The sequence below is a fragment of the Piliocolobus tephrosceles genome, chromosome 14 (genome assembly GCF_002776525.5).
Source record: "Piliocolobus tephrosceles isolate RC106 chromosome 14, ASM277652v3, whole genome shotgun sequence".
Lineage (NCBI taxonomy): Eukaryota > Metazoa > Chordata > Mammalia > Primates > Cercopithecidae > Piliocolobus > Piliocolobus tephrosceles.
This window is the reverse complement of record NC_045447.1, coordinates 86,932,973-87,077,151: the sequence shown is the minus strand read 5'-3', so window position 1 is coordinate 87,077,151 and position 144,179 is coordinate 86,932,973. Positions and strand designations below refer to the sequence as shown.

The window sequence follows — 144,179 nt, the reverse complement described above, 5'->3', positions numbered from 1 at the left end:
TACATCTGGCATCAGGAACTAATGAGTCCGTGAATAACTTTTTTGGCCTGCCATTCTGTTAGTGTCTGAAACGTCTGAATTGAGGAAATATGGAATTTATAGTTTGCTGGTGGATTACTGTGACTTCTATCAGGAACTTCTGAGAACAGTTATAATTGTGCTTCTTAAACTTGGTGCCTGTGTTAGACAACAATGTCAGTAGCAAAAAAGGATCACAAAGCCTTGAGAGAACGTTATTCTGTTCAGGAAAAATCAATAATTACTCAGTAATACCTCATAGAAAAATAAAAATGGACTTATTCCTTATATGTTAGAGATATTTGTATATACAGGTTGGCAAATCTATACAAGTAGCTAAACAACATGTTTCTACTTTTCTAATCAAGTAGCTTACAAGTTTATACTGTAACATCATGCTTCTACCCTTGGACCCAAATATCCAACATCTTGGAATTTATCTTGAAGAGATCATTAGCCAAGGGAATTAAAATGCATGCACAAAAATGCTAATCATAGCATTGACTATGACAGGGAAATTTTAAAACCATCTATGTTTCCTTCAATATAGCATTTTACATAAAGAATACCTTGCATCCATTAAAAATGATAGCACTATCTCGATATCTCGATATTTATAACCATGAAGATGTCCCTGCCACATTACTGAGTAAAAAAGTAGACACCACACCACATGCATAGGAAGGAATTGTCTATATAAAATTATACATGTGCCCAAACACATATACATTTATCTGTAAAGAGATGATATCTGGAGGCATATTCTCATGTGTTCATGAAGAGATTTGGGAAGATATTTACCTTCTCTTCATACTTTGCTGTGTTGATTATTTTCTTACAATGAGCATATATTATTCTGTTAATAAAATGTTAATCTACTTTGATTTTTAAATCATACTTCTATAAATCAAAGTTTTTATCAGTATTTCCATTTCTGTACTTAAAATGGTTCTTATGTTTCCTTATTGTAATGTTGCTTGTGTTGTTCTCATAGTTCAATGCTAAAACTCTTAACATTATTTGAAGACACAAAGTTAGTAGTATGCAAACCTTCCCAGGAAATGGTACTGACACACATAGATTCCCAGGAAATGCTACTGACACACAATGGATTCTGACATGACCAGCGTCTATATTAAGGAGGAAAATGTGGTCCCTATACACTAGCTTTCAAACCAATGAGAAAATACAAATGGGACCAACAAGCCTGTCTTGTCATGCTTGTGTGATAGACATGCTGGTGTCAAAAGGAAATAGGGGATGACTAATGCCAAAGTATATAGAAGAGGAAAGATAGCATGGTACTAGCGAATTGTCTTTGGGAAACTCACCTGTCTTTTCTGAACCTCTTCATTTCTCTCATTTGCAGTTTGCTGTGATGACTAGAAAAGTATATGTCAAATGCTGACTTATAGGAGGATCTCAATTAATGAAGTTATGGTTGCTATTATTGTTAATATTGTTGCTGCTGCTACATCAGGAAAGGTAATATTGAAAATCACATGATGAGTTTTATCAATGTACTCATTTGAAATAGATAATTCATGTAAGGAAAAAAGTATTCTTATTTTACAACACATCTTATTCTACAACACAGGAAATTCTCACTTTTCTTTTTTCTTTTTTTTTTTTTTTTTTTTTTTTTTTGAGATGGCATCTTGCTCTGTTGCCTAGGCTGGACTGCAGTGGCACAAACTCAGTTCATTGCAACCTCCGCCTCCTGGGGTCAAGCAATTCTCCTGCTTCAGCCTCCAAGTAGCTGGGACTACAGGTGCATTCCACCATGCCCAGTTAATTTTAGTAGAGATAGCATTTCGCCATGTTGGCCAGGATGGTCTCGAACTCCTGACCTCAAGTGATCTATCCACCTTCGACTCCCAACATGCTGAGATTACAGGTGTGAGCAACTACACCCAGCCACTTTTCTTAAAAATATAAAATATTACCAAGTTTTTACTTCGCAAGTTATAAAGATTCAGCTCGAGAATAAGAACTTGTTCTTTTATGTCACTTATCTCTGATGCGATATAAATTTTAATTTAACATCCCTTAGTTCATTCCTTGGAGACTCCAATTTTCCATTGCAGTAATCACGCAAATAATTTTGCTTTCAGATAAACAACACTTGATTTGTGGCATATGCTCTACTGTGCTAAACTTTTCATTCTGTCTCAATTTCTACAAACCACAAACATTTTCTTTCAAACTTTTTTTTATAATAAAATTTTTTATAAATATTTTTTATTTTTTATTTTGGTAAATTTCACATTAGTAGTGTGAAAAATTACCAATGAGCATTGCACACATTGAAAGTGAAGACACAAACAATAACAACAGGGAGTTCACTGGATGTTCATTTACATTTTAAATAATAAACAATGTGCATGACATGTCATTTTTAAAAAGTGAAGGCAGTACTAATAAATTCCTCTTTAATTTTTCATGTGTGTGTGTTCAGGCTTGTCAAGTAAATCATAATCGCATGTGTTGGTTTGTGATGCAGTTTATTAGCTTAATGTGCTCTGTATCTAATACATGGGTCCACAGCAAAGAGAATAAGAATTCTATTCTATTTTACAATAGCACTGGAAAGAATTAAATGCTTAGAAATAAACATAACTAAGCAGATGAAGAACTTACACACTGAAAGCTGTAAAACATTGCTAAAAGAAATTAAATAAGAAACAAATAAATGGCAAGACATCTCATGTTCATGGATCAAAATCCCAATGGTGTTTTTGCAGAAATAGAAAAATCCATCATGAAATTCATATGAAATCACAAAGGACCCTGAAGAGCTAAAACACTTGAAACAGAAGAATGAAGTTGGAAGTCTCACAATTCCTGTTTTCAAAAAGTACACAAACCTACGCTCATCAAAACAGTGTGGTACTGGCATAAAGACTGATGTAGACCAATGGAATAGAAGAGAGAGTCATGAAATAAACTCTCACATACATAGTCAAATGATTTTTGACAAGAATGCCAACATTATTCAATGGGGAAAAGAAAGGCTTTTTAGCAAATGGTGCTGAGAAAATTGGATATCCACATACAAAAGAGTAAATTTGGACCCTTACACCATGTACAGAAATTAAAACTTAAACAAAAACTATAAAACTTTTATAAGAAAACATAGTTAAAAATTTTCATGACAGTGGGTTTAGCAATGAATTCTTGGATTTGACACCAAAAGCACAGGGAACAAAATTTAAAAAAAGATCAATTCGTCTTTTGCCAATATTTACAAACTTTGTTGTATTAAAGGACACTCTCAACAGAGTAAACAGGCAGCTCACACAATGGGAGAAAAGATTTGCAAATCATATGTCCAATAAGAAATTCACATCCAGAATATAAAAAGAACTCCTAACAACTCAATAACAACAACAAAAACTTGGTTTAAAAACAGATGAAGACCTGAATAAGCATTTCTTCTAGAAAGGTATACAAATGGTTAACAGGCCCATGGAAAAAAATGCTCAACAGCACTAATCATCAGGGAAACGCAAATCAAAATTGCAACAATGAGATATTGCTTCACATCCATTAAGATTGCTATTAAAAATCAAAACAAAAGAAAAACAAGACAGGAAATAAATGATGCTGGCAAGGACATGGGGAAACTGAACTTTTGTTTATTCCTGTTGGGATATAAAATGATGCAGCTGCTGTGGAAAGCAGTATGGTGATTCCTCAAAAAATAAAACATTGAATTGAGTATAATCGACGCGACTCTGTCTCTCTGACCTAACTTTAGTTAGTCTCTCTGCAGCCCTGTTTTTAACTAGCTCTCATCTTTGGGGCCCTGTCTTAGGCCTGCGTAGTCCAACTACAACAGGAGTCCTGCTAAGTCCCTTTAAAGAAAATCCCCCACCCTTGATATCTGATCACCCTTGGGATCAGATCAAGTTCCTCATCCCCTACATTTCATGTCAAATCACCACAGTCTGGCTTCAGCAAGAATTCTGTTAAGTCAGGTTAGAAAGAACCAGCTTACCTTCATGTGTCCTCTTAGTAATTTTCTGTCCACTGACTCAGTCACTCTGCTGATTGTCTCTGGACCCCCAGCTGTCCTTGCTGTATTCTCTCTCCCCTAAGGCGATATTGTCTTGCCACCTATCACAACAGTCCAAAATTTTCTTTACCATTTTCATAAGTTTCAGGATGATTTTTTTCTTTAACATGATCCAACAATTTTACTTCTGGGCATGTATCTTAAAGAATTGAAAACAGGATTTGAACAGATAATTTGTACACCCATGTTCAACCAATCTGAATGCCTACTGAATGATAAATGGATAAACAAAATATGGTATCCATAAGCCATGAAACATTATTTGACCTTCAAAACGAACAAAATTCGGACACATACTACAACATGAATGACGTTTCAAAACCCTATGCTAAATGAAAAAGCCAATCACAGGACAAACATCGCATGATTCTGCTAATATAAGGTCTCTAGAGTAGTCAAATTCATGGAGACAAAAAGTAGAATGACGGTTGCCAGAACTGGGTGCAGGGGCAAATGGGAAATTATTATTTAATGGGTACAGAGCGTCAGTTTGAGAAAATGAAAACAGTTCTGGAGATGGATGGTGATGCCTATATCACAATATGAGTGTACTTCATACCACTTTAATGCCACTGCCCTGTACGCTTGAAAATATTAAAATGGCAAATTTTATGTTAAGTATACATTACCACTATTTGAAAATGACTGAAACTCTCAACTGAAAAAAATTCTGCACACATTGGGCTTCCTTTTCAGTTTATAACATCATAATACAGTTCCATGTTACATATTATATGTTTCTCATTCAGCTGTTGCTGTGGAATAACTAGAAAAACTGGACATGTGGTTAAACTTCTTTTCCAAGCATCTCCTCTTGCTGATTGCAAAAACATTTCTTTTTAGCTTAATCCTTTATTCATGTATTATTGCTAAACATTTTAGAGCTGAGTAAACCAAGACTCTTTTTTAATCCTTTACTTTAAAATGGCAGCATTAGAATATTTGAAATTTTCTTAAATGAATATAAAAGCTTCTCTTCTTTTATAAAGACAATTTTAAAGAACACTTGACCCTGGGAGTATTTACTGTACTATACTAAGAAGTCTGGATTTCACTTGAAAATACAGTGAATTGGTTTAGAAGGCTGGAAACAAACTCAAGAACGCATCTAATTCGTCTGTTCTAAGAAGGACTCACTCATTTCAGGAAAAGATGGTCCATTATTATTTTATTGTTTCTAAGACTCTAATTAAAGCATATTCTACTTCTTAATAACACTATTCCAGTTTCGAAATACCCATGTTTAACCATGTGCTCTTAATAAAATGTGTGCTTTTTATTCTTCCTACTTAGGAAATAATACAGTCTGTTAACATAAAACATATTTCCATAAATTTGCTTATATCTGCTAGGGAAACTGTACTTTTTTTAAAGAAGAAGTCAGGTTCACTGAATTTGTGATTTCCACTAACATATTAATGTTTTGAAGTAAGCAGGGGTAAACTTTTTCTCAGTTAAAGAGAATCATCATCAGTATATGAAGATGTAAAGGAGGGGGGGAAGCTTAAATCCTGAAAATCCTCAAAAAGCCTGCTGTGCACCTAGTTAGCTGTTTGGTGAAACCAAGAGTGCACATGAAGACTCTCCAAAAACAGTTACTCTTGTGGTTTAAAAATTTAAAAGTGTTGATTAAGAAGTCTTTTTTTTTTTATTTTGAAGAAACTGTTCCATTAAAAATGAAGGCCCTCTTTGAGTTACATTTGGGGGAGAAACCATGAGCCCACGATAAAAGGCTGCAAAGGGTGAAGCTGCCACTGGAGGTTTAACTGTTGAAATTTTTATTGGAATTTTAAATTTTGTATGTTAGTACTCTGCTTACAAAGAAGAATATGTTTGTAATGGCCTTCCTCTTGCCCTGTTTCCCCACCCTCACCACCAATAAGCCCTTCAGTGCACCTTTTCGAAAAACTTTACAGTTCTCAGCATTACACACATTATCTCATTTAATCCTTAGTAAGAGCTTTTTAAGTTCAGAATAATTATGCCTTTTTTTTTTTTTTTTTTTTTGAGTCAGAGTCTCACTCTGTTTCCCAGGTTGGAGTGCAGTGGCACTACAGCTCACAGCAACCTCTGCCTCCCGGGTTCAAGCAATTCTTCTGCCTCAGCCTCCCGAGTAGCCCAAAAGAACAGTTTGTTGTGGTTCAATGGTGTATTTGTAAGAACATATTCATCAAATGATTTCCCCAAATGGTAACATTTCTTTTCACCTTAGCTTTATCATTTTCTTTCTCTAAATCTTTACAGGTAAGTAGCAGACATGCCGCCCTGTTACCTTTATTTCAGAGTACATTTCCTAAAAATGAACATATTCTCTTATATAACCATAGTATAATTATTAAAATCAGGAAATTAACATTGATAAAATAATTTTGTTTCCTTTAATCTGCCTGATAATGTTCTTTATAGCAGAAGCACATTGCATTTAGCTGTCGTGTTTCTGTAAACTCCTTCAATCTAGAATAATTTTGCAAGTTAGCTGTTGTCTCTCATAACTTTCACACTTCAGAAGAGCACAGGCCAGTTATTTGTTAGGTTGCCATTAAATATGGCTTTGTCTGTTGTTTCTTCATGACTAGGTTTAGGTTGTACATTTTTGTCACGAAAATCCAATGGAAGTAGGTAGATCTACACAGTTACACAGCCAGTTAAAGTTGGGGCCAGGATTTGAATTTCAGCAGGAATCCCAAGACTACATTCTCAGCCTCCACTCATAACAACACAATTACTAATTTCTCCTAAGGTATCTTTAACAAAGTTAATGGTTTCTGTAAATATCACTGAAGGTTTGCTCTAGCCTCTGCCACCTGATAGAATGTAAGAGCAGGGAAATCAAATGGCATCATAGTATAAACCCGTTAGAGAATCCATGTGTTTATTATATATTATGTGGGAAATGCGATTCAAAAATTTGGACTTATGGAAAACTTTATCTAAATCTGTTTTTTATGTCTTATGTCACCAATTATATGACCCCTCACTTTACTTCTTTGGCTTCTGTCTTGGTTTCTGTCTTAGAGATTTGTTACATAATATGAAAATATCAGTTTTATTCTAGAGTATTTCAATTTACATTTTCTAAAAAACATAATATAAACCAAATCAAATTCCAGAAATTCAACCTCTGAAAACTTTGCACGTGGGTGGCGATTTCTATATAATATCCTGCTTTCCTAATTATTTCAAAATTCAACAGGTTAGCCAAGTCGATTTAAAAAATAGTAGCATGAGCCAACATTAATCATAAGAGCCCTAAAGAGAGACCTGTGTATTTGCAAATTCTGTGTGCTTTGGTCTACTTTTCCTAATGTCACTATTATCATGCAAATTAAAACTTAAAGTAATAATCAATTAATACCATAAATTATTGTTGATGTTTTGGTCATGAGTATCCTTTTTCTTTTTTTCTTTTTTCTTTTTTTTCTTTACTTGAGACAGGATTTCACTTTGTCACACAGGCTGGAGTGCAGTGGTGCGATCATAGCTCACTGCAACTTTCAACTCCTGGGCTCATGCAGTCTTCCCAACTCAGCCTTCTGAGTAGCTAGGACTACAGGTGTGCACCACTACATCCAGCCATTTTTTTTTTTTTAATTTTTATTTTTTGTAGAGATGGAGTCTCACTTTGTTGCCCAGGCTCGTCTCAAATTCCTGGCTTCAAGTGATACTCCTGCCTCAGCCTCCCCAATGTGCTGGGATTACGGGCATGAACCACCACACCCAGCCATGTGTATCCTTAAATGCAAACATGTTCTACAAATACAAATGTAAATTTATACTGGATATCCTCCATCATAAAATTTCAGTTTGTATACTCTTAAAATATTATGATTGACTTGACTGGTAAAAGTAAGAAGTTCCTGAAAATAAGCACAGCATCTTGATATAAAGTGGTATTGCATCAAAAAGAATAAATAAGGAAATTATCCAATTCTGACTATAATTTAATAGTATAAGACTCATACTGTATCTCAGATCCTATTGTACACTCTCTGGACCTCATCCTGGAAAATCCATAGTGCCCATTGAGAAAAAGTAAGGACTGATATACAATGACATGTGTCCATTTTATTTAGTCCACTGCTTTCAAAGAGGAGGGCTTGGCTCATTATAAGGTCATGATAAGTGCCTTTAAAAAGCAAAATAAAACAGAATTGAAAATATCTCAAGGTGTCATATGTAGTAAATGTAAATATTAATGTAAAATTTGTTTTTAGTATGTGTGTATACACATAAGTGTGTGTCTCATCTTGTGTACACTATGGAAAGGGAAAATAATTTTTGTACTATGACATAATCCAGAGAAATTGAAAGCCACTGGTTTAATAAGTTTTCATTTCAAACTTATTCTTTGCTGCTATTTCCCACAAGAAACAAATGTGACATATTTTATTATTCATTCATTGTCTCTTTTTCCTACCTATATTATCTATTTTTAGGGCCATTTTCACCATCCTCTCACCCCAGGCAATACACACAGATAGAAAAATGCTTCACTAGGAATGGTCTTCCTCATGCCCAACTTTCTCATTAATATTAAAGCAGTTTCAGCCAACATGGTAGTTACTTATTTTAGCTCTTAGAGTTCTTCCTTCCATTGGTAATGACCCTAAATCTTTTCCTATCTGATGAAATTTCCCTGAACAAAATGTTGATGTTTCTAATTTGATCGCCATTATATGCTGAGTTCCTACCAGGTAGTGTAGGCTGTATAGTTATTTGTTAAATAAATAAATGAATAAAGATGTACTAATAAGAGTGATCCTGCCTACCAGTATACCAGACTTCCCCAAAATGTCCCTTGCTACTAAATTGTTGAATGTTTAATCTGATTCCCATGGGACTAAAAGCATCCTCCCCTTAGATTGTCTAATTTAAGAGGTAAGGTAGAGAAAAGACTGTCTTCCTGATTGCAAGTGTGTTAAGATGGGCTGCACATTAAATCTGGCTAGCAAACATGTTTTGTTTGGCCCACACATTTGAATTAGCGTCCTATATTTTGGTATTAGAAATTGTCTCGTAAAATTCGGCTTGCTTTGAAAGACCCTAAGGTCCACAGTTGGCTAGAGACAGGGTGGCTGATTTATCTAGATAAATCATGTGTGTGAATCTTCCCTTTTTGTTTGTCTCCACTACTAAGTTGTGAGTTCCTCATAATCCTCATAGCATTTGTATTATTCAGAACTCACGATATATGTGTGAGATGAATGCATAAATTATGAATGGGCCAGAATTCGGTTTTCAAGACAGTTTTCAAGATGGCTTAAATAGGCATAGGGTTTATTTTTCTGTCTTCTTTCTCACTGCATCTAGAGTTTGCCTCACAGAAACCTTATCTAAACTCATGCCTTTAACTATCATCCCTACCATAAAGCAAAATCTCCAACTCCGCCCTGTCTCCTGGACTCTAATCAGATATCTCTAACTGTCCCTCAACTCAGACTCTCTGAGTCAAAAGTTTAATCTGCTATCTCACCAAAACATGCTTCCCAACTGACTGCCTATATATATATAATTATATATATATATATATATTTTTTTTTTATTTTGAGATAGAGTCCCACTCTGTGGCCTAGGCTAGAATGTAGTGGCGCGATCTCAGCTCACTGCAACCTCTGCCTCCCGGGTTCAAGCAATTCTCCTGTCTTACCTTCCGAGTAACTGGGATTACAGGGGCCCACCACCATACCTGGCTAATTTTCTTTTTTTTTCTTTTTTTTAGTAGAGACAAGGTTTCCCCATGTTGGCCAGGCCGGTTTTGAACTGTTGACCTCAAGTGATCCCCCTGCCTCGGCCTCCCAAAGTGCTAGGATTACAGGTGTGAGCCACCATGACGGCCTGCCCCAATGGTTTTCACCACTGTCACCATCTTTCCATGCACATAATCTTGAAGCCTCAGCAATTTGAGAGTCTTCTTTCTTCCTCATCAGCCATATTCAGTGAGTTATAAAGTCTAGTTGATTCATTCTTCAAAATATTGAATGCTTCTTTTTTATTCTCATTTCCTTCCTCTCTCCAAGAGCAAGTTTTATCATCTTGATAAACAGACGATTGTTCTTCCTGCCTCAAGCCCCTTGCTTTTAAATATAGATTTATTTCTAATATTAACAAATATTTATCAAATGTCCACCATTTATTAATCAAATATCCTATCTTAGAAGTTAGGGGATACACCAGTAAGCACAAGCAACAGAGCCCCTACCCTCATGAAACTTGCAGCCAGTTAGTGATACAAGCAAACAGAAAAATGCATGTACAATAATATAATGTCAGGTAGTAATAAATTATATGAAAAAAGCAGAGTAAGGGAATAGGGAATGATGGACTAGAGAGGTACAACTTTATTTTTTGATCATACCTCTTTTAAACATTTAAATGTACATGCACTTTAGAGAAATTTATTGCATACATTTTCCCAGATTAAACTTCCTGAAACATTTGACCATATGCCACTTCTCTATTCATCTATACAATCATTCATCTATAAAATAAATGGGATAAAATCTAAAGCACTTAGTGCAAGGTTACTTAATCTTACCCTAGGTACTCTTTCTTGCTCTTAGTCTATACAGACAAAACTCTAGCAATATTGACGATTTTCCTGCTTATTATGCTTTTCTACTTGATATATTAAAAGCCTCTCTCTGTAACCACAATAATCTCTCTATTCTAAGCCATTCAGTATGGTACAGAATCTACTCCGTTATAATTAACTGTCTCCTTGTGGCTGTTTTATATTTTATCTTTCCAGTTGAGTGGCACACTTTTGAAAAATGACTGTTTAATATTACCTTGTACTATTCTCAGTACTGACTCTTCCAAAACTTACAAAATTGTTGACATTAACTTAACACATATTTGTTAAGTAGGTGTTGACTAACCAATTACATGTGTTGACTACAGTCAGCCTTTGTGGTCTCTCTGGCCACAACCTAACATCCTCTGTCCTTTTCTTTTGGTGACATTAAGCCTATATCTGGCATGGAATCATTACTTGAGTTGCATACATATGCCATTTATTTCCCCCTTCAAAGCAGCGTGTCACTATAATTCAGACGTATCTTGTCTCATTTTACGTTAGAATGAAATACTTTTTATAACAGGATGCCAGCTTTTCACACTTGCCACAAGGAGGAGCAGCAGTTCTTTTCCAGGAAGCAGAATGACGCCATCGTTTCATTCCCCAGCAATTGCTACCCAAACATTTTATTCTCCCACATATTATTTCCATACGTTTTTTATTTGTGTTTTTTTCCGCCTGCATATATTTGCCACAACTAAAGGGACGTTTCCTCTTCACTTCAAATATAAATTTTTATTTTAGTTCACTTGATTTTATCCCTCAAACTACTTATACTTTAATTTCTACTCAGGTTCTTAATTTCTTTATTTTAAATTGAACTCAATATCTAAAATGGTGCCAGTACTTTTTAGGAAATATTTATTGTTGGAGGTAATCACTGAAGAAGATACCAGAAAAAAATAATTTCCCAATGAATATCTGACATGCACAACAGATAACATATATTGTTGTTACTCAGTTTGTCCATAGTGTTGAGTGAAGGTAGGTATTTAAGACTTTCCAAATAGGAAATATTCTTAATGAAAACTAGGAATTCCAATACTGTGCATATATACCTTTCTAGGGCTGGCAGGACTATTGAAAAAAAATCTGGACCAACATCTTCTAGTTTGCAAATAAGGACAGTAAATCCCAGAAGGTCAAATGACTAAGTTAGTGCAAGGGCTCATTCTGGTCCAATGGTCTTTCTATTAAGTTCCACTGTATCTCTTGTGATATTAATTATAAAAAGCGGTCTGTAGTTTCAACATACAGCTAAAATAGTTATTTCCAAAGGTCTGCCAATATTATGCTAAGTATTATTATAAAAATGTTGTTTTGGGTTCTGAATACTGCAAAACATCTTGTGTTCACACAGTGCTAAATATTACCTTGCAGTTGTTACAGTTAACCAAGCAGTTCTATATGTGCCAATTTAGAGGTTTAGGTGGAGTCAGAAAAGCAAGTTAAATAAAAATAGTACCAAGGGAAATAATGAAAATATTAGTAGTACGTAGTATGATTTTCCATATGTTAGAAAAGTTACATAAATGTGTAAATGCATGAATAAAGTTCTGTAAAGGTATACTGTGGGAATTGTGAATTATGATACTCTGGAGAGAAAGAGGGAGAAGGTAAAATGCCCTCTAGAAGGTGCAAAAACTGGCCGCATGGGAATCACTCCAGCCAGTGGGTCACACCAACACTCCCAGAAGCTAGCTCACTGTCTGAGCTACTATACAGCCACTGTCATGAAGATGTTTTAGAATAAGGTGTAGGTGGAGATGGAGAGAAGTGGCTGGTACTAAGTTCTGAATACCACACAGTATTCTGATGCTATGTCTACCTTCATAATGTTTGAGTTTTAACAACAAATATGCATACCTTTTGAGTTTATGAACAACTAGAAAGCAGAAATTAAAATTATAAAAGAAAATTCCCCATTAGCATTATTAACAAAAGATATTACTTACATGAAAGGCTGTTTAAATTTGTAACAAGATATCTATTATTTTCCCACTGAAAATATAGTCAATCAGTGATTAACCAGCATAGTAGTAAGAGCTCAAAATTTAGCTCTATAGTAGCTCTGTATGGAATAATAGCTAAGTAAGAGTGGAACTGTTTTGCAGCCGTACTTAAAAAAGTCTTGTAAGATATTTCCTAGTAGACCAATTACATTAAATCTGCTATTCACCACAGTGAATATCTTCAAGAGATAAAACATTTAGGCTTTGTTATTGTTGGTTAAGTTCAGGCCGTGGAGGTTTTCTCTTTCCATGAACACTTGGCTCATGACAATGACCAAGCCCTGGAAAGCTACTTCTAGGCAGCCATCTATAGTCTTCTTATAATATCTTTTTATGTACACTAATATATCATCATCCTTGCTTATTAAAAATGTAATTATGTTAATTATTTTCTTTTATATAAACTTAGCTCAATAGTTTCTCCTTTCTAAAATTAGAATATAACAAAATAATTTTGAACTCAAATTCCTGTTCTTTGTTCTTTACATGATTTTGGTTTATTTTATTAAAGGGAAACCTTTAGCCACTCAACTTCACCCTATCACAGTGCCTCACATTGTCATAAAAGAAATGGTTTTTCAGCCCCCATTCCCTAACACAGAACAGTATGAGAACAAACACTTGTGGTTCCTCCCTCTACCTTGCCATTTCTCCCTTGGATAGAGAAATAGCTTGCCTGTTTGGTAAATTTAGTGAGAATCTGGCATTCACTGGTGATAGTTTCCTCTATTGGAGGACATAATTGGTGTTGAAGATCTTGTTCATGAATAGCCCTGCATCTTGTCTATTTCTTTTTCTCTTGGAGTGGTCCATCATCAGTGGAATATGTTTTCCTCCTCCAGCTCTTCTATGCCCATTCCTGCCATTCTCTACTTTCTCCACCTTATGTTGGGGGAGATCGAATCCCAATGAGAAGAGGTCTTCATATCTAATATTTTCAGAATAATTCTGATCTTTAGGGTTGGTTCTAAATTTTTCAATAACCCATAGGAGAAGATGTATATGAAATTAGAATTCTTCTTTAAATGCCAGAATTGTATATCCAAGTGTCTAATATATATCTTCTTTTGGATATTTAAAAGTGACTTCAAAACTGGTAAATCTAAACTTAACCCATAATCTCCTCCTCAGAGTGAAAATCAATAAGCAATACACTTGTTCTCCTTTAGGCATTTTCTAACTCAGTGGATAATACTGCTTTCTCTCTGGTTGCATGAGTCAGAAATTACAAGTCTTCTCTGACCTCTTTTCTCCTTCATTTCATATATCCAATTCATCACTAAATCTTTTATTTTTCCTCTTAAACAAACCTCAAGCCAGCCACTTTTCTCCATCACTACCACAACACCTTATTCTAAAACACCTTCAGGACAGTGGCCATAGTAGCTCAAATGGTGGTCTGGCTCTTAGGAGTGTGGTTGTGACTCACTGGCTGGGGTGAATCCCATGGAGCCAAGAAGGGAAAGAGTCATTGGCCCAGCCATGATACACAACATGAAACTGGACAATTAAGGACTTATAAATTGAACAAAGACAACAATTGGAGGTTAAAAGAATTACCAAAGAATATGAATGGTTTGTATGCCAAAATATTAGATAATCTAGATTAAATAAATAAATTCCTAGAAACATACACGCTATTAAGCCCGAATCATGAAGAAAAAGAAAATTTGAACAGAAGTATGACTAGTAAGGAGATTGAATCAATAATCAGTATTCTCCTAACAAAGAAAAACCAAGCACTAGATGTCTTCACTGGTGCGTTACCATACATTTAAAGAAGAATTAACACCACTTCTTTTCAAACGCTTCCAGAAACTGAAGAGGAGGGAACACTTACAAACTCATTATATGAGGCTAACATTATCCTGATAACAAAACCAGACAAAGACACTGTAAGAAAACTACAGATCAATATCCCTGATGAACATTGGTGCAGAAATTCTCGACAAAATATTAGCAAACTGAATTCAATGGTGTAGGTAAAGGATTGTACACTGCAATAATTTGGTTTGTTTGTCCCCTCCAAATCTCAGGTTGAAATTTAATCCCCAATGTTGGAGGTGAATCCTAGTTAGGAGGTCTTTGGGTCGTGGGGGTGGATTATTCGTGAATGGCTTAATGCCATCTTTGTGGTAATGAGTGAATTCTTGCTCTGCTAGTTCCCACAAGAGCTGATTGCTAAAAAGAACCTGATACCTCTTTCTCCTCTCTCTCTTGCCTTTCTGGCCACGTGAGCTCTGTACATGCTGGCTTCCCTTCACCTTTTTCTATGAGTGAAAGCAGCCTTAACCCCTCATCAGAAACAGCTGCTGGCACTATGCTTCTTACACAGCCTGCCAAACCCTGAGCCAAATTTTCCTTGTAAATTAACCTAGCCTCAAATATTCCTTTATAGCAACACAAATGGACTAAGAGATATACCATGACCAATTAGAATTTATCCCTGGAATGGCACAATACTTCAATATACAAAAATCAAACAATGTAATCCACCACATGAATGTAATGATAGACAAAAATTTACTGATCATCTCAATTGTTATGGAAAATGTACTTGACAAGATTCAACATGATTTTATTAAAAATAAAAAACTATGCAGTAAACTAGGAATGAAAGCAAACTACCTCAACATAATAAAGTTCATATATAAAAAGCCTATAGCCAATGTTATACTTACTGGTAGAAGACTGAAGATTTTTCCTCCAAGATCAGAAAGAAGGCAAGAATGCCCACTTTTGCCACTTCTGTTTAACATAGTGCCGGAAGGTCTAACCAGAGCAATTGGGCAAGAAAAAGAAATCAAAGGCAACCAATTGGAAAGGAAAAAGTAAAATTATCTCTGTTCACTGATATGATTTTGCATGTAGAAAACCCTAAAGATTCCACCAAAAAGAAACTGTTAGAACTAATAAATGAAATCAACTCAGTGGCAGGATAAAAATCAACATGCAAAAATTAGTTGTGTTTCTATGCATAAACAAAGAACAACCTGAAAAGGAAATTTTAAAAATTCTGTTTACAATAGCATCAAAAAAAAAAAAAAAAAGAACAAAAAAAAAACACTTACGACAAAACCTAACAGTGAGGTGAAAGACTTGACTTGCATGCCAAAAGCCACAAAATGTTGCTGAAAGAAATTAAAGAGGACACAAATAAATGGAAAGACAGCTCATGTTCATGGATTGGAATATTTGAAATGGTTGAGAAGTCAATACTACCAAAAGTAATCCACAAGTTTAGTGTAATCTCTGTCAAAATCCCAATGGTATTATTTGCATAAATAGAAAAATCTATCCTGAAATTCATTTGAGATTGAAGGGACCTAAATAGACAAAGCAGTATTGAAAAGAAAAAAGTTGGAGATCTCACACTTCCTGCTTTCACAACTTATTACAAAGCTATGGTAATCAAAACAGTATGGTTCTATTTAGCATAAGACAGATATGTAAGCCAACAGAATCAAATAGAGAGTCCAGAAATAAACAGTTGAATATGTAGTCAAATGATTTTAGACCAGCATGCCAGGATGATTCAATGAGGAAAAGACAGTCTTTTCAGCAAATGGTTCTGAAAAAATTGAATATTCACATGCAAAAGAATGAACTTGGATCCTTACATTATATCATATATCAAAATTCAAAATGGATCAAAGGGCCTAAATGGAAGAGATAAAAACATAAAATTCTTCGAAGGAAGTATAGTGGAAAACTTTATGAGATTGGATTTGGCAATTATTTCTTGTGTATGACATGAAAATTTCAGGATACAAAAGAAAAAATTGATAAATTGTACTGTATTATTCTTTATAACTTCTGTGCATCAAAGGACACTGTTAACAGAGTGAAAATGTAACCTACAGAATGAGAGAAAATATTTGCAAATCATATATCTGACAAGGGGTAAATATCAAAAATACACAAAGTGCTCCTATTCCTCAACATAAAAAAAAAACAACTCAATTAAAAACTGAGCAGAGGAACTGAAGACATTTCTTCAAAGAAGATACACAAGTAGCCAATAAGCATATGAAAATGCTCAGCATTTCACTAATAATTAGTGAAATGCAGATCAAAACCACAGTGACATACCACCTAATACATCTTCATCTCTCACCTGAACTACTGCCTCATTGCTTTATAATCTATCTACTAATTGTTCAGTGAGTTCACCACATTATAACAAGAGGCATCTTTCCCACACAGATGATGGCATTCTATTACTTTTTCACAAAAACAAAACTCCTAGCACAGCCTATAACAGGGCTCAACAAACTTTCTCTAAAAATGATAAATATATTAGGTTGTGGTGAGCCTTATGCTCTCTGTTGCAACTGTTCAACACAGCTATCATAATAAAAAAGCATCCAGAGGCAATAAGCAAACAAATAGTTTTTATTAAGCAATGAAAATGGCTCTTAGCAGAGAGGGGAGCTGGAGAGGGGATAGGATGGGCAGGTCGTCTTCCCCTGAAGTCAGGTAATCTCTTCCATAGTTCAGCTGTCTCTTCCCTGAAGTTTGGCCATCTATTCCCCAAATTCCAGTTTTCTCCATGAAGTCCAGCAATCTCCCCTTTTGTTTATTGAGTCTGGAGTCTTTATAGGCACAGGATGGGGATGGGGTGGACCATAGGTAGTTTTAGAAAAGACAACATTCTATTGGTAAAAGGGCATTATTCAGAAAAAATCAGTTAGGAGAGGGTGAGCAAATAGGAATAGAAGTTCTCACTTTTGGCCACTTTTTTTTTTTTTTTTTTTTTTGGCTTAAGGCTTGGGTTTCTCTGGTCACACACCCCTGTCTGACTAGAATTTCTCTTCCTCCTACCTCTATTAACATATTGTAAACAAGAAGCTACAGCTAAAGGCTAGATGGATTATAAGTTAATCATTTGGGTGCCATAAAATGATATGAGCAATATTATGCTGACTTTTGGTATAAAGTAGATAATACAAATATGTGTGTATATATATATAACTGATGGTGTCTATATGGATATTTAAGTGTGTCAAATGCCTTTAGAGATGATTATATAAGTTATCATCTAATATTTATTAATATTATCCTAATAATGAAGCACTTTTGCATTCCAAGAATAAACCAAATCTGATTGGGATATATTAATGATGTAAGATTCTACTTGCTAATATTTTATTTAAGATGTTGACATCAATATTAATGTGTTATCCTATAATTTATTTTTTCAATTATTAATTTTAAAAATTATTAATCTTGTTTCTCAAAACAAATTTGGACATTTGTATTTCTTTCTTATGCTCTGAAACTATTTAAGTACCACTGGTATTTTCTGTTCATTAAGGTTGGTAAAATTTTTCTGTAAGCATTGTTTTTGCTGCATCTTATAAATTCTGGCATATAATATCTTAATTATTATTGTTTTTAGCAATGCTGAAATTTTGTTTGTACTTCCCTTTTAACTCAACGATCATTTAATAGAAATGCTTATTTCCAAGTGGAAATTAATTGATCCTTTCTAATTAGTTGAACTGTGTTCAGGGAATGTTATTTGCATTGTCTATTCTTTGGAATGTAATGAGATCTTTTATGTGATCTAATAGAAGACAAATTTGGATGAATGTTTTCGTAAATACTTAAAAATCAGATATATTTGTTATTATTGAGGTAACTATTTTATCTTTATTATAAATTGTAGACTTCTTAAGCATTCTAGTGTTTTCTTCTTAATATTGTTAAATTATTTTTAAGTGGAATTATACCTTGCAGTGTTATCAATCTAGTAGTGTTATCAACAAGGTGACATTTTGCTATGTTTTCCTGGAAATATATTGTTCATCCTTTCATTTTAAACTTTCTGAATTACGTTTTTAAAACCATACTTCACATTACAATGTGGAGTTTTGTTTCTGTTTTGTGAACCAATCTAAATATCTGCCTTTAATAAGTTAAAAACAAGTCCATTTATATATTGTTATAACTTACATATTTTAACTGGGTTCTACCATTTTATATTATATTTACTATAAACATATATATGATACGTTTCTTTTGCTCCCTTTTGGCAGTTCTGGTATTTTGGAAGATTTTCATTTTCTTTCTTTTCTTTATGTTTTGAAGTTTTTTATTTTTTTCTTTAGGTCACATTTCCAAAAAGGACTTGTCTAACCTAGCTGGGACATTCTATGCCATGACTCTCAATCATTTATTCCTTTTACATTTTGTCATATTATAATAAGTATCTGAAGTTTTCTCATTGGTTATTCATTTAATAATTTATTGGTTCTGGCTGGGAGAGATGGCTCATGCTTATAATCCCAGCACTTTGGGAGGTCGAGGTAGGTGGATCATGAAGTTAGGAGTTCAAGACCAGCCTGGCCAGCATAGTGAAACCCCATTTCTACTGAAAATACAAAATCTTAGCTGGGCATAGTGGTGGGCACGTAATTCCAGCCACTTGGGATACTGAGGCAGGAGAATTGCTTGAACCTGCGAGGCAGAGGTTGCAGTAAGCAGAGATCGTGCCACTGCACTCCAGCCTGAGCAATAGTACGAGATTCCATCTCCAAAACAAAAAAGAAAGAAAGAAAAATTTTTGGTTTCTTTCTACTATAAATTTCTTTTTATCAGAACTTCTCTCTCTCTCTCTTTCTCACTCACTCTTGCTCTGACTCTTTCTTCATGGTATAATTAGAACTTGCAACAGTACACATTGGGTAACAGAAGATAATCAATAAATATTATGTCTGTTAATTGAAACTACTTTTTAAATGTCTTTCAGCATACTTTTCCTAGTAGTGCCTCACTCATTTTAGGCACTCAGTAAGGATTTGTTACCACTAAATTGAAACTGTGAAGACTATAGCCTTATGTAAAATGTAAAATATGATTATGATAATGATAGCTAATACTCATGGAGAATTTACTGTATGCAAGGCACTGCTCTAAGCCCTGCACTTATTAACTCATTAATCCTCACAATAACTGAGTCACAGAGTGGTTAAGTAACTTTTCCAAAGTCTCCGAGCTGGTAGATTTGTTGGTATTAGAAGGGGTAAAGGCTATAACGATACTGAAGATGAGAAATGTCAGAAATAATGTCATCTTAAAAGTAGAAGATTAATACTACACTAATACATTTTTGTTACTATTGTATCTTATGTATAATTCTTATCTCCTGTAGTATATTTTAAGCTTTCTTGGAAGCAGGCATTTTTAAAGTCCTCATAGAGCATAGAAGGGTGCTAAGTTAATAGTAACCCCCAGAAAAGTAGCTTATATTTTCATGGCACTTACTATATGCCAGACTTAGTGCTTTAAATATATTAGCTCATTTAATTCTTACAAGAGTAGGTACTATTATTTTTCCCATTTTACACATGATAAGTTAAAGCACAAAGAGACTGAATAACTTTCCTGAGGTTACACAGCTTGTAAATGATAAAAGCAGAATTTGAAGCCAGCCAATCTGGTCCAATGTCAGTGTTTTAAATCATTATGCTGTGCCACTGACTGAGTGTTTGTGACTGATTAAAGACTCCAGTGATATATATTTCATGACAGGTTTATATGATTCTAGGCATGATTTCTCCACAGGTTTATCTATCTAAGTCCCAGGTTTATACTTTTAGATAAGCCACATAAAAACAAATTTGAGGTGTTAGTGAATCATACTAGGTGCATTAGGAGGTACATTTACAAACATTTACAAGTCTCAGAGACTATGATTTATCTTTAGATAACATTGATCATTTAAGTAAGGTCAAATTTTAGATTAATTTTGAGAATCATAGCAACGCTTTGCACTTATTCAATATTGTTCTTTAACCATTCTTCTCCAGATACAACGTAGGCAGGGTATTACTAAAAACGACCACAAATTTGGAAATGTTAATATTTTGAAAGCATACTTGCCAAAATAAACATCCCAAATTAGATATAGCTATTTTACTAAACAACATTATGATTCCTCTTCAGAAGTATTATTGTTTAAACCACTACAAATTTCTTTTGTTTCCTATAGAATATTAATTTCATATTTCAGAAAAAGAAAATAAGAGATGATTAAGTGCAAATCTCAAGGCAAAACTTGTGATTTTGCCCATATTCATGACCACAGCTATATTAAGAAACAACAACAACAAAAAATGTTTTCCAAAGAAACAGAAGCAAGTGTTTAAAACAATAACCACAATTACACACTACTGTTGAATCAAGCACATTTATAATGGGGCAAAAATACATTATAACCACCAAAACACATATTTCATTGTTTCTGACTTACTGGATCACCACAAATATATCTAGTAATATGGCATTGGATTCACATAAGAAACTAGTACTAATCTTTAAAATTAAATGAAAAGATTATTTTCTTATCTATAGATATATAGATTGCACATGTAGCATTATACACAGTATTTATATATACATACAATAAGTGTAGTATTTCAGATCAATAGCATTTTACATATTTTATATGTAGTTTTTGCATAGAAGTATATAAAAATCATAGAGTATAACATAGAAGAATATAAAAACTTGTTACTAGAGAAAAAGAAAAATACTTTGTAATGATAAAAAGGGTTAAAGATAGTTAAAAACCAGAAGGAAATTAACCTTTTACATCTTTGAATGCTACAAATGCAGAATAACTTTTTTCTCTTGTTTCTAATGTTTCCTTAATTTCTAGTATCAGCTGGTATAACGTTTAAATCATTACACAGTGTTACAAAATTCTGCTACAAAAAATCAGATAAATAATTATTTATTTGAGAAGATTAGCAATTTGAAATAACAAACATCTCCTAAATAACCTGAAAACTATAACCCATATAATTCCAAGTTTAGTATTTGATTTGGCATGAAATAAGTTTCAGCACCCCAGTAACATAAATAATAAATTCATAGTAGCTGTATTGAAACACTTTTATAAAATTCAAAAAATTACATCAAATAATGTTCTACAATGGCACACTAAAGGAATACAGGAGTATCATATTATTTCTATAAGTTGACATAATAACTAATAATAACAGGTTAACAATACTGCCCTATCATATATAAGCAATGTACACACAAATTTATAATAACTAGTCCAAACAACATAACTTAACCTTATAGAAAATAACTATATCTGTCTGAATGGGAGAAGAATAATAAAAAGTAAAGGGTCCTACCTTCTCAAAGACTAAAACCCAAAAGTATTTTCCATGTTTAATTAAAATCTTTTGGTAGATAACCGACCTTCCCTACTGGGTTAAATCCAATCACAACTTTCTAGGCCAACAATTAACAGATGCTGACATCTTCATTCAAGAACAGCCAGGAAAGGTGTATACATTCCAAGAAGAAATTGTAAAGATATAAATCAATTTGTAGAAGGTAATATCATTATCCATTCTACGCTTCTTATTCTCGTCAGAGAGGAGAAGGGCTTTCTTCTGGGTTGTCTCCGTCAATTCTCCTTCTTAACTTCATAGGAAATCAAGGCTTAAAGTTCTTTGGCTTTTAAATAAACATATGTCTTCATAGGCGGGGAGGAGGCCCAACTAGCAATTTCAAATCATTTCCTTACCATTCTCAGAAGTTCCACTTTGGCCAGACTCATTCAAGAGAATGACAAATTTCTATCTTTAACAAATTTCATTTTAGGACAGTTCTTTCGGGGCAGGGAAAACAAGATAAAAGAAAAAATAACTGCAAGTGGAACTGATATTTGGACAAGAAAGGAAAGAAGTATTGGGATTTAAATGGAACATTTCCAGGAACAAGAGCACAAGCACACTTTCTCATCCTCTTCTTGCTCTTCAGTCTGATGTGGTGATCCATATGGGACACCCACTTCCCAGTTAGTCGATTCTAGCCATGCGCTTCCATCCTCTGAATAAGGGCCTGGGTTTCTAGTCTCTGCATATGGAGGTGGTCCTCTCATTTCAATGTGTGGACCTTCATAGGATGGACTAGGATACATTTTATCTCCTTCACTATGTCTGATTTGGGGACCACTGAGTTGAGGTGTAAGAGTTTGCATTGCAAAAGAAAGACAAAATATCCTGAAGATAATTTCATCCTCATGAGAGACTTTTTGGGCTCCCTACAAATTCTTCCTGAAATAGCTGATGCTGACTCACTTGCTCTGGGAACACATTTATTGTGGCCAAATTTTTCACGGCACTTGATTGTGAGATCTTAGATTAGTAATGTTGCTTGGCAACACAACAGCATCCCTAGACTTTTTCAGTTTGACTTACCTAAATTCAAGTTTCAAACTTTCAGGAAGAGCACAGATGGTTTTAAGATTTAGCATTTTACATTTATAGGAAAGAATATATATATATTTAATTCAAATTTATGCTCCTAGCACAAGAAACTCCAAGTTTTTCTGCTAAGCAATTCCATTTATATCTATGTTGAATGTCCTTGCCATTTCCTGCAGTCTACATCCCAGCTGTTCTCGTCACTACCCACAGTCAAAAACTCTCTCCTCATATGCATTTTTAGTTATTATTTCTGCTCCAGAAAGGAATGTGCAATAATCCAAGTAATGTCTTCATATTCACACCGTAACATGATAAAAGAAGGAAAGAATAAAGGAAAGAAGGAAGGAAGGGAGGAGAAAGACAAGAAGGAAGGAAGGGAGGGAAAGAGACGGGAAGAGATAGAGAAGGAGGAAGTTTGCATCTAAACTTCTATTCAAGAAATTGCTTTTTTAAAATGTGGCCAATACTACTTTTAAAATAATTTATATAGAGAGTAAACATCTCGAAGATTTTGCTTTTCTTATATAGAAAGTAAATATCTCTAAGAAATTGCTTTTCTTCATGTGGCAAATACTACTTTTGGAAGAATTTATATAGAGAGTAAATATCTCTAAGATTCAAACACAGTGTCATAAGGGTAGAGTGGACATTTATTCATAATTTAACATATCAATAACTGCAAACAATTTTCAACAAAAGTATGTATTTATTAATGCGAGTTATTGAAAACATTTAAAACATTGGAAATGTGTCAGCATGTGTATAACAAGGGCAGTAAAGCAAAATTTAGAAATAGTGTGATCATAAATAATTTTTATTTTATTCTTTTTATAAATTTTCCACAATAAATACACACAACTTCTGTAACATGAAAAATAAGCCAGTGTAAGATGCTTTTATAAATGTTGTGCAGTAGAGTAAGTCGATGATCAGTTTCATTCTGTGCTGATTATTAAGCTATTCCGTGTCATCTGCTATCCTACCCTTTTGGCTTAGTTTTCTGACACTGAGGTCACTACTCTGCAAATAATCTTGCTCCCTTCTAGCTGCTTTCCTGTTAAAGTCTATCAGTGAAGGCGCTAAGGGAAATTTAAAGACAGAAATAAGAGAAGGAACATGGTCTTCCTATTTGCTTGTTGTTTCTGTAGGTTTTGTCCCAGCAGTGCCCCGGCTTCCTTCAGCACTCCCAGAGCAACGCTTCCCATACCCCATTGGCAGTACTAGCATGAAGCAAGTATCCTTTCTTCAGAGATCTGATTCCCAGCTACCGTTTCCATTTATTGAGTCACATCTAAAGCTGCCAAATTTGAGTGGAGACCAGAGCAAGTGAAGGCTCTCCAGCAAGTGCAGACTGCAGTGCAAGCTACACTTCCCCTTGAAGATCAGCAGCAGTTCCTAAGGTCTTAAGTATCTGTGGTATACAGGGGCACCACATGGAATCTTTTGCAAGCCCTCATAGAAGGATTACAATGCAGACCTCTAGGGTTTGGGAGCAAATCTATGTCTTCAACATATTCGCTTCTTTTTTTGAGAAACAGTTACTGGAATGCTTTTGATCTTTGTAGAGCCTGAAAGCCCGACCAAAGAACATCAAAATAACTGTGCAATCTGAGCTGCCCCTCATAAACTGGGTGTTATATGGTCCGCCAATCTGTAAGTTTGGTAAGCAATTAATCATCAAGTGGACATGCTTGCTCGAGATGCACATGAGAAGGTGGTTCAATGCCTCAATTTGTCCTTCACGTCCTTTGAGACCTACTCCATCTTCATTGTCTTCTCTCACTCAATCCAAGGGAATTCCTTATAACTGAGAAAGAAAACCTTGAGATTAGTGTACAGATGGTTAGATCCCAAGGAAGGAATGTACACATAGACACCAAAAACTCCATTAAACTGGAAGTTAAAACTGTAGCCTGGACCCCTTGGGCTCATGCCATTGAGCCAAGGAGGTTGTTGTATGGAGAAGAGCAATTGATGTTCATATTTACCAAAGGGAACCTGAGTAGCTTCCAAACAGCGAGGGAGGCAGAGGGCACACTGACTGGATTCTCTGAGCACCTATTAACACTTTATGTCCAGGCCAGGTATGGCGGCTCATGCCTGTAATCCCAGAACTTTGGGAGGCCAAGATGGGCGGATCACTTGAGCTCAGGAGTTCAAGACCAGCCTTAGCAACATGGTGAAACCCTGCTTCTACCAAAAACAAAACAACAACAAAAAAATGCAAAAATTAGCTGGGCTTAGTGGCATGCACCTGTAGTCCCAGCTACTCGGGAGGCTGAGGTGGGAGGATTGCTTGAGCCCTGGAGGTCGAGGCTGCAGTGAGCCAAGATCGTGCCACTGCACTTAGAAAACTAAGCAACTACACAAAAGCCCGTTACTGAGGATTCAGATCCTTCAGAAACAAAAGTTTAGATAAGCCCACTGGTAAAGAAATCTAGTCAGCTGAGGACAAGGTGGGCATGGTATAGACGTCAAAAGAAGAAAGTTAGGAATGTTAACCATGCTCCCGTGATTAGTTTCAGAAATGAGGACAAGAGCAGTTATATAAACTTTCTGCCTTTCTTGTTACTTACAGGTATATTTGTAGTAATACAAATTCGCTAATTTATATTTATTTTCTTTCTCTTTTTCTCTCCTTATTTTACATATAACTCATTGGATCATGGCACTTTTACACTTTAGACTTTATATTACCAATTTCCAGGTGGGACTGTGACAGAATTTGAGGAGTAATGAACATCACTGAGAAACTGATACCATGACTTTTTCTGGAAATTGTTACTGTGGTTGGGACTTTATGACTCTCTCTTTCAGAGAGAGGAGAGAGCAAAGGATGGATAGTTGCTTCATCTTTCTAGACAATAGCATAGCTTTTGCTTTATGGAAATTCAAAAATTAATAGAAAGGTGTATAGATGTAGAATGGTCAAAGGAGTGAACTATGTTTATTAAACTAGTTTTTCTCAGTTCCAAACTCTTCATTCTATGCTCAGCGGAGACTCTGCAATCTACTTTTCTCCCTTGCCAGATTGTGTCTTTCTAGGTTCTGTTAGTAGAAGGCACTGGCGGTAGAACGGAAGGCAGAAGGGAGGAAGGCAGACTCACATCCTATTTGCTTACTATTCCTTCAACATTTCCCTACTCAGATCCTTTTCCTAGCAGCAGCAAAAACAACATCTTAAAAGACAACAGAGTAAGACGAGCAGAATCTTTCCCTGAACTGTCTGGATCTTGCTCTGTGGGAACCCTTCCCAGCGTCTGGGCTCTGATAACCCACCCCAACACCTTCCTGTTTCCCTCAGCCCTACTGGCAAAGCTACTTCCTGCAGTTAATTTATCTGTTCCCTTCATGTTCCTTTTTTACTTCTTTAGCTATTCCCCATACTGAATTCTTTCTGTTATTATAATTAGTGTGGTTTCTGATTTCCTGACTGATATGAGTACTTATTACATGGGCCAGATACTGTATTTTACACATATTGTTTTACTTAATCTTCACAAACCCTGTGACGTCTAGTGTGTGTGTGTGTATTCCAGTGTATTGGATATATACTATTCCATCTCATATATATGTATGTATGTATAATTCAGTGTATTGAGGCTGATAAAATTGAATTTAAACCTTTTTCTTTTAACACACCCATCTTCAAAAAGGAAATCAATGTTAAAACTTGGATTTGAACCAAGATTAGATTGACCCGAAAGCCCACCAACTAACTGATAAATAAACAAATGTGGTATAGCCGTACAATGAAATATAATTGAGCAACAACAACAACAAAAAAAAAAATGAAGAATTTATACATGCTACAAAATGGACGAAACTTGAAATTATCATGAGAAAGAAACCAGACACAAAAAGTAACTTGTTGTATGATTTCCTTTATGTATGAAGTGTTCAGAATAGGCAAGTATACAGACACAGAAATTTGATTAGTGTTTGTCAGGGGCTTAAGGTGATTAACTCCTTAGTTTTTACTCCAGGAAAATGATTATTTTACTTTTGTTAACCAACTTCAAATCAATTCAGAGAATGGTCTGGAGTTTTGTGAGTAAAGCACTATTTTACGTATAGGGCTTGTATTTTCCCCAAAACGCTGCCTCACAGAGAGCACTTTAATTTTCCATGCTATTGCTACGTTGATCTCAGACCTTGAAAGAAAAGTAGTTTTGATCCTGGACTGAAAAGAAGAGGAGGTGGTGCATTTTACAGAAGAGGAATTATGGACAGCTAACAACATTAATAAGACGCTCAACTTCACTAACAGAATGTCAACAAATGAATGTAACAATAGAATATCACCACACACACACACACTCAGAGAGGCAAACATGAGCATGGTAACAAGAGAGGAAGGAAACTCTCATCTATCACTGGTGGAAGTCTAAACAGATATAGCCTTTTAGAAAAGCATTCTAGTGCTATGTGTTAAAATTCATAATCCACATAGCCTCTTATTCAGTAACCCTACTCTTAGTATTCTATACCATAAAAATAAAAGTTTCAATGCATAAGGATATAGTGGCAAAGAGATATTTGACAATTTTGGAAACAAAGTAAATGTCTACACAATGAGGCATAATTTAATATATTGTGGTAATTTCATACATTATCACCTAGCCATTTGAAAGAATGACCCAGATCTATATATATTTCCCTGGAAATATGTTCTTGATAAACACCAAAGGAAAAAAGCAAGCATGGGGAAACAGATACAATATTACATTTATGTAAAAAAAAAAGTGGCAAAATGTGTTTCATAGGTACCATGCATATTTGTATGTATGTGTATATGAATCTAAGATAATGGAGAAAGTTATAGAAAGACAAATACCAGGTAGTTAACTTTTGGTTGCATAATTGGTGAGTGGGGGACAAGGTAGGGAGGGTAGGATGGAGTACAGGGAGAATATGTGTCAGTTCACAAAAACAACAACAGTATTTATTAAATATATGTCCCAGTATCTAAGATATTTTTCCATTTATGCTGTTTTATACATGAGTGTGATATTACATAAAAATACATCAATGAATTTAACCAAAATACTACAAATCAGTATATATAAGAGTAGCAGGATTTCAAAGGACTTTTTTCATCCTTCCCTATAATTTGGTGTATTCTTTGAAGTTTTACAAAATTATGCATTGCTTATATAATCATACAATCAATGGAGTGTGGGCCTCCCCCTATGACTTAGTACCGCTGCATATTTTAGCTCTCAGACTTGTTCACATTGAGACTCCAACAATTTGTTAATTACAACTTAGATTTTCCTAGCCTCAATTGATTCCCACGGAGGTTTCTGGTACAGTAAGTTGTAATTCTCTGTATCTGCCTGTCTGTCTCGAAAATTTTGGAGTAGCAGTTTTTCCTATGGCCTCACCTCTCTGATGGATTTGGAAGAGTTAATTTTTAAGTTTGTCCAGCTTGTTACTTGTTGTTACAATAAAGTGATAACAACATGCTATTGCTATATTGATCTTAGACCTTGAAAAGAAAAGTAGCTTTGATCCTGGACTGAAAAGAAGAAGAGGTGCTGCATTTCACAGAAGAGGAATTATGGATGGCCAACAACATTAATAAGATGCTCAACTTCACTAACAGAATGTAAACAAATGAATGCAACAATAGAATATCACCACACACACACTCAGACAGGCAAATATGAGCATGGTAAGCTCCTTGCATGCTGAATCAGAAACCAGAAGTCTGAGCAGGTAGATTTTCCAATGGGTTTATCATTGGCAATGAATATTTAATTGACTACATTGCATTTTCAGCTCTGTGAAAATTAGAAAATAAGAGAAGACATGTATTATATGAATATACTCTAATAAGTTGAATGTTATAAGGCACTTTCTCTAAAGCCCATAATAAACGTTTGTCTTTTTTTATTACTATTTTATTTTGTTTTTGAGTTGAAATCTTACTTTGTCATCCAGGCTGGAGTGCAGCGGTGCCATCTCGGCTCACTGCAACCTCTGCCTCCCACGTTCAAGCAATTCTCCTGCCTCAGCCTCCTAAGTAGCTGGGACTACAGGCACCTGCCACCACTCCTGACTAATTTTCGTAATTTTAGTAGCGACGGGTTTCACCATATTGGTCAGGCTGGTCTCAAACTCCTGACCTCAGGTGATCCACCCACCTCGGCCTCCCAAAGTGCTGGGATTACAGGCGTGAACCACCGTGCCCAGCCAAATTTTTATCTTTATGTGGTATTTAGAACATATATTTAGAATACATAAAGCAGTAAGAAGAATATATATTTTTCCTTTTGAAACACACAATTTGCTAGATCCTTTAGACCTTTAACAAAAGTGATTTAATTTGACTTACAATAAGTTTCAGAATGGAATTTGTGTACATTCTTTTGCTTATAACAGAATATCTAAAATTGGGTGATTTATAAAGAAAAGGAATTACTTTCTTATAGGAAAAAAAAAAAAAACAGCTTTCCTATTCTGAAATTATTGAATAGTTAACAATTTGCTCAAGGGTTGCATCTGGTGAGAGCATTCTTTTTTAGTGGGGACACTGCAGCATCCTGAGGTAGTTCAGAACATCATGTGGTGAGGGGGCTAAGCATGCCAACATGCTAGCACAGGTCTCTCTTCCTGTTCTTACAAAGCCACCAGTTACCCTCCCAGGATAAGCCATTAATCCACTCATGGATAAATGCACTCATGATCCAGTCACCTTTTAAAGGTCCTGCCTTTCAATACTGCCACACTGGGGATTATGTTTCAACATGAGTTTTGGAGGGAACATTCAAAATATGGCAGAGACTTAATAGAAACAATGAACAACCTTCAAAAACAGACAGATAATGTAAGCAGAAAGATGCAAATTCTAAGAAAGCATCACAAAGATGCGCCTTAGATCAAAAACAATGAAACAGAAATGAATTCCTTTGATGGGCTTATTAGTAGATTGGACACAGCTGAAGAAAGAATCACTGAGCTTCTGGATATAACAATAGAAACTTCCAAATTGAAAAGCAAACAGAAGAAAGATTGAAAAATACAGAACAGAATATCGGAGAACTGTGGGACAGTTCAGAGGGTATAACATACAGATAATGGAAAAAAAACTGAAAGAAAAAAGGAGAAGAAATATTGGAAACAATAATGACTGAGAATTTCCCCAAATTAATCTCAGACACCAAACCAAACCAAAGATCTAGGAAACCGAGGGAATAACAAGCAGAATAAATTCCAAAAACCCTACACCTAGGTATACCGTATTCAAACAACAAAATCAAAGGCAAGGGAAACATCTTGAAAAAAGCCAGATGGAAAGAACACCTTACCTATAGAGGAACAAAGAGAATTACATTTGACTAAGTCGACTATTTAAGCACTGGAAAGGGGCTCAGAGCTATCTGGACAGGGAATTCAGGCTTCTGCTACCCAGATCATGGTCTAGGAGGGAAAAACATTTTCCTTGGTCCCAAGGACAACTTGCTTCTTGACTTACTAAAGCAAGGATTCCTTCTCTCTGGGTGTAGGGCAGGTCTTCTATTAGATTACCTGCCACACACAGACCTCAACAAATCATGACTGAATGAACCATGCAAACAAGAAGAAAGTGGAGTAAATTATTCAAAGTGTTGAGAGAAAATAAATCCACCAACTTAGAATTATATAACCTGTGAAATAATCCTTCAAAAGTGAAGGAGAAGCCAGGCATAGTGGTTCATGCCTATAATCCCAGCACTTTGGGAGGCCGAGGTGGGCAGATGACCTGAGATCAGGAGTTCAAGACCAGCCTGGCCAATATGGTGAAACCCAGTCTCTACTAAAACTGCAAAACAAATTAGCCGGGCATGGTGGCGGGCGTTTTTAATCCCAGTTACTCAGAAGCCTGAGGCAGGAGAATCGCTTGAAACCGGGAGGCAGAGGTTGCAGTGAGCCAAGATCATGCCATTGCACTCCAACCTGGGCTACAAGAATGAAACTCTGTCAAAAGAAAAAGAAAAAAGGAAGGAGAAATAAAAACTTATAAAAAAAAAAATGGAAGAAACTTGTTGCCTATAGACCTGTCCTATAAGAAATTTAAGAGATGTTCTTCAGAGAGAAGGAAAGCAATATAGGTCAAAAACTCAGGTATTCACAAAAAATGAAAAACATCAGAGAATAATTGAAAGTAAAAAACGTTTTCTAGTATTAGTTGATCAAATAGTTAACAGTTTACTGAAAATAATAATGATAGCAATTATTTGATTATATATGCATATAAATGTATGTGTGTGTGTATATATGTTCTTACGTATAAATGAAATGAATGACAATTATAGAAGGTACAGGAGTAAGGAATTAGGAACATTTCATTATTATAAAATATTTACACTGTCCATGAAGCAGTACAGTGTTATTTGAAAATAGATTCGTTGTAAATGTATATCGCAAACTCTATGGCAACCACTAAAAAGGGTTAAAAAAAAGAAATGTAGTTAATATGATAAGAAAGGAGAGAAAATCATATAAAAGGTTTAACTGAAACCACAAAATGTGGAAAAGGCATGGAAGACCAAAATAGAAACAGAGAACAAGGATAACAAAATACAGTAAAAAATATAGTAGATATTAATTCAACTTTATCACTTTAAACGTCAGTGATCTAAACATACCAGTTATAAAACAGAGATTGTGTGGATGAATCAAAAAAACAAGACCTAAATATATATTATCTACAAAAAACTACTTTAAAGACGAATACAAATTAAAAGTATATAATAATGGAGAAAAGTATATCATGCTAACACTAATCAAAAGAAAGTGGGTGTAGCTACATTATTTTCAGACAGATCACATTTTAGAGCAAGAAAAGTTATCAGGGGTAAAGAGAGGCATTATATAATGGTAAAGGAATCAATACTCCAAGAGCACATAGCAATTGTTCATGTGTATGTACCTAACAACCACGTGTCAAAATATATGAGGCAAAAACTAATAGAACTTTATTGAGAAATAGATGAATCAACTAGTATATTTGGAGACTTTAACACCCGTCTGTTAGAGCTATATGTCAGATAGATTTAGCAGGCAGAAAATCAGTAAGGATATAATTGAATTCAACAGCACTGTCAATCAACTGAGTAAAATTGACATCTAAAGACTACATCTAACAATAGCAGAATACATATTCTTCTTAAGCTAACATGGAACATTTACCAACATAGGCCACATTTTTGACCATAAAACATATCCGAACAAGTTTAATAAAAATCACACTCCTTGGTATTTACCTAAATGAACTACAAACATGTCCACACAATAGCTAGAAAGTTCCAAAATACTTAAAGATTAAGCCATACCTTTCAAAATAACACGCGTCCAAAAATAAATCCCAAGAGTAATTTAACAATATTTCAACTAGAACAAAATGAAAATTCAATGTATCAAAATGTGTGAAAAGCATTAAAGCAGCGCTTAGAGAAAGATATATAGATTGAATGCATATATTAGAAAAGAAGAAAGATCTAAAATTAATCATCTAAAGTTTCAACTTAGAAAACTAGAAAAAAAAAAAAAAAAACAAATTAAACCCAAGTAGCAGAAGAAGAAAAAAAAAACAAATTAGAGAAAAAAATTAATGAAATTGAAAACAGGAAATCAATGGAGAAAATCAACAAAGCCAAAAATTGATTCTTTGAAAAGATAAATAAACTTGATAAGCCTCTAGCCAGGCTAGCTTTAAAAAAAAATAAGGCAGACATTACTTACATGAAAAATTAAAGATGGGACTGGGTATAGTGGCTCATACCTGTAATCCCAGAGCTTTGGGAGGCTGAGGTGGGAGGATCACTTGAGTCCAAGAGTTCAAAACTAGCCTGGGCAGCATAGTAAGACCACATCTCTACAAATATATATTTTTAAATAGTCAGGGTTGGTGATCTATGCCTGTGGTCCCAGCTGCTGAGGAGGCTGAGGCAGGAGCATTGAGCCCAGGAGGTCGAGGCTGCAGTGAGACATGATTGTGCCACTGCACTCCAGCCTGGGTAACAGAGTGAGATGCTGTCTCAAAAAAAAAAGAAAAGAAAAGAAAAAGAAAAAAACCCAACAAATAAATAAGTAAATATATAAAATTAAAATTACAGATGGCACATCAATGTAGAACCTATGAACATTAAAGAAAATAAAGGAATATTATGAACAGCTCTATACCCCAAAATTCTACCAATTTCTTGGAAGACACAATGTGCCAAAATGTACACAAGAATAAATAGACAATATGAATAGGCCTATATGTAAAAAGAAATTGAATCAATAGTTAATAACCTTCCAAAACACACAACACCCTAGGCTGGTTCCCTAGTGAATTCTGTCAAACATTTAAGGAAGAAATTGAATCAATTTTCTACATCTCTTCCAGAAGATAGAAGCAGAGAGAATACTCCATGCCTCATTTTATGAGGCCAGCATTATCTCAGTATCAAAACCAGAAAAATACATTATAATAATCAAAAAAATTTTTAGAACGAATTAGTGATTATAGTAACGTTGCAGGATATGAGATTAACATACAAAAGTCAAGTGCATTCTTATATACCAGCGATGAACAAGTGGGATTTCAGACTAAAAACATGTTAGCATTTACATTAACACTCCAGAAAAATGGAATACTTTCCATTAAATGTAAACAAAATATATACAAGATCTATATGAGGAAAACTGCAGAACACTTATGAAAGATAACAAAAAGAACTGAACAAACGGAGAGATATTTCAGTTTTATAGCTACAAAGACTCAATATTATCAAGATATAAATTCTCCCAAATTGATTTATACAGTGAATAAGATTACAAACAAAAATTCCAGCAAGTTATTTTGTGGATTTTGATAAACTATTTCTAATGTTTATGTGGAGTGGCAAAAGACCCAGAACAGTCAACTTTATGTTGAAGAAGAGAAACAAAGTGGGAGAACCTGCACTACCAGAATTCAAGACTTACTGTAAAGCTTCAGTAATCAAGACAGTATGGCATTGGCAAAACGATAGACAAATACATTAATGGAACACAATGAAGAGCCCAGAAATAGATCCACATACATAGAGTCAACTAATCTTAGACAAGGGAACAAAGGCCTTTACAAGGGAGCAAAGATATAAGGGAGCAAAGATAGTCTTTTCAACAAATTGTGCTGGGACAACTGGAAGTCCACATGCCAAAAAATAAGTCTAGGTATATGCCTTATAGCCTTCACAAAAAAAAATAGCTCATTATGGATCATAGATCTAAATGTAAGAAGACAAAACTATAAAACTCCTAGAAGGTAACATAGGAGAAAACCTTGATGATCTTGGATATAACACTAACTTTTTAGATACACCCTTAAAGGCATGGCCCATGAAATAAATAAATAATGAGCTGAATTTTATTAAAATTAAAAACTTCTGGTCTGCCAAAGAAAATGTTTTTTAAAATGAGATGGCAAGCCACAGACTGAAGAAAATATTTGCAAAAGATACATCTGATGAAGGATGATTATCCGAAATATACCAAAATACTTTAAAAACTCAACAGTAAGACAATGGACAAATTTATTAAAATACGGACAGAAGACCTGAACAGACAAGTCACCAAATAAAATTTACAGATGGTAATAAACATAGGAAAAAAGGTTCAATATTCTATGTTAGTAGGAAATTGAGAATTAAAACAACAATGCGATACCACGACATACCTATTAGAATGTCCAAAATTCAAAACCCTGATAATACTAAATGCTGGCAAAGGTGTGGAAGAAGAAGGGCTCTTGTTTACTGCTAGTGGGAATGCAACATGGTACTGACACTTTGGAAGACAGTTTAGCAATTTCTTATAAAACATACTTTTACCATATGATCCAGAAATCACACTCCTTGGTATTTACCCAAATGAATTGAAAACTAGTCCACACAGAAATCTGCATATGGATGTTTACAGCAGATTTACTCACAATTGCCAACACCTGGAAGCAACCATGTTGTTCTTTGGTAAGTAAATAACTACACATGGTACATTCGGACAATGGACTATTACTCAGTGCTGAAAAGAAATGAGTTATCAAGCCATAAAAAGACATAGAGAAAGCTTAAGTGCATATTATTAAGTGAAAAAGTCAGTCTGAAAATACTACATTCTGTATAACTCCAACTATAGGGAAATCTGGAAAAGGCTAAATTTTGCAGTAAAATGATTAGTGGTTGCCAGGGTTTGCAGGAGGAGAGAAGAATAGTCACAGCACAGAGGATTTTTAGGGCAGTGAAACTGTTCTGTATGACAGTGCGCAATGGAGCCATGTCATTATATATTTGCCCAAACCCACAGAATGCGCAACACCAAGAGTGAACCCTAGTGTGAACTATGGACTTTGGGTGATAGTGATTTGATAGTGCAGGTTCATCAATTGTAACCAATGCACTCTTCTGGTGTGGGAGGTCAAATAGTTGGCAGTTGTGCCTCTGTGGAGAAAGAGGGTATATGGGAATTCTCTACACTTTCCACTTAGTTTTGCTATGATGCTAAAATTTATTGTATATCCTTAATTAAGAACCTATTATTCCCCCCAAATTTTGCTAGATGCTGAAAATTCGAGGATGAGCAAGATACCATTCATATTTCCCTAGATCTTGGAATCATTTGGAACAGAGTTCACATAAAGAACTGTAAAAAAAAGCGATGAAATTGCCACAATAGAGGTATATAAAAATGTTTGCCTCATTTTTACGTTCTCATTTTTCAATTCTTCCTTATACAATAAAATACAATAATATATTTAAATGTTTTACTGCATTTGTATGCCTTCAGTCATCAAGTAAAATATATTTTAATGTTATTACTGATATTGTTTTTCCAAGAAAGGTAGCTTATAAAAATGATGAGTTAAATGAATTGTCAGTATTAGTATTAGTATTTTAAAATGAAGAATAACTTGTAGAATTTTATATATATGTTATATTTAATAATATAAAGAATCTTCTATATATTATATTTAATAATATAATACGCTTAATAATAAATTACATTTAAGAATATAATTATACATACCTAATTACATTTTATATTTCTATGGGAAAAGTTTTTTAAAAAATGCTTTGTGGAATTTTCCTCTCTCTTCTTACTCTTATACCTTCCTTTCCTCAGTGTCAAAGCAAGTAAAGTCTTACATTTTTAAAAATAGAAATAATAACAATAACAAAAAAGGAAAGGAAAGAAAGTCAGAAACACAACATTAACAGAATGCATATTTAACCAAGTCTGGGAGATCAAGCCAGACAGCACTTGGTAAATACTCTTTGGAGACAGTAATGCTCAAAGGTTGTGTTTGCTGTTGTGCTTGACGTTTGTTTTGCGTGTGATCTAAGACACCAGATGACCAGTAATCTCACTTGCCCTTTCTTTCTCTACTCTCTGTGGGCTCCGCATACATCTCCTTCCCCTGCAACCTTGCCTGCCCCTGGCCATCGCCCAGCTCACTGTTCTTCCAAAGATGTCTGGGATGGTTAGGATTCAGCAGGTCACACCTTAGCCTGTCAGGACCTGGCGCCTCCTGTGCCCAGCATTAGTCCATCGCTTCATTTCACCTCCAAAGAGCCCAGCGACAAGTCTGCCTTGTTAGACATAGATCTCAGTGAGCCCAAGGCAGCCAGCAGTTTCCCGTTTGGTTTCCTGTCATATCTCCTTATGTTTTGGCAGTCTGAGATATCCACAGTCCCTATTAACCTTAGCAAGGGCCATGCCAAGGAGGATGAATTGCTGGGGTAGGTGACTTCACTCAAGGGCTGTTAGATTTAGTCTGCACAAGGTCAGCATTTACAAACTGAGTATGGTTGGGTTTTAGTTTAGTTTATTTCAAATCCCCAGCCTTTTACTTAAGTTATGCAAGTTAAGGGACTTAGGTTTACAAGGTTTCATTTAACTTATCACACATTATCAGTTTTGAGCTTCACGACAATCCTGCAAGATCGATGGGTAAATATTTCCTATGTTCCACTGGATTTCATTCATTTGTTATCCATTCATTCGTTTAACAAACTTCTTTGAGAATCTGCTCTGTATCTAGCACTGTACTTGGAGTGGAGCTACATACTAACGTGTTCTTATTCTCCATGGACTACTAGTCTTACAAGAGAAACAAAGAATCAAGTAAACACTGCACAAAATGCAATTATAGATATAAGCAAAAAACAGAGAAGAGTGTACCCAGTAAGGTGGGTAAGAGGGTACATTTAAGAGATAGATGCTCAGAGGAGGTTTTGCTGAGTTGGAATCTGAAGAAATAAGACCTTTCCAGGAAAACAAATATAAGACCCTAACATATTTTGCCCCTATTTATTACTCCCATGAACCCTAAAACATTCTAATTCACGTGACTGCCTCTTTTCAGATTCAATCTAGGTTTAATGCAGTTATAAGAATGAGGCAGTCAATTAGCAAATAACTGGCACAAATAAGACAAAAACTCATTCCATATGACTTGTATTTAGCGTGTTTTTGTGAATCAAGATTATTTTCCTCGGAGGAGCTAATTCTGTTTTAAAGAAAGCATTGAAGGTAGAGAAGAAATACATTATAAACTAAGACAATTTCAACCCAGTTATCTCCCAGATAACAAAAATGGACAAGATTTCCCACTTATATTTTAAGTGAGATTTATATGGTGAAGGTTTTGAGTTTTGTGAAGCATAGGCTTCAAATTTTGTTAAATAAAAATGGTGCTCAATTTATAGTTAAATTTCATCCTGAAGAAATTTTTTTTTCAGGAAGCATTAAAGAACTTCTACCCAGCCAAAAGTATGTTTTAAAGTCATTTTATTGGATAATGAAAGGAAGTGAAACATGTAAAAGAATATCAATGCATTCCTCTTGTAGACTTTCCTGGAAAAACAGTTGAAAAAACTTCACAAAAGATCACTAAGAAAGATTACTCATTGGAAAACCATGGTCTGTCTCAATAGACCATGCCAGGTCTGTCACGATTTGCTATGTGGCTCTGGTAAAAAAGATTTTTTACCAGAGTGAGTCCTTCTGTCTTCTTTTGTATGATAAAGGTACTGGTCGCTATTGTATTCCAATTAACAGTGTTTCAGTCACTAAATTAAATGTTGTATGGGAAATAATTTGAAACACAAAATACTATGCATAATAAAGTACTAAAAAGAAGAATGTTTGCATTTATTATTATACATTAAATACGTTGTGTAATTAATGAAGAATGATGCGTTCATTAGTAGACATTTGAGGGAAAGATTTGATGTAAACATCTCAGTAAAACTTAATGTTTTCTTATGGATAGATTAAAACAACTCCTGTTACGTTACCTGCAATTCACTTTAAATACTTCATCAGAGAGTGTATGATACAGGCATAGCCTGGAGATATTGTGGGTTTGGTTCCAGACCACCACAATAAAGTGAGTCACGCAAATTTTTTTATTTCCTAGTGCACGTAAAAGTTATGTTTATACTTTCCGGTAGTCTATTAAGTGTGGGATAACATTATGTCTACCAAATAATTATACATACCTTAATTAAAAACACTTTATTACAAAAAAAAGAGAGAAAAAACTCTTTTCATTAAAAAGAGTTAGGACTTTTCTCTGGATTGGGCTTTCGTTCTAGGGAACATTTTGGTCAGTTTGATCTTCTTTCCAAAACACTAAAACTTTCTCCTTATCAGCAATAAGGCTGTTTGCTTTCTTATCATTCGCGTGTTCACTGGAGCAGCACTTTCAATTTCCTTCAAAGACATTTTCTTTGTATTCACAGCTTGGCTAACCATTTGGCCCAAGAGGCCTAGCCATTGGCCTGTCTTGACTTCTGACATGCCTTCCTCACTAAGCTTAATCATTCTAACTTCTCGTTTAAAGTGAGAGATGTGCAACATTTGGTTTCACTTGAACACTTAAAGCCCATTGTAGGTTTATACGTTGGCCTAATTTCAATATTGTCATGTCTCAGAGAATAGGGAAGCTTGAGGAGAAGGAGAGAGGCGGGGGAATGGCTGTTCGGTGGAGCAGAACACACACAACATTTATCAATTAAGTTCACCCTGTTACATTTGCATGGCTCATAGCACTCCAAAACAATTACAGTAGAAACACCAAAGATCACTGATCACAGATCTTCATAACAGCTATGAAATAATAAAAAAGTTTGAAATATTGCAAGAATTACTAAAATGTGACATGGAGACATGAAGTGGGCACATGCTGTTGGAAAAGTGGTGCCCATAGACCTACTTGAATCAGAGTTGTCACAAACCTTCAGTTTGTACAAAATGCAGTATCTATGAGATACAATGAAGTGAAGTGCAGGAAAACAAAGTATGCCATAGATGAGTGAATAAGTTAACTGTACTCTACTTGCTAGAGTGAATTGTTAATATTTGAAGTATTATAATTTAGAGATCTACCCTCCAGGAATGGTTAAAGCATTTGAAAGATCATGGCAGGGTGCTATGGCTCACGGCTGTAATCCCAGCACTTTGGGAGGCTAAGACGGGTGGATCACGAGGTCAGGAGTTCGAGATCAGCCTGGTCAACATAGTGAAATCCTGTTTCTACCAAAAACAAAAACAAAAAACAAAAATTAGCCAGGTCTGGTGGCACACCCCTGTAGTCCCAGCTACTCAGGAGGCTGAGGCAGGAGAATCACTTGAACCTGGGAGGCAGAGGTTGCAATGAGCCGAGACGGCACCATTATACTCCAGCGTGGATGAAGAGCAAGACTGTCTCAAAAATAAAAACAAAAACAAAAAAAGAAAGATCACAATCATTATTTTATAATGGAGGTTATTCCAAGTGCAATGACTTCACATCACAATGACTTCACATCACAATGACTCTAATATCACTACCTCCATCTGCATTTGAACAGAAGAGCTCTTTGAAACACATTTTTCCATTTTGAGAACCTAAGGAGCCAGGGTCCTAACATCCTTAAAAGCTGTGTCCTAGTCTTAGAACTCCTGTTCTCGTCCGTGGGCCATTGGCGTAATAAAGGATTCACCTAATTACGGCTAGATGACTAGCACATTTTTCCTCAAGACTATTGTCACTGGGCTTCCAGAGAATATTTTGTGCACAGTACTGGTCAGTGCTTGAAGGGCAGAGAGATGGAATTTCACTTACTTTAAAGAACCGATTGTCTGAAAGTTTTTGGACCTACTTGACAATAAATCTGTCGTATGCTAAATTTTGTCAGAAACCGGCTTTCATGTAACATCCCACCTGGTATGTTAGAGAGAGAGGAAATAGAGCTTATAGCTACTTCTAATGTGGAGAAAGAGGGAGAAAAGAGAAGGTACTAGAAAATTAACTGAAAGAGCCTAAAAACGGTGAATGGAAAAACTGCCTAAATGCACTTTACCAAAATTCTCTTTTTAGTATTATTTGGAATATCAATCCAAATTTTTCTTACAAATGTGCCAAGCATCTACTATAAACTGCAGGTGTTGAAGGAATGATTACTTAGTGTCTCACATATGAGTTCCTGTTCTAAAGACTTCAAATATTTCTTGAAAGCACTGAGGAATTAATGATATTCCACTTTTATAAATCCTGAGTCATGTACTTACTTTACCTCCTTTTTTACTTTGGCTTCCAGAGAAGTCTGTGTTAAGTTTGATGTTCAATTATATATATGCCCTCTAATATCATCCAAACAGCTTTTATTTTTGTTTTCTTCCCTTATGTGGCCTTTGTTTTTAATTCTGATAATATTGCTCTATATTTTATATATGCTTAATTTGTATTTAAGTTTTGTTGCCTTATATCCTTTGTAGAACCACAGTGATTCAAAATACAAACATATACTTACAAGTAAACTTATATATAAAATGGATTTCAAACCAGACTGCTGTAGAATTCTCTAACACTAAATAAGATTATCTCTTCTCTATCAGTTTATTTTCATAGTAAATAATTGAAAATTCAGAGAAATGAGTGAACATTAGAAGCAACAGTATAAAAGCTGAGCGCTCATTGTAAAAGAAATACATTTTAATGAGTTGTAAATCATGGGAAAATAGAAAGTGTGAACATTTCAAATAAGAAACTTCCTTAATACAAATGTATAATTAAGGGTTTCCTCAAACAATAAAATTAAAAGTTCTCATTATACTTTTACATCATGTCTTTCAAAATATATTGTAATACTTTAGTTTTTTCTAAATTTTCTATACTTGGAAAAAACTTGCTGAGCACAGATTTTTAAATCAATAAGTTATTTTTCTATTCCTGCCACCTCCACTCCTCCCATCTCCAAGCTAATGATAAATAGAGAATTAAATGTAAGAAAAGGCTTTAATATCATTATGAAACTTGGTCTGCTCTTCTGTAGGTGCTGAAATTCTTCCTTCTAGAAAGTCAGAAACATTTATTCAAATGGGCTACAGCCATTGATTGGTTAGTCTTGCTTTCAACATTTATGAAGCAGTGGCCCAATCTGTCCTTTTAACATTTATTTCCTTTGTACCCAACATCTTGGAGGTTTCAAATTAGGATTAATTTCTTAATCTTCATGTTGTAGTACTTATCATCTCTCTCATTAGTCTAATTTGAGTTAATTAGAGTCTGTGGTTAGTTCTCCATCTGTGTTATAGTAGAACAATTGAAAAGAGAAGCACAGACACAATTATGCCATTGTATTGTCTGGAGGAGACAGAAAGCCAGTGGGGCTTCCCTTATTAGGTTAACATCTACCTGACTTCAAAATGATTCAATGATATAAATAGCAATGGGAGCCATTGGGAATTCCAAATCCCACCCCTTTTTCCTTTACCCGCCCTTACAATCCAATTAATTCAAAGGTGATGGAGGAAGAGAAATGTTCTACATGTCAAAATGACAATGTCCATTAAACGATTTACCAAATGAGTAGTGTGTGTGATAGCTGTGTGTAAATTCACATTTTTACATTTAAAATAAATTTCCATTTTGTCATGTTTTAATAAAATTCCTCTTTAAATCCATGTGGATGAAGTATATGCCTGAATAATCTTTTGATGACCACAAGGGTTTGATAAACGTGAGAATGAAATAAACATAAAATATTAGTGTTTCCATTATATTGAAAACCTGGCAGCTGTGCTATGGTTTGATACCCCAAAAGGAAACTTCGCTTAGGAGTATAGATTTGGGGAGCCAACTTTTGTTATAAACGTAAGATATTCTTCAAAATCTATGTGAGGTAGGCCAGTTCTGAATTTCAATGCACAAATATATCTATAAAAACACCAAAAGAGGCATAATATTTGATATAATTAAATAAACTTGCCATTTACTGCATTCAAGTAACTATAAGCTTCCAATTTAGTGGTTTAAAATTAGTAACTATTAAGAGTATAATCAGTGAGTCATCACTGTTTAGAAAATACAGATCTCTTTTTAAATATATAGGTACCAACAATACTATTGTATAGGGAGAAAGATCTTAAAATTCATTCCTTAAGAAAATTCTAATTGAAAATCACTAGGAGCCATTAGAACATGAATAAATGTAAAACAAATAAAAAACAGGTTTTAAGGTACCAAGATCAGGTGGTAGGAAATAAAATAAATGTCAGCTACTTAAGAAATCTACATTGAATAAGAAACTACTAATACTCTTCCAAAAGGGATATTAAGGAATTATCCTGAAGATATTCTCTTCAGAGCTCTCTAGATTCATAAAAGCACCAGCTAAGTTGTTTCCCTTATCTTTAAATAAAATATATAGCATGAAAACATTGTTTATTTTTAACAATGTTAAAAATAAATAGGTTTTAATTGACTATAATGCAAAGTTGTTTCTTAAAGGTAGCTGTTATTTGCAGGAACATTTTCAAGGGAGAACTTTTATTCATGGATTCAGGTAGATAAGTTATATAGAAGTAATAATTACAAAAATATGTTAAATTTGGGGAGATACTATATATACTCTTTGGGTCTTTTAATTAAAACACATAAATTAAATAATAAAATATGATTACATGTTTTTATTGGAAAACAAAATTCAGTGAGACATATGGTTGGGTCTGTTCTTCGCCTATAAAGGTTATATTCAATTTTAGTTGCAATGTTTATGTCTATGAGACTGCTTCACAAGCTATAGGAGCTATAATTTTATTGCAAAGGGCAAATGTGATTATTCTGAATTCTATACCAATCCAAAGAGACACTTCAATTCCAGTTTCTTGGCTGTAAAATGAGGACAATATCTGCTTAACATCTCCTTGTATTACTACAAGAACATTGATAAAATGTATGTGATAGTTGGGGGAATAATAAAACCTTTGGCAAATGTAAGGTGGTCCCAGAATTTTCACTGCCTATTACTTACAGTAATACACTCCATCTGGATGATTTGGGCAGAGAACAATCATCTGAGAATGTTTTTTATAATATTGCATGTTGCAATATTGCATGTTGATGAAAACACGCAGAGTTAGCTAGCCTGTATCCTGTCTTTGTGCCAATTAGGAAAGAAGCTCCTTACGCCAGACAGACGCAGGTTTTTGCCAGGGGCAAGATTTCATGAGCATAGTACAAACTGGGTCTTTTAGTCGGCAGTCCTGTGTTATAAATAACCTTTCCAACTGTACCCTGTGACCCTGCAAAGATGCTTGGATATTATAAACTCAGGTTTTTACTAAAAATAAAAACTAACCTAATATGGGGCTCTGAACACTTTATTAGCAATTGAAATGGTCCCACAAGTTAAGGAGAAATTTTTGCCCTGTGTGATTAGATTCGCTGTGGCTATTATGAAAACTTGATCTTTAGTCAGTTTTAATAGATATGCTCAAAAATACATATAATGATAATTGGCCACAGATATTATAAACTGCAAAGATTGGTGAGTTTTAATTTATATCTACAATGTAGATCAATGTTGTCCAGTTTAAACTATAATAAGCCATGTATGTAATTTAAATTTTTCTAGGAGTCATTTTTTTAAAAAATTAAAATAGGTGAATTTTTAAAACTTTCAATAATATATTTTATTTAATCCCACATATCCAAAATATTATTAATCCAACTCATAAACAATATTAAAAACCAATACCTGTTTCCCTTTCTTTCTTTGTTTTTCATAATTGTGTGTCTCATACTTAAAGCAAATCTCAATCCAAAAGCTAAATTTTCATCAGATGTGCTTTATCTGCATTTACGTTTTATAAAATTTGTAATCGAGAAAGTTATTCCAAGTTTATTTAACGTTTTTCTTTTCTTGGGAAAAGTCTCAATCTGTCACCCAGGTTGGAGTGCAGTGGCGCGATCGTGGCTCACCACAGCCTTGCTCTCCCAGGTCAAGTGATTCTCCCACCTCGGCCTCCTGAGTAGCTGGGACTACAGGCATGCACCACCACACCGGCTAATTTTTGTATTTTTTGTAGAGATGGGGTTTCTCCCCGTTGCTCAGGCTGGTCTCAAACTCCTGGGCTCAAGAGATTTGCCCACCTCAGCCTTCAAAAGTGTTAGGACTACAGGTATGAGCCACTGTGCCCAGACTTAACATTTTTTTAAAGTAAAATTTAAAAATCAGTTCTGGAGTCATACTTTCCATGTTTCATGTGCTCAGCACTTACATGTGGCCTGCGGCTACTATGTAGGATGGTGCAGTTAGTTTATATAACTACTATAAAATTTTTCAAATATTTATTTAGTAATCTTCAGATACGCCTTATAGATTTTCTAAAGACATGGTATCTGACTACATGGCAAACATTTTTAAAATGATATTCATATAAAGAAGTTATTAATCAAATTTCAGCTACTTGAGAGGCTGACGAAGGAGGATTGTTTGAGGCCAGGAGTTCTAGACCAGCCTGAGCAACATAGCAAGACTCTCTTTATGTTTTAAAAAAATAAGTTATTAATCAAATAAAAAAAGTAATAATTTCAATAAAATATATGAGGGTTATAGAAAAGATTTTGTAGAGTAATAGAAGTGAACCTTATTAAAATATTAGTTTCCCTGTATTTGCTTATTATTATTATTATATAAAAGTGACTTTTATATTTATAATAGTTACATTCACAATTTTCTGCTTAAAATATGAATAACTCAGATGCTGTCCCAGTAACAAAAAAGTATTTTCAAATCTTCTAACATGATCAAACTTTGCCTGCCTGTTTTTACTTTCAAGAAAAAAAGTGAAAAACTCAGCTTATTTCTTTGATAATAAAAGTGGTTTTTTGATGTAGAAGAAAGAGACAGGAAAAATTTGATGCTTTATATATGCTTTTAAAGCTGCAATTTGAAAAATAAAATTATGAACACAATTTAGAATATTCATTCTTCACCACTAACTCTGCTAGCCCCTGGCACAATAGAAGAATTGCAAAAATATACCAAACTTTTTTTTAAAACTCAATGTTTATTCCAAGTTATATTATACAATTTTTCTACTTTTATATTCCTTCTATATATTCTGAAGACTGTTCAACTTTTAGAGACAAGATGTATTACTTTTATGGAAGAAAGTCTTGAAAATTTATTATATTATTTATAATGTTATTGTCACCATTATGTGAGAAGCAAAATCAAATATAATAATCTTTCCTTTCCAAGTAAATGGATACATATTATTCAAATTCTTGATGTGCTTTTACTTAATTGAACTTAAATTTTTGAACATAAAGTTTGCATTAATTTAATATGTAAAAATATCTGTCAAATCTGTGTACCTACTTCAGAAATTAAATATTTTCATTAATCATAATTTTGTTTGTTCAAATTATTTATACCTTTAAAAAAATATATATCTTAAACTAACTTCCTTTTCTTTGACACATTGATAAGGTGAAAAAGACCAAATTTTTATAACAGAAAATCATATAAAATTGTTTTCCTTACAAATTATGTTGTTTTAAAAGTATGTACTGAAAAGATCATACTGTAAGTTTTTCTTGTCTAGTGCTTTATATAAATTTTCCTACCCTAGGCCAGTCAGTAAAAAAGTATCTAAAGTACTGAGGGCCAATTAATTATTTAAAAATTGCAAGTCTTTCTCTTACTGAATCTTTTGAGTTTGCAAAATCTGTACAGACAACTACAGACAACTTCAGGTCTGGACTTGAGTTGGTATGAACTTGAATGACTTTTATGGGTAAATGACACAAACTGGTTCTAGGTTATTAAAGTGTTCTCTTTCTCATTGAAAATTACACAGAGTGCTCATGCAATTTCCTTCAGAGGAAGCAGATGTCTTGTTATGTTTCTGTTCATGACGTCCGCAGAATAGGGCAGCATTGTAATACTTATTTCAGTAATGTAATTCATGGCACTATAAATATGCTAAATTGTCTGGTAATTCCATGAAGAGGCAGTGAATTGCAGTGACAAAGGAGAATTCTATGCAGAAAGTGATGTGCAAATAAGAAAAGCATGCAGCCTCATCTCTTGAAGAGACAATAGCTTTTGTAAGACAAATCCAAGCCAGGCGCTATGACTCATGCCTGTAATCCCAGCACTTTGAGAGGCCGAGGCAAGTGGATCACTTGAGGTCAGGAGTTCGAGACCAGGCTGGCCAACATGGCGAAAACCTCATCTCTCCTAAAATACAAAAATTAGCTGGGCTTGGTGGTGTACGCTTGGAATCCCAGCTACTCAGGAGGCTGAGGCAGGAGAGTTAATTGAATCCAGTAGGCAGAGTTTGCAGTGAGATGAGATGGCACCACTGCACTCCAGCCTGGGCGACAGAGCAAGACTCTGTTAAAAAAAAAAAAAAAAAATCCCTTTGCGAATAATTTTTATACTAACATTTTATTGTATTTAATGCTGCTTGTAATAAGTAATACACCAGTTAAAGCATAGAAAAAAACATTCTTTCACATACATTTACTTCATTATAATAGTAACGGAGGGATTTACACTCCAGAATTTAAAAAGGGAGCTCCATCTTCATATCACTTACAAGCTTATGAACTAACTAAATCTTTTCTTATTTTGGTGCTCCTACTAGAAAACAAGTTTTTCATAAATTTATGATGCCATATTTAGCCACATAAAGGTGAATATGTATTTATATGTATCATGAAGAACACATCTACTTTTGTTTAAATTTAAACATAGTCTAGTTAAAACACAGTAATTCTTCACATTCTGTTTAAAAAAATACATCCAACCTTGTTGTTCTTCTTTAAATACAAAGCTGATGAGAGTTATCACTTCGTATGTAAGGAAAGACCTTTGATTCCCCCCAGGAGGATAACTGTTGGTTGGCTTTGCCCCTTTTACACTCACGTATAATTTTGGATTTTTAAGCTCCAGGATATAAGTATGGGCAAGGACGGAGCTAGCGAATGTGCTTAGAATGTTCTGACACATTCTTCACTCTTCTCTAGTCTACTCTGGGTTTTTGAAAGTGGTTGCAATTCATTTCCCATCTTCTTTTTGCTAAAATAAACTGAGAATATTGGGAGTTAGATCCAAAGTTTCTTCCTCCCTCCTTTCGTGACTCCATTCCCATGACAGCACGCTACTCCCACGTTGTCATCTAAAGATCATTCTACAATGCTACATCTGTCACCCCTCTGCTGCCCTCCTGTAAAGAAGAGCAAGTTGTGAGATGTGTTTATTGCCCTGGTTTTCAAAATATGTCCCGTAGCAGAAGCCTTAGTAATGATCTGGGAATTTGTTAGGAAATCCAGATTCTTGGACACCACTCCAATCCACTAAATTAGAAACTCTGGGGATAGGAGACCTCAGTTCTTATTTTAACAACTTGCCCAGGTGATTATGAGTTTGAGAACCATTGACTAGCGAAAGGCAAAACAGAATTGCCCCAGGTCGGTAGAATCAGCCTAGAATGCAAGTGCCTAGACTCAGCTTAGATCTAATTGCCCAAGACCCTACATCTGTGTGATCATCAAGCTCCTCTTACACCTGTATTTAAAGATTATTTGGGTAATACTTGAAACAGAACTTAATTAACTTGAAGAAATTAGTGACAGCATAGTCATATTTTAATAATGCAAAAAATAAATGAGAATATGAGTAATGAATAATTTTTATTAAATATTTCTTGTCTTTAAAGATGATATAGAAATTATTGGCCCTCTACAAATGGACACATCTGAATGCCAAAGAGTGATCAACAAAATCTTTGTGAAATTAGCTTTAGCGCTTCTGTTTGAAAAGTAAAATATCTCTTGTAGGACATTGGTGAACTAAACCACACTGATGTACTCAAATACCATTCTTACTTCCCTTCATCTTGTTATCAAAAAATTTATCTGAAGTACATCTGTGAAATGGTACTCAGTTCTTTTGGCACTTTCAGATAGTTGAATGCGTTAGTGCTCTGTTTTCATTAGCCTGTAAATTTGTGCAAAAGTAAATGAACTGTGAGCACCATCATAATTGTTTTATAGTTTGCAGACAAGATTTACTGTATATCCCTTTACTCGGAGCATGACTTCTTTCTCAGTTTACTTCTGGTAATTTCTATGTATTTTCATTTGATACATTTTTTTTAAAAGTTAACATGGTGGTCTGTCTTATCTTTAAAAATATTTAGAGATCTAATAAGCACCATCATTTCAGAAAAAAAAAAAATTGACCATCTTTCCTCTCAAAGCCAGTATTTCACAAGTGATCACAGTGATAGTTTGGCGTGAATACAAAGTTTTCAAAGGGGACTGACACTGGAACCATTTTATTGAAACAGGTAAGTTTTAAATACCCTAGATGAGAATGCATGTCTAAAAGCACAAGTTGTTGAAAGGTGACAAGTTATCAAGGGTGATTATGCTTAGCAGGCTTGATTTCTCTATACCTCATGTATCCTCTCCCCCAGCTCCCACTGTCTCTAGGGAGACTTTGTGTTAAGTACAATGAAATTATCATCACTTGGGGGCTTGCACTGCCAGACATAATCCAGGTAAAACATTTGTGTGATGCAGCCAAGTATATGGCTTAGTGTACTCATGATGGGATTCCTTTTGCTCTGTAAAATGATAGGCACAGGCAGAAGGATTATGTAAATTATAAAGGGAATGAAATGAAATGCAGAGAGTGTAACTCTATGCTGGGCTGCCAAACAAGAGACGGCATGTACCTGGCACCATGCTGAAGGGAGATGTCTAAAAATGGAAGCACAGTTACTTTTTATAGGCATACTCCTCCCAGGGACTTACTCTACGTAGTTATATTAAACAATCTCCTCACAATTCCAATGTTACCGCCAGAGAGTCTCTAAATAATTCCATATTTTGCTGCCCACAGCTCTCTTGGAACAAACCTTAGGCTTTGGAATCATGGTGATTAACAATTTAATGTACTTTGTCTTCAGAACAATTTTTGTAAAAATCTGTTATGAACATGGTACACAAAGAAAATGTTTTCCTGCATCTCCCCCTAGGACCATGATATGTGTTACTCTTATATTTAATAATTATGTATTGAACAGACTTACTTTAAGTCATGTGCTATATTAGTTTCTGGGGATACAGTGCTAGCAAGACACAGTCCTGTAATAGCTGAGTGCATATGACAGATTCATAGACACCATAGTGTGGTAAGTTCCATGATCAGAAGTCATTAGATGCTTTGAATCAAGCATCTGTTAGACTACATGAAGGAAAGACACTGACCCCACTTCTAAGGAGCCAGGGAAGGTTTCCTAGAATAACATCATATCAAGGTTGAGACCTGAAATAGTAATTAACCAAATGAAGAGAGAGAGAGAGGAAAGATGGGCAAGAAGAAAAAAAGAGAGAGAGAGAGGAAAAGATAGAGATAGAGAAAAATATGATATTCTAATTCCCATAAGCCAAAGAGAGAGTTCTATTCAGGGTGATAAAGTAACATGATGAAGCTCAATTTATGGGCAAGGAAGTACAGAGGTGAGGCTGTTAGAGGTGGTAAGCTAGGCCCACAATATGAAGGAAGTTTAACACAGCACACTAAGGAGTTTGAATTTTATCAGCCAGAGTACGACAGGGAGACACTGAACAGGCTTGTGCATTAGCAGTGGCGTGATGACTAAATTTGTGTTTTACAAGGAATGGACTGCCTCTGTGGAGAAAAAATTAGAAGGGCCAAGATTGGCAGAATATTTAGTGATCTATTCAACATTTTCTTTCCCTTATATATAAAGCACAATGCCAGGAATGTTTCAGATGCTCAACAAATATCAGATGAAGTATTATTTAAAATAATTTCCTCTTGTACTATACAGTCTAGTATAAGTATAGAAAAACAACGAATCCTTCTAGTAAATTTCTGTTACACATCATTAGCTTTCTCCTAAGGCTACGGAGCTTTCTTTAGGGAACTCAAATCATTAATGATGACATCCTATCACCAAGCATTCAGGCAGGGGAGGGGGTGGTTTAAAGAGTAACTTTTCTCTTATCTATGAACTTTACCATCAAACTAATTTAACCCCAGTTGTAATAGAATGACTTAGCACTTTGCATATGGGCCTTTTGAAATGATATATAGGCAAAAGTTTTCACCATTAAGCAATTCTTTCTTGTTATTATGTAACTCCATTTGTGTAGTCAGTTCTCCTCTTTACCTCTCTCAAAATGCAGCGTCATCAGTGTGATGCCTCATTGCAAAAATATTTATCTATAGCTTTACTGCCCACATATCCAACATGTAAAAATCAAGAGGCTCTCTGAATCTTGACCTTGAAACAGATTGCTGCAGTGAAAGCTGAAAGCTATTTAACCACAATTGCTTTTAACAGTGCAAGCTGATGATTAACAACTTGATCTACAACCTGATGTGGGGATAAGGATTTTTTTTTTCTATTTATATTGTATTTAATAGAGAAAACTTAAGTCAGCTGTTCCTTAAATATTTGCATGCAAAATAGTTTAATTTTAAGGTGGGAAAACTTCATGTTAATGTTAAATTTGTTCTCTCTAGATACATAATTTGAATTTCCATGGCAAATAAGTACCTTAATGAGCAGCCTGAGAGAATAAAGTGGACATGGAATCTGTAGCCCAGAGCTTGAAAGACAGGCCAGTCTGCTCTAAAGCATTGTGTTCCAGTTAGGAACAGAGGTCTTGAGAGCCTGGCACCTCTCCTTGTCCAGGCCTACATTGTTGACTTTCAGATGGCTGGAACTGAGACACTGACTCTCGACTGGAATCAGGATTCTCTCCACTTAATCCAGTGTTTTATTTTTTTTATGAGAATTTTCCAAATTGGAGCTGTCAATAGACTGTGAAAAATTATTTAAAATGATGATTTTTGTGTTTCTGCACCTATTTTTATACTTATCTCAATGATTCATCTCTATGGGGGATATTTTAGTCAGCTTTTCTGCTTTTGGCTTCCCATTGCCAGTATTTAGCTTAAATTTCATAAATGCAGGCAAACTTTACATATAATGTTGTGTTCCTTAGTAGGCACATAAAATCAAATTAACTCTTTTGGAATAATTTTGAGGATAATTCTTAATAACTGACTAACATTCCCAGGCACATTATCTGATTTCTGGTAACTCCTGTGATGTATTCACCAAAAGTTGTCTGTTAAGTCATTTTGCAACCCCAGAAGACATCTAGATTAGATTTACTGTTTTCTTTCAAAGCATTTTTTTTTTTTTTAACAGACTGGCTTGATTTACAATAGGCTTAAGAAAAACAGTTTATGCTTCACAGTCTCCTAAAACATAGAGCAAACTGTCGATTTTTCAAACATCACAAAGTTGCCTAGGAAGACGATTTACAAAGGTAGGTCCTCTACACCATCATCATGAAGTGGGTGGGGGTAAAGAATTGAAAAGAGTTTGAGATTCTGAACTTGGGACTACTCCTAAGAAACTTTAATCCTGATAAGAATTCTCTGCATTGAGTGCTCTCACTGTAAGATTTGTGGACCCAACGGATCATTGCCCAACTTTGGCTATGATGGCCAGATTTGAAAAGAAACCTGGGCAGAATGTCCTGCTGATAACAGAAGCCTAGATTCCTCCTTAGAAGTGTGTTCCTTTGAATGAGTCATGCTGCTTAACTTTCAAAAATCTGCTTAGGTACCCTATCCCCATGACACAGTTATTTCTCAGAGATAGTACATTCAGGAACTTTCATCATTTCCAGCAAATATTGAGGTAATGTACAATGTGATATGATATTTATATGTCATATTTAATGCAGTTTATACTTGTAATATATTACATATGGTTACATAAGCATCATTTGTTTTTAAGTTCGTGAATAATACTGACTCTTTCTACATGCAGCACACACTAACATATTCCACTGTATTTGATTTCTGTAAATGCTGGTCTCAACTTACTGAATTGACATTACATTTTAGTTTGACAATTAATTTGACTGATTTTCTGATTTGTCAGTTGAAAAATACTGTTTAAGCCATATTAAAGATATATATATATATATATATATATATATATATATATACACATATGCCATTTAAAAAATAGTTGTAATCCTTGTCAAGAATTTTATGCTTTAGCCTACAAGTAAGAGTAAATTTTTGAGGATTTTTTTTCTTTCTTTTTATTTTTTTAAATTATACTTTAAGTTCTAGGGTACATGTGCACAATGAGCAGGTTTGTTACATATGTATAAATGTGCCACGTTGGTGTGCTGCACCCATTAACTCGCCATTGACATTAGGTATATCTCCTAATGCTATCCCCCCCTTCTCCCCACTCCCCACAATAGGACGCGGTGTGTGATGTTCCCCTTCCTGTGTTCAAGTGATCTCGTTGTTCAGTTCCCACCTATGAGTGAGAACATGCGGTATTTGGTTTTCTGAGCAAAGGAAGGGAGTGATCCTTTTGGTATTTTGAAAGACTATTCTGCCTGCACCGTAGGGCATGGGTTGGTGGAGATGGAGACATTCTGGGTGTCATCTGTCTGTTCAACAGCCTGGAGCCTCCTTGAGCAGCAGAATAGGATCCGCCTCTCCTCACTATGGCTTTGCCTGCATGTCCAGGAGGCAACTGAAGGGCGAGGGTTTTAAGATAGTGATCTCCATTTCTCTGATGGCCAGTGAGAGAAATGCAAATCAAAACCACAATGAGATACCATCTCACACCAGTTAGAACGGCAATCATTAAAAAATCAGGAAACAACAGGTGTTGGAGAGGATGTGGAGAAATAGGAACACTTTTACACTGTTGGTGGGATTGTAAACTAGTTCAACCATTATGGAAAACAGTATGGCAATTCCTCAAGTATCTAGAACTAGATGTACCATATGACCCAGCCATCCCACTACTGGGTATATGCCCAGAGGATTATAAATTATTCTACTACAAAGGCACATGCACACGTATGTTTATTGCGGCACTATTCACAATAGCAAAGACTTGGAATCAACCCAAATGTCCATCTGTGACAGACTGGATTAAGAAAATGTGGCACATATGCACCATGGAATACTATGCAGCCATAAAAAAGGATGAGTTTGCGTCCTTTGTAGGGACATGGATGCAGCTGGAAACCATCATTCTTAGCAAACTATCACAAGAAGAGAAAACCAAACATCGCATGTTCTCACTCATAGGTGGGAACTGAACAATGAGATCACTTGGACTCAGGGAGGGGAACATCACACACTGGGGCCTATCATGGGGAGGGGGGAGGGGGGAGGGATTGCAGTGGGGAGTTATACATGATATAAATGATGAATTGATGGGTGCTGACGAGTTGATGGGTGCAGCACACCAACATGGCACAAGTATACATATGTAACAAACCTGCACGTTATGCACATGTACCCTAGAACTTAAAGTATAATAAAAAAAAAAGTAAAAATTTTAAAGTTTAAAAAAAAAAAAGAAAACTGAAATTTCAGATTGCACCCTTGATCCAATAAATCAGAATATGCATCTTAAAAAAAAAAAAAAAAAAAAAAGATAGTGATCTCCACTTCTCCAGAGGCCAGACCTAGGAAACAAGAAAGCAAATCAAGGGGATTATAAAATTAGTCCAGTCTTTCGGGGCAGTGGTTTAGAAACTTAAAGAACCTACTTGCACACTAGCCATGGGTACTCTGTTATCCAAATTACTCACATTTTTAGTCACTGGAATGTTCATTAATTCAAGATATAAAACAGTTGTTATGTGTCAAGATTTGTCCTAAGTGTCAGGGATTTAGAGAAATAAGGCTAATTCCTGGCCCTGAAGGAGATCCACATACCTTTCACTAAAAGAAAGTCCATCATGTATTTTCTGCATTTATTTTCTTTTTGTTCTTTGTATATAAAAGTCTCTGAAAATCCAGCCTGGCTTAGTTGTACTGAGAGGAAAAAAAAAAAACAACGTAAAATGTAGAAAGAACTTTCTCCCCTACCACCAGCACCATGGGAAAGTGGAAACTCGAGAGAACAAGTTTGCAGTCACTTTGTTCAAAATGGACGTCTCCTTGTGGACTCTGCTTCCAGTGAGAAATCTTTTGAAGTTCTGGATTTTGTTTGAGAGAGTCAGCATTTCCTTAATCCTTCAGCATAGTCTTTTCATATGTCGTTTCCAAACACGTGAGGTTAACTATCAAGAAAATCGGCTGTTTATCATGAAAAGCCCAAAGATGAATGAAAGACACTCTCCATTGTTCATAAACACATCTCCCATCATGTAGTTAAGCTATCAGCGAGTAATGCTGGCAACAGCTGAAAAGGGTTTACAAAATACTAAGGGATGTGAGATAAAGATCTGAGCAGTAACATAGAACAGAGGTAGGGTTATTGAAAGCACACTTTCCCCGAACCCCAGCATACACAATAACTCCCTCTGTGGGTAGCAGGCTTCGGTAGAAGATCAAAGAACTAACACTTGAGACTATATCAAGAAATCTACTCGTTAAAGAGCCAAAAATGTAGATCAGAATCTTCTTTCAGATTAACTCAGGATACGAAGCAGAAGAAAATGGACAAAATATCTTTCCAGTGAAGTGAAAAAGAAAAAGAAAACAATAATCTACAGTTCAAAGTGGACCACTGAAATGGGGGGGGGGCCCTAAAATGTTGTGTCTATTTGGATACCTGCAGACAATTTCATCACTGCCCCTGCCACCACTGAATGGCCGACTATTTGTCTTACATTTCTGAAAATTATGAAACCGCTATAGAAAACGTAAAGCCCTAAATGAGAAACAAGGCATTTTGGAAAACTGCTCGATAATTATGGTAAATTATCACTGCAGGGGGACTGGATGCATTGGCAAATCATTAATAGGCTCCCACTTGGCCTAAATAATTGGTATTCCGTATTTTATAGCTAGTTTGTAATACCTAATGAATATTTCTTTATTACTCCTTTAACCTGCAAAATGAAACGGTGAAACTAGATGATCTCTAAGTCAGTTCCTAGTCTTAAGACCTTATACCCTAATACCTTGGGTAAAGATAAACCTACTAGTCTAGAATATATATTCTTTACAAATGTGTGTGTATGTATATGTAAAAAACTGATTCTGTTAATAAAGAGCACACCTGAACTGTGGCATCTCTGCTAGATGGCACCACTAGATGCATCTCATAGGGTTCTGAATGTTACTGTCATCTTGATGATAATTTAATACATGAAATAAAAATCACTAATGGACATATGACTTCATACAGCATCTTTTGACAAAGACCATGTCTTTCATCTGAGAAAAGTTCAGTTTTCTTTGGATTTAATCTATATGTTAGAGTTTGATCTTTAACTTCTTGCACAGTAAGTCAGCATTTGCTGATAATGATAATAAACTAACTTTCATATCACTGTTATATAACCCACAAAAAGAAAATCTACACCTTAATCTTTTCCCATGGCATTCGCATAACTTTGCACCTCATTACAACACAAAAGGCCCTTGTGTATGGTCTTTTGCAACAGGGCATACTCCTTGTGTATACACCTGGAATCTTGTTTATATTTGGTGTGGTGGTACCCATAAGAGCATTTTTGTGGTAGGTGTTGCTGTTTGCACCACAATTCTACTTCTAGCTTGAGTTACAGACATCAGAACCTAGTGAACACAAATGAATTTCATGTGACTACATAGTTTTGTATGTGAATAGTGTCTACCAGAATTCTGTGACTCTGGTGTCCTTGTCTTAGCGAAAATAATCACTTCTTTGGTAAGGACTTGAGGGGGTCAGTAGAAAAGAAAGCAGTAATCTATAGTTGCTCTGAGAAAGAGGCCACATAGTTAAAAGTTTCAGGGTATGCTTGATCATAATAGTTCACGTCTTGCTAAAATGGTTATCTTCTGTTCTTTAATAACCATTTTGTAGATATCCATGAGAGGGAAACATACAAAAAATTAAAATGTATTCAAACATATATTTCATGAACACATACTATGCCCTGTCTTATCTAAAACGTGTGAGTCTTAAAGCAACTGTTCACATATAAGTAGTTAGAAATGCAGAGTACTGGATGGGAGCCAGGGGATCCAAGTCCCAGAAGGAAATACTTTTAATATACTGCATTATTCAGGCCTTTAATCTCTTGGATTGTTATATAATGTTTCACTCCACTATTTGGAAATGCTTCCAAACCGCAGAATGTCTTCAGCATTGCAAATAAATTACTGTGCCAACATGTTTCTGCCACCCTGTTGAGCCACATTATTAGATGAGGTCCCTCAGCACAAATTACTTTTTGAACAACTAGATTCATTTGGTTGGAAACATCAGACCTTCAATAACCTTTTAACACAAAAATCTGGGATCTTATTTCATGCATGCATTCAGTTAATCAACATGTATTTGTTCAGGTATTAGCTAGGAGCTATAGTACAGGGTTTGGCAGAGAAAGTAGACAATTAAAATGATTTCTGCCTTCAAATTGCTCAAAATCTAGGAGAGAAAAGATATATAATCATAATTGTAAAACAGCATGATTAAGATTATAAGCAAAAGTGTCAGAAAGTAGAGCTGAGGATTAATAGAGAAACAGAATTCTGATGGCATCATCTGAGCCCCTGTATCCAGCTATATTTGAAGCCAACTCTCTTACTGCAATTCTTTGGTTCTATAAGTTCTGTTGGTTTAATTTTGTTTTATTAGCATAGTTTGAGTTTCTGTATTTGTAGTTTAAAATCTTCTCACTAATATCAGAAGCAAAAGTCAGAAAAAAATGGAAGCAGAGAGCTGTACTGAGGAATTAAAGTAATCCAGATGAGTGATAACAATATAACTAAAGAAGAGAGGATATACCCAAAGTGTGTGAATCCTGAATGAGCAAGACTTACTAGCTGTGTGCGGGTGGAGAGAAGGAGAATGAGGGGCCATGATGTTATCTGTAAAACACTTTCCGTCATGAAACCTAGACTAGTGAAAGGGGTACATTCTTAGCTAAAATGAGAGATAGAAGCATGAGATCTTTTAGTTCTTCTTGGGGTTCAGTCCAAGGAAACTTTCGTGGTTTATTGCGTGCTGGTGAATAACCAATGTGAAGAAGTAAAGGCTGTGTGTGCGTCTCCTCCCAGGTAGTACAGGAGTCACGTTCTAAGCTTGGTGTAATTAACTAACATAGCACTTGATGTTCCTTCACCTAAAAGCTGAGCACTGTCAGATGTGAAGTACCAGCTAAGCTGGGTGCCCAGAAAAGGATGATGATGACTCACTGTGCTCTGCTTCCATGCCTGCCACTGCTGTGAATGGATAAAACTTAAACCCTCATCTTTGAAGCCAGTCTTTGCGGGTAACTCCAAGCAGAGCAGTAATTCAATCTCCAGTTCCCAGAGGTATAAGTGACAGTGGTTTCAGAGAGATGATGCCATGTCTGCGCCAAAATGCAGCTGAAAAAAGCATCCATTACCACTATTCAAAAATTCAAGATTAATCTTGAGTGATGGGTTCCTTATGATGAAATGAAAAAAAAAAAAAAAAAAAGAAAAGCTAGGTAGGAGCTTAAAATAAATTTCGTTCTTAAAAAATCGAATTATATATTATCTAGTATAAACCTATAACCTATAGAGAGCTCATTCAAATCTGCATGTGAACATTAAGACTTCAGTATAAAGAGAATGAGCAGGAGGCCCATTCATGAAGAGAAAGGCACAATAGCAATAGAGAGACTTGTGGAGACTTGTTTAGCTTTACAGGCAATCAAATAAATTTAAATTAAAACTCAGCTAACATATCATTTATTACAACAACTTGGAAGCAGGGACTTAAAAATATTAAAGTGAAATCATCATTTGGAATGGAGTATGGCAATATTTAATTTATAATATTCAAAACCATAAAATATCTTTAATCTTACCCAGTATTTCTATCCTTATGATTATAATCTAAGGATATTACTCAGCAGAGGAAAAAGATATATGCATGAAATAATCATTTAGCATTCTCCATAGTATCAAATATATTGAGAAAAGCTTAACTGGCCAACAGTAAGCAAATGGATAAAACACATGTTATAAAAATGTATGTAGGCATAAATATTACAGTTACAAGACAGTGTGGAAATCTGGAAAGTGGTTTTGTAACTTTTGAAATAAACTGTATACAAAATTGTATGCATATTATGTAAACTAATTGTATATATTTGGACAAAGATTGAGTTCAATCAAATAAAGAAAACAGAAACAAAGTAATATATATGTGTTAAAAATTAATTTACGACAGAATGGAAGAGGGACAGAAGAGGGACAGAAGAGGAACTATTCAATAAATTGTGTTAGGACAGCATTAAGACAAAGTCGATTCTGGGCAAATAAAAAACTCATAGGTAGAAGGTGAAACTGATAAATATTTATTTATTTATTTTATTATGTTTTAAATTCTGGGACACATGTGCAGAATGTGCAGGTTTGTTACATAGGTATACATATGCCATGATGGTTTGCTGTATTCATCAACCCGTCATCTACATTAGGTATTTCTCCTAATACTCTCCCTCCCCTAGCCTCCAACGCCCTGACAGACTCTGGTGTGTGATGTTCCCCTCCCTGTGTCCATGTGTTCCCATTATTCAACTCCCAATTATGAGTGAGAACATGCGGTGTTTGGTTTTCTGTTCTTGTGTTAGTGCTATAATCCCTGTAGTATGGGGATATCCACTCACAGACTGGATGTATTTGTCAGGATAAGACTAAACTACTGGAAATAATGTCCAACATCCAGTGGCCTATTGATCAAAGCAGCCCATGTCTTTCTCCCATAAAGGTCCACATGAGTTCACGCCAGGTTTTCAGGAAAACCTTATTCTTTGAGATTATTCATAGACCAAATTCCTTCTATATTCTTGGCACTGTCACTATTTATATGATCAGACATGAATTTCCACCTCATCTAGCTTCCTGCTGGTGGGAAAGCAGGAGAACATGGAGGAGGTACAGCCAATGTCTAAAATCACAGACCAAGAAGTGGCATGCTACACTTCTGGAAACGTGCTGTGCAGTAATGTGCCAGCCTCGGTATTATTGCTATGGAAGATGAGGGTCATCGATTTTGGTGGGAAAGTAGCAGTCTCTCCCTCAGAGGGAGTAACAGTTGTCTACCTAGCAGAAGAATACCAGCCCAATCCACACTAAACAGAGATGTAAAGAACATGCTTCCAAATGTGGAGATGATCAAATAACACACTAACGATATCTTCTTGGAAGAAAAGTCCATAAAAATTCTTTGGGGCTTTCTACTTTCAAACTGAATTATGAACAATTCTCATAATTTCTCTCTCTTTCACTAGAGATAAGAGAAGGAAATATAATCTTTTTCTAGTTACCAAAACATCTATATATTTAGTTATTCTATGAGAACAAAGTTGGCAGAATAACAATGTGATCACAGAATAAATTAACCTCAAACTAAGAGGAAAAAAAAAAAACTAGTGACACAAAATTGCCACAGATTAAGAACACTGGCGAGGTGATATGGTCATGGTCTCCTTGTCTCACAAGGCAAATAAATATAAAGTTTTGTGGAAATAGCCTAGTATATTAATCATAAAAAAATCCTCACCATGTCTCTTGTTTTCTTAAGCAGTTTATGCATAGTTTTGTAAATGAAAAATTGGTATTAATGACTTTCTAAATGACCTTTTCTAATGACTTTCATACTTTGGACCAAGTATGCTGGTTGGGAATCTTGCTTCTAAACTATAATATGAGTATCCTATCTGTGCCAACTCAGGTTGAACTATTGCTTGGGAAACTTAGAACTAATAAATCATTAGCTATTCATTGAATAGATACTGGGTGGTCTATACCCAAATCTAGGTACTTTTCTTTAATTCCTCAATGTCAATAATTTTCAAAATGTGAAAATAATTATGAAAGATTCTATCATATGCAAAACATTTCCCTCTGCACCACATTTGGTACAAAGCTGAGTGACGCAGGCCATTCCCTCAATTTACACTAGAATGATGAGCCAGAGTATTTATGGGAGCTAGATGAAGAGATATATCAAGAGAAGATTATCAAATTTCTGTAGTGGGTGGCCAGTCACGGGAGGTAGGGACTAAACTGACTTGGAATGGCTAGGAGGTCAGTAGAACTCTGGGGGTATTATTGACCTCACCAAACGTTAGTATTCTCATCTGTACAATGGAAGAAATAATAATACTTTGGACACAGACCTATAAAGCATTTAGAACAGAATCATGTTCACAATAGCTAGAAATAATTGCCAGTTTTCATTGTCGCTGTTTGTATTTTAGTTAACATAATTCTTTGAAAGTTTGATTTGGGATGATGAACAAGATTCCAACAATTGAAAACACTGGAGTGTAGGATGCCAGGCACATGGAATAGAATCATCAGCTGCTGGATATTTCATTGGTATGAATCCAGAATGCCACAGGACTTAGTATGGATTTACTGAGTGAAATGCCTTTTCTATGCCAGATGCCTACAAGAGACTGAGGCACCAAGGTTTTTCTGTCCTTGGTTTATATTTAGAAAGAACTATTTTATTAACCCAATTTTATGAATTTCCCATTTTACATTTTTGAGGAAGAACTCCACTGGCCACTTTCTATATGTTGACTAGGATAAAATAACTTTTCCATGCACATATCAACGACAGCTCAGATATGAAGAAACATAAAAAGCATTTCTAAAGAGTCAGTCATCAGATGACCTCAAATGGTAGTTGAATTAAGAATAGTTACATAATGTCAATTTCAATTCCCCTGAGAAGTCTACTTGAGTCAAGTGGTAAGGAATGAATAATTTGCAATTCTGTAGAGCAAAGTAGAATCTATGAACATAGATGCTTCTTAAAATCCAAACAACAACAACGAAAGAATTTTGGCATTAGTTGGGTGCTTCTTAGAATTTTGCAGTTTGGAGGGATTGGATTCAAGACTTAATTTCTTTTTTTTTTATTATTATACTTTAAGTTCTAGGGTATATGTCCACAACATGCAGGTTTGTTACATATGTATACATGTGCCATGTTGGTGTGCTGCATCCATTAACTCATCATTTACATTAGGTATATCGCCTAATGCTATCCCTCCCCACGTCCTCCCCACAATAGGACCCGGTGTGTGATGCTCCCCTTCCTGTGACCAAGTGATCTCATTGTTCAATTCCCCGCTATGAGTGAGAACATGCAGTATTTGGTTTTCTGTTCTTGCGATAGTTTGCTGAGAATGATGGTTTCCAGCTGCATCCATGTCCCTACAAAGGACACGAACTCATCCTTTTTTATGGCTGCATAGTATTCCATGATGTATATGTGCCACATTTTCTTAATCCAGTCTGTCACTGATGGACATTTGGGTTGGTTCCAAGTCTTTGCTATTGTGAATAGTGCCACAATAAACATACATGTGCATGTGTCTTTATAGCAGCATGACTTATAATCCTTTGGGTATATCCCCAGTAATGGGATGGCTGGATCAAATGCTATTTCTAGTTCTAGATCCTTGAGGAATCGCCACACTGTTTTCCACAATGGTTGAACTAGTTTATAGTCCCACCAACAATCTAAAAGTGTTCCTATTTCTCCACATCCTCTCCAGCATCTGTTGTTTCCTGATTTTTTAATGATTGCCATTCTAACTGGTGTGAGATGGTATCTCATTGTGGTTTTGATTTGCATTTCTCTGATGGTGAGTGATAATGAGCATTTTTTCTTGTGTCTGTTGGTTGTATGAATGTCTTCTTTTGAGAAGTGTCTGTTCATATCCTTTGCCCACTTTTTGATGGGGTTGTTTGTTTTTTCCTTTGCTTATTTGGAAATGGAAAATAAACTTGTTAATGCTAAGTGAAGCTAAATGAACCATAGCCTTTCCAAGACTTTGAATTGTTGACATTCATTTTCTTGAAGATATAGTTTGGAGTGCCTGCAGATAATTTTAGGGGATAATACGTGATTATGGAGTTTATGACCCATCTATTTAAGAAATCAGTCGGCCGGGCGCGGTAGCTCAAGCCTGTAATCCTGGCACTTTGGGAGGCCGAGACGGGCGGATCACGAGGTCGGGAGATCGAGACCATCCTGGCTAACATGGTGAAACCTCGTCTCTACTAAAAAGTACAAAAAAACTAGCTGGGCGCGGTGGTGGGCGCCTGTACTCCCAGCTACTCAGGAGGCTGAGGCAGGAGAATGGCCTAAACCCCAGAGGCGGAGCTTGCAGTGAGCTGAGATCTGGCCACTGCACTCCAGCCTGGGCGACAGAGTGAGACTCCGTCTCAAAAAAAAAAAAAGAAAAAAAGAAAAAAGAAATCAGTCTTCATATCAGAATATATGGGAAAGAAATGTTCCATTACTTTTTTGGCTAGGAAAGTTAGATCGTAGGATAAATATCTCACAATGGTTTAGAGGGAGGCTTTGAAATCTGGGTCGAGGACAGAACATGATACTACCACTGAGGGAAACTATTTCTTAAGTTCACATACCATTTGTTCTTTAAATGTTTAAATCCCATATCTACATTGATGTTCCTTGCTTTAAAGCTGTTGTAATCTGACTTCAGAGTGAAATGAGTTTCTAATTATCAGGATCTTGTCCAGGTCCTTCCCAAAACTAATGAGGATGACTTATTAATATTATAAATTAATATCTACTTTTGTGTTAGTCTTTAAATGAGGGAGAACATAAGATAAATCATCTTTAGTTTTTCAGAAAATGATCAGAAATAACAAAAAATATATACAAAAGTTACCCTTTTAGAATATTCCTGAAGATCTATCCAATACATGCTAATCATTATTTATATCATCACAATATCTAAGACTTGCAATGAAACCAATATAACATAGGAACAAAATATTTTAAATGGTATGAAATGTACATTTATCCAGTGCATCAATTGCTGAGTCAGTTTCAAAAAATAAAAACTATGTTTCTTGGGCTTTTAATATCTCTGATGTTGGAAAGTCTCTATCCCCTATCAAAAAATCATCCATTATTTGGGGTAGGTCTTGGGTTATTATACTTGAAAGAGTATCTCTCTGCTTCTCTTTTATATTTTCAAAATAATTTATTGAAGTGAAATTCAGATAACATAAAACTAACCATGTTAAAGTGAGCAGCTCAGTGGCAGTTAGTACATTCTCAAAGTGTTACAGCCACTACCCTTATCTAGTTCCAAAACATTTCTATCACTCCAAAGTAAAACCCCTAACCTATTAAGCAGTTTCTCTCTATTCCCGCTCTCCGCAGCCCCTGGCAATCGCCAATCTGTGTGATGTCTCATCTGCTTCTCCTTTCTTGATTCATTCTTTTTCATTCTTTTTAGTGAGGGTTCTTACCATGGCTTTTGCTTCCATAAAGTCATCTAACTGTACCTCGCTGCCACCATTTACAACGTAAGAAAGCTGATACTAGAGCCAAGGGTACAATCTCACTTTTGATGGTTACTAAGCTGCAATATCCCCCTGCAGCCTGGCTGCTATCAAATATCCCTGGTTACCCTATCTCCTGTGAATTTTTGCTGCCATGAGCAATATACAGGAATCTTCAAAAATGCCAGCAATAACGTACTTTCTGGATTCATTAATGCCCCTAAGCCACTGTGGGTAGACTATGTCTCTCTTCCCTTTTGCATTTTTCTTTATCCTGTGGATGATAAAAATGAATCATTTACCCCTGTAATTTCTCTGCCTATGATGGAGAATGACTTTTCATTAATGAAGCACTTTTTTATTAATTAATTTCAGCCTACTTTGTTTCTACCATTATAATTAGAGACCATCTTTCTGAGAGAGGGTGCTGGGTCAGAAAGAAAATCTCAATAGCAAATGGCCAGTTGAGATCAGATTCAACTCTCATCCCTGACAATCAAAGCATATTACAGACCCAAATTTACTTACGTGCTGCTGTCTTCATTTAGAGAGTGGTATTTCCAAGAAGATCTTATCCCATCCTTTAAAGATGCTCCTGATAGGCCGTGTGTAATTATTCCTCCAGACACACCCAAAAATGTCTCAATAGGAGTGGATTTCAGCTTGAATTTAGGTTCAGTGTGGAACTCTATCTAAACACAAACATAAAACTTTATATTGGAAAAATAACAAACTGAGATAATTTTGTAATGTTTAACAGTAAATTAACCAAGAGTGTCTGTAAAAGGGAAAGGGTGAAAGAACATATTCAAATTAGGAAAGATCTTCCAACACACATGCGTTTATGTATCTACATGAAAGTTAAGCAAAAATGAAGCTATAATGTAAGAAAGAACATCTTCTAATATCAATTGCTTTCACAAGAAAAAGCTTCACAAAATAAATATAAACTCAAAATGAAGACCTATAAAAATCTAGCAGATTTATAGCTCAGTGGGTTTTTTTCTTTAAATGACTGTGACTGTTTTTCTCTTCTGATTGAAAAAAAATTCCATTTCACTCAGTATAGCAAGCTAAATAATGTGAAAATTCTTCTTCTAAAACACAACTAAAAATGCAAGATACAAATATCATAAGTAGCCATCAAATGCATACTTTGCTAGATAAGAAAGAAAGAAAATCTCAAGAAGTCAAAAGAACAAAGAGGAAACTAAGAATTGGGCGGTAAACAAACTATTCCTGCCCTTGAGAATTTTCAGCTTTAATAGCCAAATAGCTTAATAGCCAAGTAAGGGGAGCAGTCAGGGTTGCATGAAGAGGAAGCAGGAACTAAGAGGTCACATCTTTGAATAGCTTACAGTCACAAAAGAGTATAATAGAAAAATATGTTCTCTGAATGCCTGGATGGGAAGGCAACATGATCATAGCTCTTAACCTGGGCTGTGGTGTGGGTGGGGAAAAAAAGTTATTCCTTCCATACTCATTGTCAGTGTTTCAGCACTTAGACTTAAAACTACAGCCCCTCCCAAATGCCTATCAAAGGAATATCAGAAAGATAGAATAAAATGTTCCTTCGTCCTCCAAGGTAGCAAAGGAACAGAAACAATTTTATATCTTGCATTTAGTTCTGATTATGTGGTAAATTGAGAACATTTACAAAATCATCTCAATATGATTCTTCTTTCCCATATAGAGATTTGTATAAGTGTATAATCCTGTTCTATTCCATAACACATCCTTGGAAGTGTTATTTAAACAAACAAGCCTTTTAAGACATTCAGACTTTGAAGATGATTGCTGTGTTTTATGCACTGTATCTTCCAAATGCTCTTGCATGTGTTTTGCCTAACTAATACTATTTAAATTGGTAAATTACTTTGAGATATATATAGTAAGTCCAGAAGAATAACTTTAGAATTTCTTCTTTCATTTACGCATAAAGACATAATCCATCTTATAACTGTGTTGACTTATTTAGTTAAACAATGATTTGAGACTATTTTTTTAATTGAAGTCAACACAAGACAATACCAAAAAGAGCACAATGGTTTTTTAAAAGATCAAAATAAGTTCTACAAAATAAAGTCACTGAAATTAAAAACTCAATGGATAAAACAATCAGCAAATTTAAAAATAGCTGAATAGAGACTAAGTAAAATAGAGTACAGATATGAGAAATTTATCTAGGATGCAGCAGAGGAGGTCAAGATATAGGAATTCTGAAATAGATTAAAAAACACAGAGGTTAGAGTGAGAAGGTCCAATGTACATCTAATAAATATAAAGGCTAAGAAATCTTCAAAACTAATGAAAACAATGAAACCCATATTAAGGTATCAGACTGAATCCACAAAAGAATAAACATTTAGAAATATCATAGCAAAAACAATATCATGGAAAAGGAAAAGAGAAGATGACATGTATAAGTGATAGAAAAAAATAAGCTGATTACATAGAAATATTATTTAATCCAAATTTTTAATGAAGAAAATGTCAAAAAAAAAAAAAAAAAAAAAAAAAGGAAAGTTTCCCAACTTCTGATTATGGTAATGGCAAAACAAATAATTTGGACTGAAGCCTTTCATGAAGAACAACTATAATATCTGGACAAGATATTTATATAAACAAATATCTTAAACACATAAAATTGCTAACCAGATGGTGACACACTATTGGGCTAGATTCTAGGGCAAGATGGAGGTCCTAGAAAGGAATCCCAGTGTTTGGGTTAACTTTACTTTGGGGGAATTTTCTGAGTACTGAAGGTATACCTGAATATCCGAGAGGCTGTGCTACACAATTTCCAACTTCATGGTACTTAGCCCAGAGCATGCAGAGAAGTGGTGGGAGTAATCCTGATGAAAGCCACTTACTTTGATGCCAGAATACTAGAGTCCAGTGTTAGTTTGGAAGAGCTAGAGATACCAGGAGCTTAACAGTAGCAAATACACATATTATTTGAAAGAAGATAATATTGTCATAGGTCTGTGCTTATTTCTATATCCAAAATTTTTAATTTAATGCCTAGGACATAATGTCTAGCAGGATTATAAAAAAATAAATCTTGAACAAAATTCTGAGGAAACAACTGACAATATGAAGAGAAATGGAGAGGTTTCGTATATTGGATTTATCAAATATAGACTTTAAAATATCTATGTTTAAAAGACAAAACTGAAAATTTCAGAAGAGGCTTGGAAACCAAAAAAGAGTAACAAAAAATTTATTAAACTAACAAAGACCTATATCAAGAATTCACTGGATAAACTGTTTAATAGGAATTGGACATAGTTGAAGGAAGAATTAATACATTGGTTAGGGTGGAAGAAAATTCCAATAATGAATCACAAAGAGATACAATAGTAAAAAATAGAGAAGAGAGGATGAATGACTAAAGGATGCAGTGACATAATCTAATAAAGCATAACTTGAGTTCTTAAAGAAAAGGAGAGGAAGAATAGAACACAAGTTATATCTCAGAACTTCCCCAAACTTATGAATGGCATAAAGACTCAGATTCAATCATAGATGACACAGACACGTGGAAAAACATTCCATCTCATAGACTGGAAGAATCAATATTGTTAAAATGGCCATACTCCCCAAAGCACTTTACAGATTCAATACTATTCCAATCAAACTACCAACATCATTTTACACAGAACTAGAAGAAACTATTCTAAAATTTACGTCAAACCAAAAAAGAGCTCATATAGTCAAAGTGATCCTAAGCAAAAAGAACAAAACTAGAAGCATCACATTACCCAACTTCAAACTATACTGTAAGGCTACAGTAATCAAAACAGTATGATACTGGTACAGAAACAGACACAGACCAATGGAACAGCATAGAGAACTCAGAAATAGAGCCACACACCTATAGCTGTCTGATCTTTGATACGCTGACAAAAATAAGCAATGGCAAAAGGACTCTCTAGTCAAGAAAAGATGGTGAGATAGTGGCCTAGCCATATGCAGAAGAATAAAACTGGACCCCTACCTTTCACCACATACAAAAATTAACTTAAGATGGATTAAAGATTTAAATGTAAGACCTCAAATTATAAGATTCCTGGAAGAAAACCCAGGAAATTCCATTCTGGACATTAGCCTTGGGAAGAAGTTTATGACTACATCCTCAAAAGCAATTGCAACAAAAACGAAAGTTGACAAATGGGACCTTATTAAACTAAAGCGTTTCTGCAGGGCAAAATAAACTGTCAACAGAGTAAACGAACAACCTAAAGAAAGGGAGAAAATATCTCCAAACCTTGCATCTGACAAAGGTCTAATTTCCAGAATCTCTAAGGAACTTAAACAATTCAACAAGTGAAAAATAACCCCATTAAAAAGTGGGCAAAAGACACAAGCAACACTTCTCAAATGAAGACATACAAGCAGCCAACAAACAAATGAAAAAATGCTCCACATGACTATTCATCAGAAAATGCAAATTAAGACCACAATGAGACACTATCTTACACAGGTCAAAATGGCTATCATTAAAAAGTGAAAAACAGCAGATACTGGTGAGGCTGCAGAGAAAATGGAAGACTTACACACTGTTGGTGGAAATGTAAATTAGTTCAGCCACTGTGGAAAGCAGTTTTGAAGATTTCTTAAAGAACTTAGAACTATCATTTGACCCAGCAATCCTGTTACTTGGTATATACCCACAGAAAAATAAATAATTCTACCAAAAAGACGTATGCACTTGTACATTTATTGCAGCACTATTCTCAATAACAAATACATGGAATCAACTTAGGTGCCCAACAATGGTGTATTGGATGAAGAAAATGTGGTACATATACACCATGGAATACTACGCAGCCATAAAAAAGAAGAAAACTATGTCCTTTGCAGCAACATGGATGCAGCTGAAAGCCATTATCCTAGGCAAATTAATGAAGAAACAGAAAAATAAATACATGTTCTCACTTACAAGTGGGAGCTAAGCATTGGTTACACATGGACATGAAGATGGGAACAGTAGACACTGGAGACTACTAGAGAGTGGATGAGGGATAAGGGCTGAAAAACTATCGACTGGGTACTATTCTCAGTACCTGAGTGACAGAATCATTTACACCCCAAACCTCAGCTTCACATAATATACCCATGTAACAAACCTGCCTATGTACCCCCTAAATCTAAAATAAAAGTTTATTTAAAAAAAAAAAAAGGATCAGATTCAAGAAGCCCTATGAAGCCAGACAAATACAAAGAAATCCAGGCTGAAGCAGGAGGATTTCTTGAGCCCAGGAGTTCCAGACCAGCCTGGACAACATAGAAAGACCCTATCTATTTTTTTTTTTTTTAAGAAAAGGAAGAATAAAAGAAAATCAAAAGAAATCCAGTCCCAGGAACATCTCAGTGAAGCTGAAGAAAAAGAAAAAGATAAAAAGAAGAAAGCACTTTTATTAACAAGAACAACTAAAAAGACAAATTTTCTTCAAAGGAACAACCATTAGGTTGACAGTTGATGGGACAATGGAAACAAATGAAATAGATGGCATTGGAATGGTATCTTCAAAGTGCTAACATAACGGCCCACCTAGAATGTCTTTTCCAGCCAAAATATACTCCAAGAATGAAGGTAAAACAAAGACATCTTTAGACCAGAAAAAAAAGAAAATCTGGTAGAATTCATCACCAGCAAACTTTCACTAAAAGAAATAAAATGAATCACTAAAGGGCATTTTTCAGGTAGAGATAAAATTATTCTAGGTATGAGTTTGGAGATGCAGGAATAAAGAACAATGGAAAGGAAAAATATGTCAATATATCTAAACAAATGTATTTCAACAAATGTATAAAACAATATAAATATAATGTCTGATTGTATTTAAAATATCTGTTTAAGATCTACTTGAATTTTTATGCTATGTATATGTATAAATGATTTTTAAAACATTTAAAAGAAATCAAAAGAACAGATTTCTGCTCCCAGCCAAGAGGAAATTAAAAAGACTGGATTTGCCTCCAAACCTGTAACTACAAAATCTACAAAAACTCTTCCAAAAAATCAAAGAAAAAGAAATGCTTTGAACTCATTCTATGAAGTCAGGATTATCCTGACAACAAAACTGAACAAAAACATTAAAAAAATTGTAGATAATATCCTTCGGAAACAGAAGTGCAAAAATTCTTAAAATTTTAGCAATCAAATCCAAAAGGTATAGACAAAGTTACTATTTCACGACCAAGTATGAATTATTCCAGGAGTGGAACATTGGTTTCACTTTTAAAAAGCAGTCAATGGCGGGGCACGTGGCTCACACCTATAATCTCAGCACTTTGGGAGGCTGAGGCAAGCAGATCACTTCAGGTCAGGAGTTCGAGACCAGCCTGGCCAACCATAGCCAACATGGTGAAACCCCATTTCTAGTGAAAATACAAAAATTAGCCTGACGCAGTGGTGGGCACCTGTAATCCCAGCTACTCAAGTGGCTGAGGCAGGAGAATTGCTTGAACCTGGGAGGTGGAGGCTGCAGTGAGCAGAGATCAGGCTACTGTACTTTAGCCTGGGCAACAGAGCAAGACTCCATAAAAAAAAAAAAAAAAGCAGTCAGTGCAATTCACCATTTGATTGTCTCAATATATGAAGGAAAAGCATTTGGCAAATTCACCATCTATTCCTGATTTAAAGGAAAGAACTCTCAGCAAACTAAGAATAGGAACATTTTCTACCTGGTGAAGGGTCTCTAAGACGGATCAACAGCTAACATTATAATGAAAATTTAAGACGTCGTCCCATGGTGAGAAAGAAGATGGACATTTGCCTCTCACTACTTCTATTCAACATTTTACTGCATATTCTATACAACATGATCCGGCAAGAAAAATAAAAGAAATGGGGCATGGATTGAAAAGGAAGAAGTAAAATAGTCTTTATTTGCAGATGACTTTTTTACGTATGTAGAAAATCTAAATAAATCTACCAGGAAAACAAAAGATAATAAGACTAACAAGTGGGTTTGGCAAGGTTTCAGGATATAAGATCGATATACAAAAATCAATTGCATTTTACAGACTAGCAACAAACTATAGAAAATTGAAATTTAAAATGCCATTTATAAGAGCATAGGCAACTGAAATACTTAGGAATAGATGTGACAAAAGATCAGGTACAAGACATGCACAGTAAAAACCACAAAATGTTACTAAGAGTTAGTATGTAATCCAGCAATCTCACTTCTAGGTATAGAGCAGGTCCTCCAATAACATTGCTTTATTAAACATCTTTTCATTATAATATTGCAGAGGAGAAAAAAAATCGATTTCCAGCTGGGACCACTGTCTGTGAGGAGTTTGCAGATTCTCCCCATGTCTGCGTGGGCTTTCTCCGGGTGCTCTGGTTTCCTCTCACATCTCAAATCTGTGCATGTTAGATTAGGTGAACAGGCATGCCTACGTGGTCCCAGCCTGCAAGAGTATAGATGTGTTTGTGTGAGTTTGCCCTGCAATGGGATGGCACCCTGGTCAAGATTAGTTACCACCTGGTGTGCTGAGCTGCTTGATAGGCTTGGCAACCCACAACCCTGAAATGGAATCAGCAGGTAAATAATCATCTTGTTTGTACTAATCTTTCTTAAATGTATGTATAGCTCACATTTATTTCAATGTTTAATATTAGAAGTGTTTTGGTCCTTACTCAGAAGTTTGGTGATGTTTTTGTGACCAGAAACATGCTATAGGAATTTAACTCTTTTTTATATTAATTTGCCTATGGTAAAATGGGTTTGGTTACATGCTATTCTTCCTAAAATTGCTATTTCAAGAACCTGTCAATGACATTAAGTGAGGACTTACTATTTATCCAAAGGAATTAAAATCAGTATCATTAAGAGATATCTGCACCCTCATGTTTATCGCAGCATTATTCACAAGAGCCAAGATATGGAAACAACCTAAGTATCCATGGATAGTTGAATGAATAACACAATGTGGGATGCATATACAGTAGAATATTATTCAGCCTTTAAGAGGAAGGAAATCCTGCCATTTGCAATAACATAAATGAATCTCGAAGACATTCCACTAAGAAAAATATGACAGACGCAGAACGACATTCATGACCTGACTTACATGCAGAATCTAAAAAAGTGGAACTCATAAAAGCAAAGAGAAAAGTGTTGGTTACCAGGTGCAGGAAGTGGGGGCTGTGGGGATATGTTGGTCAAAGCATATGGATATTCAGTTATATGGATGAATAAGTTCTGGAAATGTAATGTACGTCATAGTGAATATAGTTGATAATACTGTACTGCATACTTGAAATCTGCTGAGAGTGGATTTGAAGTGTTCTCACCACAAAAAAAGGTGAAATAAATCTAGAGTAAAAAATAGAACATCCAGTAATATTAACATACATTCAAACATTTAAGTAAATACCCAGCAACAATGATGTCGCAATGATATATGTTGGGAGACATGTAAATAGAATTTAAAATGTTCTATTGTGTTTGGATTCGCTGAGGAAAAGAGTAAAAGTACTAATTAATTTTAGTCTTTGATAAATTAAAAAATACATGCAATTTCTAGAATAACCATAAAAAAATAGTAAAGATAATATATAATTCCAAACTAATACAACAATGAATTGTAATCATAACTATGAGAGATGATTGATGTGATAGTTTGTACTAGTAATCATTTTACAATATATAAATATATCAAATTATAAAGCTGTATACTTTTAATGTATACAATTTTTATTTGTCAAGTATACCTCAGTAAGTCTGCAAAAGCTTAGAAATATCCAAGTCAAGTTTATCACTTATACTAAATATAAAAAATACCAAAAAAAAGACTGAAAAATTGAAGAAGAAATAAATGGAATGTATGTATCACATTTGTGTGTGTATTTATTTATTTATCCTAAACTTGTAAGCACATAAAAAGTAGCCTTACTCTTGTAAGCTACAAAGATTTTGAGGTTGTTTATTACTAACCAACAGAGAAATTTTAAAGTGCACATCAAAATAACCCATGAATCAAGGAAAAGATCATAATGGGAGTTAAAAAGTATTTTGAATTGAGTGAAAGAGAAAATGTTATACAGAAATTTATGGATGCTGCTAAGGAATGCTTAGGGGGAAATTTAGGGCTTTAAATGAAAAAAAAAAGAAAAGCTGGAAAATTATATTATCTAAGTATCAAGAAGTTAGAGAAGGAATGTCAAAATAACCTAAAGAAAATAGAATGAAGGAAACAGTAAGAACAGAAATTAATAAAAACAAATAAACAAACAGACAAACAAACATATAGTAGAGAGGATCAACAAAGCCCAAAATTCTTTGAAAAACTAGGCCAGTAATCCCAGCAATTTTGGGAGGCCGAGGCAGGCGGATCTCGAGGTCAGGAGATGAAGACCATCCTGGCCAACATGGTGAAACCACATCTCTACTAAAAATACAAAAATTAGCTGGGTGTTGTGGCATGCGCCCGTAGCCCCAGCTACTTGGGAGGCTGAGGCAAAAGAATTGCTTGAACCCGGAAGGCAGAGCTTGCAGTGAGCTGAGATCCAGCCACTGCACTCCAGCCTGGCAACAGAGCGAGACTCTGTCTCAAAAAAAAAAAAAAAAAAAAAAAAAAAACTAGCAAAGTTCACAATCTCCTGACAAGACTGGTCAAGAACGTGAACCTCTACAGATTCTCAAAGAGTGAAATTAAACCAGGAAGGAAATACTGAGGTTAAATAATGAATAATAGGTGAAGAAAATTTAATAAACAAGTAAAGTAAAATAAGAATTGAGTGAATAAAATAATAATCATATAATTATGACTCATTGGGGTGCTATAAATCAAAGTGGAACAAAAATTTGTAACAGACAACTGTAACATGTAGAATAGGACAATGAGAGTGTTCAAAAATCCCTGAATTCTTTGTAAGAAAAAAATGGCAATTAAATTTACATGTAAGTTTGTTAAAATTTTTAGGTTACAAAAAGCATTTCTTCCAAACAAGAACAGAAGTGAAAAAGTAAGAATAAATAAATTACTATGATTATTAATATTATTATTATTTGAGATGGAGTCTCCCTCTGTTGCCCAGGCTGGAGTGCAGTGGCACAATCTCGGCTCACTGCAACCTCTGCCTCCCAGGTTCAAGTGATTCTCCTGCCTCAGCCTCCTGAGTAGTTGGGACCACAGGCATGTGTCCCCACGTCTGGCTAACTTTTGTATTTTTAATAGAGATGGAGTTTCACCATGTTGGCCAGTCTGGTCTCAAACCCCTGACCTCAAGTGATCCGCCCACCTCAGCCTCCCAAAGTGCTGGGATTACAGGCATGAGCCACCATGCCTGGCCAGAAATAAATAAATTATAATCAGTAAAACAGAAGATAGGCAAGAAGAAGAGTATGGGGCAGAAACTGCTAGTTACCTCTGCAATAGTCATTCTCCCCATTTTTAATAAAACAAGCACTGAATTCTTTTTTATATGTATACTTTAAGTTCTGGGATGCATGTGTAGAATGTGCAGGTTTGTTATATAGGTATACACATGCCATGGTGGTTTGCTGCACCCATCTATCCATATCTACATTAGGTATTTCTCCTAATGCTTTCCCTCCCCTAGCCCCCCTACCCCCTAATAGCCCCCAGTGTGTGATGTTCCCCCTCCCTGTGTCCATGTGTTCTCATTGTTCAGCTCCCACTTATGAGTGAGAACACGTGGTGTTTGGTTTTCTGTTCCTGTGTTAGTTTGCCGAGAATGATGGTTTCCAGCTTCATTCCTGTCCCTGCAAAGGACATGAACTCATCCTTCTTTTTTACGGATGCATAGTATTCCGTGGTGTATATGTGCCACATTTTCTTTATCCAGTCTATCATTGATGGGCATTTGGATTGGTTCCAAGTCTTTGCTATTGCGAATAGTGCTGCAATAAACATAAGTATGAATATGTCCCTATAGTAGAATGATTTATAATTCTTTGGGTATATACTCAGTAATGAGATTGCTGGGTCAAATGATATTTCTGGTTCTAGATCCTTGAGGAATCGCCACACTGTCTTCCACAATGGTTGAACTAATTTACACTCCCACCAACAGTGTAAAGGCGTTCCTGTTTCTCCACATCCTCTCCAGCATCTGTTTCCTGACTTTTTAATGATCCCCATTCTAACTGGCATGAGATGGTATCTCATTGTGGTTTTGATTTGCATTTCTCTAATGACCAGTGATGATGAGCTTTTTTTCATATGTTTCTTGGCCACATAAATGTCTTCTTTGGAGAAGTGTCTGTTCATATTCTTCGCCCACTTTTTGATGGGGTTGTTCTTGTAAATTTAAGTTCTTTGTAGATTCTGGATATTAGCCCTTATAAGCACTGATTTTTAACTATGAACCAGGCTACGTATAGAAAGTTTATAATCTTTATTTACCCTTATGGGTAGGTATTAGGATATGAGAATAACCTAAAGTCAATGAGCTCCAAGCTTCAGGGAAACCTCCTCAAAATGTAGAAGAACCCCTAGACCTTTGTCACTTTCCTCTGAATCCTGGAATTTAAATGCAATAGTTGGAGTTCTAGCAGTCTTCTCTTATCAGGAGGCAAAGAGCCATACCTTAGGGATGTTAGAGCAGTGAACTGGAAGCAGCCTCTCTCTTTCCATTCTGACACCATGGCTGCCCTAGACAACCTACTTACAACCTGTTTATGTGAGAGAAGAATCCATTTCCATCTTGAATATTTATTTTGGGTTTTCCATCAGAGGCAGCCAAATTTAATCCTAACTGATCTAAAGACAAAAAGAAAGCACAAGTTTATATCTATTACAATAGATATAAAGAAAGGAGTAAATATATACACATTAAACGCATATTATACATAAACATTAAATAAAGACAGATTGGATTAAAAAAAGAGTCCAGCTATATGCTCTTTAAGATCTAAATCTAAAATATAAGGACACTGGGAAGTTGAAAGTGTTAATTCGTTTCATTAAATAAGATTAATATTTTAATAGAAAAAAAAAAAGTTAAGAAACTGCCAAAGCCTGAAGTTTGGTTGGTGTTGTTTTGTTCTAATCAGAGACAGGAAGTTCAAGAAAAAGATTATGTTTGCAAAAATGATAATGAGTTCCTTTAGTGGTCTTAAAATATAAAATAAAGGACTAGGTAGTAACCTAAGTGAAAGTAGACTAGAATAAATAATAGAGATAGATCGAGGTCTGTGTTGGAGTGCAGTCATTCTCAAACTTGAGCATGAATCAGAATCACCTGGAGGGTTTGTTCCATCACAAATTGCTGGGCCCCACCCCAGAGTTTCTGATTCAGTAGGTCTAAGATGGGGTCAGACACTGCATTTCTAAAAGGTTTCCAGTGGATGTAGATGTTGCTCCAACTTTGAGAACCTTTACTACTCAGCTTCGTGGTTCCACTATGAGGAAATGGAACCCAGAGCTGCTTCAATGGTTCTGACAGCTGACCACACATTAGAATTATGTAAGGTACTTTAAACACACCTGGGCTCAAACTGTTCTTACAGAATCAGAATCTTTTATTTTTTGTTTGTTTTGAATTCCCCCGGTGATGTTAATGGGTAGCAGACAGGCTAAAACTATTCTGCAGGTCTTCTGACAGTTTAAGAAGTTAAAATCTGGGGTTTTAAATGTTTCTAATTTGTACAGCATTGCACAGTCCACATAAAACAAATATGCAGGCTTTCAGGTTTGCAAACCCAGCTACATGATGAGGTGTGGCATTTAGCTTAGTTATCTGACAAGCAGTTGAAATGTAAAGCCAGGGCCTGGAAGATAAATTTGGATTGTGGTTATAGATCTGGATATGTATGTATAACTCTAAAATGTGAAACCAAATTCAAGCAAGCAAATGCAAACCAAAAGTTTTGTATTCTCCAAATACAATAATTACTTTAAAAAGCAATAGCTTTCACAGAAATAATTACTTACTGCATAATACTTTTACAATATAATAAATATTTATAATGCAACCAAAACTGGAAGGTTTTTAAAATGTAACTCTTTCTCCCTCTCTCACCATATCCTTCTTTGCCTTCTGCCATGAGTAAAACCTTTCCGAGGCTTCAACAGAAGCAGAGCAGATGCTGGTGCCATGCTTGTACAGCCTGCAAAATTGTCAGCCAAATAAACCTCTTTAAAAAAATGTAGTGTATCTAGTCTCAGGTATTTCTTTATAGCAACATAAAATGTACTAACATCAAAAATTGGTACCAAGGAGTGAGGCATTTCTATAAAGATACTTGAAAATGTGAGCAGCTTTGGAACTGGGTAACAGGAAGAAATTTGAAGAATTTATTGAGGAGGGGGTACTCAGAAGAGGACAGAAAGATGAGAGAAAGTTTGGAACTTCTTGGAAACTGGTTAAGTGATTGTGACCAAAATGGTGATAGAAATAGGGACAGTGAAGACCAGGCTGATGAGGTCTCAGACGGAAATAAGGAATTTATTGGAAACTGGAGCAAAGCTTACCTTTGTTATGCCCTAGCAAAGAACCTGGCTGCATTGTGTCCATGCCCTAGGGATTTATAGAAGTTTAAACTTAAGTGTAATGACTTAGAATCTAGCAGGAAAAATTTCTAAGCGGCAAAGCACTTAAGATGTGGCATGGCTGCTTCTAACAACCTGTGATCAGATTTGGGAGCAAAGGAAAAACTTAAAGTCGTAACTTAAAAGCAAAGCAGAGTGTAAAAATTCAGAAAATTTTCAGCCTGCACATGTGGTAGAGAAGGAAAGAGCATTTTCGGGAGACGAATCCACCAGATGGAGGAACAACCACTTCCTTACCACTTCCTAACTAAAAGGGAGCCAGTATTCTGACATTGAGATATTCAAGACAATGAGAGAAAGGCCTCAAAGCCATTTCAAAGCCCTCCCATCACTGACCCAGAGGCTTAGGAATGAAGAGTGGTTCTCGGGGTCAGATTCAGAGCCCTGCTGCCCTGCACAGCCTTGGGACATTGCTCCCCATACCAGGCCTCTGGCTCTAGCCTTGGCTCAAAAGGCCATAGATACTGCTCTGGCCTCTGATTCAGAGGATGAAAGTCATAAGGCTTGGCAGCTTCCATGTAATGTTAAGTCTGCAGGTATTCAGACTGGTGCACAGGCAGGAACCTGCTGCAGGGGCAGAGTGCCACAGAGGACTTCTACTAGAGCAGTGCTAAATGGAAGTGTGAGGTTAGAGCCCGAAACACAGAGTCCTCACCAGGGCATTGCCTAGTGGAGTTGTGGGAATGGGGCTACTGCCCTCCAGGCCCAGAATGGGAGCGCTACCGGCAGCCTGTACTCTGAGCCTGGAAATGCTGCAGGCATTCACCTCCAGCCCTTGCGAACACCCATGTGGGTTGTGCTCAGCAAAGCCATGGGGACAGGACTACCAGAGGCCTCAGGACCACATTCCTCACACCAGAATGCAGAGCATGGAGTCAAGGATTAAGTTGGAGCTTTAAGGTTTAAAGACTACCTTGATGGATTTTGAACTTGTGCGGGTCCTGTTGCCCCTTTCTTTTGGCCAATTTCTCCCTTTTGGAATGGAAATGTTTACCAAGTGCCTGTACTATCATTGTATATTGGAAGTAAATAACTTGTTTTTTGTTTTTATAGACTCACAGGTAAAAGGAGTTTGCCTTGAGTCTCAGATGAGACTTGAGACTTTGAACTTTTGAGTTGATGCTGGAACAAGCTAGGATTTTGGAGGACTATTGGAAAAGAATGATGTATTTTGCCATGTGAGAAGAACATCAGATTTGGGGGACCTGGGGCAGAGTAACATAGTTTGGATGTTTTTCCTCTACAAATCTTATGTTGAAATGTGATCTCCAGTGCTGAAGGTGGGACCCAGTGGGAGGTGTTTGTGTCATGCAGGTGGATCTCTCATGAATGACTTGGTGCCCTCCTCTTGTTAATAAATTTATAGGATAGCTGGTTATGTAAGAGCCTGACAGTTTCCCCCTCTCTCTTGCTCCATGTCTCTCATGTGACATATATGCTCCCCCTTTGCTTTCTGCCATGAGTAAAAGCTTCCTGAGGCTTCACCAGAAGCTGAACAGTTGCTGGAGCCATGCTTGTACAGCCCACAGAAACATGAGCCAAATAAACCTCTTTCCCATCTTTACTGTGTATATATACAATACATATATATATATAATATATAAAACACCTGATGAGTTTTTCATTGTAAGGTACAGATAGAAAGCTTACCTTTATTTAAATAAGAATATTTAGATAGTAACAATAAACCTGAATGACACGAAGAATGACTGGTGCATGGTCAATGACAACATATACATTTTGACATCTATGAACTTGAACTTTTATTGATTAGTGCATTAGTTTCCAATGGCTGCTTTAACAATTACAAACTTGATGGTTTAAAACAGCACTTTTAGAAGTCAGAGCTCTGAAATCAGTTTCACTGGCCAGTATCAAAGGAGTGGATATGTCAGGCTTGCTCCAGAGATTCTAGGAAAGAATTCATTGTCTTCTCTTTTCCAGTTTATAGAGCTTTATTAATATTCTTTAATTCTTTGTCTTCTGGTCCCCTTCAACAGCTTCAGAGTCAGCAGCAAAGCATCTTACTTCAAATATTGATTCATTGCCAGGACAGGGGTGGTAAGAAAAGTTATTTATATGAGAACTAAACTGTATACATTACAAACAATATCATCAAATTTCTAAACACATGGTTGGATAATCTGCATAACAATTGTTAAAAAAGAAAAAAGAAAAAATTGTAGAAATCTCAAAGTAGTCTACAGTTTGTTTGACTCATTGATGTCTTTCATGTCTTTCTCTCTACACATTAAGGAAATAAACTGGAAACTGTAGACAAAACACTATAAGCACTATTTATGCAAGATTATTTCAAATTCCAAGCAGCAAATCCAGTTCCAAGAAATGGCCTCAACCCATAAAGTTTAGCAAAAACCTATTTAAACTCAAATAATTATCTTACAGAGGCTTTAATGTACTGTTTCTTTTAGTGACTTTACTAATCAGTTAGTGTCCTGGTTAGACCAGATAAGAGGGTCATCTATCCTATCTCAGTAACACAAGCCAAAGAGAAGAACAATGAAAGGATATGTAAGGAGCAGGAGAAATCAGAGGTGAAGAAATTTTTCTAATTGGAGAAGAATGGCATGTGAACAGGAATTAACCAACAAATACATATATTTCTATACTTTAATTCTACCTTCCACTTCCATTTTTTAACATCAACTTGCCAACTAAGTACAGACTCTCTCACTACATACAAGATCCACTTTTCCCAAATTATTAAAGCTCAAATAAGCATAAGAGCAATGTGGTATCTGATAAAAAATGTAGTAATCAAAAGCATAGGTATAGATTTCTTGCTAGGTTTACCAACAGGCAGACACATGCAGACATGCTAAGGCAACAGAGAATAGTTAGAGGAGTGGTCATGTAACTGGAGTAGGAGAAGTTCACCTTCAACAAATGGTTCCAGGATCTTGAAATCAGGAAATATGAAAAGAAGCTGTCTTAGTTGATTCGGGCTGCTATAACAAAAATGCCATAAACTGAGTGGCATATAAGCAACAGGCATTGATTTCTTACAGTTCTGGAAGCTTGAAGTCTGAAATTAAGGTGCCAACATAGTTGAGTTCTGGTGAGAGCTCTCTTCTGGGTTACAGACTGCCAATGTCTCATTGCATCCTCACATGGCAGAAAAAGCAAGAGATTTCTCTAGAGTCCCTTTTATGAAAGCATGGGGGTAGGACCCCATTCATGAGGGTCCTACCCTCCTAACCTCATTACCTCCTAATATGGTTTGGCTCTGTGTCCCCATCCAAGTCTCACCTTGAATTGTAGTTCCCATAATCCCCACATGTCATGGGAGGGATCCAGTGGGAGGTAATTTAATCATGGAGGGGGTTACCCTCATCCTGTTCTCGTGATAATAAGTGAATTCTCATGAGACCTGATGGTTTGATACAGGGGTTTTCCCCCTTTTGCTGAGCACTTCTCCTTGCTGCCACCACGTGAAGAAGGACGTGTTTGCTTCCCCTTCCACCATGATTGTAAGTTTCCTAAGGCCTACCCAGCCATGCTGAACTGTGAGTCAATTAAACCTCTTTCCTTTATAAGTTACCCAGTCTCAGGTATGTCTTTGTTAGTAGCATGGGAATGGACTAATACACCTCCCAAAGGCTCCATCTCCTAATACCATCACATTGGGGGTTAGGATTTCAACATGTGCATTGTGACTGAACAAAAAACATTCAGTCCATTGCAGAAGCTATTTTTAATTCATCATATGACTTTTTTCAACTTTTTTTTTTTTTTTTAAGTACTGGGTGGCAGATTAGGTTCCTTTTATCTTTTCAGGAACTAAGGATTGGATGGAGTTCTGGAGATGTTTGTTGTAAAATGAAAGAGTAGTTTCAAGAATGGTTGAAGTCATAATCTATATGTTTCTTGGTATAATGAAAGCTTTAACAAATGGCTGGAGAAGTCAAATTCAAGAGATGAATAAACTATCCTCTTACGTTTCTTGCTTCTCTCTCTGTATGTGCATGCATGACTGTATGTGTGTGTGTGATTTAGTTTGTTCATAAGGAGGAAAAAGAAGATTAAACTTCCTTTGTCAATCACTCTCAAGTTAAAGGGCCAGCTCCTCCTCTGCTGCATAGTCCTGGCATACCATAAAAATGTACAATCCTGGGTCCAGTCCTAAAATGTGCAACCTTGGTCCCTAGGTTCTCACAAAAGCCATTATTTCCTCTGTAAGCGATAGAAGTAGTCTGATGAAATCTTTTCCTCATATGCAGCCATTCCCAGAAATATGCTGTTCTACAAAATAAGCTCTCAGGGCAGGATAATGCTTACCTCAAAAATATAGGTCTCAGGCCCTGTGGTTTCTAGGCAGAAAAGATCTGCTTAAGTGAAGTTAGGGCTGAAGAATTATGGATGCGTAAATGATACTTAGTAAATATTTGCTGAAATTAAATGGGCAGGTGTGGTAACCTGTCTCCAAAGCAACTCCTTTTGCCTACATTCAGGAATGCTTGGTATAAAGGGACTGTTCTTACATAATTATCCAATAAAATACAATTGAGAATGATCATATAAGAAGTGAGATGACAAGCCAACTATGTTATAAAGCCTTAAGCTTTCATCGCCTGGACATCAAATAAACCAGTATTTGAATCCACAAACAACTGTGACTCTGGGAGAAGAAAGCAGCAAAACACAGCTGTTTGGGCATGGCCAGAGCGCCACGCTCAAGTTATGTAACAGCTGTTGTGTAATTGTGCATTTAACTGAAAACACATTTTTGAGAGAGAAAACAATTAGACTTTCCAAAAAGAAAGAAATAGAAAGAGAAATGTTGAAAGAACACAGAAGTTTCTATCTGGTCTTCAAGCATGAGACACGGGGGAGTCAAAGGCATTGGGAATGATATTGCCTTAGAATCTAGGAAGTTGGCCCATGCACCAAATCTGGCCTGCCTCCCATCTTTTTAAATAAAGTTCTACAGGAAAACAACTACACCCATTAATTTACCTATCATCTAGAGTTTCTTTGAAGCAGAGTCAAGTAAATTATATCAGAAACTATCCAGCCCAGAGGCTGAAAATATTTACAGAAAAAGTTTGCAAACCCTTGTCTTAGATGAATAAAAAGTTATGTTTAAATGCCTGTAAGGGTGACTATTCACTGAGAAAACCAAAGCAGTTGATGCTTGAACCCATGTAGGAGTTCTCTTGTGGAGAAGAGGGCAGAAATAATAAACAGAAATAAGAGCCCAGGTTTGGGAGTCAGACTGGCCTGAAATGAAATTCTGGTTCTGCACTAATAGATCTGTGACCATAACTAAGCTACTCACCCTCTCTATGTCTCTAAAATGGGGATATGAAATGAGGGTAGAAACGGAAACAAGTGCTGCACGTGATTTGGGCAAACAATTCAGAAATTGTTAGTTTCCCTATGTAAGTCCCATATTCAGGGGAATTGGCAAGTTTCACTAGAAAAAAAAATTGGTTAATTCCTCATAATCAGAGCATCCAAAGTATTTTATCTTGTTCCTATTGTAACGTTTGCTAGAGCTACAATACAATAAAGTATTGTACTTAAAATGGGAGTAACACTGTTTAAAAATTTGTCCTTCAGCTAAACATTAATTTGAGAACTTGAATTGTTTGGAAGCCCTGCTTAAATTTAGTCTTTGTATACTGCCTCTATTGATAAATACAGACAACTTCCAAAACCAGGATTACTTTCATTTTAAATGAGTTTTAATAGATGATATTGCCATATTTCTAATTGTGATTGCATGTGACAGTGTGTTCCAAATTCCCTAAAAGTCCTACTGGCTTTTCTGTTCACATATAGAAAATAAAGATAATTTAGGGCTTCTGAGATCACAGTAGGTCCACTTACCCAGCACTGAAAATACACGTGACTGTCAGGATATTTTAAAACTAACTTAGGGTAGGGTGTAGATAAAGGGCCTTTCTTCCCCAGACAGCACCCCTGATTTTCTGGGAGATGGACTGATTTCCTGAAAGCCTTGTCCTGAAGACACCTGGCCAGGGTTCTCTCCTCACCAGCTTCTACTGAGAACAAGTGCCCTTTTAGACTCTTTTCAATCCTCAAATTATCTGTTTCCAAGTCTGTCAGAGAACAGAAAGTTACATAGTAGCATTAAAAAGCATGAAAAGTCAAAAAAATAATAACTGGCCTTAGTGGCCAGAGCAGCTGCTGCATACACTTATCACAGGTTTCGGCTTTGTAAATTAATTCATCTGCAAATAGTGCACTGTCTCCAGGTGCAACTTCGATGCTGGAGCACTGGTTTCTTAAGGATTTAAGTTTAAAGTCAAAGGCTTCCTGCCCTAGGTGTTACAAATAAGTAGTGTCGTTTTCTTTTTTTTGCTTTGAGTTTGTTCATCCAATCGTATCCGAGTATGCAAATAAACTTTAGCCCGTGCAGATAAAAAAGGAACAAATAAAGCCCAGTGCTCTATCAGAACCAAATTGCTGAGCCAGTCACCTGTGTTCCAGGAGCCGAATCAGAAATGTCATCCTCAGGCAAGCCAGACTTACCTGTCCTACACACCGATTTGAAGATTCAATATACTAAGGTGAGTAAAACTTCTATTTTCTGCTTTAACTTGGGTGTGCAAGACTACATTTATGTAAAGCATTAAAGGTCAATTTAAGTAAACTTATGTAAAGAGCCCTTTGCAAATATAAAAATAAAAGGCATGCAAAATACAGGTCTCAGTTTAGTGTCCTGATCAAATATGATCTAAATCACATCAGACAATCTTTCATACATTTATTTCTTAAAATATTTCCAAGCGAAAGGAATTCTCTTCTGTGTGAAAGGATTCTTATACCAGGATTCAGAGGACTTTACTAAGCAGTTCTATTAACTTCACTATAGCCGGCATGTATGATAAGACAGCAAAATACTCTCTAGAGAAGCTTACTGGAAAGAACCAAATGAGTAGGAACAATAGAAAGCAAACAAGGAGAAAGAGAGCATACTGAAATAACATAACTTTCCAATATGTTTAATAAAATGAGTGTTACAATGGGGGGACTTAAGTCTGATAATTGGGTTCAAAAACCTTCAGATGGACTTGCATTATTTTGCATATTGCGGGGGGAGAAAAGCATTATTTCTTTGGCCAAGTTTGTTGCCATTGGAGCAGATGTGTAATTGTTAACTGATAAATATTTAGAGAAACAAGAGCAGGAGCTAGATCCAGACTTTAAAATCCGCAGCTGGGGGGAACTAGGAAATGGATCCTGCTTGAGTCGTTCTGAGAGTAACTCTGAACTGTGCGTGTTTCACACTGCTTTCCTGTCAGATCCTAGAACTCCAAAACAAACAAATGAACAAAACACAGTCTAACCAAAATTACTTCAAGTTATCTTTACGGTGTGATGCAGAAAGTATGGTAAGAAATTAACTCCTGCAACTCAAGGGAGAGCCATGTTGCTGTCTGAATTAGCCAACGGAAAAACAAAGGGCATTATAATTTAATGATAAAGTAAAAGTCTCCGCTGGCATACATTTATTTCCTTACTTGTAACCATGGATGGCTTTGAAATCCTAAGGTCTGTTGCATTTTCATTTTCATAAAGCACAACGAATGAGGAAGTTGCTCAGCTGATTGGCTCTTTTCCTCAGGAAAGTAGCAGCAGAGACCAGATTGTGCCTTTAACATGGTTGACCAGCAGCTATGAAGTGTATTTTAAGGTATTGTTATCACGAGGTTTTATTAAAGGGGAAAGATTTTTCCATTTAATTTTACTACAAATGGTAGCATGAAAAATGCAGTAAATCCATACCCTCAAACAATTTACATTTGGCAAAGGTATGCCCAAAAGATTGCAAGAGTCCAGGCTCCCTCATTTTCTTATTCCAAGTTTGTCATTCACAAGAAATTTCAGTTGGAAGTACGTACATTTAAAAATACACTTCATGCAGCTCAAAATTGTTGGCAATGCTTAGATTATTCTATTACTATTATTAATGGGATTTGTTTTGTTAATGATACTACCTAGGAAGATATTTCAGTAGTCTGGATGCCCCTGTCTCCCCACTCCTTTGGCTTTGCAGAAGTTTGCAAAGTCTTCCTTGTGTGTGTATTTCAAGGAAGCTCTAATGTAAATAACCTTCCTGCTGAATTAAGCTTCACTTAGTAGTCGTTAATTAAGCATGTAAGAAGCGGGACTAGACAAATGATATGGTCCTCAAAATCTAACACACAAGCACAGATCTAATGATCCCCTAACACAGAGAGATGATTTTGAGATTGAAACCAATTCACTTCGAGGTCACTGTGCAACAACTCCCCTCTAGGGAAAATGACTGACCTAAGTGTCCAAAAGAAGGCAAGACTCAAAGAGCAGGCGTTTTGCTCTGTGTTTAAGAATTTTTCTGGGTAAAAATATCCCAAACAAGTCAGTGAATTTTGATTTCTCATGCATCTTCTATATAAATCTGTTCTGCTCAGATAGGATTTTATTGTTTGATTTATTGGTTATAGCATTTTCACACTTGGGAGGACACCAGTTATGTATGTAATTAAATCTAAATGGGTGAGCTTTTTCAAATGCCTTTGCATTTTTTTTTTACTATGTCCCGGTGAAGAATTGGATTGAATTTGCACTTGCAAGAGGAGTTAAAAAAAATGATGGTTATTAACTATAATAAGTTCCCTGGTTACAAACCAAGTAAGCAAGGAGTTTATAGTGTCTGAGGAATTATCTTCTATTACCAGCCCCTAAAGTCTTGTGTTATTTTCCCATCATTTTTATTATTATTATTATTATAGCTAGAAGTATATTGGTTGTTAGGACAAGTTGCAGAGAACAGACAGGGTTGAATAACAAAAAAAAAAAAAAAAAAAATTACAACTACGATAGAAAAGCTACATACTCTCAAGCTTCGGACTGCTTTTCACCCAAACAAAAGAATTTATTGATGCATATCTTTTTATGACTTATTTTCTAGTACAGTCTGATTATTTCTTTGTTGGGATAGATTAAAGAAAGATTAGAGTTTAAGAAATGCTTTCTAAAATTATACAAAAGCTTTTGGAATTTAAAACCTCAAAAACATCATTATAAATTCACTAATATGAACTCATATCCCATCCTTATCCTCATTACTCCTCTTTCCAACTCTAAATGAACCCCACATTTTCCATTGTATTTAGGCTTTAAATGAAGAGCTTCTTTGAAATTTATGTGGTCATTGGGCAAGCTACATTACCTCTCTCTGCCTCAGTTTTCTTATGTTTAAAATGAGGATGATAAAGGCACCTATTTTCTAAGGTGGATGAAAGTATTAAATGAATTTAATGCATACAAAGCCCTTGAAATAATGCCTGGCACATGGGAAATGGTTTAACGTTAGTGATCCTAGTCCTATTTTTCTGAATCCTTTCCAGTGTTTCCAGAATTTTCTCTTTTATCCAACCTTTCCTAGACCTGTTTCCCACAAGCATTCCTCATGTCTTCTCCTAGCTTTTCTGTCACTCTTTTTTGTACAGTCATGTCCCATCTGACAAAGATTGCATCAGAGTGAAGTTCCAACGGTTTTCCAAGATTTCAGGGATCAAAAATTTTCTCTTACAGGATTTGGTAACTTTGTTTGCCATTCTCCCTTCACAATACTGTTGTTTTGTCTTTTTTTTTTTGTCTTTTTTTTAATAAAAAGGAAATAGGAAATTCAAGAAGACAAGCATTCTCAGACAGAATTCAAACCCCAAAATGTTTAACTTAATTAGTAAGCTTAACTCATTAAACCATAGTTTGTTCATGCTACAAAAGATCTTTATCGGCTAATGACATTTTACACATACATACACACACACACACACACACACACAATAAATAACTATAGGTAAAATTTATTGTGCTTACTCTGCCATGACTGTTTAAGTTCTTGACAATGATTTTATTTAATCCTCATAATAACCCTATGAGGAGGTTACTATTCCTGTTTCACAGTTGAGGGAACAGAGGAACAGAGCAGCTACGTAACTTACTAAAGTTACACAGCAAGTAAGTGACAAAGCTACACCGCCAATGCTGGCAGTTTGAGCTATCACACTAGCAAGTGACTTGTCTAAGGTCAATTCCACTACTCTGGGACACTGACTTGCCAGAATCCTCTTGTATCCTTCTTCATCCTGACTTTCATTTGCCCATTGCTGATTACCATGGCCTTTCCAGCTGCTGTTCGACTGCTCCCAGGCCAACAGGAGAAAGTTTGCAGCCAACTTAGGAAAAGAGAACAATAGGAAAAATTGGAAGGAAACAGGTTTTCTGCTTTGATTGAAAATGTGACGTTTGGGCTGGGAGACGCTACGAGGCAGAGGACTTTGATGTGGATGTGAAATGTCTCGGTGAACTACATTTCTTCAACTCCTATGGAATCAATTTTTGGTTAGAGTAGGAGATTGCTTTCCTAGGTTTCTGGTTTGCTTAACCCTTCTGGGTTAAAGAGATATTTTCAATGGAGAAGAGTCATGAATCATTGAATAATATGTTCCAGGCACGATTTGAAGTGCTTTTTTTCTCACCATGATTATCTCTTTAAATTCTTACAACAAACAAATTCAGCTACATGAACTTCCAAATACCTCCTTTGTCCCCTTTGCTTGTTTCTCCCGTTTGCTTTTCTTTTCTCCCATATTTCCTTTCCTCTTATTTAACAAGGCCTTGAATGAGTGCCCTATGCTAGTTCTCATGATCTAAGAGAGCTAATATGATTCATGTCTCATGGAGCTTCTATTCCTGGAAGGTGTGTGGAATAGTGTGGGGCAGAAAATAAGAATACTTTAATCAGAAATTATGATAAGTGTTTAAAGCAAAATAACTGAAAGCTGAAAGAATATGAGGAGAAGAGCTTTTGATGAGGGTTTTTAGGACAGGAGTCTTTAAGAAAGGTGCTTTAAAGGTAAGCCTGAGGGATGTAGACAATAAGGTGGCCAAGACTGGGGAAGAACAAAGATCTGGAGGTCATACCACATACAAAGACCGTGAGGACAAGAGCATGTTATGCTCAAAGAACTGTCCAAAGGCTAATCTGGCTGGAGTAAAGTGAATAAGGGAGAGAATGGATGAGATGAAACTGAAATACAGGCTGGGGCCAGATTGGCTGGCAGATTTTGAGGGAAATCACTGAAGGTGCTTAAAACAGGAAAGGACTTATGTTCAAGGCAAAGCTGATTGTGCTGTGATGCTGCTTTCACTTGGGAAATGTTTTTAACTTCCTTCTAACTGAAGCAATATTTCGTTTGCTTTGGGCTTGGAAGCAGGTGAAAAAACAGCTGATTGGCTGCAAGGTGCAGTGATAGAACAAGCTAAACCTGGCTTCAATTTCCAGCTATTCTATGCATTTAATTATTTGACCTTGGCCAAGCTTCTCGTCCCCTGGAGCCTCAGTTCCTCTGTCTGTGAACTGGGAAGGAGAATGACTACCTTGGAAAGTGACTGTGAGAATTAAGTGAGGTAATTTGTGGAACGTGGCTGGCACTTACTAACTACTTGGTCCTTTCCTTGATTCGCTTTCCTAAGATGACTCCTAGAATTATATCCCATTCTGTTGTCAATGTAAGTTATATTTATATTGCTTATCACAGTTCAAAACTGATTTCATATATTTTTCTCATTTGAAGCTCATCGTTAACCACTGGGAAGAGCTAGAAAAGATGTTAGCAGAGTCCCATTTCAAAGCTGAGGAGCCTGAGCTCAGAGATCTTGACTGACTTAAGGTCACATAGCTCTTAAAATGCAAAAGCAGAATAAACTGGATTCTGAATCTTTTTATCTTGGATCTGATGCTTTCTCACATGATATCCTTTTTTCCTTAAATATCAAAACCAGTAGTACTAGAATCTCACTCAAGAAAACCTAATCAAGAAAAAAATCTGAAGTCAATAACACATATCCTAAGAGAAGAGGGTATTATCCCCCTTTCCCAATTAGCTCTAACAGCTGTTTTCACACCTATCACTGCATTTTTATCATTCATTCCTTACTCTGATTGAAAGAATAGATCTGGGCTGAAGTCTGAGATTCTGTATTCTTAACAGTCTTTCAGTTTTTGCTGATGCTACCAAAATGTCTGTTGACCAGTAGCAAGGGTCTAAAAGTTTTAAGTGAGTGAGCCTTAACTTCAATGCAGCAATGACCTTCCAGTTACTTCAGGATAGAGCTTTCAGTTCCTTCCAGAAACTCACACTCAGCCACATCAGAAACCTTCCTTTCAGAAAGTGCCAGAGCTAAGCAGAAACAGGATCATGGCCACAAACCACTGACAGAACCAATCATTGATTTTAATGGTGGTAGATCATCATTTACTAATATTTAGAATGCAGTATCTTAGCTCATCTCTGAGGACTGCTGTCTTGGCAGGTTGTTCTGTTTTCTGGCACCTGCCTGACTGTAAGAAAACGGAATTAACAATTCTAAAGTAAAGAACACATGTCCTAAAAGAGAGTATTGTCCCCATTTCATAAAGACTCTCAGTACAACTCTTTATTTAACTTTTTAACTAGGACTTTAACCTATTGAATTTGTCACTACATACTTGCCAGAATTAGGGAAACACTCTGAGAGAATATGAAAAATAACTCATTTGAAGACTAACCCAAAGTAAAGGTAATGACTCTGAAATGGCATGGATAATCTATAGGACGATACGTTGCAAATCAGCATAAAATAAATCTCAGAAATACAGACATCAAGTGGAGATATCTGAAAATAGCAATTATCTGGCTTGGGATGGTGGTGGTTGGGGTGCATTTGGTTTGATTTATCATGATACTGTTATAACTATAGCCAAGGGATACATTATATGTTTACCAAGTGTAAGTGACAACATAGAACCATGTTCAAAAGAATTTGAGCAAGGATTCCTTCACAAACCCTTACTTAAAATCTAATAAATCAGAAAAGTAAATTTCTGTAATACTGGTTTTCCTGACGCTGACATGTTTTGGGTGAGTGTGTGTGTATAGATGTATATAGCAAAGGTTTCCACAAATGTAGAAGTATTGCTTGAGAAGGATGTGAAGTGTTGTTGCTAATATTTGGTTTTATGATATTATCTCTACCTGATTCACTGTAATGTTTGAATTGCTAATGGAAATTTGTTCACTGATGAGTTTGTGCAAATCTCACATCTCTGAAAACTTTGCCTGAACCCTTCCCTCCCCCAACCCAGGTCCCATTTCCACTCACTATTTCCACTGCTCCATCAATACTTTTTTAGATGTCAAAGGAACACAAATAACTACTGAACTATGCTTTATATTTGGCATTCTTTTAGAAGGAAGAGGGCTTACACGCAAGCAATTGTGTTACTGGATCTTGATACTGCTAAAAATGGGCAGAACTTTCTGTCACTTCTACATCTTAACTCTTTGATAGAGAAAGTATATGATGTACAGAAGTTGCTGACAAGTATTGTCATCTGTAGAACACAGTGATGATGTCGCTCAAAACAAATGCCATGGCATCTTTTCTCTTGCCCTGACACAATTGAAAAGGCTGAAGGGGTTTTGCAAACAACGAGAAGAAAGAGTATATACTCATGTTACCAAAGTCAGACTATAATTTAAAACAAATGAAAGGAAAATTTTATTTCTCCTATTTTTTTGTTTTGGTCATTCTCTCATTTTGTTTTCATTCCTTTGACGGCAGTTAAAAATTTTACTCTCCTTTGTTATTTCCTCCTTAATTTCCTTTTACGTTCTCTAACTTTGAGTCTCAGTGTTTTGCTTTCCTGCCTCGGGGTTAGGGTGCAAAGCAGTTGCCAGAGATCCAGCTTTGATTCTTTTAAATGTTTAACACTCCACCTGGCTTTTGTTCAGTCTCTCCTCCTCATTATTCATCCCTGATCTCATTCTCCCTGACTGCCAGCAGTCTTTAGTACTTTGGTAGGTTCCTAAGCTGAGAAAAGGTTGACACATTTACAGCACACACCACTCTCCACAGGTTCACACCACCACCCGTGCACCCTATGCTGTGACTCAGCTCTCAGGTTTGAAAATTCATATGGATGACATTAAATGGGGACTATCATCACCCTCCCTTTCCTTTGGAAAATCTTAAAATAATTTCTTTGTGCATCGAAAATGTGATCTGTTAAAATCTCTCTCCCACCAAGAAAGTATTGGCCTCCCTTACAGAGTCTGGAGCTGCTGGCCCAGTTGCTGCCCTGCCAAGATAATATTAATTTAAGGTACTCTGAGTATCTTTTGCAAGGAGTCAGGGGCCCTCCACTTTAGCCCACAGGCTCCAAAATCTCACATCAGCAGATAAGGCAAACAGGGCTTTATTTTGCCCACCAGTCAAATCTAACTTTGTCCAAGCCAGAAATATTTTGAGAAAAATGCTTATTTATTTAGAGCTGTAGCTTTATACAGGATACATTAAGACATAATAACTTTTACTCTGGAAAGGCATTTTTTTTTCACAATTATGACTAATTCTTGGACACCAATTGAATCCAGGAAATGGCTACTTGTTTATCAAAGGTAAAATGATGCATTTCTTAAAATGTGGCATATCTAAAATCTAAAGTGTAAAAATCAATGTCTGAGTTGCCTCAACATTTTATTGATTGCTTCCCCATATAGAAAGTACTTGAAGTCCAAGAGTATGCATAGGCATTTATAATTTCCAGTCAATATTGCAAACTGAAAGTTGATGTCTACTTTACATATATATTATTTAAAAGTAACCTAAGTCCAAAATTCATAATTGGAATTGAGTTAATAAATAATGGTTACATGGAACCCAAGAATATTTTACTTTTATAGTATCATCTCTTTTCCTCTAAGCTGGCTAAAGGCAAACAACCAATGGAAAATAAGATTGTCACCATTATAGAACATTTCAACAAGTCTAATGTAAATTTTATAGTAAATATAACAAACATTCATTAGCCTAGACTTCTCCATATAACCATTAAATATAACTATAGGAACAGGTATTATACAAAAACATTTGGTCACACAGTTAGCTGGAAGGCAAATGCCAAATGTAAAACTCCTATAATTAAAACAGAAAAAAAAAAAAGGTATTTGAGGTAGGTCCTACGAATAAATTATCTGTAGCTAAGGGGAAGAAAAAGGCTGGGCAATAGCTGGCCTTCTAACAATCTAGGTCATCACATTACCTATGCCAAGTTCCCTTTTCATGCTGAAACGCCTGTTTGTGGGAGAATGGCATACTTCATAATTTGTAGATTGCACTGTTACATCACTCTCCTTCAAAACCTTGTGACCTTATGATAGGATTATGAAATTACTATCAAAGCTAATTCCTGGGACTCTGGTTGGTCTACTTCAAATCCATTTGGGGTGCTTTACAATCAGTATTCCTAAACACCCATTTGATCTGGTCTCTCTCCCTTTTTATACCCAGAATAGAGCCTAAACTTCTTTCTCTGGAGATCAGGATCTACCACAAATTGACTTTATTTTCAATGTCAGGCCTTGTCTGTGACTTGTGTCCACAGCAACTCCATTCTTTTGGGAGCTGCTCTGTTTACTGTGTTACAAACCTCCAAAGATTTGTCCCTCTCTTTACTCTTTTTTTTTTTTTTTTTCTTCTTTCCACCAATCCAGTCCCATCCTTCAAAGAAGCATTCTTCCAGCCTATGCCCCTCTACACCATTTATTGACAACACCACTGCTTTGGCCATTTCGCTCCACAGCCTTTAATTCTGTACTGGCTGCTGTTGATATGAACACATTCTCCTCTTACATTATAAGCCCCTGAGAACAGAGGCCATGGCTAATTCATCTCTCATTTTTCCACAATAACTGCCAGACTATGTCTCAAGTTTTGCTCATTATTGGACAAACACTTTTCTGATAAAACAAAAGTTACTAATCATGATTATATAAATGTCAGCACAAGTTCATACACAAGTTGAGCTCACGGTGTCCTCCTGTCTTAAAGGTTAAAAGTGAATAATGCAAGACAGTGCTGGTAATTTGGGGTCCTCTACAGCTGATCTCTTCAGTTGCCTGCGGGCTGCCAGATAAACGTGTGTTATTACTTCAGGTTAATGCTCATTTACAAAACATTCACTGGCTTTAATCTGAAGTGGCAGTTTTATGTACAGCTTAGATGTAAATTTTGATCATGGAACTAGATGGTACATACCTATTGTAATAATTCTTTTACCAAAAAGTATGTAAAGTGAGTAAAATAAGCTACAATACATTGAAAGCATATTACTGAGAACTTGAAACCACAGATTATCACAGAGCTAAGGATAAGAGGACTCGGGCGAGAACTAGAAAGTCCGACCACAGGCCTAGCAAAATGTAATTGATTCTGTATGCTGTTTTATTTCATTTTTAATTAAATTAAATTGTAGAAGTATGAAATTCTGGATCTCTGCCAGAATGAGATCTGTGTTCCCTTAGTTTAGAGGTACAAAATCTAAGGCGGTAATACAATCTTTAGGCAGAGAGAAGGCAGAATTCACAAGTGAATAAATCTGATGCAGGTTTTGAAAGACTGATTTAAAAGTCTACGGCAGGTATTGCAATATCTTTAGTTTTTTGTTTGGAATTTCATGGGCTGATATGTAGATATCTGACATTAACACAAAGCAGAACATAAATAATTTATCAGTAGGATACTAATATGTTATATTGGAAAGAAGAAAAAGGAGGTTAAATTCAATTGGAGCAACTAGTGAAATCTTCATGAGATGACATAGTAAGCTAGATTTTGAAGTAAAAATAGAAGAAAACAGTGCAACTCTAGTCTATAGAACAGTGTGTTTTTTGCAGTATGCTGCAAAAAAATGGCATGGAGTTTGAGGCAGTAGAATGAGGTTGGAACAAAGGGGTAAACTGAGGGAATGGTAGAGCAAAAGACTGGAAAAGCACGTTGGGACAAGATAGTTAACCACCTCCAGTGCCATGTTAAGCAGTCTGACAATAGAGGGTCACTAAAGTATTCTGAGGAGGACTGTAGACCGAATCTGAGGAAGATTATGATGACAAGGCGAAATTAAAATTTAATTAGGCAGAGGTAGGGGGCAAAGAGAATAGGAAAAGCTTTTTTTTATAATTGTATAGAACAAAGTGATACAAAAGAGTACCTAGGGATTATTTGTGTCATTAACAGAAGATGGAAAGTGTGTGTGAGAGAGGGCTGGGAGACAGTGTGCATGAGCAAGCTTTAGAACTTTGGGGTGAGAGCAGCATAAAGCTAGAGATGACAGTGAGCTGAGTTTGGGACAAGTTGATTAAGTTCTTTCCCAGCCATCTCTTGGGAAGAAAAATACTAAGACTAAGCTGTAAGGGCATAAATGGAAACACTCTAAGAATAATTATGGGATTCTGTAAAATGTGTTTCTGATAGCTAGAGCGTTGTTGATTCACTCTAAGAGACACTGGGCAAATCAGAGCTTTCATCTGAATTTATGTTTCCTCAAGTTGATCTAAGAGCCTAGTGTTTTTTACCAAAAAAGAATATGATGAATTTTATGGTCTTCATCTGTATTCAATTAATCTTGTTTCTGTAATGTGATAGCGTTTCTTGATACTTCTTCCATCTTTCTCATACCCCCGTATATGTATTTTTGCACATCTAGTCTCTTCATCTGAACAGCTTTGGGACCCTTTTCCCTTTATTTAGGCATGCCCATGTGTTTTACCATCAATTTCAGGCTAGCACTACAATTCCTTTGGATGCTTCTACTATACAGGATAATTTTCTTGTATGGAAATAATGCTGTTTTCTTGTATGGAAAATTATATTGACATGAATGGGCAAACGAGACGACTCGTCCTCTTCCCCATTTTGTAGGAAATCACAAGTGTCATAGAGTATTCATTTGCAGAATATTATAGATCTTATCCATGAGTAGCCAATGGATTATAGATCTTTGATTCAGTTAAGTTATTCAAGAATTTTTTACTGAGGCTAAAATTGCTTGAGGGCTGAGATTGTGTTGGACACTGAAGATAAACCAGAAAAATGTACACAGTCCTTGATAGAAGGCAGACACTTAAAAGTGACTATTTAAAAACTGATAAATTGTCCAATGGAAGTATAGAGGAGACCAGGGAAGTATATTTTGTCTAAATAATAAATCACAGAATATAGAATGAATTATATTCAGGCATTTAGGGATACATAGTAATATACATTTTATTATTCTGATAGAATTTTAAGCTATGCTATTGATCTCTGAGGAATTTTTAATAAAGAAGTAATTTGCGTTTAGCATAGTAACTAATTTAAACCTTGGAGGAGTGTTTCATTACATTCTCCCTTTGGGTTGAACTATTAATAACTTATCTTTAAATATCAAGTAAGAAGGGATGTCTGAATTAGGATATATGTTATAATCCAGCACATATGTCACCTTCCTTTACTCCCTGTGTTAGCTACCTCTGATTCAAAATCAAATAAACTAGTCCATCTTGTCATAAGTCTAACAAAAAGTTATATACTATCCAAGACTGTATTTATGATTGTTATCATACTTCAAATAATAAGAAATGTCAAAGCTGGCTCCTCAAGAAAAGGCAAATTCAGTGACATGAAAGTTGAAACTGAGATGTTTTAAATGACATACTGATGCTTTTTTGTTTTTTTTTTTTTTGAAATGGAGTCTTGCTCTGTCGCCTGGGCTGGAGTGCAGTGGCCAGATCTCAGCTCACTGCAAGCTCCGCCTTCTGGATTTACGCCATTCTCCTGCCTCAGCCTCCAGAGTAGCTGGGACTACAGGCGCCCGCCACCTCGCCTGGCTAGTTTTTTGTATTTTTAGTAGAGACGGGGTTTCACTGTGTTAGCCAGGATGGTCTTGATCTCCTGACCCCGTGATCCGCCCGTCTCGGCCTCCCAAAGTGCTGGGATTACAGGCTTGAGCCACCGCGCCCGGCTACATACTGATGCTTTTAAGTATTTCTATTTTATAGTACACACAGACAGAATTCCATATTTTTTAATGCTTACTGTTTCGTTAGTTGCATGTCTCTTTCTCATAGTTATCATTAAGAAATCTTGTTCCTGATTTTGTCCGAAGACAATGAAATTACCAGGTAATCTTTCGAAAAGGAGAATAAAACCATATGCTTTTAAAAAGCCAATGAAACAATGTGACTAGCTAATTTTCTCTAAGTGAACCTCTTTTAAAAATCCTTTACTTTAGCAAAATTTTTTTTTAGCTTTAAAACATTAAAAGATTAGAAAATAGTCTCTTTTGATTCCAAATCACAAGTAGCCCAAAATGAGGATGTTCAGAATTTAAAGTGGAAAATAGAAGCAATCATTAATAAAGACCAAGCCCACAAAAGCCTTTGCTTTTGCCTCAAATTCATGGCCATTTCAGGTAAAAGCATAATTTTCTAGATTGTTTTCTCCACTATGTATTTTCTAGTGTTGAAATGACTGCATACCTTAAACTTAAAAGCATTATGTACTTCATTTTAGTACATGGGTATGCATGTGAACACAAAATGTCTTAAACAGCCAGAAAGTTTTGCGGGATGAAGAGATGCACATCATTTACGCATTGTGAAATGCTTTAGTTTAACTTTATGAAAATTTCCAAAATTTGCTGCATATTTATGTGCCTTTTATGTATTTTCTCTTCATCTACAGATCTTCATAAACAATGAATGGCATGATTCAGTGAGTGGCAAGAAATTTCCTGTCTTTAATCCTGCAACTGAGGAGGAGCTCTGCCAGGTAGAAGAAGGAGATAAGGTGAGTTTCTGAACACTAGTTTCATTTTATGCCAGGTTTCTTGTTTTTTTGCCATTCTGAGCTCCTGAACCCCATTGCAAGTTCCAAAAGACATGCCACGAAAATATAGTTTCTGGGGCAGCTTAGGAAAATTGTCTAAGTTGTCTCTGTTACAAAAAAAAAAAAGAATGCTCTGTAGTTATGTAATAATGATAAACCTGTGCTTCTGGGTGTCATGGTGATTTTTTTCACATCATTTTCCTTTATTTTCAATTGAAATAGTATATAGATTTATTTTACAGACTATATAAAAAGGGATTGATCATATGTTATAAAGGGGAGAAATCCTCGGCTGGGCGCTGTGGCTCACATCTGTAATTCCAGCACTTTGTGAGGCGAAGGCAGTTGGATCACTTGAGGTCAGGAGTTCGAGACCAGCCTGGCCAACATGGGGAAACATCATCTCTACTAAAAATACAAAAATTAGCCAGGCATGGTGGCACATGCCTCTAATCCCAGCTACTCAGGAGGCCGAGGCAGGAGAATCACTTTAGCCCATGAGGTGGAGGTTGCAGTAAGCCGAGATCATACTACTGCACTGCAGCCTAAAAAAAAGAAAAGGAAAAATGAGAGAAATCCTTTATTCATGTGAAATTGTTCTTTTTATGTTGCTAGAGAAAACTAAAAGTTATTATAGAACTTTTAAAACAATATATTACCAGGTTATTTTATTAAAAATCACTGCATTAATATTATTCAACACCTTTAAAAATTAAATTGTAGAATAACTTAAATTGACTAACAAATGAAAAGTGTTGTTATTTTCCAGCTAATAATGGAAACAACAACAAAAACCAATTTTTATGTAGTGAAAATTGTTCTCAAATTCTAAACGCTGTCTTCATTTAAAACTTAAAGCAACCCTATAGGGGAGGTACTATTTTGAGTCATTTTTACAAACAATGATGAAATGGCAGAGTAGAAAGGCTGAGTAATTTACTCAAGGTGACATCACTAATAAATAATGACATCACTATTAAAATGCTGTTCCTCTGACACTATAACCTGTGCCTAGCAGGGCTACTACTTCACCTTGTGATTATTATGCAAGTAAGAGACGGTTGGCCGGGTTCAGTGGCTCAAGCTTGTAATCCCAGGACTTTGGGAGGCTGAGGTGGGCAGATCACCTGAGGTCAGGAGTTTGAGACCAGCCTGACCAACATGGTGAAACCCCATCTCTACTAAAAATACAAAATTTAGCTGGGCATGGTGGTGGTGTTACCAGGGGGCCTTGCTCCCAGAGCTCCCAAGATGGTAGTGGGCCGCTTCCAAGATGGCGGTGGGCCGCTTCCAAGATGGCAGCAAGTCTCATGTTCTCTGACCTGGGATTCTTGGCCTCACAGATTCCAAGGAATGGAATCTTGGGCCATGGAGTGAGTGTTATGGCTCTATGAGAAGCCATGAGTCACGGAAGAGAACCATGGAACCCAGTGACTGGTGTTCAGCTCCATCAGGACAAACCCAGGCACTTAGCCATGCAGGAAAAATGGCAAGTGGTTAGTCCGATCAGGAGTGGCAATGGGCACCACGCTGGTTCAGGAGCACAGCGGACACCCTGCTGGATCTGGAGGGATGGAAGTCAGTGGCAGGTGTGCAATAGTGGCAAAAGGCAGTGGTGGACGGCGAGCGAAAGCTCAGCTCGAGCCATAACAAAACATGGACCAGAAGAGTGCAGTTGCAAGATTTAATAGAGTGAAATGGAGTGAAAACAGACCTCCCAAATAAGCGGAGGGGACCCAAAGGAGATTGCCGTTGCCGGCTCAAATGCCTGGGTTTATATCCTGATCCTTGTCCTTCCTGCTGTGCTCTCAGGCAATAGATGATTGGCTATTTCTTTACCTCTTGTGTTTGCCTAATTAGCATTTTAGTGAGCTCTCTGATTGGTCAGCTGTGGATTAAGTTGCAAGTTTGTGTTTAAAGGTGGATGTGGTCACCTTCCCAGCTAGGCTTAGGGATTCTTAGTTGGCCTAGGAAATTCCAGCTAGTCCTGTCTCTCAGTCCCCCTCTCTCAACAGGAAAACCCAAGTGCTGTTGGGGAGGTTGGCCGACAACTGCTCTGACTGCTTCCTGCTGAATTGGGGCATAGTAGGGGTTGTGCAGTTGAAATTTTCTCGGGAGGGGTGCCTTCAATGTCATTAACATTGGAGCATGGGCTAGCAGGCTGGTTTAGGGGTCCGTGGTAGATCTCACTCATGGACTGCATCTGGGGCTCCATTTGAAGAATCATTTGTAGTTTTACAGCTTCGATTCTGGAAGAGACAGACTTAACAAGGAGGTTAAAGATACAGGGATTGAAATGTATGGCCTGCAGTGCAGGGGGTTATTTTTTTGGAATACTTTACAGGCCCCAACTATCTGCTTGATAGTTTTGGAAAGGCCTGGTCCAGTAAATAATAATTTGGCCATCTGATGGGTGCTACCAATGCCTAAGTGAAAGGTTTGGTGAAGGGTTTTAAGTAATTTCCATTGGTTAGCTTCAGGCAAAAGTATTTTCCCTTCTTCAGTGGCTAGCCATCCTGAGGGGAGGAAATTATGTCTTCATGAGGTTCCCTATTCTATTTCTCCTGCTGAGTACTGGGGCTTGGTTTCCTGGAGGGGATTACCTCAGACTAGGGGTCCTTTTATAAGCATTTCTAATGCAGGGTCCTGCTTTGTGGCTCTTTTGGCTTCAATATCCGCTTGGCGGTTCCCTTCTATTTCCCTTTCCTTTCCTTTCTGATGACCCTGGCAGTGTCAGATTGCCACCTCTTTAGGTTTTTGTACAGTCAATAATAATTTCCTAATGGCTTCCTGATGTTTGATAGGTATTCCCTCGGAAGTTAGGAATTCCCTTTCTTTCCATATTGCTGCATGGACATGGAGGGCTAGGTAAGCGTACTTAGAGTCTGTATATATATTTACCTTTTATTCTTCTCCTAATTCTGTGCCCAAGTGAGGGCTATTAGTTCTGCCAGCTGAGCACTAGTTCCTGAAGTGAGGAGATTACTTTCAAGTATTCCATTTTCACTGACCACTACATACCCCGCTTTTCAAAGTCCTTTTTCTACAAAGGAACTTCCATCAGTATACAAGTTGAGGTTGAGATCAGTCAAGGGAACCTCCAAAAAGTCCTCTCGAGCGGCGTAGGTTTGAACAATTACTTGTTGACAGTTATGTTCTATCTTTTCTTCATTGTCTGGAAGAAATGTGGCTGGTTAAGAGTTGCACAAGTGCCCAGTCGCAGCACTGGCCCTTCAAGTAATAGAGCCTGATATTTAAGTAAACAGTTGTCTGACAGCTACAAGTCTCCCTTAGCAGTGAGTATGCCATCCACATCATGAGATGTCCGCACAGTAAGATCTCTTCCCTGTATTATTTTAACAGCTTCAGATACTAAGAGTGCTACTGCTGCCACTACCCATAAACAGTGAGGCCAACCGTTTGCCACTACATCAACTTCCTTACTCAGGTATGCCATGGGCTGCAAGCTCATCCCTTGGACCTGTGTAAGGGCTGCTAGAGCTATTCCTGTTTTCTTTCTGTGACATATAAAGAAAAATCTTGCCCTGCTGGCAAGCTTAACACTAGGGCTTGGGTTAGGGCCTTCTTTAGGGCCTGGAAAGCCACTTCTGCTTCAGGTGTCCATTTTACTAAATGGGTATTGGCTTTCTGAGTTTCCTTAATTAGTGTACATAATGGTCTGGCTATTTCGCCATACCTGGGAATCCATATTCGGCAGAAACCTGTTATGCCAAGGAATCCTCTTAGTTGCTTTAGGGTTTTTGGATGAGGATAAGCCAGTATAGGCTGGATACGTTCCTCACTGAGTGCCCTGGTGCCTTTGGATAATTTTGGCCCTAAGTATTTAACCTGCTGTAAGCGGAGCCCAGCCTTTGGTTTGGAAACCTTGTAGCCACAGGTGGCGAGGAAATTTAAGAGTGCTTGGGTGGCTTGACAGCACAAAGTTTCTGAATGGGTGGCCAAAAGTAAATCATCCACATACCGAAGGACAAGAGTGTCCAGGTGTGAGAACTGGCTCAAGTCTTGGGCTAATGCCTGGCCAAATAGATGGGGGCTATACCTGAACCCTTGGGGGAAAACAGTCCAGGTAAGTTGAGACGTTGGGTTTGAAGGATCTTCAAAGGCAAACAAGAATTGAGAGTCAGAATGTACAGGGATACAGAAAAAGGCATCTGTAAGGTCCAGGACTGTAAACCACTCTGCTTCCTCCAGTATTTGGGAAAGTAGAGTATGAGGGTTAGGTATAGCTGGGTATAGAGGGTCAATGGCCTCACTGATAATCCTGAGATCTTGCACTAATCTCCAGTGTCCGTTGGGTTTCTGTACTCCTAAAATTACAGTATTGCATGGTTTTACTAGGCTTTGGGCTTTTAGGTCCTTAACAATCCTTTGGAGTCCTGGTTGGGCCTCGGGTCTGAAGGGGTACAGCCTTTGGTAGGGAAAGGAGGCGGAATCCTTAAGTTTAACTTGAACAGGACGGACATTTTTTGCTCGTCCATATTGTCCTTCTGTTGCCCAGACTTCAGAATTAATTTCTTCCTCAAGCAGGGGACAACAAATGGATGTTCCTTCTCCTATGTTCAGGTGTATAATTGCTCCTGCTTTTGCTAGAATGTCTCTCCCTAACAAGGGAGTGGGGCTTTCAGGCATAATTAGAAAAGCATGTGAAAAGAGTAAAGTTCCCCAGTCACAACTTAATGGCTGGGAGACGTATCTAGTGACTGGCTGTCCTAACACCCCTCAGATAGTGACAGATCTGGAGGATGGTTGTCTGGGACAGGAGAGTAAGACTGAAAAGGCTGCTCCAGTGTCCAGGAGACAGTTAACCTCCTGGCCCTCCATGGTCAAGCATACCCGGGGCTCTGTGAGGGTGATGGCATGGGCTGGCACTTGCCCCGGACACCCTCACTTCTGCTGCTGGATCATCTGGTTAGTGGCTTCTGACTCAGAGGACCTTCGTCCCATGGGGCAGTGGGCCTTCCAGTGATTCCCTTGACATAAGGGGCATGGACGAGGGGGCAGCTTACTTCTACTTGGACAATCTTTTCTAAAGTATCCTTGTAGACCACACTGGAAGCAAGCCCTATTAGGCTTTCAATTTTGCCCAACTTTTCCCTTTTCCAGAGTCTCTGAAGTCCGCTTACCTGAGGGCCATGACTAAAGCAGTGGCCTTTTTTTAATCCCGTTTGTCCCATTCCGCCTGCTCCTCCTGATCTCTATTATAAAAAACTGAGGTTGCCAAGTTCAATAGGGTTTCTAAATTTTGCTCTGGGCCTAAGGCAGACTTTTGAAGTTTTTTCCTAATGTCTGAGTGATAAACTTATCCTTTAAGAATAGTTGGCCTTCAATAGAGTCAGGTGACAGGGAGGTATGCTTCCTTAGTGCTTCCTTTAGTCTCTCCAGAAAGGCAGTAGGATTTTCTTCCTTTCCCTGTGTTATAGTGGACATCATTGAATAATTCATAGGCTTCTTCCTAGTTTTCCTTAGTCCTTCTAGCACGCAAGTTAGCAAATATCTGCGGCACCAATCTCCATGTTCTGATTCTGTGTCCCAGTGAGGGTCTACACTGGGAACTGCCTGCTGGCCTGTGGGGAATCATTCTCTTTCCTCTGTTGTCATGCTATCATTGACCTGACTCAGACACCAGAGATCACCAAACTCTCGGACTGCAATGATGGCAGCATTTCTCTCATTTGGGGTTAGTGTCTGATTTAGCAGTAACATTACATCTTTCTATGTCAGATCAAAGGATTTTCCTAACCCTTGTAAAACATCAATATAGTCATCAGGGTTAACTGAGAATTTACCTAGGTCTATCTTAATTTGCTTTAAGTCTGAGAGAGAAAACAGTAAATACACTCTGACTGGGCCGAGTTCTCCTCCTCCCACTGCTTGGAGGGGGCATAATCGGGGAATATTGGCACTCTCTGGTTCATTGTTCACCCCTTTGTCTATCTCCTTTTGGACCGAATGGGTTGAAGGGGGCATCCTTATTAGTTGGGGAAGGAGTCAGGGGGACACCGGGGTTGGGAGGTAGACTCTGAGGGCTCCCTGTAGGGCATAAATCACACTTTTTACGTAATTGCAAGTTGTCTCTTAATGAAAAGAAAATTTGTACATATGGCACTTCACTCCATTTGCCTTCTTTTCTACAAAAGAGGTCTAGCTGTAAGATGGTGTTATAATTTATACTTCCCTCAGGAGGCCAGGTTTCTCCCCTTTGAAGAGGATATCGTGGCCAGGCGGTACTGCAGAAGAATATAAGTCATTTCTTAGCGTCTGAGGGTCAAATTGGTTCCAATTCTCCAGAATACATCTTAGGGGCATTTTGCCTTGGGGAGAAAGTTTCCCATCTGAAAAAAGAACATAGGGATGCCAGCACCCCTAGTTATTTGCCAATGAGCATTAGTCCTAGAGCATCCTCTGTTGTCCTAACACTTATTCCCTTCCAGGGTGCGTAACCACCTATGGACTTCTGCTTATCAGATTAGTTATGCTCACCGATGTAGCAGTCCTGCACCTGTTTTCCCACCTCTCTTGACCATAGAAAAAGGGATCTGGGCTGCTGGATTCTAGTGGTCCTTTATCAGCGTGCCCAACATTGCCTTTGCACTCAGGGGTGAGTTCCTTTCCAGGGTGCATAACCACCCATGGGCCTCTGCTTATCAGATTAGTTACGCTCACCAATGTAGCAGTCCTGCACCTGTTTTCCCGCCTTTCTTGACCACAAAGAAAGAGGTCTGGGCTGCTGGATTCTAGTCGTCCTTTACCATCATGCCCAATATTGCCTGTGCACTCAGGGGTGAGCCCTAGAGCTGGACTGGGTTCCTGAGCATTTCATAACAACCCAGCTACCCCATCAAGATGCATTCCTATAAATAACAGTTCTTTTGCAAATTCATTTCAGAGAGTGTGTAGCTAACCTTTTGAGTTGGGATTGAGATAGTCTTTTGATTCTGTAAATACTTTAAGGCTTGGCTGAGTGCAAACAGCTCGCATATTTGAGGAGACCAATTATTAGGCAATTTTTTTTTAACACTGCTTCCACAAAAGTCTCCGTATCAATTACTGAATACTCATTGGGTTTTTTTCTCAATCACCTGGGAGGAACCATCTGTCATCCTGTCCTGAAGGGAGTTCCTCTTAGGTCTGATCAGACCTTCGTATGGTAATTAAGATTTAAATCCCCTGTTAGGAAATCTGTTGGGTTAAGGATTTTTTGATAGGAAAAATCCCGGTTGTCCAGTTGTCCGGTTGCCCGTGGCCTCAGTGTTCTCAGGCTATGCCCTTGTTTACACTAACAACAAGGTAATATCAGAGTGTTATAGGGTCACGGAGAAGACCTTCAATAACTAATTATAGGTTTTTAATTAACCTGACTTTTAAAGGAATAGGGCACAATTTTTACTATTTCTTTTTCTTTCTTTTTTTCCTTGACTCCCTCTTTGTTTCTCTCTCCATCTCCCTCTCTCTCTCTCTCTCTCTCCGTGTCTCCCTCTCTCCCTCAGTCTCTCCTTTTCCCTCCGTCTCTCTCTCCCTCCATCTTTCTCTCTCAGCCATTACAAACTTGGGGCCCTGGCAAGGGTGGTGGGGAATGGGTCCTACATAACTGCCCATGTTGACAGCTGTATACCTAAATCGGGAGGGACACCAGGGATAAGACTCCCTGGGTTTATAGCCTAGATGCCTAAGGATGCAGCCTTGAGCTTCCTTAGATCCCTTTCAAGGTACAACTTGCTAGAGGAAATGAAAGTCCGAACCATTAGTACCTAGGAGGCAGGGAGTAGAGGAAGTAGATTCAGAGGTAAGGAGAATCTGGGGGCTATGCTTTCAAGAAAATCGTGGTCGGGATCCAGGAGGTATGGGTCAGAAGGGAAGGTAGGGGCACACGCATGGGCGACTGTTGAGTAGAGACTTCTGGTTGTGCCATGATCTCAACTGGCTACTGCCAGGAGTTCAGGACAACAGCTTTCTGCCTAGTCAGCCCTCAGCTTCCCCAAGAAAACTGAAAGTGGAAGCTGGCTCCAGGCAGACCAACATCCTCCAATATTACTCATTGCTTTGGAGGTCCCTTCGTGGTCACCAAAATGTTACCGGGGGTCCTTGCTCCCAGAGCTCCCAAGATGGTGGCAGGCCACTTTCAAGATGGTGGTGGGCCACTTCAAGATGGCAGCAAGCCTTGTGTTCTCTCACCTGGGGTTCTTGGCCTCACAGATTCCAAGGAATGGAATCTTGGGCCATGCGGTGAGTGTTATAGGTCTATTAGAAGCCGTGGGTCACAGAAGAGAACCATGGAACCCAGTGACTAGTGTTCAGTTTGATTAGGATGAGCCCAGGCACTTAGCCATGCAGGAACAATGGCAAGCCTTTAGCCCAATTGGGAGTGGGCGCTGGATCAGGAGCACAGCAGACACCCTGCTGGATCTGGAGGGATAGAAGTCAGAGGCAGGTCTGCAATGGCAACAAACAGCAGTGGTGGACGGCAAGCGAAAGCTCAGCTCGAGCCATAACAAAACACAGACCAGAAGAGTGCAGTTGCAAGATTTAATAGAGTGAAATGGAGTGAAAACATTCCCCTATATAACAGGAGGTTGCCGTTGCCGGCTCAAATGCCTGGGTTTATATCCTGATCCTTGTCCCTCTTGCTGTGCTCTCAGGCAATAGATGATTGGCTATTTCTTTACCTCCTGTGTTTGCCTAATTAGCATTTTAGTGAGCTCTCCGATTGGTCAGGTGTGGGTTAAGTTGCAAGCTCGTGTTTAAAGGTGGATGTGGTCACCTTCCCAGCTAGGCTTAGGGATTCTTAGTTGGCCTAGGAAATTCCAGCTAGTCCTGTCTCTCAGTGGGTTCCTGTAATCCCAGCTACTTGGGAGGCTGAGGCAGGAGAATTGCTTGAACCCTGGGGTCAGAGGTTGCAATGAGCCAAGATAGTGCCATTGCACTCCAGCCTGGGCAACAAAGAGTGAAGCTCCATTAAAAAAAAAACAATAAATTCTTTCTTATTATGAAAGTAAGATATCCTAGCACTTTGGGAGGCCGAGGCGGGCAGATCACGAGGTCAAGAGATTGAGACCATCCTGGCCAACATGGTGAAACCCCGTCTCTACTAAAAATACAAAAATTAGCTGGGTGTGGTGGCACATGCCTGTAATTTCAGCTACTTGGGAGGCTGAGGTAAGAGAATCACTTGAACCCAGGAGGGTTCAAGTGAGCCAAGTTGCAGTGAGCCGAGATCACACCACTGCCCTCCAGCTGGGTGACAAGAGCAAAACTCCGACTCAAAAGAAAAAAAGAAAAGAAAAGAAATGAAGATGGCATAATATTAAATAAACTTTTTATTCACCTCCTGGGTGAGAAGTCTAAAAAACTTCAGAATTTTTATCTGAACACATAAGTGTTTCTAAGTCTAATTTGAAATGATTTGTTTGTTCTTTAGTTGCCCAGGGGTTACCAAGCTTTAAATTTCTGTAATGTGAAGAGGTACTGTTTTATTTTATTTTATTTTATTTTATTTTATTTTATTTTATTTTATTTTATTTATTTGCTGCAGGAAAAGACTACTGGGAAATTAAAGTCAGCAACACCCAAGGATAATAATATTTATGACAATGTGTTTCAGTTACTTGTGGCAAGTGCAGGTTCCTGCCAGTCTCCTGCCCAGTCTTTTCCATTACTTTAGCCCCAGTAAATGAGATCACAAAAATGAGATCACAAATCTCAATGTACTGGGCCATGCAGACAGACTTTTTCCAAGATAGTGACAGACCTGAGGGGGCCCTTTTGGATTTAGGAGAGGCCCTGGGTTCAGATTTCAGTAGGATGAGAACAAGTAAGACCGAAGTCTCAAGCCACAGGAGTACAGAGTTCAACCACAGGGGTTAACAATTTGAGAAGTAGAAACAAAATAGAATGATGACAAATGTCACTGGCTTTCAGATTCAGATTTTCTCTTTATACCGAAGAGTTCACCAAAGCATGAATTCTCCATTCTGCTTCTCCCTGTCTCTGGGAAAAAGTCCACAAACAAAGGTCCTTTATAATATTACTCAACCTTTGTCTATGGCCTCTTTCCCAGACCACCCCATCAACTTAAGAGTTTCAACTTCGTCATGCCCAGTGTCCCTCTCCAACCATTGCTTGCTAGTCACTGCCTCTGTACATGTCCACAGTGTAGTCCTCAGGACCTAGTTCAAGTCACCATCTATAGTAAGAGCATAGATTTGCAATGTTTGTACTTACCTTCTTTGAGATTCTGTTCCTTTTCATGTAAAATGAGGAGATAGAAAATTCTTGAGGAGTTAAATATATAGAGCTCTTCAATTGTGCCAGGCATATCCTAAAACTTCAGTCATGCTAGGGTTTTATATTTCTTTAAAGCCTTCTCTAACCTTCTCAAACAGTCTTACTCTCTTCTGTGTGGTTATAGGACATTGTATTTGCCTGTATTATAACCTTTGTATTATACAGCTATAGGTTAATTTGTCTGAGACAATATGTTTCTTGTAGAGATCAACACTACATCTCTCATTTATATCCTTGGTTTCTGGATATAGCATATCCTATAGGTATGCTATACTGTATCTGATAGATATACTATACTATAGATATAGTATATTCTACAAATCTATGAAATATTTTTCTTTTTCATCAAACGTCATATTTCCATATATTCCACATTCCTCACCTTACGAATTTAGTACTAACCTGACTATTGACTATGGCAGACATTCTCAAAATTTAGCCTGCATCAGAATGTCCAGGAAGGCTTGTTAAAACACAGATAGCTGAGTTCCACCTGCCCCCAGATTTCATTGCAATAATCTTAGAATGGGACCTGAAAATTTTCATTTCTTACCAATTCTTTGGTAATGCTGATGTTGTTGGTTGGGAGGGAGGTGGGGGAATGCATTTTGAACCACTGAACTAAAGTGTTAAGCTGTTAAATTGTATCTCCTCTCAAGTGTTAGCATTTAACAGGGGTCATGGAGTTTTGACACCTAAGAAAGTTAGTGATTGGAAACTGTACTGTGGTGATCACTCTGCACCTCTCTGAAATGTTACCAAACCAAAATTGGGCAGAGAAATACTGATCATCCCTGGCAAGGTCTATAGGAGCCCCAGAAGCCTGTGCCCTTAATATAAGCCATTCACAGAAATAAGAGAGAACTTTATTCTTCACCTTTCAAAGAAGAATGAACGCCTTTTATCAGAGACTTAAAGAAATCCACACACCACCACCTCAAATGTTCCTCTAGTTGCTTGAGTGGCTCTAGCAGGCCTGGGAAGGTGAGAAAAACAATAAAGGGCAAGGACAGAGTGAACCCTTAAGAGCTACATACTTTCTTTCTGTTCAAGAGGGAGACCAGATCTGTTTGCAGTTTGCAACTAACAAACCGAAAAATATTCTTGATGTTTTAGTTCTGGAGCCTTGAACATCGACCTTTGCCACTGGGATTAGTTTTACTAGGAAAACAAATCTCTGTGCCTAAAGTTCCAGTTGAAACCTTGTCAGGCAGTCTGAGGACTTTTCTTAGTGAAGTTATGGGATTTACCTCCTTCCTAAAGCATAGTAAGGGAAAGCTGATGATCATACTGGAAGCCTTAGAAATGTTTGCCACTGATTTGCTCTGTGCTTCTTGACAGTTACTACTGCTCACCCAAGAGATCAAGAATGCTTATTAACATCTACCCAAGCTTCAAATCAGGTCACAATGCCAATTGAGTTGGCTGGTCATCTGATCACTGAAACTAAAATGTTTATGGTATAAACTGTTCATGGTAAACCACTGTTTGAACATCTAGCACTCTTATATTCTTTTTTAGAATTAGTTTAAAACTTATTTTTAAATAATTATTGCTGTTCTCACAATTTTGCTGACAAATGTATGGTAAACTCTGACATTGCTTAGTGAAAGGTACAAATCTAGTAAATTACATAGTCACAGTAAACCTAATATTCTGTATCTGACTCTTTAGATAATGAGCCAAGAGGTTTTAGGGATTTAATTTATAAGTAGAATGGGGCTAATAATGGGCTATATACCGCCTTTCAATGGTATTATAAAGAAAAGAGGAAGGGCAAGAACAAATGGAGGTTACAAAGCAAAGTACAGATGTGGGAGGGAACTGTTTTCTTTTCACTTCAGTGGTTCTTTTAGGCTATATTGACTAATCCTGAAAACTGCTTTTAATACTAAGGCATGACCTAACAAATAATTGCTGGGGATAAAAGTAAATGTCCATTAAAGTAAGTGCCTATGACAGGTGTAAAAGTAAAACTGGTCTGATAACTATTTTCTCCATCTCTGAATGAATTTAATATGGAAATGTACCATCTGAGAGGGATCGAAGAGTTCAGTCCTTCCTTAACTATGCTTTAGGAGACATTTGATATCTCATCATCATTTGAAGTGTCTTTTTACATTCAGCTTGTGGCCCTTACTTCAAAAAAGGAGCATTTTCAGTGCTATAAGCAAAAGTGTTATTGATGGTGGCAAATCTGAGTTAATGTACCAAATTGTTTTCTGTTTAAAGAATTATATCCCTGAAAATTCCAGTTCTGAAATTAAAAAAAAAAAAAAATGCTAGTCCTGGAATTAAGAAAACAATAACTCTTATGTCTAACAGTTTTTGAATAATGTATAAGTTTTGTTATATCATGGAATCTATTAGAATATTATTTATTATGTAAATGCCAATGTAGTTAAATTTATGTAAGGCACCCCTTATATAAAATCAGTACAACATGATGAGTTTATAAAACAGGTAACCAAATTATTGAAAATTTATTTACTGCCTATTGTAGACCCAGAATTATAAGAAATATTATAGCTTATAAAACAAATAGCAGTATATACTTATTGCAAAGGAGGTCATTATTAGGGCAGCCTTGCAGAGATGTAAGAACTAGATTTTGTAGTCAGATGTGGGATCAAAGTTTGATTCTACTGTCTGCTAGATTTCATATCCATGAGCCATAGTCTACTCATTTATAAACCAAGGTCCATGATACTTAATAATAAGAGTAACTATGGGGCTTTAAAGGACTTTCCTTAGTGTCTGGAGCTTAGTAGGCTCTTAGCTAGTAGCCATCATCAAGCTGGATTAGTCTGGCAAGGGTTTTAGGTAGATTGATATTTGAGCTGGGTCTTAAAGTATATATAGGATTTTAAAAAGTAAGGGAGTATACTGGGAGAATATTCTAGGCAAGGAGAACTACAGACACAAAGGTAAGAAGGAGTTGGGTCAGACAGAGTACAAAAAATGTAAACACTAAGTTTGGATAGGTGAGATGTGGTCTGAAAATCCTGGGCCTTGAAAACCAGGCAGAGGACTTTGATCTTGAGACTGTAGACAAAAGGGAACAGTTGTAAACATTTGAAAGACAAAGTAATAAGATAAAATTATTTGCAGAAGATTAGCCTGGTGATAGTAGCCAAGATAGTTTGAGGAGAGAAGAGAATGAATTTGAGAAAGTATTGATGATATGAAATAATAGGGCCTAAAATTGTTCAGGGCAGTGAAAACTGAAAGGAAGGATTAAAATACATTAGAACTTGCTGGACACGGCGATCCCTGCGTACCTGTAATCCCACCACGTTGGAAGGCAGAGGCAGCCAGGTTGCTTGAACCCAGGAATTTGAGACCAGCTTTGACAACATGGCAAAGCCCCATCTCTACAAAAAAATTAGGCACACGGTGGCTCATACCTGTAATCATAGCACTTTGGAAGATCGAGGTGAGAGGATCACTTGAGCCCACGGGTTCGAGACCAGCCTGGGCAACATAGCAAGACCTCATCTCTACTAAAAATAAACAATTAGCTGGGCATGGTGATGCACTCCTGTAGTCCCAGCTACTCCGGAGGCTGAGGTGGGAGGATCACCTGAGGCTCATCAGGAGGTCTAGGCTTTGGTGAGTCATGTTTGTGCCACTGCACACTAGTCTAGGCAACAGAGTGAATCTCTCTCTATTGAGAGGGAGAGAAATTGCTGAAAGTTATATTAAAATTTAAAGTTTTGACTACTAGGACTACAGTAACAATTGCCACCATTGAATAATACATAACGTTCTAACATAGAAAATGCTGAAGTGTTATCTTATTAATCTTCATTACAGCCCTGTGAGGTAACATACCCCAATTTCTTTTTTTCTTTCTTTCTTTTTTTTTTTTTTTGAGATGAGGATCTTACTCTATCACCCAGGCTGGGTGCAATCTCAGCTCACCGCAACCTCCACCTCTTAGGTTCAAGCGATCCTCCCACTTCAGCTTCCTGGGTAGCTAGGACTACAGGCACATGCCACCACACCCAGCAACATACCTTGATTTTAAAGAAAAGAAAGCCGAACCTTAGAGAAGTCATGCCACAACATATTTCGTGGGTTATAATAATGTTTTGGGGTAGTGGTTTGATTGTATGTCTCTCCCATTTGATTGAATATTCCAGAAGAACAATCTTCTTACTTCACTCTGCTGTCTTTGGCAAAGGGATGATGAGAATTCTGCAGAGTGGAATATTTATTAAATCTTTAGCTAGATGGATGGATGGTTAGATGCCTCAAGGTTTACATAGCTAATGAAGAGGAATCAGAATTCAAATCTGGATTGTTTTCCCATCAAACTGTATCTTAACTAACATTACTCTATTTCTGCATCTGCAAGATTACATATAAGATGTGAGGAAAGTGGGGGCATGATCCAAAGGACATAATCACAAGAACATCTTTATTTATAGCAGCATTCTTTAGGGATGTGCTTTCCATATGGGAGAGTTACTTATCTTGAAGCCAGTTCTCCATATCCCTTTGGGAGGCCAAGATGCCTATGATAGCCCATATTTGGCTAAGACCAATAGCAGGACACTGAACAGAAAGATCCAAATGAAAGCTGTGTCATACAGATCGTTTAAACACAGAGCAGCATGTATTTTATAAGCTCTGGTATCCACAGATCATGCTGACAATCTCAGATTTTTGTAGTTTGCTTTTTCTTTTTTCAAACAGTGCTCTGTAAATTTAGGAAAAGGTTAGAATGTGTAGCATGAAACAATGTCTAAATATAAGCAATCAATGTGATTAACCGAATGTCCCAAATATGCACTGTATACGTATTTCTCAGGAAAGGCAGGCAATAAATACATATATTTTGTATATATCATCATTCTCTGAAAAGTTAGACAGTGAGATATACCAGTGTGTGATGTATTACACTGAAAGAATCTTTGCTTGTAGTCAGTAAATATTATTACTTAATCAGACCAGATTATGCTTCTAAAATATCTCCCTTGTCCCAGATCATCTTATTTTGGTGATAAATATTAGAAAAATAGTGGTTTTTTTGTATTTGAATTCACAGACTTGTAAGTGTGGGTCTTCTTGATTGAATACAGCCTAAGGAGGAGGATGTTAATTTGAGGTTCTTTTGAGGGGAAGATATCATCCTTAGATGGGATTTAGCTTAATTGTGTACAACTTTAAAAAAAAAAATCTAGGGTCATTACTTTTTATCTCCCCAAATTCTTAAAGGGAATTGTGTCTCCTGCAAAATATTGCAACCTACTAGCCTGTGATGTAGCCACGATTTGTGGAGCTATACAATTCCATGCAGTGGCCAGTCCTATGTACAAAAGAATGCTGGAATGATATATGCCTTTATGGTGTTTGCAGTAGTGGCAGGTATGTTTTGTAAGAGCTCAGAAGAGGTCTGAACAGGGATCTGCAGGGGAATGGAGTGGTCACGGCGATATTTGTAACTGAGGTGGATTGCAAAAGAACCAGAGAATATACCTGGTGTAGAAAACACAACAGAGAAAGAAGAAATTGAGTGAAGGCACTATGAGAGTGAAGGCAAGGAGACTAGACTGAGTGTGGAGTCACTTTACTCTGTGACTTTTGCTTGAATTAATGTAGGTTTAAGCCGTGCATCTTTAATAAGAAACTAACTTCTTTACCGGATTAGGGATTTAAAAGGATCTCTTTGTACCCAGTTGGGAAATGAGAGGTTGTCACATGCACATCCTACTCTATTAGTTCCACTATCTCTATGCCCTTTTCCCTCTGCACAAGAGGAATGAGCACATGTTTGTAAGGTTTACTCTTCAACAGCAAAGAAAAGTTCTTATTCACCCTTCAATAGGCTCTTCATGAAAGCAGACAAGCTGTTGCATCACCAGAGACCAAGGAAGATACTCACTATTTTGGATCTTGAGCTTGACCTGGAGCTCCTGTAATAACCCAGTCACTAAGAAAGTATAACACGTGGTGAACAGCAAAGATTCTACAGTCAGATGGGCTCCGTTTAAAACTCGGTTCAGCCACCTTTAGTTATTGAACTTGGCAAAGCTCCCCTCTCTCTTTGCTTTAATTTATTCATCTATAAAACGGGGAACATATTTGTGCCATAGAAGTATTGAGAATTAAATGAGCTAATAGGTATAAAGTCACCAGAACATTACTTGAAACAGGGCAAGCACTCAGACGATAGCAACTATTAAAACCATAAAACATTTATACTCTAGGAAATCCAGCATGTGGTGGGTGTGTGGAGATCATCATGGTAAAGATTATTCAGCAGGAGTAATTCCAACATACAGTAGTTGAATGTGTACAGTGTGCTAGACTTTGGGATAATGGAGACACGGTGTCTGCTTATGAGGCACTACAGTCTATTTTACAGGGTTATTGGCATTAAATTTGCTTTCCTAATATGTTTAGCTTACTGAATTGAATTCCCTTTAACTTACAGGAGGATGTTGACAAGGCAGTGAAGGCTGCAAGACAGGCTTTTCAGATTGGATCTCCATGGCGTACTATGGATGCTTCTGAGAGGGGACGACTATTATACAAGTTGGCTGATTTAATCGAAAGAGATCGTCTGCTCCTGGCAGTGAGTATTATCCAAGCTGGATGGGTAGCTAGAGCTCTCAAAAGCATTCAGTGTTTGAAATGGCAGGTTGTTTTGGTTTTAGTGATCCCTATATGCTCTCTACAAACAAAATGAAAACATTTGTTGTCCCAATGTATAGGCCCCTTAACATTGAACTAATTCTCAAATACTAATCTGCACTTCAATTCTGGATGATGTTAATTTCTGTTCCCATAATAGATTCTATGGCCTAAACTTTGGCAAACCCAGGTTAAACCAAATTTTAAAAATTTCTTTACCTTAAAACTTCTCAGAGGCTTTAATAAGATCACATGAAGTTTGAGTCTCCTAGAATGATATATTAGGTTTTTTCAAGCATTTGACCACTGAACTCTTTTGATGGAAAAACTCAAGTTTGTTAAGGGTGCCCAAAATATTTCTCTAAAATAAATCTTATTTCTCATTAGTCTAGCCTACTAAGATATTTAATAAATGGTTACGTTTTTTTCCTCCTGAAATGTGTCTGTTCACAAGGGTCATAATTAAATGATGTTCTTTTTACAGGTGAAAAAGGCAAAGAATAAAAATAATCCAATTATTAATGTGGTTTATCAAAATTATGTTTTTATGAATACTGTTTTTGTTTGTTTATATTTTAGCAGTTAGATGAGTCAGAGCATAATATAGTTGGGGGAGGGTATTTCTTTGTTTTTTTCATCTCAATTGGGCATTATGATGAAGCCAATTAAAATAAACCAATACCAAGATCAGGTTTCAGAGCAAATTTCATCTTTAGAATCTGAAAGTGTCTGTAACAAAGAAGTCTACATTTAAAAAAAAAATCAACATTAGCATGTATGGTTAATAGCAAGTATGGTTAATCAAAGAACCATTTATTACTCAAATATTCAACATAATTTGAAATACGCAAAAATTCAGAATGAGCAACTATGTGCCATAAAACTATAGTAATAAAAATGACCTGCAGGAAGAAAGAAGAAAATGCTAAAACTTGGTTTTTCTCAATTATCTGATTTGCTGACTGCCTGTCAGCATAAGATCCTAGGGGGGGAAACGTACAGGCATCCAAAAGTCACGTTTGGTTAAATTTTGATATGGTAGAGAGTGTAGTACAGAAGCAAATAGCTTTAACAGTTCATCACCTGTGCATTTCTGCCTGGTAACCACCCCAGCAGAATATTAGATCTCAAAGAGCTTAAGGTCCTCCTTAAGAGGAGAAGCCAAAGGGGAGATAGGTCATCTTATAATGGTTAGGGCACATGACTAGAAAATGTTGAACTTTACCTGACCATTCAAATGGCAATTATGACAATAATGGCAACACTGGTAATTTCCTAATTAAAATTCTGATAAAGGAAGTTCATGGATGAAAAATCCACGAGTTACTTATATATCCAGATGGAATGCAAAAATTAAAAATGAATACTGAGGCATCATTAATAGTCACGGACACTAAATTGTCACCCACAGTTGATTACAAAATAAGAGAAATCTTGTTGGAATTCTGATATGAGTTAGAAGACTAGGTTTCATTCTCACATGCTATGTATATATCAAATTGTGACCAATTCCTAGAAAGTTGGTTAGCAGGAGAACATTCAAAATGAGACAGAAAGAGCACTAGGGTTTAGAAATCAGAATCTCACTACCCTTTGTGCCCAGATCTTGCTATTTGACCTCAAGGAAGCCATTTTAACTCTTAAAAAGTGGAGGTTAGGCAAGATGTCAAGATTTCTTCTATTTCAAAAATTCTCTAGCACATGATTACTCAAAATATTTACGTATTTTTAATCTAAAACTTTTATGGAATTTTAGATTTAGTATTTGGCATGTTTTTCAGACAATGGAGTCAATGAATGGTGGAAAACTCTATTCCAATGCATATCTGAATGATTTAGCAGGCTGCATCAAAACATTGCGCTACTGCGCAGGCTGGGCTGACAAGATCCAGGGCCGTACAATACCAATTGGTAAGTATCTTTGAGAAACCACTAATGGTGAGGATAGGAGTGAGGAGTTTACTATAGAGCTGAATAATTTCAAGCTCTCCCTTTTAAAGATGTCAACCAAATTAGGCAAAATTATTTTCCTCTTGACTTTGAGACAACATAGTTTTCGACTTAGATGTTTTATTAAAATTCATAAAATGTATTTTAAAGTTGTTTCAGCATAATCATGAAGATAACATTATAGATATTTTAGAAAATGTTAAACTAAGAACATTCCTATGGCCATAATTACTTATCTGAGGCATGCCTCTCTAAGGTCCCAAACTTTTTAAAACTGACCTCTGAAATTATTTATTTGGGTTTTATTCCAGTACTGACATTTATATCCTTTCTGTAATGTAATTATTTAAGCCTCTTTACATGTTCCAGTATAAGTCAGTTATGGTCATCTGTGCCTGGTCAAACTCAGTGTAGTTAAACCAGACTAATCAAACAAGCCAGTTCACACTGACTCATTTCAAATATCTTCAAAGCAAGATGGGACTGTGTTTGCAGCCTGAGTTAAGGGTTTGCATGTGTGTGTGTGAATCTGTATGTATGTGTTACTTTAGTGGGGTATGCACATAATATAGTAGAAATACTAAACATATTTCATGTGAAACATGAGAACACACACATTTAGGAAACAGTATGGGTAGAATTTAATTCACACAAACCTACGAACTTTAGGAATACAATACCCTCCAGGACTGGCCCTGATGTTCACTTCCAATCTAATTGGAGCATCCAGGAGGTCAAAAGTGATAGCAGAAAGTTGAGAGGAGAGTAAGACCTCGGGAGTACTAAGAAATGTGGCTACTTTAGAACTGTCTGACTTTATTCTGGGACAAAATGGGAGAAGTCACTTAAAACACAAATAGATCTTTATGAAGAGAGTTCTTGCTGAAGCCAGGAAGCTTCTGTGGGAAGTAGAACAGAACTGAATGTAAAGCATAATGTGTCTCTCCGAATGACCACATTAACTTCAGGGCACATAAATTGGTCAAATTTAGATTGAAAATAAATGTCTTATACTCCTGTCATTTTCTTCATGTATTGAGAGAATTTGCTTTTATTGTTTGGTAGGCAAATAAAATACATTTTAGAATAAGTCAGTGGGAAAGGTTTATTACTTATAGGGAGATTTTCTTTTTAATTCTACTGTTTTTAATTTTACTATTTCTAAAAATTATATTACAACCTTTAAAAAGAATTCTCTTATTGGTAGAACTCTGAGCTACCAGAAACAAACTTGAATGTGGTTCTTCTCTTAGCCAGAGACCTCCTACTTCCTTTCTTGTCCCTTTTTAATAAAACTTTGAGAATAAGGATAATTTTCAAATCAGGCCTCCTAGATGATGAAAGGTAGAATTAATTATCTTTCCGATTTTTTCCAGTTTTGCATCTTTGGTTTCACCTAACTCAATTTTATGGTTCCTATCATTTCAAATTACTATTTTAGGGCTTCACTTACCATTTTGTGAATAATTGGAGATATGGATGGTCTCGATATCTTGACCTTGTGATCTGCCTGCCTTGGCCTCCTAAAGTGCTAGAATTACAGGCATGAGCCACCACACCCCGCCAGATAAATGCTTTTAAAATTATTGTCTACATCTTTCTCTCACATCAGCCCCAAACCACCATTTTGTGAATGTCAAATACATTCACTTATATGTGATTATGTGTGTTTTATTTTTCAGATGGAAACTTTTTTACATATACAAGACATGAACCTATTGGTGTATGTGGCCAAATCATTCCTGTAAGTTTTTCTCCTATATGATTCTCAATTTTAAAAAGAAGAGTTCTTATTCAATCTAATGATGAAGCTTTCTCCAACACAGATGGATGCTTATGTATTTGTTAAATGTGGAGTAAATGTAAGATTTGTTGAACTTGGTCTCCCTGTGACTAAACTTCTTGGATATGAATATAGATAGAAAACCTATCTATATTCTGGCATATCTCTTGAGAAAGTTTTAATACTACATCATCTACAAATGTTATTGTTGTTTTTTAAAAGTTGTATCATGTACTCTTTATAAGAGCCATGCTTTACATGTATATGGCAAGGTGCTCTCCGCTGCACATCTGCAGGATAGCATTTTAGTGAAAGGTAGTAGGGCCTACTATTCTCCAATGCACTTTCTCATTGAGACATCTCATCATGGAGAACAGTAGCTACCAGAGTGTTCAACTCATGACAGACATTTTTTAATCAAAATGGAAAAAAGAATACCAGAGGCATTTGAAACACTGCATGGAATATATTTTATCTTTAGATAAGAGGCTCGGATACTCCATATTCCTCTTAGAGAAGGTGGCCTTTTAAGAGAATTGTGAAGATATTTTAAGCCCAACAAACAGGAGACTATCTAAATGATTTTATTTTAACTGACACGCTTTAAAAGGCCAAACAAAAAAATGGCGACAAAGCCCTTATGTGAAGAAATAGTCATGACTTATCTTTTGCTCCAATGAGACTGAAATATATTCATATCAATATTTTAGTGGAATTGTTTATTAATTCAAAAATCCCAATAAATTGATACAAACTATATAATTATGAACACTGATAATAGCTAATATGTACTACGTGTCTATGCTAGACTAGTTATTGCATTGAGCACCTGGCCCTCTTTCTTGATTAATCCTCAAGACAACCTTCTGAGGCAGAGAGGACTATTATCAGCACTCACGGATTATGAAATCGGATACAGAGAGCACGTAACTTGTGTAAGTTCGCATGGCTGGTCAGTGATTGAGCTGAGATTTGAACCCACGTACTTGGCCTCTGGACCCTGGACATCTTTGTCTTTCGCAAGATATTTTTCCTGGAAATAAAAGCTACTGAATAATATTATTGGGTAAATAATTACAATAAATGATCTATGGAGAAGGAGAGTAATCATCCGTTTTAAACATTTTTAGATAACTTACAATGTGCTTCATAATAAGCCAAACCATGCAGGGATTTTTTTTTTCCTGGTAGAAAAAGAACTCAACAGCACTTGATTAAATTTTGAGGTTCTTTCCTACTTCCTTCTCATATCTCATATCTGGTTTATTCAGAGCATTTTAGCATTTACTAGTTGCTTTTAGCAATGAAGTATAATATGCCAGATGATTTCACAAAACTACTGCAATTATTACATAACATCTACAGGGGGTGTATAATGTGGAAGTTGGATTAGCAAATATGCATTTTGCAATACAAAGAATCTATTGTTACGTATTGCTTTCTAGTGGAATTTCCCGTTGGTTATGCTCATTTGGAAGATAGGGCCTGCACTGAGCTGTGGAAACACAGTGGTTGTCAAACCAGCAGAGCAAACTCCTCTCACTGCTCTCCACGTGGCATCTTTAATAAAAGAGGTAAGTTTCCCTAAATTGAAATAAGCACAAGAACTCAAGAGTCGTAACTTACAATAGGAAGACCTCATTTGGTGCTACTATAAAGTACATTATTTACAGATGGCTTCTGTCCAGTCGGGGGAATACATTTAGCATGACTGCTGGCTGCAATTTCTGGCATTCACCCCGATTTCATCTCTGCCCAAATGCGGACAGAAAGCCAAACGCAAAGGCTTGGTGTCAGTCATCTTGGGATCATATTTTTGCTTCTTTGTCCAACTCTCATGAACATAAATTCATGTTGAAATTAATGTAGCATTCTTTCAAATGTTGAAACATTAAGTTGGTTTGTACCTGCCACTGATGGCCTAGTGTTTTCTGCAAAATTGTGTAAACTAATCTATGTAAGGTTGAAAGGGCCTCTATGCCAATATGCTTGTTTGTAATATTAGGCCACATTTTTTCAAAACACTTTTCAATCTACTCATCAGTGGATATGTTTATATTCAATTTTCTATTATGGTTTCCTCTGCATTTATCTTCCTGTTCAAAAACAGTAAAAGAGCATGGAAAACTTATTTTCATCAACTAACTAGATTATGTTAATATACTTGCAAACAATTCATTGTCCTTTTTTCTTCATCTTACCAAATCTTAAAAAACAAACATTAGTCACTAGAAACTTAAAGTTACAAAACTGAACTTATCTTTTAAAAATATACTTATTCAAATTAAAAACAGGGAAAAGAGATGTCAGAATGGAACATTTTAATGCAAATAACAGGAAATTGTAATGTGCCAACTCAGTTCCCATGCCTTCTACCTGAATTCTTTAATGAAGATTGAAATCAACTTGTGATGTTGAATCATGAATGGGATGACAGTACTTACTTAACAGTTTACTGACTAAGTAATCCCAGTGGGAATTTGCAACTCAGCAGTCATGCCCTCAACAATCAACAACAGCTAGGAACTAAAAAATGTGAGATCCCTTCAGCTTCTTATTTTTGCTGATGGGAATAATAAACATTTTACTTTCCTTCTACATAAGTAACTTACCAAACACTTTTTTACATACGATCTTTTTGAGTTAGCATTATGAAATTTGAAACAGCCATCACTGGGGCAGTGATTTCATAGAGTATGGACTTACCCTGACAAGCAATTGTCCCTCAATAATGTAACGCTTGAAGTTATTTTTTATGTGTGCTTAGAAATGACATAATAAGACTAAAGAATAGAACCAGTTGTATGAATTTTTTTTTTCTAGAGCATCTCATAAGGTTGGCATTAAGAGACAATCTCAATCCCCTACTCTCCTCTTTTTTAAATTAAATTCTTATATTGTAACTTTTAAACTTTTTACCTTTTAGGCAGGGTTTCCTCCTGGAGTAGTGAATATTGTTCCTGGTTATGGGCCTACAGCAGGGGCAGCCATTTCTTCCCACATGGATATAGACAAAGTAGCCTTCACAGGATCGACAGAGGTAATATTATTTACTCAGGACAAAAGTTAAGAACGTTTTTATCGCCAGCTATGAAGTATGCTTTATGTAACTATTTTTGAGCCAACAATTTTAAAACAAAAACTCTTTTTAATGACTTGTTATTTCTTTTAGCCTTCAAATATATGCATAGAATATAAGCAGATGTAGTCTGAATGACATGATACACCTATTTAAAATCAGAATGAGAATAAACTGTTTTTAGTATGTTCATTACTTTCTCTGATGAGAAATATGGCTGCTGAGACCTTGTCATATTATTAGGAAGATTTATAATAGAAAATTAGGCCATAGTGATTTGTATGAATGAATATGATTTTATCCCGTAGATTATGAAAATTAAATAGTACAGCCTCACCCTTTGCACCTCATTTGGAGGTGTCTTTCTCCTGGACATTCTGAAAGAGAGCCAGAAACTCAGCTTCCCTCAGTGGTACTTTAGCCTAGACTAACTTTTCTGCCTTTCTGGCTTGAACTTGACCATCCTAAAGGTGGAAAAAAAAAGACCCCAACCACAAAGGAGAAGTGGCAGGCAGGAGGGAGAGCAGACTAGAAGGTGAAGTTTGGGGAAATAGATCCCCATTTATTCATGATGTTCTATCCTAAGCAAAAGAAAGTGGTGGAAGCATACTGTACCATGAAAAAAAAATTCTTGAATCATTCTATTAGATTATGTGACTTTGTTAGATGCTCAATGCAAAAAATAATGTAAGCTGTTCATTGGTACACAGTATAGACAGTGAAGAGTGAGCTTCACTCCATCTTAGAAAGCTGCTGACAACAAGAGACAAGGCAGGGTGTGATAAGGTACTAAGGTATGTACAAAGTGCTGTAAAAAGGTTCACAGGAAGGAACGATGATGTCCAAATGGATACTAGAACTAGCTCTGGGTTTTGAGGAACTGTTACTTTTTTAACTTCCTGAAAGTTGAGAAGCAAAAAAGACATTCCAGATAGTGTGGTGAGCATAATTTGATTATTTTATAATCTTAATTATTTACTCCAATATAAAGGCAAATTTACATGCAAACAGAAATGGTAGAAAATCAAACTTTATTTTTCTTGATCTTTTTAAAATGAAGTAAATAAATATATATATATATATCTTCTTTGTTTTTCACAGACATAGAGTAGAAAAAGTTCACATACTGCAAGTCCCTAATTGAGATAGGGAAAAGCAAACCCCACATTCAAGATTTATTGTAGACAAAACAAATGGGAATGTTCAAGATATGGCAATACATTTAAAACTGGTGACACCACAGGTTGAAATCATATCAGAGGAATAAAGGTGAAAATTCCTCAGCCTAGAATTCTAGATCCTCCCCAATAGGGAATCCATGTACCTGTTGAGGTCTAGATCAAGCCTGTCCAACCCATGGCCAGGAATGGCTTTGAATGTGGCCCGACACATTTTTTTTTTTTTTTTTCATTCTCATCAGCTATCTTTACTGTTAGTGTATTTTATGTGTGGCCCAAGACAATTCTTCTTCCAGTGTGGCCCAGGGAAGCCAAAAGATTGAACAACCCTGGTCTAGATCCTATGCCTACTCGTTCTCCAGGTCATCTGGACCAGAAGCTACTGTTTGCTGATCTCATCTTCAGCATCAGTTTGTCTTTGCTCATCCATGATCCCCTATAACGTTGGGGGAGCACTTTACCTACCTTAAAAAAAATCCCTGGAGATTAAAAGTCTAGAAAATATCTTGGTTTAAATTCTGACTCTACCCCTCCTAGCAGTGTGTCTTTAAAAAGTTAAGTAGCCTTACCAAATTTGAGTTTCTTCATTTGTAAAATGGAGATGAGATCAACCTTACTGAGTTGTACAGAATAAAATTAAATGAGCTAATGAGTAAAACATTTATCACCCTACTGAGCACTCAGTACGTGTCATATTTCCTCTTTCCTCCCATACTTTTTAATTTCTCACACTAGTTTACACAGTGTGAGAAAAAAGCTTCCAGTTCGAATATTTCTTTTTCTCCATCTCTGCCACTCTGCCCCATCTCTTCCCGATTATTCCATATATCTTTTCATTCCCCCCTGCTTTTAGTTCATACTTGGCCATAATCTACTCTAAACTTGCTCCTACACGTTCCCTCTCTGGCTTTCTCCTTGCCTCTACAGTTCCAAGAGCAGAGCAGCCTAAATTTTAAAACACCCCATCTGAGTTCCCATTGTTCACCACATATAATAACAGTGCATGCTCATTGCCTTGTTACGTATCTCTCTCTCGCGCTGATTATCCTCAAAGACAGTCTTATTCATGGTTATCTCCAGAAACCATCACAGTAAGAAATTCTAAATAAGTATTAAAGAATTAAATGTGAATAACACAATTTTAGGAACCACACAGAAAAACCCATCTTACTTCCAACTCCTGTAACTTAGTTCCACACTCCCTGGAACTTCTTTCTGGATTTTCTTTTAACTTCACATTTGTTGCTTGGCAGCTATTAAGGAACTTGATAAATGTCATGAAAGAGGCAAACAAGGCAAACAATAGACTGTATCCTTTGTGTTCATTGTAACAGTGACCCCCATTCTAACAACACTTTTGGCAAGGTAAGAATTTTTTTTTTTTTTTTTTTTTTTTTTTTTGAGACGGAGTCTTGCTCTGTTGCCCAGGCTGGAGTGCAGTGACACAATCTCGGCTCACTGCAAGCTCTACCCCCCAGGTTCATGCCATTCTCCTGCCTCAGCCTCAGCCTCCTGAGTAGCTGGGACTACAGATGCCCACCACCTCGCCCGGCTAATTTTTTGTACTTTTAGTAGAGACAGAGTTTCAGGATGTTAGCCAGGATGGTCTCAATCTCCTGACCTCATGATCTGCCCACCTCAGCCTCCCAAAGTGCTGAGATTACAGGCGTGAGCCACTGCAATGTCCCATTATGTTCATATAAAATAGAACTCTACCCACATTGTGCAAGACATAATAAGTTAGACCATTTTCATAAGCATTTGCTACTTCTGCTCCACATGGCAATGCCACAGTATCATGGAATACACTGTTTACCCATAGTCTTAATAGTTCTTATCTTTTCTTCATTGCATACCCCTTTGAGAAAAATGATGAATGTGAGGGAATGAGATATAAGGGAATGAAATCATGAGGTAAAAATTAATGTCTCCTTGTTTTGACTTTAGCTAGACTTTTGGGAAAACTCAAGCCTTTTATTTGCCATCTAAACTTGTGCCAAGCAAAAGCGTAGCCTTTCTTTCTCATTAATACTTCTAACCATTCTTTATGCTAGTTCTTTTGATGTCTGTTACTTTTACAAAAATATCTCTGATTTTATTCCCTTCTCCAAGACAAAAGTTATCTACTTTAATGGAGTTTCTCCAGTAAACCTAAATTAAACAAATAAAAAATTCAGAAAGAATTTGGAGAAATTAAAGGGTGATGGGCAAGTAAGTTTTTTATCTACAAGATTAAAAACTATTTAACACCTTAAATGAAAATTCAGTTTCTGAAAGTGGTCATAAGAAGTGTATTGTGGAATGGCATGTAAGAGAAATTTCAGACAGGATTTCCCTAGTGCAAATCTCCTTTTAGTTTAGTTTTTATTAATCTACTTTTAGGGGTTTGATTTAGAAACATAAAATATGTAAATGAGATGAAAACATTAGCATATTAATGCCCTATTCTGTAATGCACAGTAGCAGTTAGTTCAGTAACCACATAAAATCTAAACACTCACTAAACATTGATTTCTCTCTTGTTCAGTTGGGATAGAAATTTTTTTTTTTTTTTTTTTTTTTCTTTTGAGACGGAGTCTTGCTCTGTCGCCCGAGCTGGAGTGCAGTGGCCAGATCTCAGCTCACTGCAAGCTCCGCCTCCCGGGTTCACGCCATTCTCCTGCCTCAGCCTCCGGAGTCGCTGGGACTACAGGCGCCCGCCACCTCGCCCGGCTAGTTTTTTGTATTTTTAGTAGAGACGGGGTTTCACCGTGTTAGCCAGGATGGTCTCGATCTCCTGACCTCGTGATCCGCCCGTCTCGGCCTCCCAAAGTGCTGGGATTACAGGCTTGAGCCACCGCGCCCGGCCGGGATAGAAATTTTTTATTAAAATCTGGCATGTGGAGTAAAAAAAAAAAGAAATTTAGAAAATGAAAGAAGCAAAATAGTAAATTTACTTTAAAAAAGAAAGGCAAAGAAGATGTTGGTGGATTAAGGCTGCCACACAAATAATAAAAAAGAAATAATTGTAGAATCAGCCAAGTTTGTAGAGATAGAAAAACCAGAAACAACTATAGTAAATAATCTTGATGGGAAGTGATCCACAAAGGAAAAAATAATTGAAAACAGTCTTCCTCTGAAAAGAGCAAACTAGCATTAAAGAAAAAACCAGAACTGTAGGATTCCAGCTAACTGAAGTAGCTGCACAGATCCCATTTCTTCCATCCAGTTCCACTGTTCAAAGGTGTGTGTGTTGGGTGGGAAGACAGAGAAAGAAAGAAATAGAGAGACTGTCAATCCGCAGTTAAATGAGCCTTCTGTCATAGATACTAATGAGGAGAGGCATGCAGTGATACATTATTGTTACTGCTACCGTGGAGTTCATCTATTTGGGAAATGTATTTCTATACAAATGATACAATCTGAATCAGACTCTGAAGGAATCTTCATAAGGGTATTTGGGAGACTAGGAAAAGAAATGGTCGTGTCATTTCTTCTAGTGTCTGACCTAGTGTCATCAGAGAAGGATTTAAGGAGAAGCTAAGATATGAGCTGGGGCCCTAAGAAGAATAGAACTTGAAGGCAGTCCAAGTTGGGGTGGACAAATAATGAGAAGGGTGAGATTCGAGAGGTAGTGAATATGTCAATTTGACTGGATAGAGTTATCTGGATGCCAGAAGAGGGATAAAAAATGAAACAGCTAAGTTGCGACTGGCTTATGATAAGTCTAGTCAATCTGTAGAGAAATGAAATTCTGATTAAAATTAAAAATAACCTGTGTAGCCATCAATATGACTTATGTTCTATATCTCTGCTTTCTTGCTGATGAAGAAAAATCAGCATTTTTCTGATTCCTTTTATGTCTATATGCTTGGACGAGGGACCTTTTTATATCTAAAGTGCCAAATCTTTAAAAATGCCATTTTGCCAGAGAATCGCTTGAACCCGGGAGGCGGAGGTTGCAGTGAGCCAAGATCGCACCACTGCAATGCAGCCCGGGTGACAGTGTGAGACTCCATCTCAAAAAAAAAAAAAAAAAAATGCCATTTGGTGTTTCTCCCAAACGAAATTTTACCGTGGCACAAACATCACATAAATTTAGAATGCTAAATAAACCTGTGTTCATGAGAGCAGGGTAAGCCTCCTCCTTTGTAATGCTCCCTTTCAGGTCGGCAAGTTGATCAAAGAAGCTGCCGGGAAAAGCAATCTGAAGAGGGTGACCCTGGAGCTCGGAGGAAAGAGCCCTTGCATTGTGTTAGCTGATGCTGACTGTGAGTAGAAGCCACTTTGTTAACTTTTCATCCTTCATCGTTTTTGGTGTCTGATAATGCCAAAAGTGAACTTGAACTTTCAAAAAAATAAAAGCGTTGCTTCTAACATCAAAGTGTAAGGAATTAGAGTCCAGAATTACTCTTGAAAATCTCTGAAATCATCCTAAAGTTATAACACATAGATAATAGGCATAATTTCTTCCTGGTTTAGAATAGATTGCTATTTCCTCAGCTGAACCCTAGATGATGTAAACATTTTGCATTTAAGTGCCATGGTGTATTTTTAAAATCCCGTATCAGTGATTATTAACGTTTCATTGAGTTAATGACATACTTCAAAATGGGACTTGGATTGAAACCAACTGAGAAGATAGCAGTTTCACATTTGCCCTCTCCCTTCACTCTGGGTCATACACTCATTAAATGAAATGACCAGAAGAAAATTGTACCTAAAATTTAAATATTTTTTTCTAGTAAGTATAGTGAAGTTTATGTATATTAAACCTACAAATTTGATGTAACTCCACTATATAATATTTTAGGTTCATTCTGATTATATTACCAAATAGAATCTCCCAATTATTTCCTAAATAGAAGTTAATTAGGAGAAATGCATGGTCAAACATTCTTTTTACTTTCACAACTGCATAATCTGTTTGAGGCTGTAAATACAAGTGGTTCATGGAATTAGCCTATGTTGCTGTTTTGATCTTAATTGAAGTATTTTAGAACACACTACGTTATGAAATAGTCTATAAACATGACAGGTTTCTAATTTTACTAAGACTGTCTGTAAACTGCTTCTGCTACAATTTAAGCAGGTGTAATTAGTTCACAAAATAAATAATAATTATAACCAGTTGCTATAACATTGAATTGAATCTTCAGCATTTAGAAAATCTTCAAATTTAGAAAATGAAGCAACCTATTTCTTCCTTTTAATGCACCTTTTATCATCTAAAATAAATAAGAGTTTATAGGCACATATGAAATAATACAGTATACTTTAGATAAATTTTGAAAATGTCTTTGCTAGAATAAAATCATAAGGTGAGTGAGTAATTCTAAGTTTAGTGTTTTTTGTTATTTTTTAGTTATTTTTATTTTGTTTTTCTTTCCCACAAAGATCACATGGCACTCTACTCTATTGAGTAGAGTATTTAAGAATCTTTTGAAATTATTTAATTCAATAGAAATGTCAGGTTTATTTATTATCTGTTTAAAATCTGGGGCCTGAAAGAAATAATCTCAGTCATCTAATTGTATAAGTGGAGATATTTATATAAATCATTTCCAATGAGATTTGATCTCATGATGAAATCTACATTCTTGGTGATGTCCATATTAAAGTTGTAATAGTAACCACTATTTTTTCAGATTCTATATGTTGCTCTTTTTTCCATGGTAAATGGAGGATCAGAAAGATTAATTTGCCACCTGGTTGGTAGGAGGCAAACTACATTGAGCCCATGTCTGACTCTACCACTTATAATTTTTCTTTATCTCCATGTGCGTCTGAGAAATATATAAAATACATAATTTTAGAAAGTATATCTTTAATGTGAATGTCTTCTTTGCAGTGGACAATGCTGTTGAATTTGCACACCATGGGGTATTCTACCACCAGGGCCAGTGTTGTATAGCCGCATCCAGGATTTTTGTGGAAGAATCAATTTATGATGAGTTTGTTCGAAGGAGTGTTGAGCGGGCTAAGAAGTATATCCTTGGAAATCCTCTGACCCCAGGAGTCACTCAAGGCCCTCAGGTAAGTATAAAATAGAAAGGATAGCATTTTCAGGGCACAGGAATAAAGTATCCTCTTTAGACCTAGATTTTATTGAATAAGATTACTTCCTATCTGCACACCTTCCTAGGTAACAATGCTGTGCCAGTTTGGTGATTAAAAGCAATCTAACTCCCAACGATAATGGAATCATCCTGTTTTTGTGTTGCCCAGTTTTCATCCTAGAAACAGTTTACCAGTCATGCTGGGAATTAAATACATGAGGAAAAATAACAAATGTTCTAATTTTTTTACTTTCCTCAATCTGCACACCTCTTGATTCCTATATACAGTTTTCTGTCCGCTTTGAAGTTCTTATACCTTCCTACCGTTTTTTCCTCCTCAATCCTTCATCTCAGCTGCCATCCTAAATCATCTGCAAGTCAACAGTTACTCTGAGTCCCTAATGGCAGTATGGGGTCCTAAAAGGTCCTGAGTCTCCTTTGTGGCAAACTTTATTTCAGTTGTTAAAGCCCAATTATTCCCCTAGGCACTCAGTTTTCTTTGTTTGTTTAAGCTTCTGGATCTTAGGTTGTGAATTTCTTCCTGCCCTTTGGGGTCTTGTTCTAGAGCAGTGATTCTAAACTAGGGGCAATTTTGCTCCCTTGCCCAGGGAATGTTTGGCAATATTTAGGGACATTTTAAGTTGTCATTACCTTGGTGAGAAGGGATGGCTCTACAGGGATCTAGTGAGTAGAGGCCAGAGATGCTGCTAAACATCCTGCAATGTACAGGACAGCCCCATGACAAAGAATTATCTGGCCCAAAACTCCAACAGGACTACTGCCGATAAGTCCTGCTCTGGAGTCTAGACATTAAGCTTAGAGGCTCTATTCTTTCACAATAAAGGTTTTATGCTGTTGCGTGCTGTTAATTTGAAACCAAACACTATTCTTAACTCATTCACTAAGCCAAAAGTAAATTCAATTAACTAAAAGTTAGTGAATGTTGCTATCAGCTAAAACTTGAGATGGCTACCTGGCAATGCCAAAAGGAACAAAGAGGACTTGATCCTGGACCTCATGGAGTTTACAGTCTAAGTAAGTTGGACCGTCGTGGATTTTTCTGTTCATCTCAAGACATCCAACTAGGAAAATCTTAGGACTTAGGCAGTGCCACATATTGAAATCGAAAAGCCCTAAAATAACTGGCAAGTGAGGTAATACTTTGTTTTATCTTAATCCCATTATATTTTGTATTTGTCTTTGAGTTTAATGAGTATGTAAAAGTAGTTGCCTTTTTTTCATATTTGGTGTATGGATGCCAAGAGACACATTCAAATAAATTTTGACTTGGTCTCCCATTTCAAAAAAGGATGGAATTTTAAGTTTTTTCTTGTGATTATTTTTCTCTCTAAATATCTATTTATCTATCTAACTAAAAGTGAAGCACTTTTCTTATTTTATTGGTGGATTGGTAGATGATTGATTAAATAGATAGATCTGAAGATACCTAATTGTTGGGCAGTACTTTCCTCCATTAGGACATCTTCACAATTCAACCAAAGACTCAAAAATTGAGCTGGAAGACATCATTGGTTTCAAGCTAAGGAAATTAAAATAGACTTAAAAAATCCTATTTGTAAGATTCTAAAGTAAATAATCCAGTGATCTGATTAATATAAGAATTTAGTTTCTATAAATGAATAGATTTTTATCACAAGTTGCATTGAGTCAGTAGGATAAGTAGGTATGTTAGAATTGGGAGAAACAAGACTAAAAAGCTCTGGGCTCCTTTACCGTTAAATATTCATCTGTTGTTAGGAGAAAGAACTTATGCAAAGGGGACACTCATTCACTAAGCTTTAGCCTATGGCCTCATCCAGGGGTGGTTGAGTGAACTGAGGCTTTTAAATACAATTATACAATCTTCCTCATTAAATATAACATCAAAATGGTTATAGAAAAAATAATGGTCAAAGAGATTTGTTTTGGGGAAAAAAATTAAAGTTTAAAAATCATTTGAAGATTACACATTTAAAGTATTTGGGGGTTAGAGCAATTACAAAATACATATGTATACTTTGTATATTTGTATTATATCTGTGCATTCATGTGTGTATATTTTTTCATATTTCAAGTGATTTTCCTATTTGATTTTATAGAAAAAAATATGTATTGTCTTAAACTTGGAAAAATTAGTATTTTCATTTGAAAAAGAAATTGTGATAGCCACATAAACTGTATTAAAATTATCACAGAGTAGCACCTTATAATAGTGTGGAAAGATGGACTTTTGAGTTGCAGGCTGGATTTAAAATCCAACCTTCCTGAAACTATTGTCTTATGTGTAGAATGGGCATAGAAACCTCAATCTTTTGCAGTGCAATTGGATAATCTATAAAATGCATCCATCAGAGTGCTTGGTCCACATGCTCAAATGTCTAGTAAATAAATAAAAATTACATGCTTCTATTTATACCTATGGTGACAATTATCATACAGATCAATGACTTCTATATCTATTCATTGCTTTTGTTGATACATGGTTTCTGAATAATTTTAGAACATCTAAGTGCTTTTGCTCAATTCATCTTCTTTAACCCATTAAGCCTAAGGAATTAAAGAATTTACCCATTCAAACACATTAAAATATTTCCTTTGAGACTGCTACAATATCATGACCTACCTATTACATTTCATAGACTAGCCCATAGGCCAATGGCCCATCACATAAAAAAGCCCCAGCTACATCCTAGCATTATTGAACAGTCCCTGGTGTCCAGAAAGAAGGTCAAGTTTATATATCATCAATCTGATGCCTTCTGAAGAAAGTTTGTATTTGTGGTGAATCAAAATTAGCCAGATAAAACTGACCAGTCCCTAAGTAGAGCTTAATTTTTTGTTTGTAGTCCCAAGCTCCATCACAGTGTTCCTCAGTCTTTCCTGTGCCTTAATTCAGTAGATTTAAGGTGGGGTCTTAAATCTACTGAATTTAAGATTTAAAATTAAATCTGTGCCTGGGGATTCAGTAGATCTGAGGTGGGGTCAAAGAAGCACATTTGGCTACCAAATGATGCTGCAGCTGCTGGTTGTAGGACCACATTGTCACTAGCAAGGCACGGAAGTATGAAGGCCTATAGTTTCATAAGTTAGTGACCATCTAAGTTTTCCAACAAATAAGTCTTTTCAGCCCTTTTCTCCAGTGAGTATGCAGGGATTGGATTGGCACTGGTTATTCAATATGGTCACAGGCAGGAAAACATGATGACTTGGGAAATATATCTTGAAATAAAAACCAAATATCATGATGTTGAGGGCATAGTCAGATTAATATGTTCTAATAAGACAGAAAGCTTTATGTGGAGGTACATGGACCCTTGACTATTTATTAAGAAACTAGAATATCTTACCCAGGCAGAATTTATCTCACCCCACCCCTTATTCTGCTACTATTCAACCTATGTAGTAATTTAAATATTTCTTCTTAACACTACAATTTCCTTAATCTGCTAGAAATGAATGAATATTTTCCTTCTGGGATATTATATTAAATATTGCACTAAAGACCGTTGAGCAACATTGTACCAAATATTGTGCCAAATTTTAGAAAATAGTTTCTAGTTTCAAACAGTGCTTAATCTAGTTAGATATGGGGGTTGGACTGTGTCCAGTTAGAAATAACTTTATGGAAGTCTTTTCTTGGCTTTGGAAGATAGAGAAGATTTGCAGAATCAGAGAAAGTGAAACATAAAATTTTCAAGTAGTGGGAAGTTAAACCTACAAGAGCTTCCACCCTCCAACCCATCTTAGCTCCTAGATCTCCTGTTTTTCCTTTAATCCTTAACCCCTGCTACACCTGAGATAGGCAGCCCTCAGCAGTGACTTGGAATCCAAGAGTCACCCAGTCATTCAACATCACAAAATAGAAATTGAGACAAAAATTAGCCCCCGATTTCAGTGCTTGAAGGAAAGGTATGTGTTCCTGGTGTTCACAACCACAACTCTGAAGTCATTTATTTTCCTTTTAAAATTAGTGTTTAAATAAAGACCATTTAAAGTTCTGTAATACCTGGCATCTATTTAGATGTGGCTCATTTAATAAAGCAGGATGGTGACGTTCAGGACAGGCCAGAATTCAAAGCGAACCTACCTACTGTCCCAGTGGGACCAGAACTGGGAAGGGTGCCCAGACTATGGTCAGAATGGGATCTCCAAGGGCATCGGACAGGTCAGACGGGGTGATTCAGAAATGGGGAGATCAAACAGAGGCTCGGGAGTCTTCTAAGAACAGTCTTAAAGCATCTGTTTCCCAACAGATCTAATGAAACCCCGTATCAAAGTTCTCTTTTTCTCTTTTCCCTCCTTTCATTTCAACCAGGACAATAGTTTCCAGGTAAATGTATTCAGATTAACAGGCATTTCTACCAGAGAAAATAAATGATGATTGTGTAAAAGGTATTTATGTGTTTGCAGTGCTGAATGCTTTTCCTATATAACTATAGAACAAATGTTAAATACAAATATCTATCTTCAAGAGATTTTTCCCTGAAAAGTCATTAGAAGAAAATGTATCCAAAGAATGAATCTGAGCCTCTGTTAGCTGTTTTGATTCAATATCTGGTTTAATTGCAATATTTTAGCATTTTGAAGCCTTTGTTAACAGGCCCAGTAATGTGTTATCTTTACAAGTGACTACGTTTTTTCTTTTCATGTGATATTTTTCAAATAGATTGACAAAGAACAATATGATAAAATACTTGACCTCATTGAGAGTGGGAAGAAAGAAGGGGCCAAACTGGAATGTGGAGGAGGCCCTTGGGGGAATAAAGGCTACTTTGTCCAGCCCACGGTGTTCTCTAATGTTACAGATGAGATGCGCATTGCCAAAGAGGAGGTAAATGGTTTCATTCTGTATGTGGGATCTCAAAGAGTAGAACTCATAGAAGCAGAGATTGGAATGGTGGTTACCAGAGGCTTGGGGGAGTGGAGGATGAGGGTTGGGAAATGTTAGTCAAAGGATTCAAAATTTCAATTAGGAGGAATAAGTTCAAGAGAGCTATCATAAATATCCTGACTGTAATTAATAACAATGTATTGTACACTTGAATATTGCTAAGAGAGTCAATTTTAAGTGTTCTCACCAAAAAGAGATAATTATATAGGTTCTACTTTCTGGTTCCATGTTTGCCCTATATAGCCTTTTTCTACATAACAGCCATCCATGTATTTGAAAACAGCATTTGTCTCCTCTATCACTCCTTACCTTCTATGTGCTCTTGGTCCTTTCATTCTTGCCTATCTTGATTAATACCAGATAAGAGGTGGAAACAATCTTCAATTAAGGAAACATTTATTGTGTTCCTGTAATAGATTAATATATAGGAGAACAGCTAGCTTGCTACTTCAAAGTAGGAGCCTGGAGCTATGTGCTGTATTCAATAAAAATTATGTAAAATATGAACACATTTATTAGAGTAGCAGCTGTGTATATGGTTCCTACATTCAAATATGATTCGATTTATAACGTTAAGATTTGCACTCAACCTCTATTGAACAGTAGCCCCTCCCTTCTGACACTTAAATCAGTGGTGAACACCAGAAAACCATTTGTTATTTCTGATTTTTGTCTCCCTTCATTCACATTTCCCAAAACATTCTGGTAATTTCAGAGGAGTCTTTATTTGGTCTTAATAGATCAAATACAGGAGCTATATGGAAATTTTTTTTCCATATGGAAATGCAGGAGCTTAATTTTAAAGAGAAAATCCAGTTGTTTTTCTTCTACCTGAGGCTGAGATACAGGGTGAATTGAGTTTGGGCTGCAGTAACCAGGGACTTAGTGAAAGCAAAAGAGTAATTTAGGCTAGAGTAAGCAAATTGTGATTTTTGTTTTCTGTCCTGCAGTTATAGCCATTACCAATGAACTTCTGCTTTGATAAGAATAGGATGGTTTAGAATGTATAAGCTCTTGCAGTAATGAACAATTCTGTTTAATATATTTAAGTTGCCTAAGACTTTGCTACAGAGTAGACTAGAAGTTCATGATGTTTACCTAACTTGGCTAATTATGAAAAGTAATTAGTAATTATTCTACTGAGTATAGTAGAATAGTTAATATTTTACCAATGGCATACAGGTGTTTAAAGCATTATTATTATCAATCATTGCCTATTCATTTATCCAGTAGATTGCTTTCTGGGGCTTGTAATTATATGTAGTGACTTGGAAGATAAGAAAAACTAGAGAGTGAATTTAAAATACTCCCAAGTGAAAAAGAAATTCTGAAGTTAATGATTTGTTGCACAATCATAAGTTCTTGAAAGCTTAATTCCAACATCTAGAAACTTAATATTGCCTTAATTATTTGTACCCTTTCTTCTTCCAAAGGAAATTCAACAACTGATAGTTAAACTGAAATTTAACTATCTGTTTTCACCTACCATTTTTACAGTTAACTATTTGGATTCTCACACATAGGTTTGAGATGAGCAACAAAATCTTAATCAATTTAGGATAGTGTATAGGAAAAAAAAACCTACAATATCATTTTTCATTTTAACCTATTATTTTTACTTATTTATTTCTTGTGGTATAGATTTTTGGACCAGTGCAGCAAATCATGAAGTTTAAATCTTTAGATGATGTGATCAAAAGAGCAAACAATACTTTCTATGGCTTATCAGCAGGAGTCTTTACCAAAGACATTGATAAAGCCGTAACAATCTCCTCTGCTCTGCAGGCAGGAACAGTGTGGTAAGTCCAACCTAAGTAATGTAGTCTTTTCAGTAATAACCACATTAACAGATCACTACCTTGAACCTTTTCAGACTTGGATTTTTCATTTGGAATTACCTATCCTTCTCTAGAAAAGCAGTTGCTGCCTTGAAAAACAAACAACAGGCTGGGCGTGGTGGCTCACGTCTGTAATCCCAGAACTTTGGGAGACTGAGGCGGGTGGATCACCTGAGGTCAGGAGTTTGAGACCAGCCTGGCCAACATGGTGAAACACCATGTCTACTAAAAAAAAAAACAAAAAGTAGCTGGGTGTGGTGCCTGTAATCCCAGCTACGTGGAGGATGAGGCAGGAGAATTGCTTGAGCCCGGGAGGCGGAGGTTGTGGTTGCAGTGAGCTATGATCATGCCATTGTATTGTACTCTAGCCTCAGCAACAAGAGCAAAACTCTGTCTCAAAAAAAAAAAAAGAAAAAAGAAAAAAGAAAAAAAAAAGCTTTATTGGAAGAACTTTAGGGAGGATATTTTCTTTAACTTTATCTAGCTTCTTGAAATTACTTACCAAAAATATTGTATTGATGTTTGGTAAACACAATATAAGAACTGCTAAGTAATTTCTGGGCACTTGGTACTGTGCTGTATACAGGGAGGTAAAGAATAAGTTCTGTTTAACCAATAAACAATACTTACTTGGTACCCTTGTGTATGCAAATATTTAATTCTTATATCAGCCTTCTTACTCTAGGATTATTACAGATAATTGAAGTTACTTTTTAAAAATTGAATTTTGAAGATCCCCTCCCTCTCCAATTTTTGACCTAGTTTATATCTCTTATTTTTATACTTTAATCAAGATGATATAAACATGAAGTCTATGTCTCTCAAACTGTTGCATTCTATACTCAACCATCAGTCTCTAGACTATGTCTGTGGTCACTTTGGCCCCATTAGCCTCATTTTGGCCCCTCAGTCCTGGCAATAGCCCAAGGTTATTTTCCTTCCCAACACTAAGTCACACCTAGATCAGACCTATGCAGTATTTTTCTTTCTCTTTTCTTCTTTCTTTTCTTTTCTTTTCTTTCTTTCTTTCTTTCTTTCTTTCTTTCTTTCTTTCTTTCTTTCTTTCTTTCTTTCTTTCTCTCTCTTTCTCTCTCTCTCTTTCTCTTTCTCCTTCTCTCTTTCTTTCTCTCTCTCTTTCTCTTTCTCTCTCTCTCTCTATTTATTTATTTATTTGATGGAGTCTCACTCTGTCACCCAGGCTGGAGTGCAGTGGTGCGATATTGGGTCACTGTAACCTCTGCCTCCTGGGTTCAAGTGATTCTCCTGCCTCAGCCTCCCAAGTAGCTGGGACTACAGACATGCACCACCAAGCCCAGCTAATCTTTGTATTTTGTTTTATTCTTTTTTTAGTAGAGATGAGGTTTCACCATGTTGACCACGCTGGTCTCGAACTCCTGACCTCAAGTGATCCACCCGTCTTGGCCTCCCAAAGGGCTAGGATTACAGGCCTGAGCCACCATGCTAGCCTGGACCTATACAATATTCTAAGGCTGTGATTCTCAGCCCTGGCTGTTTGTTAGAATAATCTTGGGGGCTTTAAAAATGTGTAAACAGATTTGGGGCCGGGGAGGGTGTATATTAACACAAATTATATCAATGCTATAGTTTGAATTTCTCCTCCAAAGCTCATGTGGCAATTTAATTGCCATTGTAACAGCAATAAGAAGTGGGCCTAATGGGAGACTCTTAAATAAAATTCAGCAAGTTCTTCTTGAATAGTCAATACAGCTAGTGATAAATATAGAATTTGCCTATGATAAAAGCATTAATAAAATTCAGCATAGTTACTGTGTGTATGTATATTATCACCATTTACTGAAGATATATATACCAAGTACTACAACAGGAATACGCTTCATGCAATCTTACGCATACCTTGAAACAATCCTATTAAATATTATCATCTCCACTTTACACATGAGGAAACACTTGCTTACAGATGACAGATGACATTTTGAACTCAAAGTTTTTGCCGAGTGAACATTTCTCAGTTCTCTGTTAATTCACAGTGAAAACAGTTTCATTTCTAGTCTACAGTAAAATGAGCAAACTTATTCTCTGCACTTTTTAACAAAGACAAATTTCAGGTTTTGTATTTTCGACTAGCAGAATGTTCCATGCTTGCTTGATGAAGCTTGTTATGACATCACCCCACTGAAGGTCTTGGGAATCCCCAATCAGGAATTTCCTCTATTAGGAAAAGCAGAGGGGACCATCTTGTTACTATATATCCTAGAAGATAATAATTTTCTGGCATTGTCCCAGACCTAATAGCTGCTTGGTGTTTTCAGGAAAATTATTGAACTCCAGAGTTGCAGGAATTTTACTCATAATTTCAAAGTAGGTATTTGATTTTGCAATTTAAAGGGCAGTTAAACAAATCTGAGACAATACTGCCTTTTATAAGTGTAAATTTATTAAAGGAATTATCCCTCCAGGATGAGAGACATAATTAAGAACTCTACGGTCCAGTGAGAATGTGGAACTTTGGAAACTGGGATAGTGTTTTAACAAAGAAAACATCTGAATGTTATCTCAGGATAAAAGTAATGACCAAAGTCTTCAAAGTATAATACAATTTATCTGGAAGCCACCCTGGCTTTTTTGTTTGTTTGATTGGTTGGTTGGTTTTCTAAATTTTTTTGTAGAGGCAAGGGTTTGCTGTGTTCCCCAGGCTGGTCTCGAACTCTTGGGCTCAAGTGATCCTCCTGCCTCAGTCTCTAGCTACTAACCCAGGCTCTGGAAGCCACATTGTTGTCCACCTATTAAAATAGCATGAAGGGAGAGAAAAGTATAAACATAAATCTCCTTTAAAAAGTGTTTTTCTCTTGTGTATAATGAGAATCATGTACATAATTAGATTTTGCTAACTTTGGCCACCAGTAAATTTAAAGCTAAACATAGTTTATGGTCTGCAAAACTGCATTCTAATTTTCCCCATCTTGATCTTCTATTGTAATTTTTTGTTGGACTCTAATTACTCCCATTCATGTAATTATGTTTGTTTATACAAGTATCTTTAAACACTTTATGAAACATGACAGGGAATAAATAATAATTAAACCCAACTCCTGCTAATGCCTCTGTTTAGCAATTTATTTAACCAATTAATGGGGAAAAAATTAACTGAGTAATATGATACATATTACAATTGCAAAAGAAAATTGATTCTAGCCTGTTAAGTACAGAAACATCAAGAGAATTACAAGCTGATCCATATATAGGCAGTAATGAATATCGATCCAACAACCTCTAGCTTCTAGCAAACCATATCCTTCCCCCTACAGCATAGTGACTATTCTATCTTTTGTAAATTCAGACTACCACTTCTCAGGGACACAATGTACGACCAAAATGACTGTCCACATATGCAGTTGCACTATTCTATTTGTTTCTAGGTAGTGTGTATCCATATATGTCTGCATTCTAATTTATAGTGCTGCTTTTTATATCAAGATGAGTATGTTATATTGAAATTAATGGAGTTTGTAAGGAGCTTTCTAAATTTCTAAAACTGCCATAAAGGAGTTTTTTTTTCACACATTAAGTATTGTCTATAATGCACTTTTCTTTCTCTTCAGGGTGAATTGCTATGGCGTGGTAAGTGCCCAGTGTCCCTTTGGTGGATTCAAGATGTCTGGAAATGGACGAGAACTGTAAGAATAACGTTCTATTAAGATAAATATTTACTTTTATGAAAATGATTTTCATTCCCAGGGAATTAGCTCATAGTTTTCACCTTAAATAAAACCTGCCTCTGTTCTTTCCTGGAGATTCATAGCACCAAATAGCTTATTAAATGTTGGATCTACTCCATAGTGCAAAAGGTGATTGCAGAAGGCAACATAATTTACTAAGTTCCTACTATATTTTAGGGACTATATTAAGCAACTTACATTGGTGATTGCAATGTTGCTTGCTTTTACAATTGCTTGCTGTATATATGAATGTAATCCATTTGGGAAACATTTCCAGAAAAGAGGTGGAAGCTATGAATTGGTGATTGTAAGAAACGTGCAAATGTAAACACTGTAGTTATTTGAATAAACCATTTAAATAAGTAAATTAGGTGACTTATGTAAAAGAAACTTCAGTGTAAGAGGAATGATTCCCATTTGTTGAGATATTATTGATGTAGACTTCAAAATTTTTGATTACCATAAGGAGTTATTTTTAGTACTAAAATTTAAACTTAAAATGAAATTTGAGGAAAACATGTTTTATAGTAGTGACTAGATTAAGATATTTATATATAAATGCATTTATGAAATTTCAATTACTTTTGAAACCAGGGTATATAGACTTTTTAAGAATGCACATATATATGTAAATACAGAAACTAGTGGCAATATGCTTAGTTGATTCTACGCAATTTTAGTCATTTTATTTCTTAAAACTTTTTATATGTATTAGTGTAAACATTTATGAAGAAAAAATAGAAACCTTATAGTATCAAACATAGATTGTAAACTTGCTCGTTTTATGATTAGCAAGTGAAAATGTGTCTTTCTCAATTTCTAAACGCATTAAATAGTTGAGTACCCTACTCTAATGATTCAGCAAAATTATAAGGAAACAAATATCTCTGGGGAGTCAGTGAAATGGGAAAATTATAAAATGACCAGTCTACTTTCTTAATATGTTTTCATTCATTAAGCACTTGCTATGTGTAAGGTCCTAGGAATCCCGGAGACATGACACTGAGTTCCATCCTTTACATAACTGTGGTGGCATGGGAAATATGTAAAACGACATGCGAAATAACCTACATACACTATGAAATAAGTAGTAATACACTGGGTCTCCATATCCTATGGAGATAGAGAAATAATTGAAGTGCAGAGCAAAGTATTGAAGAAAACCTAGACACTACCAGAGTTTAAGAGTCAGGATGGCATCTCTCTAACCATCGCTATTTTCATCTGTCAGACAAGGCCAAGGATTGTGAGTGTGGATAAGAGTGGAAGAAGCAAATCGATCTTTTAACCTCTATTCCATGCTTAAGATTCTATAGTTCTGACCCCAGTGGAAATCCAGCCGCTGAAAACTTAATGGCAGTTGATGGAGAAGAAAACTTCTCTGAACAGAAGAGACCAAACTTCCTCTAGGGCAGAAAGCAAGTGTAGGATATCAATTAGCAGAGAAGAGGGCTTTCTTGCATGGAACATTACATGTTGTATGTTGAGGGGCTAGTTAATTTGGTTGATTGGTGTGGATTTATGGGGATGAAACACATGATTTCAGAGTTACATATGATACAGATTAAGAAGTCCTGCACTTAAGAAATTTGATTTAGATTTTATTAGTGGAGTAGTGAAAAGCCATGGATATATTTAGAATGTTGCTAAGGTAGAACAAAAGATTAGCCCATCAAAAATGCATGGCGTAGCTGAGAAAACATTACTGGTGTCTGACCAGCTGAATTTGATTCCTGATTCTGCCACTTGCCAGCCATGCACCCCAGTTCAAGCTACCTAACTTCTGAGCCTCTACTTTCTCATATTTCACGGAGATGTTTCCATTCCACTTAACATGGAATGAGAGTTCTTGTGAGAGTTAAATGACATACTGAATATTAAATCCCTAGCCACATAACTGCCACAAAATGTAAATTCAACAAATGGGTTTCTTCCTTCCCTAGTTTCTTCTCTTTCTATTACTGGAGAATCTCTTGGCAAAACTAATTACTTTGTACAAAAAGTAAGAACAAAGGTTGGATTTCTTTGAAGGGCAGTTGGTTCGTTGCTTGCCTGGTTATCTAACAACACATTTCACTGAGAACATTGAAGATAAAATAATCAAAAGGAATGCAGGACTAAAGTAGACCAAACATGTCAATTTTGTTGAAAATAATTTGGTCAGACTTTAAGGTGAAGGCATAAAGAAATCAAATAAGAGGAGGACTGAAAACAGGAATCAACCATCAATAATTTCCTAAAACTCTAGAACGTAGGTATAGCTAATTTCTTTCAAATACAAACGACAAAGTTGTGTGTATTTTTTTTTTTACTTCGAAAATTCAACTTGAGAATGGTACAGTTAAAGTCTACCTGAAACCAAATTTGGTGAACTTAATAAACAAGTCATTTGCTGCAAGATGTTCCAAGAGTTACAAGTTATTACTCAGATGATGACCTCAAATGACTCCCAAGAGTTAATTTACAAATTTTCCTTAACAATAGAAAGACAGAATTGATCAGTTGAGAACAGCGCCCTCAAAGAGCCAAAAATGGTGTTATGTGGACCCCAATATGTTTGAAGGTGATACAGAGTATGCAAACCTTGATTTTGCATCTCTGATCGTAGTGTTGGCACTGGGATTAGTTAAAAGACAGAAATTTCTCCCTTTGTGTAATTGTACTCAGTTTCACTTAGGTTAGCATAGATCCTTTAAGACTTTGCTAGTATGCCATTTTAAATTTCATTGGCTCTCAGCACTTCACATGATATTTTTTTCCTGCTGTTCCATAGAAAAGGGGAGCAAGGAAGTGTAAACTAATGGTTGGATAGTGAGAACACAAATGAATTTTTTTTTCTTGAGGATATTTACCAAGTCTGTTCAGCAAACAGTTCTTCTGTGCCTACTTAATTAGTGCCGGTCTCAATCCTGGGTACAGAGAGGAAATCAGATGTAATGTGGTACTAGTACCTTTTTTTTTTTTTTTTAACAGTGTGGACCCTGGAGAAGAAGCATAGGTTGATATCACTTGCAAGTTTATTACCAATAAACAAATCTATGTAAGGTTGAAAGGTCCTCTATGCCAGTATGCTTGTTTGTAATATTGGGTCACATTATTTCCAAACACTTATTACCAGTGCCAACTCAGGCTTCACTCGAGACCTACTAAATCAGAATCAGTACTTGAATAAGGTCCCAGGTGATTTGTACATTGAAGATTTTAGAAGTATACAAACTAACTCACAGACACAGTAAGATGAAGAGAAATCCAAACAGATGTTTGGGGCTATGTCGTAGATACAGTATAGGCATAGGAATCCTAAAGAACAGGACATATTTCAGCCTGAATATGATAATAATCCCACTTATTACTCTCCTGAGAGCTTCAAGTGTCTATGTAACCCAAAACACAATGGAAAACCTATTGGTGAAAGTCATGGGTTGATTGATCTAACCCTGAGATAAAATACTTATTAAAATATTATCTTTTAATGGGTTTCAGACAGTTGAGGCTAAGCCCTTTAATTACTTTAAGGAACATGCTCACTGAAGCTCTTGAAAGGTATTTCCAAAAGCTTAATTGCCCAAGAAAATAATCAGTGTAAGAGTATTAGGTTTCCCAGCAGAAAATGATGTCTTCTACATACCTGTCTATATCACAAGAAGGGAGGGGTAAAAAAGGATCAAGATCTTATTCTTTTGTAAGCCTACATGTGCATGAGTGTTATGATTTTGAGACTACTCTTACATACATGTAATTTGATCCTCTCATCAAAACAATATAGAGAATAACTGAGCCCAGTCTTTTTAGTCATCTCTTCAACAAGGGGTAAATCAGTCAGTTTCTAAACCTGGTGGGAGGTCCCCATAAACCTGATAACAAGGTCCCAGAGTCCAAACTGATTGACTCGGGTTAATTCCTGATCATTTGGGTTGAACTTCAGAGTTATCCAAGAAAATGGTGGGGGATAGAGGAGGTTGTATAAAGGGGAAAAACCAAGAACTAGAAAAAAGCCCAAGAGCCTGAATTTAGACCAATCTGTCATCTTCCTCCTCTTAAAAGAAAACAACTTAAAATTAAAAAAAAAAAAAAAAAACACTTCAAACAACAAAGGTCAGGTTTTTATTTTGCCAAGAATCAAAAGATTTTGCTGAAACTACTGCTGCAAAATATTTTGTTTCAAGCCATGTTAGGGCACCTTAGACTGCAAATGAAACCGTGTTCAATTTCTATCCCCTTCCCACTTCTGTGACAATCACACATGGTGAATACAAGCTCTAGTCTAGTTCTACAGTAAAACTACAGCAAAACTGTAGAACTAGAGTAGAGCTTGTAGTGATCATATATTGCTACTTCTCCTCTTGTCCTATGTCCGTCTTATTTCAATCTAAACTAGAAATGACAAAATTCTTGTTGGGTTGAATTGTCTTTTGAGTAGTTTTAGAGCTTTTTGTTTTCTTTTCATTTTTCCAAGATGACATTGTTGCATCTGCAGTTAGAGTTTTTAAAATCAAGTAGAATAATGTCAAAAGGGGACTATTTCTGTGAGAAATCAACTGACAGTACATGATTATTTAAAATGAAAGTTTTAAAGAAAATTTTCCCCACAAGGGAATCTGTGTAAGACCAGAAAGCTTACGATTGGCTAGCTACTATATGAGATGCTCTGTACACAAGAAATACTTTCTATTGTCCCTAGCCAGTAAAACAAGAACAAACTTGTACCAAACATGAACTATAGCATATTTACACTGCTGTGCTAAACGGTGTTTGTGGTATGTTTTCCTTCTCTCTAGGGGAGAGTACGGTTTCCATGAATACACAGAGGTCAAAACAGTCACGGTGAAAATCTCTCAGAAGAACTCATAAAGAAAATACAAGAATGGAGAGAAGCTCTTCAACAGCTAAGCATCTCCTACAGTCACTAATACAGTAGATTTTTAAAGACAAAATTTTCCTTTTCTTGATTTTTTTAAACATAAGCTAAATCATATTAGTATTAACACTACCCATAGAAAACTTGACATGTAGCTTGTTCTGAAAGAATTATTTGCCTTCTGAAATGTGACCCCCAAGTCCTGTCCTAAATAAAAAAAGACAAATTTGGATGTATGATCTCTCTAGCTTTGCCATAGTTGTGTGATTTTTCTTTGTAGCTGCTTTTCCAGGATAATGATTTCATAGAAAGGGAACAGTTGCATTTAGCTTCTTTCCCTTAGCGACTCCTTGAAGTACTTAACATACATGTTAACTGCAGAGTAAATTGCTGTTCCCAGTAGTTATAAAGTCCTTGGACTGTTTTGAAAAGTTTCCTAGGATGTCATGTCTGCTTGTCAAATGAAATAATCCCTGTAATATGTAGCTGTAAACTGAATATAAAGCTTAATAAAAACAACCTTGCATGATTCTTGTTACTTTTGAATTTTTTAAGTACAAGTTTTGGTTACAGTGATTTCTTCTTGTCACTTAAAAACAGTATTAAACTGAGTATAAAGGTACATTTAAAAGTAAAAGTCTAATCCACCCATTCTCAAATGCATAAAGAAACATGTTGTATTTTCCAGAAGAATTCTTGAAATCAATACATTTTATTTGAAATAGATGGCCTCAGTCCTTCAGTAAGCAATTATTGAGTTCCTACCAAGTTTTGGATGTGTTAAGTGTTGTAGAAAAGAGGTGAATAATGAGTGGTCCATTATCTGAAGATCTTTAATTTAGTGGTTAATAATGACACAATCCCTGTACCACAGAAAGGAAAGGTCATTTAAAAATGAGGATTTTACAAACTTGCAGTGACTTGCAGAAGTGGCCATGATGAAGGCTAACTGAGGGAATTGGGAATGGCCTCAGGTAGGAAATTTAACTGAGTATAAACCTTAATAATGAGCAATTTTGCAATGAATAAAAGGGAAAGAGGTTCAACAAAATTTATTGGGACATGTTCCATTGAAAAAAAACA

General features: G+C 36.4%; 1 protein-coding gene across 1 annotated transcript; it reads left to right on the top strand.

The window, feature by feature from the left end:
• The first annotated feature begins 83,460 nt into the window (after window positions 1–83,460).
• On the top strand, window positions 83,461–143,626 carry ALDH1A1 (aldehyde dehydrogenase 1 family member A1). The gene is made up of 13 exons (XM_023213291.2): window positions 83,461–83,665; window positions 96,696–96,800; window positions 113,584–113,724; window positions 115,565–115,694; window positions 117,416–117,477; window positions 118,962–119,090; window positions 120,443–120,556; window positions 125,921–126,023; window positions 127,604–127,788; window positions 132,478–132,642; window positions 134,344–134,501; window positions 138,122–138,196; window positions 143,017–143,626. Exons 1-13 carry the CDS (start codon window positions 83,600–83,602, stop codon window positions 143,087–143,089), a joined length of 1,506 nt encoding a protein of 501 aa, XP_023069059.1. The 5' UTR covers window positions 83,461–83,599; the 3' UTR covers window positions 143,090–143,626.
• The last annotated feature ends 553 nt before the right edge of the window (window positions 143,627–144,179 follow it).

Excerpts from the sequence above, each read along its gene's own strand:
- ALDH1A1 (XM_023213291.2), top strand. The coding sequence starts at position 83,600 with ATGTCATCCTCAGGCAAGCCAGACTTACCTGTCCTACACACCGATTTG. Across the intron at positions 83,666-96,695 it reads TGAAGATTCAATATACTAAG|ATCTTCATAAACAATGAATG; the intron begins GTGAGTAAAACT and ends CTTCATCTACAG. Across the intron at positions 138,197-143,016 it reads TCTGGAAATGGACGAGAACT|GGGAGAGTACGGTTTCCATG; the intron begins GTAAGAATAACG and ends CCTTCTCTCTAG.